The sequence below is a fragment of the Caloenas nicobarica genome, chromosome 16 (genome assembly GCF_036013445.1).
Source record: "Caloenas nicobarica isolate bCalNic1 chromosome 16, bCalNic1.hap1, whole genome shotgun sequence".
Lineage (NCBI taxonomy): Eukaryota > Metazoa > Chordata > Aves > Columbiformes > Columbidae > Caloenas > Caloenas nicobarica.
Window position 1 is genome coordinate 10,486,088 of NC_088260.1, and position 138,067 is coordinate 10,624,154.

General features: G+C 47.5%; 10 protein-coding genes and 1 long non-coding RNA gene across 15 annotated transcripts; 3 read left to right on the forward strand and 8 right to left on the reverse strand.

The window, feature by feature from the left end:
- Nucleotides 1-3,383: 3,383 nt before the first annotated feature.
- Nucleotides 3,384-9,643, reverse strand: MLEC (malectin). The gene is made up of 5 exons (XM_065646595.1): nucleotides 9,399-9,643; nucleotides 5,853-6,031; nucleotides 4,299-4,475; nucleotides 4,096-4,153; nucleotides 3,384-3,708 (listed from the first exon to the last, which is right to left on the reverse strand). The coding sequence occupies exons 1-5, from the start codon at nucleotides 9,589-9,591 to the stop codon at nucleotides 3,479-3,481; spliced, it is 837 nt and encodes a 278-aa protein (XP_065502667.1). The 5' UTR covers nucleotides 9,592-9,643; the 3' UTR covers nucleotides 3,384-3,478.
- A 5,595-nt stretch (nucleotides 9,644-15,238) lies between these two features.
- Nucleotides 15,239-42,780, reverse strand: CABP1 (calcium binding protein 1). Of its 3 annotated transcripts, XM_065646501.1 has the most exons (7): nucleotides 28,287-28,331; nucleotides 23,471-23,647; nucleotides 19,791-19,821; nucleotides 19,003-19,146; nucleotides 17,635-17,744; nucleotides 17,084-17,231; nucleotides 15,239-15,316 (listed from the first exon to the last, which is right to left on the reverse strand). In XM_065646501.1, the coding sequence occupies exons 1-7, from the start codon at nucleotides 28,329-28,331 to the stop codon at nucleotides 15,291-15,293; spliced, it is 681 nt and encodes a 226-aa protein (XP_065502573.1). In that variant the 3' UTR covers nucleotides 15,239-15,290. The 3 variants fall into 3 exon arrangements, with proteins under 3 accessions (XP_065502573.1, XP_065502572.1, XP_065502574.1); XM_065646500.1 differs by lacking the exons at nucleotides 23,471-23,647; nucleotides 28,287-28,331 and adding an exon at nucleotides 42,187-42,780; XM_065646502.1 differs by lacking the exon at nucleotides 23,471-23,647.
- Nucleotides 42,781-70,448: 27,668 nt separating this feature from the next.
- On the forward strand, nucleotides 70,449-71,939 carry POP5 (POP5 homolog, ribonuclease P/MRP subunit). The gene is made up of 5 exons (XM_065646082.1): nucleotides 70,449-70,486; nucleotides 70,557-70,699; nucleotides 70,819-70,968; nucleotides 71,443-71,526; nucleotides 71,700-71,939. Exons 1-5 carry the CDS (start codon nucleotides 70,467-70,469, stop codon nucleotides 71,801-71,803), a joined length of 501 nt encoding a protein of 166 aa, XP_065502154.1. The 5' UTR covers nucleotides 70,449-70,466; the 3' UTR covers nucleotides 71,804-71,939.
- A 367-nt stretch (nucleotides 71,940-72,306) lies between these two features.
- RNF10 (ring finger protein 10) lies at nucleotides 72,307-91,539 on the reverse strand. The gene is made up of 17 exons (XM_065646081.1): nucleotides 90,985-91,539; nucleotides 86,115-86,317; nucleotides 84,943-85,142; nucleotides 83,833-83,923; nucleotides 82,629-82,813; nucleotides 82,413-82,549; nucleotides 80,686-80,846; nucleotides 79,994-80,122; nucleotides 79,582-79,840; nucleotides 79,219-79,352; nucleotides 78,054-78,171; nucleotides 77,622-77,723; nucleotides 76,981-77,115; nucleotides 76,117-76,214; nucleotides 75,828-75,888; nucleotides 75,511-75,669; nucleotides 72,307-74,600 (listed from the first exon to the last, which is right to left on the reverse strand). The coding sequence occupies exons 1-17, from the start codon at nucleotides 91,145-91,147 to the stop codon at nucleotides 74,524-74,526; spliced, it is 2,412 nt and encodes an 803-aa protein (XP_065502153.1). The 5' UTR covers nucleotides 91,148-91,539; the 3' UTR covers nucleotides 72,307-74,523.
- Nucleotides 91,540-91,767: 228 nt separating this feature from the next.
- Nucleotides 91,768-94,898, reverse strand: LOC135995322 (uncharacterized). 2 transcript variants are annotated; one of them, XR_010607091.1, is made up of 3 exons: nucleotides 94,668-94,893; nucleotides 92,398-92,920; nucleotides 91,768-91,896 (listed from the first exon to the last, which is right to left on the reverse strand). It is a non-coding gene; the product is annotated as an uncharacterized LOC135995322 (long non-coding RNA). The 2 variants fall into 2 exon arrangements; XR_010607090.1 differs by having other exon boundaries at nucleotides 91,768-92,920; nucleotides 94,668-94,898.
- Nucleotides 94,899-95,135: 237 nt separating this feature from the next.
- LOC135995141 (dynein light chain 1, cytoplasmic-like) lies at nucleotides 95,136-98,001 on the reverse strand. 2 transcript variants are annotated; one of them, XM_065646224.1, is made up of 3 exons: nucleotides 97,866-98,001; nucleotides 97,077-97,219; nucleotides 95,136-95,748 (listed from the first exon to the last, which is right to left on the reverse strand). In XM_065646224.1, exons 2-3 carry the CDS (start codon nucleotides 97,206-97,208, stop codon nucleotides 95,611-95,613), a joined length of 270 nt encoding a protein of 89 aa, XP_065502296.1. In that variant the 5' UTR covers nucleotides 97,209-97,219; nucleotides 97,866-98,001; the 3' UTR covers nucleotides 95,136-95,610. The 2 variants fall into 2 exon arrangements, with proteins under 2 accessions (XP_065502296.1, XP_065502295.1); XM_065646223.1 differs by having other exon boundaries at nucleotides 97,077-97,214; nucleotides 97,866-97,956.
- A 1,202-nt stretch (nucleotides 98,002-99,203) lies between these two features.
- Nucleotides 99,204-105,089, forward strand: COQ5 (coenzyme Q5, methyltransferase). The gene is made up of 7 exons (XM_065646288.1): nucleotides 99,204-99,363; nucleotides 99,745-99,894; nucleotides 100,350-100,574; nucleotides 101,904-102,010; nucleotides 103,692-103,780; nucleotides 104,266-104,377; nucleotides 104,495-105,089. The coding sequence occupies exons 1-7, from the start codon at nucleotides 99,210-99,212 to the stop codon at nucleotides 104,594-104,596; spliced, it is 939 nt and encodes a 312-aa protein (XP_065502360.1). The 5' UTR covers nucleotides 99,204-99,209; the 3' UTR covers nucleotides 104,597-105,089.
- A 498-nt stretch (nucleotides 105,090-105,587) lies between these two features.
- Nucleotides 105,588-107,834, reverse strand: LOC135995170 (dynein light chain 1, cytoplasmic). Its single transcript, XM_065646289.1, has 3 exons — nucleotides 107,750-107,834; nucleotides 107,328-107,470; nucleotides 105,588-105,947 (listed from the first exon to the last, which is right to left on the reverse strand). Exons 2-3 carry the CDS (start codon nucleotides 107,457-107,459, stop codon nucleotides 105,810-105,812), a joined length of 270 nt encoding a protein of 89 aa, XP_065502361.1. The 5' UTR covers nucleotides 107,460-107,470; nucleotides 107,750-107,834; the 3' UTR covers nucleotides 105,588-105,809.
- Nucleotides 107,835-111,478: 3,644 nt separating this feature from the next.
- Nucleotides 111,479-113,727, reverse strand: GATC (glutamyl-tRNA amidotransferase subunit C). The gene is made up of 4 exons (XM_065646737.1): nucleotides 113,577-113,727; nucleotides 113,117-113,283; nucleotides 112,627-112,730; nucleotides 111,479-112,242 (listed from the first exon to the last, which is right to left on the reverse strand). Exons 1-4 carry the CDS (start codon nucleotides 113,697-113,699, stop codon nucleotides 112,187-112,189), a joined length of 450 nt encoding a protein of 149 aa, XP_065502809.1. The 5' UTR covers nucleotides 113,700-113,727; the 3' UTR covers nucleotides 111,479-112,186.
- A 10-nt stretch (nucleotides 113,728-113,737) lies between these two features.
- TRIAP1 (TP53 regulated inhibitor of apoptosis 1) lies at nucleotides 113,738-115,073 on the forward strand. Its single transcript, XM_065646738.1, has 2 exons — nucleotides 113,738-113,967; nucleotides 114,421-115,073. The coding sequence occupies exons 1-2, from the start codon at nucleotides 113,821-113,823 to the stop codon at nucleotides 114,502-114,504; spliced, it is 231 nt and encodes a 76-aa protein (XP_065502810.1). The 5' UTR covers nucleotides 113,738-113,820; the 3' UTR covers nucleotides 114,505-115,073.
- Nucleotides 115,074-116,129: 1,056 nt separating this feature from the next.
- On the reverse strand, nucleotides 116,130-117,457 carry LOC135995338 (cytochrome c oxidase subunit 6A2, mitochondrial). The gene is made up of 3 exons (XM_065646586.1): nucleotides 117,309-117,457; nucleotides 116,894-117,033; nucleotides 116,130-116,378 (listed from the first exon to the last, which is right to left on the reverse strand). The coding sequence occupies exons 1-3, from the start codon at nucleotides 117,412-117,414 to the stop codon at nucleotides 116,298-116,300; spliced, it is 327 nt and encodes a 108-aa protein (XP_065502658.1). The 5' UTR covers nucleotides 117,415-117,457; the 3' UTR covers nucleotides 116,130-116,297.
- Nucleotides 117,458-138,067: the final 20,610 nt, after the last annotated feature.

Consider the following 138,067-nt stretch of genomic DNA (forward strand, 5'->3'; position numbering starts at 1 on the left):
TAGACTTTTATTCAAAGCCTGAGACAAAGGCACCAAAAAGAGAAGGGAATTCATTTGGCTTTCTGCTCACTGCCACCTGGGATAGTCAAAATAGTCAGAGCTGTTGACTTAATCACACAGAGGAGAGTGGCCTGGCTTAAAGGTATAAAAGGAGGGGCTGACGAAGGGTAATTAAAACAGGCTTTGGAACCACTACCCTGAGGCTGGATCCAGGCCCAAAACTTGATTGATGGTGTCATCTCCCCTTTATTAAGTAGAAGCTTTATTAAAATTGCCTTATCTGCCTTCTCTACACAACTGCTCCACGAATCAAGCCGGGGTCTGTTCTGACCCAGCTCCCCAGGCTGCTGTGCAGGGACACACATTTCATCTGCCTGCTGCTGGCTGGAGGCGACAAAGCACAAACAGGCTTGTCTGTAACCAGTCTCAGTTAAACAACATTTTGGATATTCCCTCAAACACCCGTGCTAGAAAGCTACAGCCAACCAAAACTACTTCTTTCCCTGGTTAGGACCAGGTACCTCATTATACCCATTGGGCTGCCTTGGAGGTGCCAGACAGATGACAAGGAGTGTGGCGTTCACAGCAAGGGGCTGACCGGTCACCCCCTGTCATCCTCCTGTGCTCCTACATGCTTTGTTTGAAGGCTCCTGCTCGGGCAAACCTGTCAGGAGGGGACAGACCAACAAGGAAAACTGCTTGTAGCACCATAACGGGGGTCAGAAACCCCCCAGCCACCAACTTTGTAGTGAAAAAAGTGGATGAAAACTGAGCCAAAACAACTAAATTCAAGCCATGAAGGATGAACTATTTCTCCTCATTATTCTTATTCAAATGAGACAAATTCATTTGAACTGAGCAACTGGAACACAACAGCTCGCACCTTGCACAGCGTGGCCTTGGGGGCAGCTGATGGCACCACACAGGCACCCTGGCTGCCAGGAGAGGCAGGGATAAACTATCCTAGAAGTCTCGTCTCCAACTTTTGCACACCTAAATGCACACCCCTTTTCTCATGCTAGGCAAGGTGCAGAGATTACTGGGTGAGCCACTAGAAGCTGAGTGATTCTTTGCTCCAAGGATGCTCAAATAAAATGAAGCCTAAAAGGCCTGGAGGAGAACAGCTCCTTACAGAGGGAGAACAGCTCCTTACAGAGAAGCTTGCTTGCAAGCCCAGGTTCTTTGCTTAACAAATCAGCACAGTTCATGCTTCTCAAAACTGATAAAGATCTAAATGTCTCTGTGCTCCAGTTAAAGCAATCCCCCAAACACTGGAGAATCTCTGCAGGCACCAAACAAAACAGAGCTCATATTTTATAAGAGCTTTATAAGTACTAGGATTTGAACAGCAGCTAGAAGATGAAGCAGACAACTTCAAGCCTACTGTCTTTTCATCCTAAGTTTTGTTCTACAAAATCTGCTCTCTCTATATCCTGTCTTCTTCGAGTGTGGCAAGGACCCTCTTGCTTCTCCCAAACTGGCTGTTACCACTTGTGCAATTGGAGAAAAAGTAATTAAGGCCCTACTGCTTGCTTTTTAGCTCACAGACACAGAATTAGGGTCAGGCCTATAGCAGTGATGCATGCGATCAGAAAGGCGAGGTTCAGTGCCACTGCTGCGCAGAGCGGTGCTTTTACACCTCCTCCAGCTCCTGTTCTGGAGCTCGTGAGCTGGCAGCTCATATCACTGCTTGAGGGTTAGGAGGAAGCAAAGGCTTCAGCTGCTTGGGCCCTGCAGAGCAGAAAGGCTGCTCCTCTGCTTTCCTTTCCAGAAAGTAGGGAATTCTGCTCACTCTTCTCAGCTCAAAAAAAAATCTGAGCCACTGCAGGGGACCAAACCAAAGAACAATCATAGGAAATCTCAGGGTCAGGGAGGAGCAGCAGCAAGGAGGACACGGCTCGGTGCAGCTGCTCCGGGTAAAGAGAGTACTTCTGAGAACGACAGCGACAGCATGAGGTAAAGTGTTCTCTGAGCCCAGAGCTCACCAGGATCAAAGCTGACCTGCAAGGACCCACCCATTCCTGGGCCAGATCCTGCTCTGGCACACAGAACATCTCCCACCATTCAGAAACACTCAACATGTCAGAGGCCAGCACCAGGGGAAGGTAACTCCTTGGGGCCCATAGCTCTGGGTCAGCAGGCGCAGTGAGGACATTCGCTCTGCTCAGCCTCTGTCAGGCAAGCACAGCCTCTGCATGTGGAAACAAGCCTCTTGCAGAAATATCCCTGGGGGAAGTGACTGACCTTGTCTCCAGTGCTCTGCTCACTTCCAGATCTCTGGAGGCCAGTAAACCACCTTGCTCTACAGTACCGAAACGCTGGACACCTGCCCCTTCACCACGGTGCCCGAATACACAAAAGGCCGAGCTAACTGAAGACACTAACCAGCTGCACTGCACTCCTCACCGCTGGCAGGCAGGCCTGGTCCCTGCGACAGGGAACAAGAGCTCACTGGGAGCATCTGCGAGGTTGCTCCACTCTGTCCTACAGCACAGGTTGGTCACAGTCAAGGGGCAGGGAGGGGAGCAAACTGTTACAAAGGCCAAGGAACAAGTCCAGAACTTCCTCTCTAGATCATCTGATTCTCTGCTTCTTCCAAAGGAGAGGTCACTTGCTAGAGAAGGCAAACCAAGGAACTGGGCTTAAAATTAAACCTTCAAAAAGAAAAGGATATTAAAGGAAACAAAAGCCATAATCAATACAGAAAACAAGTGCATCTGATCAGACGCTAACAACGTCAGCCTCTCACAGGCTACAGCAGAATCCCTCTGCAATGGATCTAACGTTACAATTGTCAAACTAGGAAAGTCTCTCCCAACTGGTGCAGCAAATCAGGCCAGATAAATCCCTCTGCTCCTGGCGCAGCTTGCACTCTGAGGAGGGAAACGTCTCCACAGAGGCTGAGCAGCTAGCTGGAGTCTTGGTATCTTTATGCAGGTAAGTACCATACATTGTGTCGCACGCATTCACAGAGACGCTGAGCCAGGCTCCATCCTCCAGTCGTCAGTCACCCAGTGGCACACAACACTTCCACGCTCCTGGACAAGAAGTGTACCCAGGCCTGGTTTTAGGAGCTGCTTCCCTGCTCAAGGAACCATATTCCACCCAGCAAAGGCAGCGATCTTGCAGCACAGGGCTTTCTCTCAGTGTGCAACATGGCCCAGGACTGCTGGCATCAGCTTCCAACAACCCAACACACAGACAGCCAGGACTCAGCTTACTCTTGGATGCCCCAGGGAGGATTGGAGGCTGCACATGGTGCGAGGGGAAGGCGAGGGCCTTGCTGCTTGCTGGCAGGGGGAAGGTAAGCTCCCTTTTACCTGGACCTGCTATTCATTCCAAATGAATCATGTTTTCTTTTTTTAATCTTTTTTTTTTTTCCTTAAATTACGAACAATATGGAGAAATTGAAAGCAACCGTGTTTGGTCCAACTCCTTCCCTCCCAGCCCCTTGTCTGATGCTCTGTGGGGCTTGCTCTCACAATCGGCAGAGGCAGAAGAGGGTAGGAATGAAGACACCAAAGGCCACCAATATAGGAAACATGAGGCTGCTGTTGTCCGAGGCATAGGGGTTTGGTGTGCGCGGGCCTGACTGAACCCGGTTCTTATTTGCCTGTTTTTTAACACTGGAGCCATCGTCATATTCATCTTCATCATCATCATCTTCTTTTTTCTCCAGACCCGGGTGCGGCTGTAGCTTTGGAACATCTGTTAGACAAGACAAGAGGCAGGATGTCACCTGGGAAATCACCCAAGTCACTCCATTCCCCGCTCCCCGATCCAGCATGCACAACAGCAACAGGGCATCTGACACCACATGAACACCACGGCCAGAACACCCCAGGAAACATGAGCATCCTCCCTCACAGATTGCTTTTTCTTAGTTAAAAAATAACGCAGCTTTGTGCACTTGGAAAAGTGTGAGGACACTACACACCTATTTTTTTCTGCAACTGCACTCTGTGGGAAAGTGCTGAGAGGGAAGGAATTTTGGCAGAGGTGGGTCAGCAAGAGCTATCTATGATCTCATGGTCTGAGAAGCAACAGGCTGCTCTCCAAGGGGGAAGAGCCTTCTGGCTCAAAAACTGTGCTTACCTTCCACTGTTCCTTGCAGGATGTACAGGGCACAGATTTTTGGATTGTCATAGTAGCCCTAGAGGAAGCAAATTAGGAGTCAGTGCTGCAGCTTTGAGGTAAGAAATATCCCCCCCGCCTACCATCACCTCTCCTGCCCCAGCACACAGCTGGGTAAAAAGAGGAAAAGGAAGATCAGGGCTCTGCCCAGCAAAGCTTATTACCTTTACAAACTCAATGTGGAGTTTTCCTGTGAACGTGGAAACCTCTCCCTGGACACTCAGTTTCCCCTTTTTGATACTCATGGGAATGATCTCATCATGAGCTGTGCTGTGGCCAACTCTGTCAAAAATGTCCAAGTCCTTCACCACCACGTGGCCATTCAAGCGAACATCAAATACCTTCAGGGCGGAAGGAATGACAGTGTGTCAGGACGGATTCAGGCACATGAAGGTTGAAAGGAGAACAGAACAGGAAAGTCTCTGCTTGTCATGCACCCAGGACCAGAACACATTGCAGCAAGCACTGTCCCACCACACACACTGTATCCCCTTGGGAAGGACTCAGAGCCCAAAAGGAGCCAGTTAAAGACACTCAGCCATTAACATTGCTTTCAAATATCTCAAAATCTGCCTTCAACTTTTAAATAACCCCTATGTCTGCCATTCAGAACCGAGGACAGCACAATTTTATTCTGGTTTATTCATACTTTTCTTTCACAATTTTCTTTCCAGCTGCTGAGGACCTGCTCCTGCTACCTCGGGGTGGCTGCGGCACACCACACCCGAGGGAGTTAAGCCATGTCTAACTGACAGCCTGCAGCAGAGCAGAGAAGAGGAAACAAGTTGGTGAAGCACACAGGGTTTGAAGGAGATAAAATGTTGAACTGCTAACCACATCTGTGAATTTAGAGTGAAAGTTCTCCTCAGGGCTGTAATGACTCAAACTTCACTCAGCACCTGGGGAATCCCAGCGGAACCACATGAAGGAAGAGGAACCAAAGGTGCCTCAGCCCTTCAGTTTAATCTGAGGCTGCTTTTTGCATCTAGTCTGTAAGGCAGCCCCACCAGTTCTGTTCCCTGAAATACTTCTCTGGCAGGAAGGCAGCACAGTGCTTAAGGAGCAGGGCTCTAAAGCAGCTGATGTAGTCAAGGCAAAGTCAGACTAACACACACACCGCTTCTCCCTCAGTTCATCACAGGGCCTTGAGGTCTTTGTGCTCCTGCTTCCACATCTACACATGAGGGATTTCAAAAGTAAGCAAGGATTATTCTTCTCTAAAGAGCAATAAAGAGGACAGAATTTAACTCTGGCTTTTGGGATCAGTTTGAACCAGTATCAAGTATTATTACATTTGCAAAAATTGTTTTGAGTAGGCTATTTAACCCAAATCACTTCTCTGATTCAATCTGCGCAATACTTCCTTTGGCACAGGCATGCCGTCAGGTCAGGAGCAAGTGTTCAGGAAAAAGGCAAAACCACTTCTTCTCAAAGCCAGCACAGCCTAAACAGATCATAAAACTCTAGTGCTAGTTATGTTTAGTTGCGCATGTTTGTTTGAATACTTTGTAATGCAATTTTCCAGGCCAACTGTGTGTCTGGAATGTGGAAGAGAGCTCGAAGTCTCAGAGCCCATGAGAGCTCCAGGAACAAAGTTAACCAATTAGTGCCTTACTTCACTCCTTTCTCCAGCACACAGAGCAGCAGAGGCAGCCTGGACATGCACAGTCTTAGCCAGGAACTCGCATCACAGACACAGCCAAGGAGCTATTGCTTACCTTCTGTTGAGACTGTGCAAAATAGACCTCTGCAAACTTCAACACCAGCACATAGTCACCCTCTTCTTTGATGGGAACTTCATAGCCAAAGGTTTCCTCGTTGTAACGCTCAGTCTGGTACAGAATCTGATCTTCCGCGTTGGACCGCAAGATTGGCAGCTTCATCCCGTAGTCAGAAGCTGGGATTCAAGCACAAAACAGTGAGAGGAAGGGTTAATTCCTGAGGCACATGGAAGAGACACTTTATTTACTCTTGAAGTGTTTAACTCCCTAAGTGGCGCTTAAGCCCTCTTGTCAGACCTGTCTCACCTCCTTGCTCCAACCAGGAGGAGGCACCACTGGAGCAGAAGCAGAAGTAGCCAAAGCCCCAGAATCTGGGGAGAAACAAGCCTGGACTTGCTGCAGTCTAAGATACAGTAAACTCACTTGCATTGTTTCAGAAAGAAGAGTCTGTTTCACAAACAGGCCACAGAGGTAAAGGACTTGGCCATTGACTCCTGCTTCAAAGAGGAAAAACACCTAGAATATTTTTACAACATTTTCAAATTACAAACTCTGAGTACAAAAACAAAACAGTCAGGCAGGCCTGACTCAACTCATTTATTCAACATACTTGAATTTAGCAGTCAATGGCACCAGGTTATAGACACTCATCCTCCTCAAGTGAAAAATCTGTGGAATCGCAGATGGGTGAAAAGCATTAGACATCTTACAAAACCCTTTCTTCTCACCACAGCCACGCAACACCCGCTGGCTTGAAGACAGGAAGAAGGAAGCAAGAAAGATACAGGAGGGTTTCAAGAGCACCAGCAGCTCCATCAGCTGCCGTTCTCACAGCCATCCAGCTGAAACAGGTGCTGCCTGCGGGCATCTGAACAGGCCTCTGAGAAAGGCCCAAACATTCCCAAACAAGACAATACCTGAGAAAATAACAGAAGTCCTAAAGTTTGCCTCTTCTCTGTCATTATTTCAGCACCTCTAGAGCACAGATCTTAACCAACTTGACATTTTATTGTGTCAGGGTTACTGTACAAATGCAAACTGATGCGTGCCTCGGGAGCTCAGATCAAGTAGGGGCAGGAGGGAAAACTGTGGATACCACTTGCCCACTGGCACTTGGGTCAGGAGAAGCTGCTCCAGACGAAGTTCTCTGCCGACACGTGCCACTTCCACCCCCATTTCCATGGGAGCAGACACTACACTGGCCAAGACAAAGCAAGAACTACTAACCGGGCGCATGCTGCCAAAGGTGGAGCCAACGCAAACGAGCAAGGGGAAATTAATGCCAGTTCTTAGTCTCCTGTTTCACACACAGCTGCTCAGGCCATCTTCTGCTTTTCTTTACCACTCAAAGCTGGGCACAAAGGCTGAAGACTCTAAATCACCAGAAATACAGAGGGTGAAAAGTTTAACCTGTCCTCCCACACGGGTATTTCTGGCCAGCTACAGATTACAGTGACAGCAAACCAAGGACTCCAGAGAAGTCAGCTCCTTTTAGAGGAAAGCCTGCACAGGAAGAAAGTCCTTTAATAGCCAGGAAGGTAACTAGAGAGGAAGACCCGTCACCTGCATATCTGAGGTCTGTTGACAGAGCTCTGGAAGTGAGCTTGATTTCACAGTGGGTTTGATTTCACAGCGCTGGGTGCGCTGAGAGGCAGCTCACCAAGAGGAGCAGTACACATTAAGATGCAGCTCAACTCTGTTCAGCACCTGGCTATTCTGTAATTGCCATCAGCACATTTTGTCCTTTAGGGCACAGCGTCTGAACTGAGCCTTTAAAAGAAGAAAAGGTTTTAATTTGCCCAGAGGCAGTACAGCCCAGTAACACTATCCCCAGGTCATGTCCTCCGGCTCAGCCACATATTTCTGCTGTAGCCATTACATGCCTATCGACACAGAGAGGAGCCCAGAGTAAACCCAACAATGGTGCAATAAAAAGCCATTGAGGGAACAGCAGCTGAGAGCTCAAAGGGGTAAAGTCTCCTCTGCTGTGCCTGGCACGGCTGGCTGAAGCAGGATGGCTGTTACAGCCTGCTCTTCAGAGGAGACACCACAGGCTTTCCCCAAAAGAAGAACATGTCACAGTGTGCTTGAAAAAGACCCTTTTTTTTTCTCCTCAACTCAAAAATAAACTGCTCAAGTCCACAAGTACATTCTCCCTCAAGACACACAAGTGAGAGGTGTGCAAAGGCAAGCTGACCCACAGCAATCGGGGCATGCCGTGTGACCAGGTCACCGGCTTCCACAGGGTGACAAACGCCTGACAAACTGTACGAATATCTAAACGTGACCCCCCTGTAGCCATTGTGCCCAAAGGGCTCACCGCTTGGGCTAGTGTTCACGCTGTGTGAGCAACGGCAGTCCCAGCTGTACGGCACAGGGCAGTTCTCACCATCTGACATGGAAACAGTGAAGGTTAGAGCCGAAAGTCAGCAGATAGCTTATGTTATCAGCACTCCACCACTCACCTGCTGTCACCTGACAGCAGAAGCAGCTCAGCACATCTAACTTTTCAACACATTTGTGAATCAACTAAGCTTCGGTGCACCAGTTATCAGAAAAAGGCAAAATTCATGCAACCCATGTGGTTTCCCCATGTGGGGAAGCAGGAAAATGTAACCCAATATAGCGGTTCTCCATCCCACCTTACTGGTAAACAGAAGCTTGTACTCATTCCGTAGTTAGAGCAGCTGACCATATCCCATCTGCCTCTACTTCTGCTTCTGTCCCTGCCCTGCTCTGGAACACCCTGCCAGGACCGGAGCTCAGCTGCTCAGTGGCACAGACCAGCCAGCTCCATCCCAGCACCGGCTCCAGCGCTGCTCCCCGTGGGGAGCGGGCATCGCCCCGCACCGCGAGCAGCCCAGCTGCGCAGAGCAGGCGAAGCACGTTCTCACTTGGAGCGCTGCAGGCTGGGCTTCAAACTGGCAGATCTCGCCGTGGAAACTGGGGTGTTCCAGTGGAAAACGGAACGAGAGGAGCCAGGTGGCTGCATGCGGCCGGTTTGGCAGCCGGAGCGCTCCCCTCGCCTTTCCAGCCGAAATTCCACTCCGGCCCGCGAGGAGCGGCTTCCCCTCCGGCATTACACAACCCGCAGCCCCAGGCCGGGACCGTCAGGAGCCCGCGGGGCTCATCCCGCGGCCGCCGGGGCCCAGGACCCGCTCCGCCGGGGTGGGGGGTGCAGCTCCCGGCCGGCCCCGGCGGGAGCACCGGGTGGCCGCGGGCCCGGCGGGTGACAAGTGCCGCTGGGGGGCCGGGCCGGCGCTCCCTGCGGGCCCCCGCTGTCCCCCGGCCGCCTCCTCCTCCCGACCGGGCCCGGGCGGCTGAGGGAGAGCAGCCCCCGCCCGGGGGCCTGCCCGGGCCGCCGCGGCTCTGCGGGGAGACCCACCGACGGGGGACCGGGCGCGGCGGGACGGCAGCGGGGAGACGCGGGTCCCGGACTCCCGCTGACACGGCCGGGCCTCGCCGCCCCCGGCGGAGCTGAGCGCGGCCCCACCGCCCCCCGCGCCGGCTGCCCGCGCGGCACCGCGTCCCCCCCGCCCTCACCTCGGCCCACGCGGCCCTCGAGCGGGTCCTTGCGGAAGTGGATGCCGTTCACGTCCACATGGGCATCGCCGCCCGCGTTGACGGCCCAGACGACGCTGTCGGCGAGCCCGCCCGCCGCGCCCCGCAGCAGCGGCAGCAGCAGCAGCACCAAGGGCGGCAGCAGCGGCGCCCCGCGCGCCCCGGCGCCCACCATCTCGGGCTCCCGGCGCCGCTCCCGCCGCCCGCCCCTTCCTGCCGCCGCCAGGGGGCAGCCTACCCCGCTGGCGGGGCGGGGCGCGCGCAGGCCAATCCGTGCCCCGCAACGCGAATATTAATTCTCCGCCCGCCTGCCATTAGGCGGCCGCTGGCCTGCATCTGCATATTCATAACGTGCCGGACCAATGGGCGACGGGAGCGGGCCAGCAGGCTTGGTTGAGAGGCGAGGGGACGGCGGCGCGCTGCGGCGGGAGGCGTGTCCGGCGGGAGCGGAGCGGGCCGGCCCGAAGCGGAACGGGGAGTCGGTCGCTGCGAACCGGGAGTGCCCAGGGCCGGTACCGCCCGCTCGGGAAGGGGAGCGAGGGCGCAACCGGCTCCCCCGGGGAGGAGCGGCGGGGAGGAACCGGGCTTCCCAGCGACATCTCTGGAGCGGGGCCGCAGGCCGGCGAGCTCCCCTCAGCGCCGGACGCCTGAGGGAACAGCCCCGCCCCCTCCGTCCCTCCAATCAGGGAGCTCCAGCGCGGCCGGAACGCAAGGCACTGTGGGACGGCGGCGGGAAGCGCGAGGCCGTTGGGTTACCGAGGCAACGGGCGGCGCTGCGGCGGCACCGGAGCGGAGCGGCCCGGGCCCGGCGGGCGGTGCGGGGTCGGTGCGGGCCAGGCACGGCCGCTGGGAGCGGAGCTGGGGGACTGGGAGCCGTGGCGTACAGGGAAAGGCAGCTGCGGGTCCGGCCGGTGAGGAGCGGGACAGCTGGGTGGCGTGCGACCCCTTCGGATCGCAGCAATCCGCTTGGAAAGTAAAACCGGCGATACAAGAGGAAGGTGGGGGGGCTGACCAGCTAACCGTTACATGGCCAGCGACTTTTCTCCGTGTGTTGCATTTTACAGAATGTAAGATCCTGGATTTTTTTTTCTGGGGGGCCTTGGGGAGGGCTGGAGTGAGACATCACAGATGGAGATCAGATAAAACTCACTCACTACACAGTGTGCGGGTGCAAATAAATTGATGTTTGCCTTTCTGTCTGATCTTGGTGTTCCTCAAAGCTCCAGATGCCAGCCAAGCCTCGTGTCTGCACTTCGGTCACCAGCTGCATTAGCAGCAGCTGCTCCTAAGTCCCAATGACATTTTATTAATTCGGGGCTTCCATAATGCATTTATCTTTAGAAGTAAAGGCTGAGAGCTGCAGATTGCAAATGAAGTGGGCTCGTTGCTTTTGTAACGTACCTCAGAGGCCTCTTAACAGGACACAGCCTTGGAGCAGTGAAGTCACTGCTGCTGGGAAGAGCGGCTCCTGAAACTGCAAGGTGGCTTAGGAAAACACATCCAGAAAAGTACTGTAAAACACACACGCTTAGCACCTCTCCAGGTTAAGCCGCCTCACGCTGGCTCCTGGCAAATCATCTCAGCGTTACAGACCCCAGCCCTGGCAGCCTCTGATCAAATCCTGACTAATCTCCCGTATCCCTGCTGTGTTTGTGACCTGTTGGGTGCTCCCCAAGTTCTGTTAGCAAAGGAGTGCAAGGAGCCGTGGCCAGAACAATGCTGTCCAGTTGGCGAGGCGGAGGGAGGCCTCATTAGAGCTCATTTGTGCTGATTACAGATGATCCGCCCTAATCACTCAAGATTTCTCAGCTTAAACTGTGATGCGCTTGGGTCAGGAGCACAATTTCAAAGCACATAAACACTCTGTGTGTCACCAGGTTACTACCACGAGCTGCAAAAGTGAAGTGAGAAGAGGGATGGTGTGAGTCGCCAGTGGGGCTGAGGTTACAACCTGTAATGTCCATGGGTGTGAATCTTCATATTTCATGGTGGGACCTTCGCTGCCTCAGTGGGTACAGGGGCCGTGCAGCTGCTGACGGGGGATCCATCACAAACCCAGCACCAAACTGCTCAACCCACACCAAATGTGCTCACGAGCAGGAATTCAGACATGAAGGGTTTTAGTAACTAACATTTAGATATGACCCAGGCAGGTCCCTTAGCTGAAGGGGCCTCTTTGGTCCCAGATGTGTACAGGGGCAGCTGGAAACTAACTCAGCTCATCCCTTGCCCTGGGAGTGTCACCAGGGGCTCTCAGGATTGTGCCAACCCTGAGGTCCCTGTTAAGTGCTCCCAGGGTTCCTGCACATCTCACAGTGAAATACCGCCAACTCCAAAAGAGAAGAGTTTCCTTGGAAGAGTTCCCCTCATTGAGCAGAGGGTAAAACCCCTCTCTTTCCCCTCCATCCGAGGACTCAGCCTTTTTAGAGGGCAAGGCACTGAAGCATTGCAATAGCTCCTCTGCCTCCCCAGTCACAGCATCCTCTCATAACCAGCCTGGGTGATTATTTCCCAACAGTCAGCAGCACATAATGAAGCAAGAGGGATTAACTGAGCTGCAGTGAGTGAGGAGGGACAGTGGCTGTGCCTGTCAGGTGCAGGAGGGGCACTCACAGCCGCTGGCAAAGGACGGTGGACGTGCCACTGTGGCCTGTGTCCACCATGTCCTACGCTGCCGCCCCTGAATTGTGACTTGTGCCGGCTTGTGCCCCACATGTCAAAGGCTCTGTATCCTGTTACTAATCCACTGAGCCACCAGTCCCTTGATGCACCTGGATTTACACCAGTAACCTACAAGTGAAAGGCTCAGGGCTGTCTTCTCAATCCCTTGATCTTTCCCTGTCTCCTGGCAGCTGTGCCAAAATGACTCTGAGTCTTGCATCGGTCCAGCCTGGTCTACAGCCCTGATCAACCACAAGCAGCGAGGGGCACGTGTTTTGGTTATTAGCCATTTCCTGCAGGACAAAGGGATCGGGATTTGGGATGTCCAAAAAGAGCAGTGGAGATGTGTGGGTCAGAATCAGAACTCATGGCTAACAAGACATCTCAAGTCAACGTGAGCAGCCCCACTGCCTGGCCCCGCTTCCAGGGCTGTGGGGCTCGGGTGCCCGGAGGGGACTGGCTCTGCCCTGCCGTGTGGAGCTATTTGGAAGCCTCCTTGGTACCCGACTGGGGACGAAAGCAAAAGGATTATCTCTGGAATTAGATTATTTAGATTGGAACTTTAATCTCTGACCCTGTCTGCACAAGAAAATAGTAAAACTCCCTGGGATTATTTGGGGTTTGTTGTGCAAGGAAAACCAGGCTTGCAGCAAGAGCTTCTGCTGGAAGGAAAAAGAAATGAGTGCTTTGGAGACCTGCCCTGTCTGACCTGTTCACTGTTTCATGTAAAGACCTGGCAGAAAAGAGCTACAGATAATTTGGCAGAGACCCAGATTTCCTCAGAAGTAGCTGTGGCTCCAGGACTGCCTCTGCAATGACACAAAGGTGTCCTGTTGTGACCCTTCCTCGAGCACCGGTGTCTCTGTGTTTCTTGGGAAGAGAAACAAAGCTCTGCCATGGCACAAACACCACGACTAAGTGAAAATGGCAGTAGCTCTCACAGAACATCACCAGCCACCGTGACGCTGCGCTGTGGATCAGTGCAGCCTCTAGAAATGGGTTTACAAATTTAAATAAATTAAGACTGTGTCCTGCCATCTGCCACTGCGGGCAAAGGATGCGACTGCTGGGTGCAGGATGCAGGGACAAGCGGGCAGAAGCAGCCACTGTGCTTGTCACCACTGATTGTCCGTCGGGCTTGTGCATGCTGGCTTGTGCCCTGGGTCATCACTGGTCCCCACGGGCTGGCACAGTCACTCGCATACAGGCGAGCAGCGCAGCTGTCCTCCTGCTCTGCGTGCACACACATGCGTCTTCCTCAACGGGTTCTGCTGTAAGTGAAGCACGTTTGTGTGCCAACACTCCTGTGGCAGACACAAGCCTGCACAGGTCTCTCCCTCCCCAGTATTATCCCAAGTATATATTATACATAACTTAGCAGGACTCTGGACCCTGTTCAGTTTATCACCCTCCTCTCCTAAGCACAATACAGCTCAGCTGCTGTACCAGTAAATATGGACATCTGTAAATATCCATTTTCCAATTTCTTAGCTCACACCCACATTTCTAGGACAGGACCAGCTCCATAGATACACACACATAGTTTGCATACACCCACTTGCAAACAAACTCTTCTACTGCTGCACTCCCAGGTACCTATCTGTGGTCCCTGCTTTATGCACACACACGCGAACCTTTCCCAGAGCATGTCTGTGCAAACACAAGTACACACACACAAATATAAACACAGTCCTTCCATTGCTGGGGTATCAGCCATCACTGCAGCTATGCTGGTTGGCACAGCAACAGGAAAGCAGAAGAGAAAATCCTCCGCTGGGACATGGATTTGCAGACCCTGAGAATTTGAAAGGAAACCTGGGAAGTGAAAGATTTGAGATGGAGGAAGCAGGAGGATATTGGTCCTTAAACTTCCAGTTGGAGTATGAGGGCAACTGAAAGGAAAACAGCTCCCACTCACACAAGGAACGCACAGCAATGATGATGCCCTTTGAAGCCAAGCAGAAATTCATCCTGGCAAGTTGTGACTGAGCTTCTGCATAGAGAAGGAGGACAACTGTAGGTCTGGCAGACTCAGGGAAGGGAGCAGGAGGCTGGGAGCATCTTGGGGAAAGGGAAGGAGGATGAGCATCTGAGGTGTCTGTGAGCAGCTGGTAGGGCCCGGAGGCTGCTGTTGTCACTGCTGCAGCACGTGCAGCGTTGCCACACAAGGAGGCTCCTGGCCAACCCCCAGCACCAAGTGTCACAGATCAGCTCCCACAGCACGGCCCCTGCTGTGCACATGCAGTTGTGTTTGAAACGGTCCGAAAAGGGGGGAGTGGGCTGCTGTCCCCCTCCCACCCAGCTCCCCTCTCTGCCCTTTCTCCCATTGCTCCTTGCCCTGCCGCCACAGGGGCTCTCACCTTGCAAGCCAGTGGGGTGCAGAGGTGGGGACCCTCCACATTGCCCTCACCAAGAGGCACCCCCAGCCCCTTTGCCATGAGGACGGCAGGAGGGAGGGCAGAGCCCTGCCGCAGGCTCTGGGGCTGGCGGTGACCCCCCTTCCTGCAGCAAGGACTTGCCTCTGCACCGCGGCGCAGACATCGCTGTGTGCATCTGCCGCAGCCCTTCTCCCCCAGCCCAGCCACCACCTCTCACAGGGACACCCAGGCTCCACATCAGTTCAGCGTGCATATTTATCGCTTTCCCCCCGCAAGACATGTATTTGAATTTTCTCTTGGTAAACACAACCACAGGAGATGCAAATATGTGCCGGGGAAGCATAAATAACTCCACATGGATAGACACACACACACAGACAGCAAACACAGACACGGTTCACCAAGGGAAACCAAGAAGTGCAGAGCACGCCCTGAGGCTGCCACCAGTCCCAATGGCTTTGCCCTCATCCACCAAGCCAAGAGGATTTCTCTTGCTTGTGCTTTGCAGCAGCTGGTGGGAGAATAAAGCTGGGGAGGAGGAGTCTAAAGTTGCAAATATCCCATGAAAGCATCATGGCAAGTCCTGGCTCTGCAGTTTCCTGCAATCGTCTCCAAGGAATGGTTCCAGTTGTAGGAAGTCGCAAGTCTTTCACAGTGTGAAAGGGTGGAGGGGCATGGGGACCACCATGAGGGAGGAGCAGCAGGTCATCTCGGAATGTCCCAATTGCAGCCAGCCGATAAACCTTCAAGTGGGAACATCGGGGCTAAGATGCTCCATCTAGGTCCTCCTCTGCCCTCTCTAAGGTGCTGATTCTTTTTTAGCTGAGAATTGTCTTCAACGGGACATCATGCGGACAAACTCTGCAACGAACGAGAAAAGACAGCCCTGAAGGAGAAGGCACCCGTGGTCCCCAGCCCAGCTTTCACCCCTGGGGACAGCAGGCCAGAGTCAAACCAAGAGTCCCCGTGCTCTGTGCAGGGCCCTGGAGAGCTCACACAAAACGGGCTTTCATCCATGCGTTAGACAGTGAAATGATCCTGCTAGCAGCTCAGCTCATTGCCTCGGACTCCTTCCCAGCCAGTGCACAGTCCAGTTTGCACAAGCAAGTCCTGTGGGACACTATGGCAAGTGTTGTCTCTCTTTACTGTAACTTCAGGGAACCTTGATTTACAGTCTTGGGAACACACTTTGATTTCTTAGTAGGTTTGCCACTTCACAGAGACACCAGTACGGGAAACCACTAGTGTTTTGGTAGGTACCAGCATTTTTGTAGAGAGAAGTTTATTTTGATGGACTTCTTGTTTTTAAAGATACAGTTTATCTGTAAGGATACCCTGGATCTATTTCTTCACCACCCTGCAGCTCGTGAAGTCAATTACAATTGTTCAAATTGAGTGTAAATGCCATCAAATATAAATGTGTTTTCATTCTGCACTTGAATTGCCAAGGAACTAATAACTCTGCAAAGAGCAGGGCAGTGGAAATTACCCCGTTGACTTCTCCTTTTCCATTGATGGAGCTGTCATTTGACAACTAGAGCAGCAGCTCACACAGAAAATGATACCGGAATAGAACCTCATGTATTTTAGCTGTCTAACATAATTTAGCTGTGGGAAACAAGGAGAGCTACTGTCATGTAATTAGCCAGTGCATTACAACAACTGCAGCTACCAGATACTTTCTAGGGAGACACTTCAAGTTTTCTAACATTTTCAAAGCCCTCAGAAGCTTCAGTAATCCTGAGGACTGAGACTCATCATTTAGGGGACCCAGGAATGCCTCCAAGCCAAAAAAAATACGTCAATTTAATTTTAATTCTGTAGTTTCTGTGTGTCACCCTTGCTGAACAGGGACATCTGGATCATCACTAGATATACAAGCAGCCTGCCATGCTCTCACACTGTCTAGCTCTTATATCTGCTTAGCTGTCCGATATCAACTGTCTCCCTTGTCAGAAACCCTGAACTCTATTAATATTGCTCCTGCCATAGCTAATGGCTAGGTTAGCAGCCTAATCACTCTTATTTTTCCAAGTCCTTCTAGCATGAAAAGTGGGAGAAGAAATGAATTATCTCACTTAACGTGACACTTCCAGATCAGATATCTGCAGTCCTGGTGAGCACATCTGGCATGTGACCATCTTCTGGCATAAAGGCACAGAAACAAGTTCTCTACAAACTGAGATAACAAGGTGACTCAGAGGAAATGGAAGGTGCAGTGCATTCTCCAAAGCAATCCAGCTTCCTCACAGTTCTTGCAATAGATTTAATAGAAAGCAAAATGCCCCACAAAAAGAAGGCTGGCACAGTATGTGTGCACCAGAATCTGCTTCCCTGTGACAGGGCACATCTCTTACTATTCTAGAGCTAGGGAGACCCAACTGAAATGGAGATGCAGCAAGAGATGATACACAATTGAACACTTCAGCTGGGGAATTTCCTGAGTGGGCGAACGTTCTCCTTTTTCCTCAGCTGACTAGGAAAAAAACCCATGTCGTCTTTGCTTTTTTCTCCATACTTCCAATACCTGGGCCCTGAGCATGCAAATCTTCCCTTTCACTTGGCCTCTGAGCGGAAACTCTGACTCTCACCAGAGCAGATGGACAGGGAGCGTTCATCCCTTCTCACCTTCAAAATCAACACGCCCATCTCCATTCAGATCCACGTCCCGGATGATCTCTTCGATGTCCCGATGGCCCACCTGCTGCCCCAGAAGCTTCTTCATGGCTTCCCGCAGCTCACTGGTGCTGATCTCCCCATCGCCATTGGTGTCAAACTGCAAGCACATTAAAAATACCAGCAGGGGAAATACAGTGAATGGAAATGGATGTTGCTCTGGGTTGGATTTTGTGTTGTACTGCTCCTGAGTGCTGTGTTTTTCCTGCATTCCTTTTGTGTCCCTCCTTTTCCTCCTTTGGGTGCCTTTTGGATCCAGTCTGGCTTTTGTCCTCAGAAACCCCTTGTAACTGCTGTGTCTGCACCAGCTTCCCTCTTTCTAGCCTTGAGGGTTCCCTTATCTTAAGGACTTTCTCTGCTCCTCCCTTGTTTCATGCCTGGCTCTTTCTCTGCCTTCCACTGTGCTGCTCTCTCCTCCTCCTCCTCTCTCTTCCCCAGTGGGTCTTCTCTCTCCCCTGTCTCCTGCTCACCTCTCTGGGGGGCACGCAGCAGGGAGCACTCACCTCTCGGAAGGCATCGCGGAGCTCTTTTACACCAATCATGTCTGCGGTTTCTGCCAACAGCTTTGGTCCCATCAGCTCAACAAAATCTTCAAAATCCACATGGCCACCGACTTGGGACAAGACGAAAGATAATGTGTAAGAATTCCATACATTAGCCAGGCCCAGCACTCACTTTGCACTTCTGTGTGCCCCACAGAGGGCTTGGTTCTCCAGGAAGCAAAGCACAGAAGGCACAGAGCAGTGGAAGGAAAAACAGAAGCAGTTTTACACTGGTTTTGTGCTTTCTGGACTGCGGGCTAGGCATAAAGAGCACAAGCTATTCCATTCTAGGCTGCTATGGACTGTCACATCCTTATGGCATCACGTACCAGGTATTAGAGGCTTGATGACTCCAGAGCTTACGGCAACCCTCTGCTGCGCCTGTGCCAAAGGGTAAGGCAAGGGCACAGCATGATGTTCCTGCGTGGCCTGGGCAGTGCCCTGCAGCAGTGGCGGAGTCCTGCTCCATTAGCTAACGTATGTCCAACTGTTTGTTCATCATTTTAGCTCTTTTTCCTTTTTTATCCCCTATCTGAAAGCTGGCAATAACACTCTCAAATTCCTAAGCACTTGTGTGCCATGTTTATCAGCTGATTTTGTGTGTGACTGGTTGTGTAGGTCACAACTGTTTTCCTCCCCTTGACCAAGTAATTTGTCCCTTTTACATGATCATGTGTCAGAAATAACATGCACTAATTATCCTCTTTCCCACCTGGCTGAGGGTAACACCCAGCACTGCCAGAGACAAGAGAGACGAATGATGGTGAAAGACAAGTGGCACAAACACAGTTACAGTGAATGGGACACATTTGTCACATTTTCCCGTGACTTCAGCAGATGCCCCGTCTGGCAGCGCAGCTCACTGGCAGCCCATCCCCAGGCACACAGCACATCCACGAACACTCGCTGCAGGGTGAACAGCCCATCCATCACCATTCTGACCAAAGCACCTCCATCTTCCCAGGCTCTTTCTTCAGTCTGACACCATCCGATATCAGCTTCAATATGACAACACCCACAACCCGTGCACCGATGCCTAACTGCCCACATCAAGGGCAGTTTTATACCTGACAGCACAAGCACAAAGGACAGCCCTTCCACATGCTGTCCCCACGCAGCACAGTCCACGCAGCCCCTCTGATAAGCAAGAAACAAAGGCATCAAATGCTTAGGGACCACAAACAAACAGGACAGATGAGCAAAAATGAGAACAAAAAATAGAGGGAGGAAAAATCCAAAGGAAAAGAGACAGAGCAGACAGAGAGAGCCAAGGTAGCGGTGCAGGGCACAGCAGCAGCAGGGAGGCACAGCTTGGTGGTCATTACTCACGGTTCATGTTGATCTGCTGGGAGAGCTCTATTAGCTCCATCTCAGTGGGCATGTAGCCCATGGTTCGCATGCAGTTCCCCAGGTCCCTGCAGTTAATAAACCCATCCTTGTCTTTATCAAACTCCTTAAAGGCTTCTCTTAATTCTGTGGGAGTGGATCCAAAAAAGAACAATATTGTCAGTGACAGCTTGAAATACCTTTTCCAAGAAACCTCCCCAGAATCAGCAGCACTTTATGAGGCCACACTCAGATTCTCCCAGCACATCTCCCTGCAATGACTGAAGCGATGTTAAGCTCTTCTAGCAGCAGCACTGCTGACCCATTCCTTACAGGAAAGCTTGCTTGGACTGCAAGTGCCGCCAAACTGCACTCCCTACAGAAACTGAAGCAGTAAGTTTTCCCAGCTTTTACCCCTGCACTATATTATATAGGATTCACTGTAAGGATTAGCAGGTCTAACAGCTTCCCTGGAGCCATACTGTTGTATCATGCTCTACGACACCTCTGCGGGAGCTGGGGTGGACAGCAGTTCCCTGACAGCTAATGTCTCATTACTTACCCTCCCACTCTGAAGAAGCTGGAATGGGTGCAAATTCCTTCACAGCCAGCACTACTGCAGTTTTACATATTATTTATTTTTGCTGAGGTTGCCAGGAATTATTCCAGTAATCGTCTCCCCTGATTTACCCCAAATTATTTTACCCCATGGGGCCCAACCTGGAAGGGCCAGCCAGTAGGTTTTCACTGGGCAGGGAGAAAGGTGACACAGAAGGAGTGACAAACTTTACCTTCGATTTCTTCTGGACGCAGTTCTCTATCCTGCAAAAAGAGAACATGATATGTTCAAGCTTGCCACAAACATAATTTCAGAATAGCACTTGTTCGTGCAAACAGTTCTGGGACAGGCCAGAAAGTGAGAGAAGAAACAAGAAGGTGATGACATGTTTAATACCATCTACCTAGCAAGGGTTCCCAGCTCTCCTCCCCAGCGGGAGGCACGTCAGCCTGCACGCTCCCCTGTGGAAGCCCCTCTCCACCTCATCTGCTGGACAGGGCGATGACAGGTGCTCTCATTAGAAGAGACCTGGGCCAGCACAGCCATATGGGTGTTCTCCCCACCTGATGGTACCTTCATGAAGCTCCTACATCATCTTCCATCACCAAGTCTTGGGGCAGAGACCGGCCCTGCAGCAGTTCCCATCTCCTCTAGAGCTCTGAATGTATTTCCTACCGCAGGTCCCGCTGAAACAGCCAGATCAAACCAGCTGGAAGCAGCCCCTGTAACCAGCAGGTCTGCACCAGCATCTGCTTGGATTGCTGCTTGATCCCTGTCCTTCTGGCAGGACAGGGACAGCCACGAGCTCTCCTACAGCCAACACCCCAGTGCCCTTTCCTGTAGTGAGCCCCCACAAAAAGGTAGGAAATTCCCCCTTCCCCCCAGCCTCAACTCCCTGTACAAGCATTTTGAAACCAGGCATGAAGGCAGATAGACAACATATACATCATCAAGGTCATCTACAAACAAAACAGGAGAAGGATTCACCATGTTCGGGAAACACTGCAACTTCAAACATCCAATCTGAATTTCTTGGAAGAAGGGGAAGGATATACAAGAGCATAGGAAAATTCCAACACTGCACCAGGAAGAAGAGATGAGCATGGAAATGCACTGCTTTCTGCTCTGAATGCCCTTTCTAATTCCTCTCATGGCTCCCAGGCAAATCCAAAACATCTGAGAATTTGGAAACACAGAAACACGATCTCTTTCGTCGTCTCATTCTCGGCTTTTCCCCTCAACTGTGGGGAGTTTCTCCTTGCCTTCCAGGTGTCCTCCAGCCTCACCACATGTCCCTGGAGACGGTGCCCTTGATCAGTTTGAGAAGGATGATCCTTTGCTATTTAACCACAGGCTCCTCTGGAAGCTCTAATAGCGGCTGCTCAGAGCGCACAGCAAACTAGGACACACACTGGTTTACGTCTGTGCAAAAGTGGGCTGTGCCAGAGCAATGACCAGCTTGCCACTCATAACCTTCCCAGAGGCATCTCTGTGCTGGATGGAACTGTCGGAGCGCGCTGGCTCTGCCGTTTCATCCTTCACAGACCTGGTATTTTCAAACATGTCATCCCATTTGTTCTGCTTTCATCAACACCAAGTAATAAAACAATTCGAACGCCTTCAACCGGATGCAGGAGGCGTTATTGCCCTCCTGCCTTAGATAAAACAGCAGATGGAAACCACCCGTGATCGGTACCAACACCTTGTGCACCCCATTCCAGAGTTCGCAAACATTAATCCCCGGGCATACGCCGTGTGCCAACAGCAGCAGATCAGAGGTTTGATTACCACCGCCACGGTGCAAAGGGCACCATGACTCACCCGCGGTAACCACCGTCTTGCGAGAGCGGCTGGGGTAGGACCCCAGCCTTCCTCCAGCACGGCCATTACAGGACCCTCCTCCTCCTCCTCACTCAGCTGAAGACCTCGCTGTAACCAACATGACTGACGCATGTCAGAAATGAGGGCTTCAGCACCGGCTCTGATTTTGCCCACCAAGGCATTCGCGTTTGCAGGTCTCTGAGCAAATCTTTGCACATGCAGATTCTACCATCAGAGAGCCACAGACTGCGAATGCAAAAGGAGGGGGAGGGTTTATGTCCCTCTGAAAATCTGACTCAAGAGATAACTGACATCATGAAGAGATTTTCTGTTTTAAATTTGAAAGAAGATCCCCTAAAATGATAAAGGAGGAAAATTTCTTGGGAAGAAATAGGCTGAATCACTCTAAAGCTTTTGGAGAACATATGGAAAGAGGAATAGAACTGTTCAGAGTTTAGATCCTAGATATGAGCAGAGGCGACCCTCAGAGAGTCCATTATACATAATGGTCTTACCCTCATTTATTTCTGTTCTATGCACAATAAATCCTGTTGGTCAAAAGCGTAAGTAAAGCTGTTTATCAGATGCACTTTATTCTACATCAGGGTAGTTAGAGACGTCACTAATCCTGTTTTGGATTTGGTATTTGGTATTTGGTACAGTGAGTTTCCAGGGCCTCAGCAGGATGGATACCGGTCCAGCTGTGAGCCCCCCCTGGGGAGCTGGACCCACCTCCTGCGTTGGGCAGCTCTGTGCACGTGTGCTTGTGTGACAGTATTACAGTTTGTGTTTTAGTGAACTGGCCCAAGGAATTTGTGATCACTTAGTGGCTGAAGGTTAGGAAAAACAAAAGCTATTTGATCAATAACAACAAATAATGACTCTCTTATTGGGTTGTTGGTTGAAGAAGAGGTTTCAGAGATGAAGATCTAGGTGTCTCCTACAGCTGTAGATGACCATCTTAACACAGGAGTAAGACAGAGATTTCTTACAGGGGCAACAAAGCTCTGACTCTCAGGTGATTGGGGTGAGCTTTGTTTCACCGGAACATGGAACGCACTGAGTGAATATCTGACAATGCACATATTCACCCATATGTATCCATAAAAAGTTGTGTTAATAATATGTTTGTGTACGTCTTTAAATTCATGTTATTGTAGGAATCAAATGTTTATGTGCAAAAATATGTTTTACTTCTTCTAAAAATACAATACTGGGGTGCTTATTTCTGTATATTTAACATGTCCAGGTGTGTACACTTCAATTTACAGACAAATACATATTTTATTTTTTTGTATGTAAATGCATACATTAGATGCATATGAACACATAGCTACAAACAGGTGTGACTGGGGATGGATGGATGTAGTTTTGCTACTTGTCTGTGTGTGCATGGGTAACAGCATTTGGTAGTCTGGCACTATTTGCAAATATCAGGATAGACTGATGTTCTTCGGTTTATTTGGCTGGGATGGCTGCAGTGTCAGGCCGTGTATGATAGTGTATAAGAGGTTGTATTTGGGTGTCTGTGAGGAGGCAAACACACGCCTCTCTCTGCTGGTACTCATGGGCTCACTGTGAGCTGATAGGAACAGTATCAAATATGAGCATCTCTATGGGACAGCTTATTCCCAATACTGATACCCTGATTTGCATTTAAGCGGCTATTTAGGCCTTAAATGCTAATCTGAGCCTCTGGGACTGAGATGTGGATGTGTTGCTGGAGTAACAACTTTGAACACTTGGACTCCTGAGTCCATATGATCATGTTAAGTCCTGAAGTCATAAGTCCTTCTCCTGAGTCCATATGATTATGCCTACTTGACCGTAGGCTTGGCTCTACCTTCCATAGCTGCATTTTTAGAATCCTCCTTTCTTGGTGTTTAGGCATGGGGATACCTCTGCACATCCTTTGGGTCAGATATTTGCCTGTGATTGTATTTGCGCTCGGAGCTGGAGCCGGGATGCTCGAGACCCAGGGCTGGGGTTGCAGAGCTCCACGCAGACGGAGCGCGCGGGCAGCCCTGCATCCCTGGCTCGCATCCACGCGGCTTTGTGCGTGTCTTGCCCGGCTGGGTGTGACTTACGTACAGGCAGCCTGTTTTCTGCGAAGCCCTTCCTCAGGAAGATGCATGCTGGCCCCAGCAGGTTGTGCATGACGGCGCAGTTCTGGGCCAGCACCATGAGCGGGCCCTGGTACTCGCAAGCCGACGACCCCTCTTCGCTCGTCTGGACAGCCTTATAGCACGTCTTCTCGTCATGACGGATCTTCCCAGCCAACCAGCAGCAAGCAAACAACACAACAGAGGATGTTACCTCCCCGTCTCGCCCAGCCGTTCCTCTGAAGTTTTACTGAACCGCCTCGCAGAGACATTATTGCTAAATCTCCTTCATCTGGTCCACGATGTGTCCCCCCCACCAGTCTATTAGGATTTGTACAGAAGCAGTAAGTCCAGGAGTTCACTTTCAAAAGCTGATAGAAGTACAACCAACCAGGAGAATTTTGCTTTGAAACGACATCAAACTCTCAGCACTGCTCACACCTACCCAGACACAGCCCAAAGGAACACGCTGCCACTACCAGCCCCAGGGTTAACGATCCCTCGAATGAGCTGCAAAGGGCCAGCACAGCCCCGCAGCCAGTGCCAGCCCGGGCCCAGAGCGCTGCTGCTGGCAGAGCCGCCTCGGCCAGGGCATCCCCGGGGACCGGGCAGCGCCTGCACGCAGACCTTGCGTAAGGCTCCGTGTTACATTCCAGCGACACAGCATCACACACCTTATAATGTTATTAGAAGGCCGTTTGCAGCATCAGGTGGCTCTGCCAACTGCCAGCTCACACTCCCTGTGCCAGTTCTAATTAGTGACATCCTCAGGGTCTCAGGCAGTCACTGCACTGGCCTCTGCTAATCACCAACAGCCCCAAAGTGGAGATCGGGCACGGGCACAACATTTTTGTCTGTTTGCATTTGCACATTTTCCCAAGTGCACATGTCCTGCTAAGCTGGGGCTCCAGAAGAGAATCCAGCACTGGATTTTATAAGGAGGCACTGCTTTCCTTTTATAGAAATGCATTTTCCTGGCTCTGCAAAAAACCTCTTATCCTGATATTCCCATGCAGCTATAAAAAGCCAGCACAACCCACAGGACCCTTGGTTTTATAGAATAAACATTAATCATACATCAGATTCCTCTTCAGGAATGATTCTACTTTTACAGCCAGTGTTCCCAGGGGTGATCAGAGCAGCTCTGTCAATTGTCATTGTCTCTATTAACCCTTTCCTTAAAGCCTGAGGTGCTTTTTCAGGCTAAAAGACTAGATACACACACATGCCTCATTCACACTTGTCCGAGTCTATTATATCTACTTGCTGTGTCTGCCACATGCTATTATATTGCACACATGGTTTGTAGTTCGCATTTTTGTACACAGTCTTACACCAATCTGCTCATGTATAATGTCATGCGAATATCAAGAATCAAAACAAAAACAACTCAAAAAGTAAGCCATGGAGAAAGAAAATGATGCAGCAGAAAAGCATTTTCGTTGCAGTCACGGATGAGGAAGAAATCTGCCTCTGATTAAATCTGACACATAGGACACTTGTCCTTAAAAACCTGAAAGATGAGCATCCGTCCACAAATGGCATATTACTAGCTCAGCTAAATGTCAAGACATCTGTGTTGAACTGCACAGCTTCGTGATATCAGTGCAATGTATTTTCAAAATTATCAGCTTTATTTCCTGGCACATTTTTTAGTTTAATACATCAAATAATATGAATCACTTAAAATAGCCCACATCACTTCTGTGTTTAATTCCAGTGAAGCCACATGAAAGATTGAAGGCTCCACAACCCCTAATCCTTGTTTGCCAACCCTTCCAGTCAACTGAGTTTATTACCAACCCACAGAGCAGCACCACAGAATGGTCACCCCATCATTTTCCTGTGTGGCCAGAGATTGCCAGTTTGATGAAACCGTTGCCAAGAGCCACCAAAGGTCCTGACCAGACGACCTGACGCAGTGCCAGGACAAGGCGCACGGCTTAGCAAGACCCCGGCAGGGGATCCCTGCCCAGCTCTGCCGCTGCAGGAAGGATTCATGGCAGTCGATGTTCCCTCCGCCAGCAGCCCCCCAGGTTTCTCCTGCAACTATCTCTACAAGTTCCCTCCACCATGTTCCTCCTACATCCCAACAGAGCTGGGAAGGGAGCTGTGACATGGGTATGGGGCAAAGCACCGCCAGCCACCCATTACAGGGCAAAACAGCAGCGTGCACGACAAGGAAGATGCCACGCCAGGACTGGGGAGCTCAGGCTTTCCCTCTCCCTTCCCTGAGCACAGGACCACTGCTCCTCCTGGCTCAATCCTGCCCGTGGCTGGGTCAGACCAGCAGAGCGTGGAGAGGGAAGAGACCGGGCTGATGTAGAGATGGCCGTAGGGATGGTGAAGGGTGGCAAAGCGAGGGACCTGGATGCTGAAGCTTTCTCCTTTTTACACAGCACAAGCACAACAGGATTCAGCTCATTTTCGTGCCTGTGTGTCAGGAGGACTTTGCAGAGCAGCAAGCCCAGAGGGACAGGCAGCCCGGCTGGCGCTGGGATCACCACGGGGACACTGTGACGGGGAAGTGAAGCTGCCAACAACAGACGTGGAGACAAAGCCTGAGCATTGCCACCAAACCAGGCAAGGCACCCCATGTCAGCTGGTCCCAGACCAAGCCAGCCACTGCCTGGGAGTGACTCCCAAATTTTGGGTTGAAATCATGTATTCAAGAGATCTGTCTGTCACCCAAGAGCAGCTTTGACACAGGCTGTCTACAGTCCCTCCTCTTTACGGTTTCAGCAAAATGAGTTTGCCCAAGGTAAAATCTGAGAAAAAAGACAGGGATCATAAAACAGCCAAGTGAAGCTGTGCAATGTTAAGACTGATCTGCAAAGTCTCCACTATAATCTTGTGTGTCACCACCAAAAGAAAGGCAGAGCCCCAGGATCTGTCAAGATGAGGGTCTGAGGCCTCAACTCATAGCTAGCTGGAGCAACATCTGAGAAACTCTCTAATTCAGCTTTGCAACTTTCTCTCTTTAGTACTGCCATCCCAGGCCTTATAACTAGGCACAAAGTGCATTATTTGAAGCAGCTTTTAGGAATGAAAGCATAAATTACCTAAAAGACTGGTGACACAGAGCTTTTAAGTTCTTGAACCCATTTTGATTCAAGCAGCCTGGCCGCACGTCAGACTTTAATTGCAATCGCCTTGATGACGTTAAGCACAGCTGCAGCCAACTCCTTTTACTGCAAGTTAGAGGCGACCTACAAGCAATCAAGTTGTTTTTTCATATGTGCAACATTTGGGTAAACCTCAACTGCTTCTGCCTTTCCTTAAAGGTCACCCTGACCTAGGGACTGCTCTCAGCACTGCCCAACTGCTTGGTGATGAATTCCCTCCCCGTGTATCCCAGCTCCCCTGCAGCAGCACTGTGCCATTACTGGCTTTGCTCACAGCAGCCAAGATAACAAGAAAACTGTGTTTCTACACAGAAAAGGCAAATCTCGGCCCAGAAGAAACTGCCTGCTAGGGAGGTCCTCTCCCCAACAGCTCCCTTCCAGAAGAGCTTTCCTGGGTGGAGCATCCTGATGGCATTTCACTGTTGGCAAGGTCTCCACAGAGGTAGCTCCTTATTGCAATACTGGATGCTTAGCATAACTTTTTCATTTATGAGGAGTGAATTGCATAGCTTTTTGCTGAGTTACTAGATTTGCAGCAATGCTAAGTGAGAACCGTGCGGCTGACAGGTACACGGTGCTGCAAGGCCTTCCTCAGCCAAACAAGGAGTATTTCTGGGGCACATCATCCCCATTTCAATCTAGTTCCTAACAGCAGCATTGTTCCCGAATCTAATTCCTCCTGGGATCACTGTAAAACCTCAGCACTGAGCATGCTGTGGGTTGAAGCCTAACAGATACACGTGGCAGCTCGCAGATGAAGTCCAGCTGGGCCCAAGCATGTAGACACATGGGCCGTGCTGACGTGCAACATGATGCATGAACACACAGCCAGGGCCCAGCGTGGTCGCTCACAAACAGAGGCATGGACAAACAGCTCACAGAGAAAAACATGCTTCTGTACCCAAACACAGATGGACAAAACCAGATATGTGCATACACAAGGATGGATATACATAAAAACGCACACATGCCTACATACAGACTGATGTGAGGACATCCACTGGCAGGTATACAGGCGCACAGCGCCATACGAGCGGGGATATATGTGTGACACACACAAATCCCCCCCCTGTACACTCACAACAAGCATTGCACGCCTGCTCACACACCTTGGGATGTGCATGTAGGGACATAAACAGCCAAGGACACACACATACTTCAGATGGGTTCATGAGGTGTGCATATTCTTACACACCAACAGGAATATGTACAGACACACGTGTTCACATGTACAGGAATATACGTCCCTACAGAAACAACACACATGACTAGACTCATGCAGACACTTCTCGACTGAAGCACATGCGCGCACACACACAAACTCACACACGTACAGTAAGATGCTCATACAAAAAATGTGTGCCGGCATACTGTGCACATCGAAAAGCACAGCCTTGCATGTACCCAGAGGACAGCTGCACACACACGCGCTGCAGGACACAAGCCTACCCGTGTGCGTGCGTGCACACACGTTTATTTACACACATGCTGTGGCACCCAGCATCCCGGGCTCTAACGGCTGCACTCGCATGAGCAGCTCTTACAAAAAAAGGCTGGTGAAGAGAGCTGAACCCTTCGTATACCTCTCTGCGTCTCTCCCACCTCCCGTTCCCATCTGCCCACGACGTCACCCATCCCAAGAAGCAGGGCTGGAAATGTACTTTGATTCAGGGAACATACCTTTTTTGAGAGGTTTCTCAGTGGAGACTTCACACAGTTGCCCATAATATGTTGAGTCTGCCTTTCCGGTGGACTTGGTTATAAAGGAACCGAAGCAATTGATCCCATTAAAGGTATTCCTTGGGAGCAAAGCAAGAAAGGCAGCGCCAGGCAAATCCAAACAGCTACTGGCTGCTGGGGCTTCCCTCTTCAGGGAGCTTTTTCTCTCTCTGCCTCTCTCTCTCCGTGCTTTTACTTTATGTTCACTTTCTTGAAGAGATGAAGCAGGAAGGAGAGGGAGGGGAGAGAAACAGACAGAAAGAGAGGGAGAGAGAGAGGGAGAGAGAGTGAGAAGGGGGGAGAGAGGGAGGCGGCTGTATAATCTACATCAGATTAATGTTCAAATCCCTCCCACCCCCCTCAATCTGCAGGCAAGATTGTTTCACTCATGGGAGAGGGCTGATTCAGGGAGAATTAAAACGGAGAGGCACCACAAGAAGTGATTTCAGTGATGAGTTCGGTGAATCCAGCTAGTTTGGGTGCACGCAGCCTCTGAACATCGCATCCCTGCCCACCCCCCTTCTAACTGCTTTCAGCTTTTCAATCACCGGTGAGCGAGGCTGGCCAGAAGGCAATCCACTTAGGGGCTTGGAGTGGAGTCCAGAGCTCGTTTCAGAGCAGAAATGGACCATTTATCTGGGTGGGACCTGTTTCAGCCTATAAATACCAGCAGACCTAGAAGTCCCTCATTCTTCTCCTGCCATGGTGGAAGCAAGCCTGGACGGAGCAGTCCAGGGACAAAACAACACTCTCAGCCCCAGGATAGTAAATTTTAACCACAAGGGAGAGACCTTGAGCCAGTCTTGCAGTCAGGTTTTTCCAGCTTTCTGCAAGAAGTCAACTGGTGGTTTACCTGCACGAGCCTGCCAAAGATGGGCTCACACCTGCATGCTAAATCGGAATGGCTCCAGCCTGCGTAACGTGAAGCAAAGAATTTGGACCACCAAAGTGGATCCATCCATTCCATTGTGAAGAAGCCAAGTCCTGGAACAAATAAGGGGCTCCTAAACCTAGAGCCTATTGTGTAATAGAATAATCTCTGAAAGAAAAGGGATGAGTCCCCAGTACATTGTCTTCCGATCTCAGGGTAAGCATAAGAGCATTCAGTCTGAAGAGAGATTTGAATTCATAAAAAACTCACCATCACACCCAGGCAACAGATCTGAACAGGATAGTGAATGCACCATTAGCTACGAAGCCACCATGGCTGCAGCTCCACAGTGATAAGAAGCCATGGCATGAAGAACTACCTCCTTCAAGCTGCGAAGGCTAAGGTGACACCGATCCTACACTCTGTCTATGCACAGTCTGGTTGGACACTCAGGTGTTCAAGTGAAAGATTTCACAACTTTCTTTGTGAGTGTGGCTCCAAACAAAATGCTCTACAAAGACCTAACCCATGGGCTGAGCACTTGCACCACTTGCTTTTTGTGCAGGAGCCAAGGACTCACTTTCCTGGCAGCTCTAGGGCTGCAGGACAGAGAAGGGTGAACTATCAATGTCACAACAAAGCAGGAACTTCTCTGCTTCCACCATGATGGTGCTGTGGCTGATTAGGTATGGTTGTAAGGTGAATCACAGAATCACAGAATCACAGAAAGTTAGGGATTGGAAGGGACCTCAAAAGATCATCTAGTCCAATCCCCCTGCCAGAGCAGGAACACCTAGGTGAGGTTACACAGGAAGGTGTCCAGGCGGGTTTTGAATGTCTCCAGAGAAAGAGACTCCACAACCTCCCTGGGCAGCCTGTTCCAGTGTTCCGTCACCCTCACTGAGAAGAAGTTTCTTCTCAAATTTAAGTGGAACCTCTTGTGTTCCAGCTTGAACCCATTACCCCTTGTCTTACTGTTGGTTGTCACTGAGAAGAGCCTGGCTCCATCCTCGTGACACCCACCCTTTATATATTTATAAACATTTATGAGGTCACCCCTCAGTCTCCTCGTCTCCAAACTGAAGAGCCCCAGCTCCCTCAGCCTTTCCTCATAAGGGAGATGCTCCACTCCTTTAATCATCTTCGTGGCCCTGCGCTGGACTCTCTCCAGCAGTTCCCTGTCCTTCTGGAACTGAGGGGCCCAGAACTGGACACAATATTCCAGATGAGGTCTCACCAGGGCAGAGTGGAGGGGCAGGAGAACCTCTCTCGACCTACTGACCACCCCCCTTCTAATCCACCCCAGGATGCCATTGGCCTTCTTGGCCACAAGGGCACAGTGCTGGCTCATGGTCATCCTGCTGTTCAACCAACAGTTGCTTTAGAGCTCAGAGGTTTCTTCCACCTAAGGAGATGAGTTTAGTAGTCCAACTGTGACAGGAGTCCACCGCTTCTCCAATTCCTGTCACAGCCAGAAGTGCATGGCCAAGCAGGATGGAGTTTCTTGCTCTTCCTTGTACTAAGCCCTTCTCAAGAGTGAAGGTAGTGGAACAGCCTCCTCTCAGATCCCCTTGATGTCCTCTTCACGGCATGGCCTGGGAAGGAGCTGCACAACGGTCCACAGGCCCTCCAAAGCAAGAAGGTGCAGCGGCAGACACCAGAAGACACCCCTTGTACCCAGGGCAGACCTGAGAGAGGGACAGAGGGGATGGGGAAGCTCTGGTCTGGAAGACCTCTAGAGCAGAGCCCACCCAAGGTGGGCCGGGAAGGTAAACTGTTCCTGAGCTGGGCCTGTCACCCGCTGTCACAGTTTGAAGACCTCTGAGCCAGCCACTCCTTGGGGGCTGTGCCTGGGCCTCGCAGCAGGGGACTTCGTGGGAAGATGCTGAAACTCCCAGCTCCTCTCAAGGCTGCCATCTTCAGCTTTGTTTCTCTTTCCCCTCTTAAAGTAGTTAATGGGAGGCTGATCTACCCTCAGTCAAAGTGCCAGTCATTAATAATGTCCCCTGTCAGCTGGAGCCATTCCCCAGGCTCCTTGTTTATTGACAAAGTGCTTGTCTCCCTTGAGCAGAAGCTGCCACACAGCGAGCGAGGCGCCTGGGCTCCCTCCCGAGACAAACGACTCCAATTCCAGAGCAGAGAGGAGAGAGAATCGCTTTCCCTGCTGCTAATGAGTCTCCCCCTGACGGGCAGCGTGGAGGCCAGGAATGCCCTGCGATTGAGACGTGTCCATCTCCCCCACATCGCCCCGGAGAGAGGGAGCAGAGCAAGGGAGTGAAGTGTCTCCTGCCAGGAGGATCCATCACAGCCCCCCGACTGCCACGGGACAGCTTTGGAAGACAGCCGCTGAGCGCCTCTTACAGGGCTTAAAAGCATCTCATCAAAACTTGAGATGGTCTCTCTTTAAATATTAGGTTGTACCAGAGCATCTGGAGCCAGCCGCCATGGCACGCTGCCGCGTTTGCCGGCTCTGCTGCTTTTCTTCCCTGCAGCTGCAGCTCTAGGAAATGTGCAGGGCAGCGTGAGAGGGCTCAGACCTGCTGCCAGGCTTGGCAGGGAGTTCCCCACACAGGAGGGGACGACGTGATGGGAGCCCAGCTGCACCAGGTTTGCAGCACAGCCACAGACCTTCAACTCTGCAAGAACTCTGGCAGAGCTGCAAGGGGCCCAAGAGTCGCGATCGTAAACAGTTTTCTTATCTCCTTATTTGCCCTGAATCTCCTAAGAGCAATTGGACAGCACGTCGCAATCTAGCAGACAGGCCCTGCTGACCTCTGAGGAGGAAAGCTGGGATCTCATTTCCATCACCATCACAGGCAGCTTCGAGACAGGCAGGACAGTGGAGTTGGCAGAAAGGTCATTAGAAGCTTAGGTCAGAAGGAAAGTATTTTCTCCCTTCCTCCAACTGAGGCTGCTGTAAGAGAACAGGATGCTGAGACTAAGTGTGTCAAAAACATTTGTGTGTAGGTGCTGATCTGTGGGTATGCCTATATCTGGGGTAGTCAGTGTGCGTGTGGGAGGGCTGCACATGCATGTATACTGGTTTTCCCACACTGTTCTTTGTGGCAATCACACTGTTCTTTTAAGGTCTGGGGCTCTGTTGTAAACTTTAAAAATCAGTAGGAACTTTGTGAAACACAAGCCTTGCCTATGTGCCTGCATCCCTTCCCCTCCTGAGGTCCAAGGTGGAGAGCAGAGACCTCAGTGGATGTAGTTTGGCACAGAGCGAGGTCTCAGCTCACGGGAAAGAAGCATTTGGCACATGAGCGCAGGGCAGGGAGGAGGCTGGGTGACTTGGCATTGAACAGGGAGTGATTTAGGTGGTTTTAATATGTCTGGATTCTTTAAAAAGCAACAGCGCTGAGCTTTGGGCAGGCACCATTGGCAGAAATGCTCATTCCATAGGAAAATGTTGGATCCCGCCATAGCTAATCACCTGGTATCTGCCAGACACTTCATCCAGTGGCAGCAAATATCCAACAGCCACAACAGAAAGAACGAAAGTCCATCCAAAACTTGGGTTTACTTATCAGACTGTAGCTTTGCTTTGTGAAAATTTCCAGTGGAAGTATGGATTTGTACAGGGGGACTGCTCAGGTGCCAGGCCTGTTTCAGTGCACCGTCTTTAACCTGCTGGCATATACAGCATATATATCTATATATATCAGATGATTGTTCTCAACACAACACAAACACTGCAACAGGGCAATGTCAGTAGGCAGGGAGTTAATCACTGAAGGGAGTACATAGTAAAGCAGGGAAAACTAATTCCTAGCATCTTTTCACTCAAGTCCATAGGTTTACCTAAGAGCCCATTGCATGCTTCAAAGATTTAGTATTTTAAAATACATCGCCTTATTTAATTTATCCTGACAGGATAAGAATTTTGGTCTATTTTTTTCCTACCACAGAGTGGAGAGTGCACATATTGATTGGTAGCTTTCAACTGCTCCCAACTACCCTTTAGCTGGTAGTTATAGATGTGTATTTTACAAGAAACAACCCAGCTCTGTTTACTGGATGACCTCACATGAGCCTTAGCATTTGGAATTGTTAACATCCTCCCACTGCCAGTGCTGTCGAGGGCCTCGTTTCAAAGCTCCTGACCGCTGGAACATGCACTGGCACTCCAAACTTCTGCGACTGGCTTCCCTCTCTTCTTCTGCACCAAGCTCTTTAGTGCTTTTGCTACACATCAAGTTGTGTCTTCTAACCTTGAATGAACCTTGGACGGTTCCATATTCCACTCATATTCCACCTCAAGGGGAGGCACCAGCAGGTATTGGCGGTTGCAGTCCAGATCCTCATCCAGGGGAGGAATATTTCTGCGGAGAGTTTGGGAACGAACTTTGCTGTCAGCTGTTCCAGGAAGAAAGTGTTGCTGACTCATGCTGTGCATAATATTCTCTTCCATTAGAGCAATTGGATCATATTCAATCACAAACAACAGAAAGGTTATTAAAAAGACCAAGGATATTTTCCATTCCTCTCAAGGCAACAAAGCCTGGACTGTCAACTTCTGTTTAGAACAGCTTTGTCTGTAATTAGCTAGCTTTATTCTGCGTTAGATGAAAAGTGATGGGAATGTGCCATCTCCTGACATCTTCCATGCAGATCTGGGCCACGTATTTTGCACCAGCCCCACTTCCGAGCCCCTGCGCAGGAGATGCATTGGCCAGAGCACACTGTCTTGTGGATATTTTCTGCTTTCAAGATCATCAATAGACTACAAAAAGACAAGTACAAACTCGACAGCCCAGAAGCTGCTGTCACAATTTGCCATGTATACACAGTAAAAAGATGGTTTAAAACAAAACTTACCTGCTCCCTTCCCTTTGCTCAGGGATATTATAATTGTGAATCATACTCTGTCTATCTGGGACTACTGCAAAAGAAGCTAGTTCTGCCCTGATTCTCTCGCCTCTTTCAAAGTAAAAGGGGCAAGGGGTCACTACTTGGCTGGCATGCTGAGGTGCTACAGAAAGCAGAGGCCTGGGAACCAAAACTAACGAAATGCTCCAAACCAACCCTGCAGCATTACATGGGATACACTACCACAAAACGGAGGTCTACCTCCCTTCTATTTTGAGTAAGGATCTGGCAGCACCTTTGGAAGGATCGAGCTCTGTATCCCAGTATGAGATCTCCAGATATATCTCAACACAGCTGGTTACAAACCACCTAAACCCTTTTTTGCGTCATTTCTGTAGAATGCAGGGGGGTTGCTGGCTGTTTTCTACTTCCTGCCCTCAGCCATTATGACATGATGCTTCACAACGTGACACGTTGCCTGTTTCCTTCCAAGAGCAGAGAATGCATTTAATCTGTGTGGGATGAAGCAATGCTATGTATTCTTTCCCAAAAATGGTTCCGAGGTGCAAAGTACTCCAGGGCAGGATGGGTGGAAGAAATATTAGGATATTGCTAATGACTTAATTCCTAGATGGTATTGAGTTCATGGGCTTATGCTGGTGGAGAAAGCTACTAAAAAACTGAATATGACCATGCAAGCTACAACAGCTCTTTGTCTTTATTTCTAAGCGGGTCATTCAATTGCAAACAAAGGATTACTCGAGTTCATGGGCACTGCTGTCGCTCTCCGAGGTCACAGGAATGTCGGAGGATTATTGAAAGGGAGCCCAAAGTTAGCTAGATGTCTCTTACCGGATGCACACCATATAGCTGCTTGTTGTTGGAAATCAATACCACTCATGGAGTCATCAGGGAAAAACAGTTACTGAAGCTGCAACGCTACACAGAACCACAGCTAATTCACCGGCAGCCCAGCCACCACCTCTGAAGCTAAACTCTTCCCCTGACACCTTGTTCAAACCCAGTATTGCATGAAACAAAAACCAAGGTGGTACAGGTTGATGGAATGCAGAGTGGACTAATTTAAACGATGATTAATTTATTATTGAAAGATTTTCTTCTCTCAAAAGATAAGCTGAATCTAACCAGAAGGTTTGTGTATTTCAGTGCATTAGATCATGCTGCTTTATATTTCATGAACAGAATATATAATGAATGTTCTTTTAGCTTGGTTTTATTTTGACATCTTTCTATATCCTTTTAAAACAGATATGTTTAAAAAGTAAATTGCTGACAAAGAGTAATGGTTGCTGCTAGACCCTCTGCAGGCAGGAAGCTTATCCATTGCCCCTCAGTGATTCTGTATGTCTGGCTCTCATCCCTCAAGCTTTTTACAAGCAATAAATGTGATAAATTTTTCTCCAAGCTGAGCAAAGGGTGAGCTGAGTGTATGTGCTCAAGTGGAACAATGTTTGTCTGTGTTTGTGTCCGTTCCATATAGAAAACACATGAGACATACCTTGGAAGGTATGGCGGGTGTCAGCAAGCAGGGTTGTACATGTACACTGATCAATTTTAAGCACAGGAATGCATACACATGTACAGAGATGACTGCATAGCCACAGAGAAGTCTTGGCAGAGGCTGCACGCGTACAGGCTGTGTGTATACAGACAAGAGTTTATTCGAAGGCTGTTGGGGTCGGGCTACATGCACGGACATGGGCTGTGCCAACACATGCCGGGATGGAAGCACAGCGGCCGTACCAGCCCCACACAGGTACCCGAACCCCTGTGAGTACGAGCCTGGCCATCAGCCAGATGCTCAGACCAGCTCTTGTCCACATCATGGGGACCGTGGGGCGCCCCCAGGTCTGACACACTCACTGGGCGGCCTGGGGACCGGGCAGAGGCCAAGCCCCAGCGGCACTGGCAGGCCCGGGGCGCTCAGGGCGCGCTGGGTCTAAGCCGAGCCCGGTCTGAGCCAAGCCGGGTCTGAGCCGAGCCCGGTCTGAGCCAAGCCGGGTCTGAGCCGAGCCTAGTCTGAGCCGAGCCGAGTCTGAGCCGAGCCCAGTCTGAGCCGAGCTGGGCCTGCCGGCCAGGTCTGAACTGAGCTGGGTCTGAACTGAGCCGGGTCTGAGCCGAGCCCGGTCTGAGCCAAGCCCGGTCTGAGCCGAGCCCGGTCTGAGCCGAGCCCGGTCTGAGCCGAGCCGGGTCTGAACTGAGCTGGGTCTGAACTGAGGCGGGTCTGAGCCGAGCCCGGTCTGAGCCGAGCCCGGTCTGAGCCGAGCCCGGTCTGAGCCGAGCCCGGTCTGAACTGAGCTGGGTCTGAACTGAGCCGGGTCTGAACTGAGGCGGGTCTGAGCCGAGCCCGGTCTGAGCCGAGCTGGGCCTGCCGGCCAGGTCTGAACTGAGCTGGGTCTGAACTGAGCCGGGTCTGAGCCGAGCCCGGTCTGAGCCAAGCCCGGTCTGAGCCGAGCCGGGCCTGCCGGCCGGGTCTCAACTGAGCCGGGTCTGAGCCGAGCCGGGTCTGAACTGAGCCGGGTCTGAGCCGAGCCGGGTCTGAACTGAGCCGGGTCTGAGCCGAGCCCGGTCTGAGCCGAGCCCGGTCTGAACTGAGCCGGGTCTGAGCCGAGCCGGGTCTGAGCCGAGCCGGGTCTGAGCCGAGCCGGGCAGGCTCCGCGGAAGCAGCCGAGGGGCCGCGCAGCGCGGCTCGCAGCAGGGGGCGCCCCGGGGCCACCGGGACAGGCTCGGGGCCGCGGGAGCTTCGGACGGAGCCGCTGCTGCCCCGGGGAGCCCCGCGGGAGGTTCCCCGCGCCCCGCGTTGGAGAGCAGCGCTGTGAGCGGCCGCCCGAGCGGCGAGCCCCGGGAGCCCCGGCGGGACCGGCGCGGCTGCAGCTCGGGGCGCACCGCCGGCTGCACGAGCGGCCTCTGCGTCCCGGGGACACCGATCCCTCTCTGCGCCCTTCGAGGACACTTTTGGGGCCGGAACACGCCTTCAGAGGTGCCGTAAAAAAAAAATAAATACAATAAAAGGAGAAAAAGCCGGGGGAGGATACGGTGTTTCTTTTTTGTCCCTCCCCACCTGTGCACACACACCCTGTAGCAGCAAGGTCAAGCTATGTAATGGGATCAGCATCACTGTGGCGGCTGGTCATTTTGAGGCAGAAGTCTGTTCACCCCAAGCGACTGTGCCGATTTAACATGGTAAATGAGTAGCTGTTGGAGACTGTCCTCAGCTGCCACCAGCCCCGACACGCCGCTGCTTCACGTGCCTTACAGCACAGTACGGCACTGCAATCCAGCACCTGCGGACCCAGACCTTTCACCTTCGCCAACACACAGCACTACACCAGAAGGTTTCTGTCGCTGGTGTCACTGCGCCAGCACAGCCCAACACCCTGCAGCCTCCCTCGCTAATACATGGGGGCACCTGAAAACTTCCATCACTGAGCCATTAGCCGCTCTCCCTCGGCTGGCAGAGCTCCAAGCATGGTCCTGATGCAGTGACTGCTCCTGGGCAAAAGTCCCGTTAGAATCAGCTGAATCCAAAGCCATTGGAGGGAACAAGGTCATCCTGCAAACGAGGACACCAGAAGGGTGAGAGGCTGGACAAGGTGATTTTTCCCTACCCACTCCCAGCTTGTTTAGAGGACACTGACACCTGCTTCACATACCGGCAACCCGGGGACACATCTTGGCCCAAAATGGGGCTGCTTCTGTCATCCCGGTTTGCTGTAAGGTCCATTGTGACCTGTTAAGATGAACTAAAACCCATGAGTAAAAGAAGATGGAGCAGGAGAAGAAAAGGAAAATGTTACAGGAAACACAGAAAGATTCCTCCCCTGTTTCAATTGTAATGTGAATGCTGGCATTAAAGCAGGAATGGAAGACAGTGCAGATAGGAGAGGTTTTTAACTCCCTGTACAAACAGAAATACAAAAGCCCCTTTGGCCACAGTGCTAACAGCAAAAGCCTGTAAATATTTAATGATTCCCTATGGCATTGTTTGACCCCTCTGATCCCCGTGCTACCAGAGGCAATTGACAGAAAACTGTTGGGGAATCACATTACTGAAAAATTTAACAGTCAGGCAGGGTGTGAAAGCTAAACGGCTCTGAAAACGGTCAGGTCTCACATGGTAGGATCGCTTGCAAATTAATATTGCATAGCAAAGGCCTGGAAAAAGCTCTTCTTAAAGGTGCGACCTAGGCCAGCACTGTGGCATGGGAGGAATGGAGCGACGAGACCCGGCGGGTTTCTGTGCCGCAGCACCCGCGCAGCGCTGTGCCGTGAGCTCTGTGCCAAGCTGCTGCTGCATCACCTGCTGCCACAAAACTGTTGCGTGGTGGTCCCTGCTGCCACCACACTGCTGTCCCAGTCTCTGTGCTGCTGTTGCCACTGTTGTCACATTAATAAACCGTGTTGTGCTGCCAGGCTGCCACCTCCCTGCCATCCCAGCTGCCGTGGGATCACTGGTCCTCTGCTGTTATGGACATGCGACTGCTCGATACCACACTGTTGCTAAACTGTGTCCTGTAGCCATGCTATAGGCACTATAAGACCGCCATGCTATACTGCTCTGCAGGGGCGATAGCATGCTCTTTTTTGCTCCACGACACCACTTCGCCACTTAAGACGCTCCAACACTATCCCACTACCAGGCCAAAATTTTATGAAACACCCTCCCCACACACCTTTTTCTCACCACTTTCCCACTTTGCTGTGCTATCACACAAGCATCCCTTGCCAGCTATGCCCGTGAATCACTGCACTGCTCTCACACCCCGCACCGAGCGCCTGCCGCTGCAGGGCCACTTTAAAACAGCGCTGCCCCACTGCCACATGCGTCTGTAACCAGCCCGTACTCACACTGCACTTGTCACCAGGTAAGTCGGTGGCGATGCCCTCCTGCTAACTCACAGCCGGGCTTCCAACAGCGAGGCACAGTGGGAGCATCTCACTCGCTGCCTTCTGGTACAATGGGACGGTGCTGTCAGATCAGCACAGCCCTTTGCTAATATCACACCAGAAGTAATCACTGCTGTATAAAATAGCTCCAGTCTGGAATATTGTATTACTACATCATTAGACTGCTAAACTCTTCTGTCAGGCTACAACACTACACAATTATCACACCCGTGCACTGCCAAACTCCTGCCGCATGGCACCAGTATCACATCTCTGTTCTGCCACGGGATTGCGTTACCACACCAGTGCTGTCAGTGCGGTGTTCTCCAGGTACTCGGTGCTGTGCGGCACTGCTGCTAACCCAGTGTAAACTCCACAGAGTGCTCTTCTGCAGCTGCCTCGCCGATCCAGTGTGCAAACATGTCATTACACTAAGATGACATCCTGGCTTATTCTAATACATCGCTACACTACCCTACATTTGTTAATTCGTGTGCCACTCAATCACAAAATGGTAAAATGCCCTAAAAGTGTATTATTGCTTTATTATATTAGAACATCACTGCACCAATATAGCGTGATCTTAATTAATAAAATATCACCGCATCCTGTATCCTGGCAGTATCTTAGCATTCTCCTGGAGTACACACCCACGGTGCACTATATTCCTGTGCTGGTTATATAAACACAGCACTTCTGCCTTCACTCTGTCTTTTTTTGTGCACAGCTACAAATCTGTCTCCCTCAGACACAACCCTGTAGTCCTGGGCTGCTCTTTTTTGCTATTACTGCAATAATGACATCCTCTGTGAAGTCATCCCTGCAATCTTTTCTGCATATCTGATTGTACCACTGTGGTGTCTGCATCTGTGGCCAGATCACTGCACCACCGGGGAACAACAGGGTGATCCACATCTGGGGATGGGGTGAGATGTACTGGTGCCAGTGGGGCACGGTGCTCTGCTGCTGCAGATATGCATCACTGTTCTCCTCTCCTCCTATGTACTGCAAAATTACTGTTTTAACTGTTTCACTGTGGGCTGTGTGGGCTGGAGATAAGTTCTTGTATCAAATAAATTGTCTGCTGAGCTGTTGCTCTCTTCTGATTACATTGTGGAGCAAACTGGTGTTACAGCACCTGCAGCCCTTCACTGCAATCCTGAACACTTCTGTACCTGTGACCCTGCCTCAGCCCAGGCTGCAGCTTGGGCTCCTGCAGGTTTAAGTCCTTGCCTGTCTTAAAACATTACTCACATTTTTACACAACGCTTAGCATTTGTTTCTTCACTCACAGAAACAAAATTTCCATCATCCAGTTCCATGACAGAATTTCCACAGTTCTTATCTTTGGGCCTTTATTCATCCTGGGATTTTGATATCACTACCAAAAAAATCTTCACATCTCTCTTCCTGTAACCAGCTCTTTGCATTTCCCACATTATAATTCCCCTTCTTGTATCCACAAATCCCCTGCACAGCCCTACTACATCCTACTCCTAAAAGCCAATCCTAAAATCTCCACTGGCTGGTCATTCTCTCATAGTTGCTTCAAACCAAGCAAATGAGAGATGAATACAGAGAGAAATGGGAATAAATAATATCATGCTCTAAAAGAAAGATGTTGGTGTTTGTTTATAAGCACTGGTGCAATGTACCCAGTGAAAGGACGAAAACTACAATTGTATGTGTCTCTTTTCTGTCAGGGGCATTGTTCAGCACCACAATTCAATTTTGCTAAGTTTACAGCTTTCAGAAGTGTCTTATGAGACTGGAAGGCAAGCAGCAGAGCAGGTAAAATAAAGATGCCATTTAGGTGAGGACTGAGTTTCAAATCGAAGAGGTTTCTGTGAGTGGGAGCCCTTGCATGGATCTGTTTGTATTTCTGACACTTTGGGGACATGCAGGTCCACAGGCTTAAAATCTGTTCTCAGATACATCTTCACTTTCCTCGAAACTACAGGTACAGCACAAGTCAGAGCTGAGCCATGGATTTCAAAGCCTGGTGCTGGAATATTGCTTTTTGTAACCTGGTGAGCACCAAGTTACTCACCAGGCCCTTCCTTATTGCTACTACAAAATTTTAATCTAGACTTCTGGCACACCGCTGGCACAGAGAGGGTAACACTCGCTCTGAGTTAAACTCAATCACAACATTCATAAATAACAGACTGTCAGTGAGGATGTAGAACTGCTGAGGAGAACAGATGTGGTTTGATTTTTCTCTGGAGAAGTCAAGTTGAACAGGAGACAACACTAGATTAAACAGATACAAGTCTATCATCTCCTTCCACCCAGTTACAAAAATTCTTCTTATTCTCTCCATAATCTTGATTTGAACGGGCACCCTAAAAAGCCTCTGAAACTCACTTAAAAAAAAAAAAAAAAAAAAAAAAGACCCAACAACAACAAGCCCCACAAATGATAATTCTGGTTTAATCGATCACTTCCAGAGCTGGAACTTAGCCGCCCAGGCTGCTGGCTTATACCTATAATCGTGCTTCTGGGAGATTGCAGTTACATTAATCTTCCTGGAGATTACATCTCCCAGTAACATCCCTAAATGGCTCTAAAAGAAAATTTCGAGCCAGTCTCCCTCTGCCTTTTCATTTTTAGAGGGTAGCCCTGTTGGGTAATTTCACTATCAGAAGCAGCTAAAAGCGACAGCTTTGTACCGAAAGAGCTTGCAAACACCGAAAGCATCTGTTCCATCCTAACATAGTGACTGGGAAGGCTCCGGAATTGGGTCAGGATTTTTTTTGTCGTCCTCCCCACTACCTTCTCCCGACAGCTTCTGCCATCAGAAATGATTCATACATATGCTGATTGTACAGAAATGTACCATAAGGAGATGTAAACAAATACAGCAAAGCAAGGCGGGGAGCCAGAGAGGTAGAATCTAATAAGTAAATACGTTTTAAAATCTGCTTCTCTCTCACCCTCAGCAGGCAGAGCCACAACTTCCCCCGGCGACAGAAAAAGCACCGGCACTTCCCCCGCCAGCACCACCGAGAGCGCCCGGCGGGGCGGGCGGGGGCTCCGACCCGCGCCCCCTCCCCGGCGCCGAGCCCTCCCCGGTACCGGCCCCGAGCGCCCCGGCGGTGCCGCAGCGCCGGGAGAAGTTGTGCAGGGCGGGCAGGCAGCAGTGCATCCACAGCCCGGGGCGCGGGGGCTCCGCAACCGGGAGCCGAAGGTCCGTGAGCGGGCAGGAGGAAGGGGCGCGGAGGGCGGGCAGGGACGGAAGGAGGGGGCGAAAGGCGCTTTGCCCCTTACCTGGCCGAAGACCGAGCTGAGCATGGGGTGCAGCTGGTGGAAGAGGGGGTCCGCTTCCACCGACCGATCGCTGCCGCTGGACTTGGTGGAGTACTTGCTGCTGGATTTGGACAGAGGTGAAGCGCCTTCCGAGAGCTTCAGGGACTCTCTGCTGGACATCCGCCTGTGACTGTAGAAAAAGTCCTCCTCTGCCTCCTCCCCATCCCTGTCTGAGAGCTGATGCTGGTCCTGGGGGTGACCGTGGCTGGCGTGCGGCGGGAGGTGGTGGTGCCTGGATGTCCGCACCGGTTCCTTGCCGCTGCCTCTCCTCGGACCTCCTTCCGCCGGCTCCGGCTGGCTCTCCCCCCATCCATGTGACAGCTTCCCCGCGCCCCTCGCTCCGTCCTCCCGGGCGCCCGGGTGGCAGAGCGGCCTGCGGGCACTGGGCTCCCCGGGGAGCGGCTCCTGGCTCTGCTCCCTCCCGGCCTGCCCGCCTTGTCCTTTGCCGTCCCGGGCGCGGCTGCCGCGGGGCTGTGCGCCCGCCGCCCTCCGGCTCCCCGCCGCCTTCAGCAGCGAAGTGCGGGACTCGCTCTTCGCCATGGAGGAGCCGCTCATCGCGGGGCCGCTAGAGCCGCATCGCCGGCCGGGCGGAGCGCTGCCGCTGCGGGCAGGGCTGCGGCGCGCCGCTCACGGCATGTCCTGCGGAGACCCGCTTAAATCCCGCACCGCGGCCCATGTGACAGCGCACACAAAGGCCGCGGAAGGGGCGCTCCGGCGGGGGCTGGCGGGCACCGTCCCCCCGCAGGGGCTCCCCCCGCGCCGCCGCCGCCTCTCCAGGTGAGCCGGGGCCTCCCCCCGCCGGGGGCCGGCTCGGGCCGGAGCGCGCCGAGAGCCGAAGCGGCGCCGCCGAGGGGGTGCGGGCGGCGGCGGGCGGCGCTCCCGCAGCGCTCCCGCAGCGCGGCGGGCGGGCAGGGCCCGGCGGCCCCGGGCCAGGCGGGGAGGGGGACCGCAGGGCCGCAGCCCCCCGGCGGGTCGAGCCGCGGGAGCATCGCCCCCGGCGGCGGCGCGGCCGGGAAGGGCGGGGGCGGCGTCCCGGGGCGTGCGGGGGGGAGGCCTGACCGCCGGGGATCCCGCGTCTCCCAGGGAAGGAGCTTCGTGCCTCCGAGGAGCAGCCCTGCCCCGTGGGGTGACCCTCTGCCCCCACGCGTGTCCCTCAGATGGTGCCTCCGCTCCGGCACCGGGAGTTTGTGTGCTGTGGGGACCGGGGCCCACCTGAGTGCTGCGCTGGGTGCTCAACCTACCGAAACGGGACCATGGCGGATACCGGCTCTACAGGTCAGCACCTATGGCTCTTACGGTTATAACGGAGACGATTCAAAGCCTTGATCCAAATTCCAGGTTTTCCAAAGTTCACGAGAGGAGGCTGGGTGTCCACCCTGGCCTGTCTGACATAGCCCACAGGAGAAGTTTTGATCCAGCCTTTGAAGTGGACTTGGAGGCTTTGTTGGGGCACATCATAAAAGGATATAAAACTGAAGGAGTTTATAACTAAGAAGCCGATTACTTAACATCTTTGTAATCAAACCCAGGTAATTAAGCAGCAACAGGTGGTTCAATAATGACGTTCTGTTTAAAAACAGTAAAAGATAATGGTGTCAAATCAGACATATATTCCCAGTAAGGAAAGGACCTGATTCCTTCTTGCTCATCTTCAGACAGTGATTGTGCCTCACTGCCAGACTTGGATACCTCAGCAGTTTATGTACCCAGAAAGATGAAGGTGTGATTATCGCATAATAAGCTTACTCATGCTAGCTGTGCTCTTGCTGGCACATGCACAGCAGTTACTATGCTGTGATGACACAGTCTTCTCTGCAACAACCCAAGTGCAACTACTCTGCAGCGGTGTCCCGTTGCAGCCCATGCTGCTGTGCCCCCATTGCTATGGTCACACATGCCAGCCCAGGCAAAGCTGCCACAAAAATTCTGCTGCGGCCCTGGCTTGGTGTGCTCTGTCCCCTCGGCTGCGCTATCAGCACCAGATGCGCAGCAGCCATGTGCAGTTCCTGCACAAGGTGCCCTCCATCCATCCTCAGGATGGCAGAGAGGAGAGGCTGGTCCCTCTGCCCCCTTCCTGCTTTGGACACTTGGCAGCAGCTGTTGTGGTGGTGGCTAAATGGGCTGTTGAAGGGGTTTGTGGTGGGGACATTTGTCAAGCAACAGTTTCCCATTCATACCTTTAGTGTCACTTTGGCTCCTAATTATAATCAAGGTACCTTTTTGCTGTTTTGTTTTGGTTGCGGTTTGGTTTTTGTTTGTTTGTATTGAGAGAACAGGCTGGCCCTGTTTGATAGCAGCAGTGCAGAACCACTACTCGTGGCTGGATGAACACAAGCCCTGACTTTCCCTACTGCAGCTGCATTGCTGGAGAGGTGGCTGCTGCAGGGGCTCTTCTGCCAGGAAGCTCAGAGTTAGCAGGAGGCTGAAATGTACATTTCTCAATACCTCTCTGTCCCAGGGAAGTTAATTCCGTCAGGATGTAATGTTGCTTCTAGAGAAGTTGCCATTTCTGGAGTTGCAGCTGGTGCTGACAAAGCATCGCTGTGAAGAAGTCTGCACAGATAAAATTCCTGTCTAGCCTGACTAACGCTGCCCTCGCTCTCCTTGGGGTCTTTTGAGCTATTCCTGAGGACTGCAGTGACACTGCTGGCTACAGGTGGGCTGTAGCTCCTTGCCTCGATTGACTGAGCACTGCAGAATTTGGAGCAGATGCCTCATTAGTGAGAAGGGACTTACTAGTGCAGTTGTGATTCATCACTTTGGAGAGCACTTCAGGGATCAGGGCAAGAAACAGCTTGACTAACAGAGGCAATAACAATGCAGGCAGGGGCCATGTTACAGAACCGAGCAACAAAACAGCAGCAGCAGCTGAAAAAAACTATGAAATGGGACAGAGTGAGAGCACAAACCAGAAACCTGGCTGTCCACGACACCTGTATTTGGGTTTCAGCTGGGAACAAACTCGGGCTGTTCAGAGAATCTGGAGCACATCGTCCTCACAAATGCATTTTGAAGGTTCTTCATCTATCTCTTTTTCTAGACAAATCAATCTTGGGATCACAGCAGCTGTGTAGCATCCACTGCATACTAAAGAGCTAGCTACTCTGGAGCCAAATGCCGGGGAACGACAGCGCCCGGCTGTAGAGAGACGCGCATAATTCCAGCACGGCTGAGCAGCGAGATGCACGGGGGCATCTCTCCAGAGAGATCGTGGCTCCTCTTCCATCTGGCAGCACAAAAGAGGACAGGCCGGAATCCTCAAGACACGAAGATTACATTATGTAATGTGCACGCTCGCGGCTTCTGGAGACAGAGCTAAGTAAAAACTATCCGTGTGATTCAGAGGCCAAGCCAGAGGGGAGCTGCGCGTCCCTCCCCAGACCTGCGGGATTCTGGAGCGAGTGAATAGCCTGGGGCTGACAGGGGAAGGTGGATCCAATTCCATCGTGCAATAACAACTACGGCACTGCCTGTAAGTGTGAAATCCTGTGTTTCCTTAAAAGTGCTAGCAAAAAGCATGCACATTGGCAAACGTGTGACTGTTTTTGGGGAAGGAGTTTAGTCAATTCTTTTTGGCTTCACTTGTGTAGAGAAAAATTTTGAAAAAATTGAGAATACTATTCAAACAAACAGGGGGTGCATTGGCTGCCCTGAACACAGAAAAGTGTATTTTAATTTCAGTTAAAGACTGCGGCCTAGCAAAGGAGTTTGAGAGTGAAATGAGTGAGAACTGCCCATGGAAAAAAGTCTCCAGGAAGCTGTTGACAGGAAGGCACAAAGAGTCTGTGATGTTCTGCAGCAGCTCTCTTGGGATTAGTTTCTTGGTATTTATTATTTCTGTCACCTGCATTTGCAAAAACATCATCGTCTAGGATAAGTATGATATCATACAAACAATTTGCCAAAGCACAATAAAATCTAGGCTGGACTGGGCTGAGAATCAGGATACTCATCAGGAATCCGTCCTGTAACGGAAGATGAACTGTCTAACTCTCATTTATGGCCTTTCCTTTCCCTTTACTATCTCTCTACCTCTTTTAAATGGTTTCAGAAACATGCCATGTGTCAATAGTCATAAAGGTGCCAAGTATTGGTCTTCTGGCACATTGTATTTGGACCGGCATGTGTCTGCCGCCAGAGGAAGCAAAAGCATTGACAGCTGGAGATTCTGTTCGCTTGAAGACTTGGTATTGCTCTTCAGGTTTTACTCCATGGGAGAGGAATAATCCTGACAGCATTACAGAGGCATTATTGTTCTGGCTGTAATCCCCATGCTCAAATCCACCCTGGTTACTTGCATCCTGATTGCGAATGGAGAACTTCCCTTTTGGATTTGTCAGGACAAGACGGGCAGATGGATTGGAAGTCACTGTTTTCTACAGTCAAATGGCATCGAAGTGGGGAAAGGCCTCAGTGTGATCCTGGAATAATTTATGGGAATGGGAAAGGATGACAACGGGCAATGGAACAAAAATAACACTCCACAAGAGGAATGGATGAACTACAGGAAGAACACAGCTGGAGGAAAGCAAGACAGCAGAGAGATAAAGGGACAAGAAAATGCGTAGGGATAAAGGTGAAGCTCCCTATACATTATAATAAAAAACCACAGAGCTCACCAGCGGGCCAGGCTGTGCCCACAGAGCTGCAGGTGGGAAAAGCAGGTAAGAGCAATCATCAGCACGTGTTGAGGAAGAAGAGGGGATGGTTCCCAAAGCAAAGCGACAAACCTTTTCACAACAATATTCCCTGAGGGCACAAACCTTGGCTTGACTCCACAGCTCCACGTTGTTGCACGTGAGAGGCCCGTCAGAGCAGGAAACCACACTTCACACGGAGGTGATGCCCTAACCCTTTCGTCACTCGTTAAACAAAATAATGTGAAAGAAGATGCAATGGAAGCTCCGGTGCTCAGCAGCACAGATATGGCTGAGCTTCCCAAGCCAATGTGTGGGGCCTAACTTTAGTCAGCTCATGAGAAGAGACCCAACCGTCCCTACTCCAGGTGTGTACCAAAACGAAATAATTTTCCTGGAATGACTCCTCATCCTACCTCCTTCTCCCACACACTTTTTGAGTCTCTATCTTCCAGTTCACATGGCTGGAATGCAATTAATTAAGCTGATACAGCTGGCTCAGCTTTGCAGTTTTAGTGCCCACAGCTGGCAAATGTCACCTCTTTCGTATCAGACATCTCTGTTGCCAAACTACAACTAACTTCACAGTCACATCTGTGTAGAGAACACTGCTGTGCAAGTGGAGGTGAACCACAAGGCAGGCAGGTAGCACATTAAAGTGGAAATCTGAATATGGGTTCTAGGAAAAAAAAATACTCTGAAAATCACTGAAGCAAAACTGGTGCTTCTCTCTATTTGACTCAGTCTCAGTGCATAAAATGATAATGCACCAAAGAGTGAATAGCAAAGGAACGCTCAATTGCTTGGCTTGTCTTTGGCTTATATTGAAAGCAGCAATTAATATAGGAAGGAAAAATTAAATCACTTTATAATTTTCCACTTTCAGATGACCTGAGCTCTCCTAGATAAAAGCAAAGCTTTTTACGAGCCCATGCAGATGTTTTACAGTCACAATAAACTATGTGTGTGATGGAGTCATCTCTTTCTGAAACATGATCTGGACCACAGGATTATGGCTGCTTTTCACAGAGACAGGTGGACTCTTCAGCTGCATTAAAAAGGATCTCTGATTATCAGGTAAAAAGCCTGCTCTTTTCTTTTTTTCTGGCTAGGAACATTTAATCTTTGCCAGTTTAAAAAAAAAAGTTACTGATCAACTGACTAAATAATTAGTTTCAGGGAATGGATGGGAAAAAGAGCAGCACTGAAGGCCAGATACTCGTGGTCTGGGTTGGAAGTAGTTTGGGGACAAGGCTGAATGAATTGCTCTTGCTTGCTCATTACCTGGCAGCCTGATCTCTGGCCAGTCTCCTGGCAAAGAAAACCTCTTGTGTTTATTTTGGGAGAGGGCTGCTTTCCAGTGGGAAGGGTATTAAGGCGTCTGAAGATTATTGTACATCAGTCCTCATATTTTATTCTGCCACTATTGATGCACCTGGGAAATCAGAATAGAAGTAGCTGCTGCTTTTCATCCTTTGACCCTTTCACTACCACCAACTAAAATATGAGCTACCGTCATGTGACAACTCAGTTACACAACATAAACTCGGTTATACAACAAACAGGCAAAAGTATGAAATAGCTACTGTGAGTTCAAATTCATTTGGGATCAGCTGGAGTGCATCACTTATTATCTCCAGGGCAGCTGTTCTCTCTCCATAGAGCTGCTCCCTCCCAAATATTTTACGCAGTGAACACAGATATTGGTACATAACACACACAGTTCTGGTCGAAAACAGCTCCGGGGAAACATGGAGTTTGGCACAGCTGGCTTGGAACCAGAAAGGACACTGCTTGAGTTGCAAAACATGGTCAGGTTTCTCTTAGCAGCCAGTAGTCTCTTTCAGATGAAAAATTACAGCCCTGTTACTGAGACAAGAGAAGAGGGTCAGGAATATGTGGCCAGCAGATGAAGGACACCTTGTTTCAGTAGGACACCTTGTTTCAGCTGCTCAAAGCTCCCGTGCAAGCTGCTGAGCCAGCAGAGGGAGAAAGGGGCAAGATGCTGCTACCAGTGTCATTGGTACCAGAAACTAAACAAAAGCACAAGATTCATAATCTTGGAGATGTGATTTTTTTTCCCCCCTGCAAGAATTTAATAAAAGCTCTGATGTCCTGAACAAATTGCAGCTTAGGTAGTTACATCGTGCCTAAATTACGCTTGGATTTCAGATAAAGTCATTTGTCAATAGCAGAAATAAGTTGGTTGCAAAATGCTTTTTATGCCTCATTTCAGAGGGGTGCTGCATTTTGGTAGTCGATGTAACAACATCTCATTAGGACAATTATCAAGTTATATTGAATAATGTAGGTTTTTAGTAATTTCCAACAAATGCTGTTAAACAACTAGAGAAGCATTTCTGTTTCATACTTATTAAAGGATCGAATTAACTCATACAGAATGAGCAGTTTATCTCATGCAGTAGCAGAAATCAGCTTTGTGGTTTTCAGGCAGGTAGCACACACTGGTGTATAAGCAGGGAGCTGGGTGTCCAAATGAGAGTTAATGACCACTCTGACTGCCTGGGCTTTTATTTGAATCTGTGAATGCTAAATCCTGACATCTGCCCCCCCAGCTAAACGTACTGACGGGATTTGAGCTTTTTGCACCACGCCTTGGTTTCTTCCCACAGGAAGCGCAGACAGTAACGCCTGTTTTCCAAAGGTGTTCTCGGCTCTTTGGATTTAAGAATTCCTGTCCAGGTACAAAGTAGAAAAGTTGCAGGCTTCTAAAAATCATTTAATGCAACACGTTCAGAAGCTGGAGAAAACAGAAATCTTCTCCTTCTGGATTATTTATAAATGCAAACTGCAGTTTCTTTATCTTTTGAAGTGGGATTTAAGGAGAGGTTCATATTTGCTGTCTGAAGCTCAAGTTCACATCTCTGCTTTATCTGCTTATTAATAACATCGAACTCTATTAAAAGCTTTTGTTTCCTGCATTAGTTTACCAGGAAAGCTCTCTGTTTACTCTTTGGGCTTTATTCAGTCTGAACAATCTATGTGTGAGCTGAATCAATCTCCTGAAGAAAATCTCCTTAAGAAAAGTAAACGTGAAGGTTCGTATTTTAAACGTGCCAGTTTGTTAGTTTTAAGTCTTTACTAAAATATATAAACATTGGGAAAAAACTGGCAATTGCCTGAAATAGCTGAAGCAGTGTAAGAGGAAAAGGGATGATAATCCACAATGAATTAAAATCGTAAGAGCAATACTTCATAAAGGCTGATTACGGATTAGCAAAAATGCTTCTCTGTTCTTCCTTTTCAGTGACTTTCTGGGATGTTCACAGTGAGGAAACAAGTAGTTCCCAGTTTCCAAGTGCTATCTATTTACCTCGCTCAAAAAAAGCTAATGCGTAGTAGGATCTTATCAGCATTGGCACTTTATGAAATACATTAATTCTCTCCATTTCCTGTAGTTTCTTTCACTTTCCAGATGATTTACAGCTGCAAACAAGGCTCCTAGAAGACTTTATAGAGACTTTGCTAACTACGTCATTGAAATCTGTGCATGACAGCAACTCATACTCTTTCTAATAATATCAAATGTTTAAAAATATACATTGACTGAGCTTTGACATTTGAAACGTATTGTTAATTTCTAATGGGTTTGTGCATTAAAGGCATGAGGACTAGTGACAGACTAGGCAGATCAAACAGAGGTTTTTCCTGACACTCCAGCTCTGAAGGACTCAAGTGTGGATAACGCTGTTATGTAAGACAAGCTTTCAGATATCACTGAAGTGCTTTACAATTAAGATGGAATATTAATAAAAGACTTAAACTGAAAACCTCCAGCTATTAGAAGGATTAGGACTTCGCAGTGGGCTAGGGGAATATACACAATGTCAAAGCCGTTTTCTTGGCTGCAATCAAAGGCTCTGGCAGAAATAGCATCTTGGAGGGAGGGGAACAGATCTGCAGCGTCACATAATAATAATTGATAATAATAATCATAGCAGCAACAACTTGTGCAGAGATTGCAGCCCACAGCAGCAGAAGACAAGAAAGTAAGGGTGCAAGCCAGGGCTCCTGTGGCGCAGCCCTGTGCCCTGGGACAGCTGGTGAAAAGCAGCTGGGGAGAAGCTGCTGCCCAGTTACAGGGATGTGGCTGTACTGGCTTTCCTGGGAAGAGCGCGTGAGAACAGAATTCGCACCCGGTGCCTTTGTCCCTCAGCGGGGACGTCCGCTCCTTACACCTGTGCACTGGCTGGGAGGAATTAGCACCAACGCGCACAGGCCTTAATGCTATGTAACAAACTGGGGTTTATTGGATTTATTTTCTGCAGATTTATTCTTTTTTTCAAAAACAATCTCTCCGAGGAAGTGCCCTGAAGGGTATTTCCTTTAAGAGCCCAGGCCCCTTCACTGTGATTCTTGTGGGAACAATTACTCTGATAGTTTCATTCTGTTCTATGGAAGTATATTTTTGTAATATACCGTAATCAGGCAAATAATAGTGACTGCATTCTGAATATACTTCTTATCAAGTGCCCTCTTTTTGGAAAAAAATGAGGACTGACCGCTCTGCAAAGGTACCATTCCCACACCATCCCTTCCACTGCCTGCACTGTGATCCCCCCAAGCCCTGGCAACTCTATCTAAAAGTGGTTTAGTTGCCCAGGCTCAGGAACAGGGACATGGCAAAAGCCTTAATGCTAACTAGAGACAGCTGGAAAAGTGTCGTTAATAAAGAATAACTTCTAAAGCAGTTTGGGTGCAGAAGGATTAAGGAATGCCATATGGTATCAGGAGCAAAAAGATGCCAAAGAGTGTAACTTGAATGGAACAGAAGCAGCTACCAAGATGCCCAGAAGAGCTGAAGTCTGGAATACAGAAGGCAAGTAGGAAAATACTAAATTGCACGTGTATGTGCTAGAAATCCTTCTTTGTCTAAATGCCATATATGTCAGTAAAAGGCAAGACAATCAAAAGCTTTATTTTTCTTAATACTCAGTTCTGATGCATGTGAAACGTGTAAAAGGTTTCAGTTAATTCTGGCAGTGAAAACCCCTTACAAATCCTAATACATTTTGTGATATTGCGCTTCACGTAGAAATGAAGTGTAAAGGATTTTTTTTAGGCAAATATGAAAAAGGAAAGTGAAACTGAAGAAATGCATGTCCTTGACTGATTCTTACATTTTCAAAGGTTACTAAGGGGTGTCTCAACTGAGATTTTGCTAAAAATTCAAATTATGCTCTAGCTTCTTATCAGGGAATTGGTTTTCCCTCAAAATTTTCAAGACTGATAGAAGATCAAATAACAAATCTATGGTGATCATCCAGTCCAGAATTAAGTGCAAGTCAGATTTAAACACAATGAAAACACAAAATACACGAAGCAGGAGATCTGAGAGAGAAAAGTACATTAAGCTCAAAGATAAAATCATGTAGAATCACACAGGTGCTAAGACAACCAGGACGGACCAAGAAAATATTTGGTATATGGAAGAAGATGCAAGAAATGTCATGGATCAGACAGCTTCACAAACTTTGCAAGCAGCAAAACTGTAAACTGTTCATAGGAGGAAAGTTCAGTGTTGCAGTGGCAAACAAATATGCTACCAGCTTGAAAGGAAATGAAACGTTTATTAAATTGGACAACGGCATACAAGTGAGTATGATGCTAGAAGCAGTCTTGTGTCCAATTAAAACAAAACCAAACAAAAAAACCAAAATGCAAAACCAAAAAAACCCCAACAAAACAAAACAAAAAAACCCCACAGAGAGCAAGGGATATCCAGGCAAAACTCAGACATTACACCGATAAGCCTGTCAACATTAAAGGATTATAGAAACTAGAAATATGAGTAAATAGGAGATTAGAAAAACATTTAAGGGTAGTGGCCAAGAGTATTGTTTACCGTGCCAATGATGCAGCAAGGCCGGGGCTTGAGCAAGGGCAGCGCACGTGGGGAGGTCAGTACAACATGGATCGGAAAGAAAAGCTTGATAATGATTTTCCAGCTGAAAGATGCCAGCCATATCTCTGAGCCTTTCCAGTGCAGAAAGGCTTATTGGTCTCAGAGTCGCCAACTAAGTAAAAGAGACAATAAGTGAAACAAAACACCCAACACAATGCTTTCCCAGGGTACTGACACCGTGTTCTATCACTATTGGTAACTGCTAGCCTGTGTTATCCTCACTCCAACAATGTGGTGGAAACCAGTATTAAAATAAGTTACCCAGTTATTGGCAAATACAGTCTGATGCTAATATGTATTTAATATTAGATAATTTGATCTGCAGCAAGGAAATCCAGTGGGTATCCAGCTGGATTCACAACTCGCCTTTGTCAAAAGGAACACTGGTGACTTAAGAAAATGTTCTACCAAAATATTAATAAACATTATTAATAGCACACAAGCAGTCTAGAACATGGGCTGAAATGAGAGTATTTAAAATCCACATTTTCCAGATATTTTTCTACTTCCTTTCTGTGGTGAGAAAGCACAAGGTTAATGAATCAGTTACTTCTGCAGTAAAATCTCCACGTTTTCCAGCAGAAAGACAGAAATTTAAGAACTTCCTTTTTACTCACATTTAATTCAATTTCTTATTGATCCCCCAGAAAATGTCAATTAGATTTATTTTTTTACAATCTAAAGATATGTAAAAAGAGCATTGCCTATACTGTTGCTGTAATAAGTAGCTGAAGCTTCCAGGTCAGAGAGTATTTACATAAATTAGTGTCCTCTTCTACCTAACAGACTTAGCATGATTTTATTAATGAAGTTCCAAAGTTCATTAACATTCGATTTACTGCCCCTGGCTCAAAATCTTGTGGACTATTGACAAAGTTGTAATAAATACACAATTACAAGCGAGAATAAGTAAATCATCCCATTACCGTATTTAGAGCTAAAACTTCAACGTATGCTTTATGTATAATTTTGAGTATTTATAATGCAAGCTAATCATCTCTGACACAACATAATAGAAAGCCACACTGATAAAATAGGGCTTCTCACCTGTAGACAATGGATTTAACACAACAAAGAATGAGAATTAGAATACTGATACTGAAAAAAGTTGGAGAAAGTGGGATTTTGCAATAATATAAAGAGACAGATAAACTGGAACAAACTCACAAGCTACACTTTGTAGTCCCTGGATCCATCTGCTTTATCAGCATGACACAATACACATTATTGTGAAAATCAATAGCTCTAAACAAGTATTCACAGGAGGACATAGGAGGTTGCCCTAGAAGACAGGCGTATGCTGAAGAGGAACGCAACACATTTCCATCTCCAGGAACAAGATTTTTATGTTGTTTGAGCAAGTGACAGCTTGGTAGCAGTTATAATAATTTGAAACAACTTAATCTAGATATGGTATCACCAAGTGGGCTTAGCACACCCTAACAACCGTAATTTTATACACTGAGAGATGTCGTCAACTTCATGCAACACTCCAAATCCTTCAGAGAATGAGGATCTTTAGCATGCTGGTGGTATTTATTAGAGCAATGTATTATAAACAATTTCTTTGTTAATTTTTATTTAAGATTAAGATTTGGCCTGGATAGAAGGGTGGTGAGATATCAAGCATTTAAACGTAAGAGTTTAGCCTCCCAGACACAGGAACTCTGTGGAAGAAGCCCAGCAGAAACACACGGTGGCTGAGCAACTGAAATTCTGACTGATTACTGAATACTGTACAAGCAGAGCCCTTGCACAGTTCCCTGCAGTGATTTCTGCTGGAAGGAGAGGCTGGAAATTGTAATAAAAGGCAACACTTCTTCATTATAGTAGCGGTATGGTGAATTGTACGCATGCTCAAACAAGACATCTATGGTAAAGTCTGCTGATTCCCCAGACAACGCTTCAGCCACTGACCCCATCTCTCAGTCTGTGCTGCTGTCTCCCTCCCAGCTAGACCTGGGGAATACGAACGTTTTCCCATAGTTATTCCCCCAACCCAGTGCTATTCCTGGAAGCACAGCCTGATCATATTATTTGAGTCCCCACTTGCAGCAGAAACACTGATCTGGACCACGGCATCCTGTACCCCTTGGAACAGCACATATTTTACGGGCCCTCCTGCGACCCAAGAGCCAGGAGGACAGCATGGGAGGAATCATCAGCAAGAAAGCCCGAAATGAAGAAATTAAATACATTTCCCTTGGAGAGGAGGCTTACTGGAGTGTAACGAAAGCGAGTCCCATCCCTCCTCCTCTGTGCTCACATACACACACACCCTAGAGGCTTTTGCAAAGCCACAGGAACGGAAATAATTTCGTTTGAATCCATCAAGCATTAAAATCCGTTCGCTGAGGGATTGAAGTGAAAAATGAGCCGGAGACAGGAATTAGAAGCTCACCGCCTGGGCTGTCAAAAGGGATTTTCCCCAGATAGAAAACAAGCAATTGGAAATGCAGGGAGGTAAATCCTTTCAGTCTCAGAGGTATGCACACTCCTGGTTTCCCCTCCTGGCCCTCCCGGTTCTGGGTTCGTGGAGCCAAACCTGGACACATCTCCCCGTGTGCTCTCCGGCCATAGCGCACGTCCTTGGGATCCCCTTCCAGGGGTTTGCTCAAGAGTGTCACAAGAGTGTCCCCTAGGGCAGAGGGGAGGTGATGAGACACGCAGGGGAGCCGGGCACCACAAACACTGCGCTCAGGTGCCAAAGGGAAGACAAGGCAGCTGCTGGAATGATACACCAACAGCTCTAAGAACCATTTTATCTACTGTGCAAAATTTGCTGAAGAAAGAGGCAAGGAGCAAAGTTGCCATTAAAGTTATAATCACTGCGTATCTTATTTTACCACTCAAAAAAACCCCCAACCACGGCACTCCACACCCCTGAAATATGGTCTCTCTCTCTCAGTACAAATACAACTATCTCTGCACCAGCTACATTTTGTTGATGTTTCAGAGGCTTCTTTGGAACCAAAAGAGCCAGAGGTCTACTTCTTCCAAAATCAAACTGAGATTCGGGAAAATAACGTGGGGAGAGTTGGAGCTACTGTGCAGAGGCCGCCTTCAGTCCAGATGATGAGCTGAAGCACATAAGGTACGTCTCACATCCACAAATCTCTGCAGTCTTATAACTGGGCTTTGAGAAATAAATGATCATCACAGCGCTCTTTTGGTTTTATGCAGAGTGGGCTTGCCCTTTAGTTGGTTGCCAAAACGGAAGGCGAGAATTATTAAAGTACAGATTCTGCATGAAGATAATAAACACTGTATAAAAGGCCAGTACACCTCTGTGTCCATAATGCAGCCAAATGAGAGAACACCAAAGATCCCATGGATCTACCAAATGGCCTTAACAACCTACAGAGATTTTATACTCAAACTGTACACCAGTTGTATACCACAAAGCCAGTCGTCTACTTAGCAAAAACAGGTAGGAAGGAAGAAGTAGAGAGAAGAAAATGAAGATAAAGGGCCAAATACGAAGCATTTAAACTATGGGAACAAGCGTACAGAATGGCAGGAGCCAAGGAGCCTTCTAACTGCAGTCCAGTTCCAGAAACGTAAATTGGTTTAAGAACAGGGCAGAGGTAGGACAAAAACAAGGTAAGCATTCATGCCGCAGGAGCCCTGGTGCCATGTGGCTTCGAATTCAAAAGCCAGTTAAGGGAACAGAAGACTTGAAGAAGTTTAGCTTAACATAAAATTAAATAATTTTAATGTATGCTAATATGCTTCAAGATAAAGGCTACAGTTACCTAGATACAAAGACATATGTGTTCGTAGTAAATATTTTCTTTAACACATGCTGTCCTTGACTGTTGTGTAATATGCTTTCCTATTGTTCTGTGACTCTCTCTGGTAATAATACTACCACTTAGGTGGTGTTTCATAGCTATAGATCACACTGTGCTTAACCCAGGGGATATCATTATCGCTGTTTCACATATGGAGCCACGGAAGCACCTAAAGATGAAATGAGTCCACGGCAAGATTGAAAAAACAACTACAGTTCCATAAATTACAGTGTTAGCTTGTATATAAGAGAAACCTCAGGAGGTTTAAATAGGATTTGCTGGCAGCATAAAGACTGTTTGAAAACACCCATGGAAAGAGCTCATCTTAGTGGCAAGCCAGGGATAAACACGGAGAGAGACAAAGAAAAGATAAGGTGACAATGCTATGGCCATGGTTCAGAAAGAATCAGCAAGAGCCAGCTTAGCAGCGACAGCAGAAAGAGTTTGTGTTTTGTTCACACTGACGATACTCACAGTTGCCTCCCTGTTCTTTGAGGAGCTGATGAGTTATCAGCAGAATCTTACACCAGGGCCAGCGCGTCCAGACAGCTGAGCTTGGGAAAAAGGGCTGGCTGAAGCCAGCGGGGGCCCACAATATCGGGGCGGGGGTTGATCCGTATGTGGAAGATCTTACGTGCCATCCCCATTCTGTCCCCCTCCTCCCGATGCTGCTGTGCTGAACCTGAAAGGTCTGGTTATAAATAGCTTCTCCCTGCAGCTCCTCAATGAGCCACTGAGGCGGAATGAGTCATCTCTGCCGGCTTCGTGGCCCCCCCAAGCCGACTGCGTCAGGTTGGGAGCACGGCTGCCAGCAGCAGTGGTACGCGCTGTTCCCTCTCAAAGGGCAGTGGCCTTGGGGGACAGGGACGCTAAACAAACCAGCTCTGCTCATTACTCGTAAGCACCCGAAAGCCGCGTCACTTTGTGAATGAGAATAATGTGAAATCCATCAAAAGCGCTTAGAAACCGACCCCAGCACCTCAGCCCCGTCTGTCCACGCCATTACCCATGCCGACCTGGTTCTCAACTGGAGCTTCCAACCCGCTGATGGGTTTGTTATGGAAATGATTGAGCACGTCTCTGAAAGTGAACGTCTCATTCCACTCACAAAGAACGTCTCCTTACCAAGACTTGGTGACATTGCTCAGTGAATGGGCACAGCAACAAGGTGAGGCGTGACACCAGGCGCTCCTCTGTTCCCTGTGAGGAAAGAAGATGAGAATTCTAACAGGAAAAGTCAGGCTTAGATTTGCTCATTCCGTTATGAGAGAAATTCACCCAGGACCCACATCCTCGCCTAACCAAGGCAATGCACAGAGCTGACATGCTGTATCTCTTCTGATCCTGCCGCAGGAAAGCAGCGTGTTCCCCTGCCTGATTTTCTGAATTCACATAGGACATCAGGCACTCAGAGCAAAGGAATCCTGGCAATTATTTTCTTTGTTCATGCGGGCCTTATTCAGAGGCAAATGGAACTCTCCTGAAATACATCCTTTCTCAAGCCTAAGGCAATATAGATATTTTGTGACCTTTAGGATAAACAACTACGTAAGTAAGTAAAGCACAAGTACTAGCCAAGATAAACATACCCAATTTACTGGGATTGGCAGAGATTGGAGGTGTTGGGAGTGTGTAGTTACGGTAGGGGAAATAATTTAAGCCAATAATGGGTTAAAGGGAAGGTAAATAAGATGAAGAAGGGAGGACAATACAAAGTGGATGTCAAAGAAGAACACAAGCCGGGCCTGGAAGCCAGTATTATTGTTACAAAAAAAGAAAGATTTGGAGATAGGAAGTGAGGAAATCTCCTACTGCTACATTTGTTTCAAATGGAGAGGTCAGGATAATGTGATCAAAGTGATTCTGATATGTTTTCCATAAACTAAATGTGATGGCTGTGACCGATGTCTCACTCAAGTAGTGTGTAAGAAAGCAAGCTCAGGACAACAGGGCAGGCAATCAGGAATATCTGACAGTTCAGTTGAAGCCAAACCTTTGCAAGTAGAGTGTTGAAAAATAAAATTCATACACAGCTGTTATTGGAACTGAGAACTGGTAAGGTTGATGAAGATCCACACAAAGAGAATAAAAAGAGCAATATATTTTGGTTCCCTCGGTTTGTCAGTGTTCCATAGAGCTGACAAGAGCAATATTCCCCAGTTATATGGCCGCTGTAGTTCTGCAAGCGATCCCTGGCACGGTGCTGTGTGACGGCTGAGGGTACGTCTGCTTGTGGGTCATACTGTGATGCAAAACGATGACAAAGCCTGACAGATCTTTTGCTGCCAGCAAAGGTGATACAGTGTTGTCTCAACAGAGTCAGAAGATGATGCAGCTTTACATGAGCTGCCTTTTCATTTTCCCTCCAGTTCATAATTCATCATCAAATCAACAAAGTACATTCTGTTAAAAGTTAATCACTTTGTTCTGATAGAGATTTAAAACCAACCTGTTTCAGAATTTTAAGTTCATCATGTGCAGCCTCATCATTTCTACATTTGTGTTGTCTGGGAATATTTTATCTTTGATGATTTTTTTTTCTATGCAGACGGATCTTGCTCTACAGAAGAACCCAAACCTTGAAAAGACCCCTGTTCTGCTTTCTACCTTCACAGCACTTACAAAGTTATTTACTAGTACCTGGCACTCAGAAAGGACTAACACATCCCCGAACAGCCTTTCGGGACATTAAAAAACAGAAACAAAACAAAACAATGCCACCAACAAGTGTCCTAATCGTCCCAAGACTGTAACGCATCCTCTTGTTACTGCACAGGGCAAAACTGGGAACTAGAGATACTGAAACCAATGCAAATGAAATAGCTACTGCCAGGAAAGGATGAGAACTTTGGCAGAACAGCTGAAGATGCTACTGCCTGGAAACGCCTGCCATTTGCAATCGTCAAACAAGAAATGAAAGACAGAAAGTATCTCTGGAAGTAGTTCCCTCTGTCGAACTGGTGTTTGCAGGATCCTATCTATAACATTTCTCACCTGAGAGCAGGGACCTCTCCAGCCTCCAGGTCTGTTTCATCCTCATCTCTGGCTACTTCAAGCATTCTTTGGCTACTCCAAGCATGGGAAATTCCAGCTCCTAAAGACAAAAAGTGAAGAAGCAATTAGTCCAAATTCATTCACAGTATCAAGTACAACTGCATATGGGTTCTCTGTCTTTTAGACCAGGATTATTCAAAGTATTCTACTCATTCCCTAGAAAAGCAGGGCTTTTTAAGGCCCTACAAGTTTCCTGCCAAGCTCTCCAGAAATTCATACAGACTTTCCTTAAACGTCCCAAGGGAGGAAGTTTTCTGTGGTGCTTACACTGATCTCTCAGGTTATGTAGTTTCCAAGGTCTCCCCACGAAGAGTGTGGCATACAGAAATGAACAGAGATGACCAGATATAAGCAACATCCCCTTGCAAGAGACAAAAACTCACAGTAGTCAAGTTCCAAATTGGACACCACACTTGAAAACCGGCAAAGGATTCAATTTTAACTGAAAACTTCAAGGAATAGGGGAAACAGTTCAAAAAAAGCCAAATCAACCCAAGGCAGGTTCAGGTAAGAATAATGCAGGACTCATAATTGAACTCTATTTTCTTTTCTGCATCCTTCCACCATCATATTTTTTCTCCTTTCTGACCCACTGGACCCACTTCTCATTCCTTTCTGCATGTTCTACTGCATTAAGCAGAGACATAGTGATTATGCAATGAGAATTTTCTTAAATTGCCAAGTGGCATGATTAAATTGTGTGTACGAATAGAAGAAAAATTCTCCCAATGAAAAAAAGTCAAGCAGGGTTAGTCAGCTGCTGATGCCCATGTCCAGTCGCTTGGCCATGCTGTATGGGAAAAGCCATGGTTGAGGTGCACTGTCACCCTACCCAGTTACAAGCATGATTTTAGATAACTACAGGGACACAAGTATTCATATCTGCTGTCATCGTTTCTTAGCAGAAAAAATGTATTCCTTTTAGGCTGTCCAGGCATTTCAGCTTCTCTTAAAATCCAGTTTAAAAAAAAAAAAAAAAAGTGAAATAAACTGATTATTCCACTGTGGATAGGAATATGGAGGAGGTCACCATATGTGTAGGATAAATATCCTCCTGTTGCAAACTTGCATCAGTCAGTCACCATCATCTGGTCTGTGGGATAAAAATGTCTCAGACGCTGCGCACTCAACCATCAGAACTGCACATCTCATTTACAGTGTTTGCTGCTGTTCAGCAGGATCAGCCACGAAGTATAAGGTGATTTCTTGTTCAACCAATTGCCCTTTTTTCTAAAAAATAAAAGGTAAAAAAATCTGAAGAGACTGCGACATAGTAATGAGAATTGCAAAAGAACTGATTGTGCTCGTGTTAGGAAACTGAATTGTTCTGCAGAACTCTCAGCAGATCTTCTCCAATACTGCTTTTATACCTGTTTGTCACTGATTTTGTTCTACAGTATCAAAAAGACACTGTAGACTCACATTTGAATCCAGTGCCAACGCACTGAACAAAAAGTCCGTCCGTCCCAAGGGAGAGGAAAAGGAGTGGGCAAAGAAGGGCAATGAAAGGGAGAGGAGCACAGGGAGGAGGAGAAAGGCCAAGCAATAGCTGAAAATAAAAAATCCTTTCTTTTTGCCCTGCATACCTTCTCGTTTCTTTCTCACACTCAAGCTCCCCCCTGTGCTCTCCCCTGGGCAGCGGGATAAGTGGTCTGCAGGACTGAGTCCAAACCCGACTCCTCCATTTCCAGAGCTCTGGAAGGGAAGGGGCAGGAGGTAAGAGCATCCCTGAGGACTCAAGGCTTCTCCGGCAGAGCTGCTGCAGCAGCAAAGCTATTAATAAATGTTTGCAATCTTTTAATCGTTCCGCTAAATTGCCGTCGTGTTCCTGCAAACCCCATAGTGTGTCAGTGCAGCTGCCTCCCCCCGCCTGCCTCCCCGTGTTCGCACATGTGAGCGAGGGGGAACATCGGGAACACGCTCGGAGCCCAGGGCTGCCGCAGCGCGAGAGGAAAACGGTTTTGACAAGTGACTTTTTAAAATCTTCCCTGTTCCAAAGAAAGCAGCCCTATTAGTTACATCTATATAAACCACACTTTCGCCTGGTTTTCCTTCTCCAGCAAATCCTGCCGGCTCGATCCAGACACTAAACTTTAAGAAAATGTCACATCAGATCTGTCATGCCTTGGGACCCGCTACCCGAAAAGCCATGTCTCTCATGATGTGTAGTCACATCGGCTAGCAGTCACTCTGGCTTAAACAAAGGTATTCTCAGCAACAGAACATTTTTGGCTGCTTTATCTGACCCACCATGAAGTTGACAGTCATCAGGACACAACACATTATATATACAACATATATTGCTTTTCAGGCTTTTCCTACAGGGTCAGTTAGTCAGAATATAAGCGGACAGGAAAGCTGTGATGCTATTTACGGCAAGAGATACCATTTCAGGATAAAAAGGATTAATACTTTTAAATAAATTGTCTATTTGCCTCTTCATGTGCCTAAAGTGTGTCCATTATTGTCCAAAGTAGGATATAACAGACAAAGCCACCTTCTAACGTCATGGTAGAGATCAGCTTAAGCCTTTGTCTGTTCCCTCCCCCAGCTCAAACTCTCTTCTTTGTCCTAATTATAATAACATTTGAAATTATCATGGTTTAAAAAAAGATGCCAGCTTATATAATATTCTTATTGCTTATTAATGATTTCAGAAGGGAGAGCAAGCTGCCTTGCATTCTGGGAATTATGCAAACGAAGGCTGAGCCGTACCTCGCCGGGCTCCACCGGTTTCTTATTTGGAAGCCTGATGTGCGAGGATTACCGTGTAATAACAGATGTTCAGGCTTTTAGTGAACGACAGGCCTGCTGCACATACTTGAGCAAGAAGACATGACAGGCGTCACATCTCCCAGCGATTAGCCTTGGGCACTTTTCAGAGGCAGAAGACTCGAGGCGAAGTGACTTTAACCGCCCCGCGAGTGTGATAATCCCCAAGACGGCACCGCCTGAAGAGTTTGATTGCCGTTTGGCATGGGAGCTTATGAATAATAATAAAGAAAAACATCAGACTGGATGCCGGTGACACGGTTACATGGCGCTGACAGCCAGAAAGACAGTTCGCTTGGGTATGGAGTCCTTAAGTCCATTACTTAATCTGAAGTTACTTATACCCTGTCCTCCAAACATCACCTCTATAAAGCTATAATGTGTGAAAGACAGTAAAGAGCTGAACTTAAGATTCAGGATGTGTCCTTCAATTTTCTGTGTTTGTCACTGTGGTATCTTTCTGTCAGAGAACACAGGGTAGAGTAGGAGGGAACACGAATGGGAGCAGGAGTTCTGTATCCGCGTTATCCACTGCTGCAGTTTTATTGAGAAATGAGCTTCAATATAAGGTGACACCATCAATCTCTGATACTGAGACACTATTAAAAGACTAATGAAGTTGCTTGCCCCCACGCTTACAGAGAAACACCTGCACCCTGCAAGCCCCCAAAATAAAACAGCTCAGTATGTATAATTTAAGTAAATTAATTAAATAAAATTATTTTGTTAATCTGTGATTTGACTCACAGATGTTGCACTTACAATACTGAGTAGTACAATAATAGAGAAATAAGAGAGAGCATATGTGCTTTTTCAAGCAATAGGTTTATCTATGTAGTAATATACATAAAAATGTGGAGAGCTAAAGTTGAAAGTATGTTTTAGGGAACCTAATAAACACTCAAAGTCATCATCTTATGCTTTTAGAAAATCTTATATCTTACCAAAAAGAACTTAATAATGATTGCTTAAATAGCTGATCCTCTGTGTGCCACAAAAAAAAGCTGAGGGAGTTCTGTTTTGGCCAGGTGGCTGGGGTGGGGACGGGGAAGGAGAAGAAGAGGTGGAACAAGTTAAAAGAATCAACCCATCATCTAGAGACAAAACACGGCATGTAGAAAATCTCACATCTCAGCATATTTAGAAATAAACAGAGACGTCATGCAGATGGTGCTGGACATTAAATTACAACACTGGGAGACCACAGAACCCCCACAGTTAACTGGCTCCAGCTTAATTCCTTGACCCGTCAGCAGGTACTAGTTTTAAGCTACGCACAGTAAGCAACACCAACTCTCGACGCGCCTCGTGTCCTGTCTCTACACCACCTCGGACGCTGCTGGCTGAAGAGCGGTGCTCGGCTTGGCACGGGCAGCCCGAGCTGCTGACATACAACAGGCATATGCTGAAATGTGCGGAAAAGTGAGCTCACTCAGGAAAGATGGAAAATGAAACCAGACGCCACCAGCACCGAGAGAGGGAAGAAACCAGATCTGATCCTTTAGATGACTTGATGGAAGCTGCTCGTGTTCAGAGGCGGTAGCACCAAATTCAGCTCTAATTAAGTCACTAATGTTACAGCAGGATGAACGTGATCTTTTAAGCATCACAGGTATGAAACAGGCACAGAGAAGGTCACATAGCAACAACTGCTTCAGTTCCAGCATGTGAACAATGGAATTTTACTGAGGTGGCCTGAGGGACATGCCCTGGGTCAAATGCCCCCAAAATCATCTCACTGTGGCAGATGCCATCAAGCACTGCAAGAAGGCTGCTAGATGCATCACCAGGAGCTCTAGCTTGGGACCAACCAGCAGCAGCAGAAGTCACCTCAAGTGCCAGCACCAGCCCCCATGCCCTCAGGGGAACTGGTGGAATCAGCCTAGCAAACGCTGCAAGAGATTTTTTTAGTCTGCTTCTGTCTTCATGGTGCACACAGTTAGGAAAAGCGGCAAATATTTACAGTCTCTCTGACTCAGGTGCAAGCACATCTTTAGAAAAAAATATTAAACCGAACAAAATAAAAGCAAAAAGCCCCAGCAAGCTTCCCAAAATAGGTCAGATTCTTCCAGAGCTTTTTGTCTTCTTCAATCAATAACAACCGTTGCCTCTGGAAATCTGTTTGCACTTATTGGTCTTTGCGAGCACCCGCAGTCAGCACAGCAGAAATAAAATGAGTCGCTGTTGATTCCCCCACCCAAATCCGTGCTCATACACGGCACCCTGCTCTGCTTTTGAGGGGTTTTCTCTGTGCCGGGCGGGGGGATGCTGCAGATAGAACTGGATCCGGGTGGGGAGGTTTGTGTCGGAGCGGGTCAGGCAGAGAGTGGAGACCCGCGTGCCCCAACCAGGCAGTGACTGACACACTCTTTGCACCGAGCTGACACCAGGACGAGCCCAGACCCTGCAGATGCCACGGGGAGCCCTGACCATACCCAGCGAGCAGCCCCGTCCTCCTGCCGGGGCCAGGCAGGGATCGGTACGGTCGCTCCGGGATGCTCGTCCTCTCGCCGAGTGACGGATGTGCTGGGAAATGTTTTTCATTGCCTCCCTCACCGGGGAGACATCTCTTACCCTGCGCTGCTCCAGGCTGCTGGAGTTACAACATAAAGACACGTAGGAAAAGGATTGTTCGGCGTATGGCAACATAAGCAGATACATCTTACTGTAAAATAGGACCCTGGCGTAATCCACGCATGGGAATTCAGGGGAAAGAAAAAGCAAGACAGCAAAGATCTGCAAGACAAGCAACAGCAGACACATAATTTTTGTTTCAGAGTAGCCTCTACACCAACTCATATGTAAAGAAGGTGGCTCAGGGCAGGCTGTGTTTATGCCATAAGAGCTTCTATTATCTCAATTATTGTATTACTTAAGTGCATAATAACACAATAATTTATTTGTAACACTCCTTGAAGTAGAAAAATGTTATTATCCTCATTTTGCCAATGTGAAACTGAGGCCTAGAGAGATTAAGGGCCAGACTTTTATGCATATGAAGGTGCCTAACTCCCACTGAAATCAAAGGAAGTTATGCACCTAAGTATTTTGAAAATTTTTAATTACCAACAGAAATCAGTAAGGCATTTCAGCATTTCAGGTCTCGGACTAACCAATCCACTAATCGTATATGACTGAAAGTGCTCTGCCCTTGTAAAAAGTCTTTTTTTAAAAAAAAATTTCTTTTTCACCTTAATTCAAATATCTCAACATAGTCTCCACTCCACAGTCTGTGCTGACCCACGCGTGATGTAGGGGTTACTAAAGCATCATGGGTTGTTTTTTCATTTTTTTCAAAAGCTTCCTTCCCAGATAGGCAAGCTCAAGGGTTTGTTTTCTTGTTGTTTTCATTGTTATCGTTGTTTCTTTGTTTCTAACACTTTCCCTTCGGTTTACCTGTGGTTGTTGCACAGGTTTCTGGAAATTTACCGCAGAAAAGTCTTGCAGCAGCATCAATGACAACCAGCCTTACAAATTGCATCTGCTATTTAAGTGCTGTTAGGCACAGAATGAAACACCGAGTCCTGTCTTACTAGTGGGCTCTGAGATCTGTTATCTCTGAAAATACTGGTCTCAGGTGTGGGCTGGAGACTAAGACTCTCTGGGGCCATTCTTAAGTTCATGGCAGTCTTTGCCATAACATTATGGAGAGTTGTACGCCTCCCTATAGGTAGAAAGAAGTTAAAACCCCACTAATGCTATTGGATTTTTTGTGAAAGAGCAATTTTTCAGTTACACATTATTAATAGTAATTACTCTTTATCTTCAGAGACCAGAACAAAGAATAATTAATCCATCTTAATGTCCTTGTTAAGGAGGTATTAAATATGGGGGTTTTTTTACAAAGTAGATTACGTAGTAACTTATGTGGCCTACTGTTCAGCCTGTGTTCCCTAATGCAGAAAGGAAAGAGAAATGAGAATCCAGAACTAACTGAACTAACATTCTAGTTTTTGCCTTAATTAACTAGTCTGGAAACAGCTGTTTGCTTCTTGCAGCAGCTTTCTGCAAATGAAAAGCGCACTGCCGACAGATCTCTCATATATATTTGGTAATTAACAACACCTGAGCAGAAATTTGACTAATTTTTAACATGGATCCATGAATAAAGTATTTGTGACTGTTCCCATAGCAGAGCTGGGTTAAGCAAAGCTCAGAAATTCAGAGACGCTCCTGGTTCTGTGCTTATTCTAGACAGCATGTGCCCAGCTCGTGGACACTTAATGCCCTTTATCAGATCTTAAACTTTGGCTTCAATCTTCCAAAGTGGCTTCCAGTTTTCGATATCTTAATGGAAGCTCACCTTGCAACACTTGGGATGTCTCTCAGAGCACGCGGTCACTATTAATCTGAACTGTCATTTCCTGTTCTTTACTATTAAAAAAAAGAATTGAATTTACTATTTTGATCTAAAGCAGTCAGAGATCACACCACAAGCCACTGAAAGAGGCAGAAGCAGAATTTGCTTCAAACAGGCGGTTTTGCAAGACAGATGTTCCGCGTGGCAGGATGGCTGCAGGGACAAGGGCAGCGCTGCAGGCAGACGGACCCGCAGCCCGCGACCGCCCGGCTGCACAGAAAGCTCGAGATCAGGGGTTACACATTAAAAAGGGGTAGCTTCTATTCCTACTTGGATGGATCTGAGGGATCCTCGGCTCAAAAGGGGGGAACAGAGAGAGACAGACAATGGGGGAGTAAAAGGGAAGGGACCATGGGAGAAGGAGGATGTCCCAAATGTTAAATGACAGCATCCGCATGGAGGGCTCCGGGCCAATGTGCCCAGGGAATGTGCTCTTCTGTCTCAGTGACCTCGTGAAGATAAACTGAACAAAAAGCTTCAGGCAACATCGGACAGAGGATTTAAGAAGCAGTTTTAATTTTAGCCAGATTGTTTTGTGTTTTCAGTCGCAGGGTTATCTGGGGACGCAATGCGCCTACAATAGAACAAAATACAGTTGTCGTCCCAACTCCAACACCGCACCTGATGGCAAATTCAGTTCAGTGCTTCCAGGGGGAAGCAAAATTGTCGTTTTGGGTATGCAGGGAAGATGAAATTGTGGTATCACAAGGATGGAACATCAGTGCATCCTAATTTTACTCCAGAATGTAATTACTTGGTTACCTTATGCATGAGAAACACACAAAACATACTCCAACACAATATGCACTAATACACTGGTTCCCTCTACTCACGTCATGTCCTTGCCTTGTGTCTTCAGACTGACCGCTATGTAATGTGAACAAATCATTTAATCCCCCTATACCTGAGTTTCCTCATCTATAAAAGGGAAACATCCTACCTACGAAGAGTGCAAAGATTCATTAACTGATCTATGTTTTTTCAGTGAACACATTTGCTGTTAATTTTAATTGTAGCAAATACACACAAACTCTAAGAGCTGGCTGCATAGAATAAGATGTATGCATTAATCACAATGCCTATTGCAGCTTATTGGCACAATCAATTCTATACAATACAAATGCAATCTGATCCGCAATCTGGAGATTACAAATCCCATATAAATCCAAAATAAAGGTCTAGATGTTAAAATCTGTAGTAAAACACCGAACAATGAACTAAAGTGGTTATAAAACCAGCCTGGACAGATTGGGAATAACCCCTCCACACACCTGCTACCACATGTAACAAACATGGGCTGGGAAAACGAGACCTTAGTATTCTTCCTGTGCCTCCCCAGCATCAGCACTTTATTGGACACCACTAATGAACACTGATAAAGAATCTTCTATCCAGGGTTCTCAAACTGCTTTACAAATTGTCTCTAATGTGTATAGACAGTGCACGTTATTTCCCCCTGTCCTCGTGTACTCTGTCCTCTATAATTTCAGTTTGATGAGCTATCCCGAGGCCACGTTGTCTCTCCAAGTCTGCAGGAGAGACATCCATCCTCTCTCCTGGCAGGTCTCTTGACCCACTCTTCAATCTAAATAGCGTTTTCCGACATTTTATCTCTCAGATCTTTTCTTAGGAGACGGCTCTTTCCCACCTTGACTGTATAACTCACCATCCCTTGCGACAGTTTCTTGAATCACTGACACTGGAATCAATACAGCAAAGCTGGCAGGAGGATGGGAGTGAGGAGGTGGGAAAACAAATGTGAAGATGTTGTAACCTTTTAGTTTGTGCTGTCAGCTCGGCACACCGTGATGCCTGACCAGACTCACACGGCTTGTACCAACACAGGCAGTGACCGCGCTGGGAGCTGCGGTGGCTCAGGGCTGCTCTGCGAATCCTCCAAACCAACAACACAGCACCGAAGGGAATATTCCACGTGAAATGAAGCGGGACAGGGCTCTCTCATAACACTGCTCTCTCTTTGCATCGTGTCTCTCCTAATCAGCCTCCTGGACCGAAAACACGGGGCTTCGCTATGCACAGGGCTCAGCCTGTAGCGTGCACAGTGCACATGTCTTGTTGCATTACAGGGCAGAGTGCACTTGTGCTCTGCTGTCAGAGACCCGGCCATGCCTCTGACTACGAGAAGGACACGAGGGAGGGCAGGAGCAAAAGCAACCCAGCACAACCCCAGCGCAGGCATCAGGCAGCATGGGCAATGCCACCAGAGAGATGGGGGCAGCAGCAAATAGACCTTGGCAAGCATGCTGAGAGGCTGAGCCGGGACCTCACTGCACCAAGAACACACGCGGGAACGTGTTTGATATCGCTCAAAACTACGAGAATAGCTTGTCACCTAGGAGCTCACTGTATTGATCTGTGGAACAGATGACAGTCATATCCCAGTTTGGATATTAAAACATAAAGTAATACAGCAAAGATCAACGCAATGCAGCCTCTCTCATCAAGAAAATGCTTCTGTCTGCATCAGCTTCAGAAGCTGACAAGCTTCCCCCAGTCCCTTTGATCGCAGTCCCAAAGAAAACGTCTCTTGGCAAGTCCGTGCTGGAGTTTGTGGGTTTTTTTCTCCCCAGGCAACTCATATTCTGCAGTTCTCAGAAAAACATGACTCAAAAATGTGATCGCAGGTGAATGAGAGAGGAGTTAATAGAGAAAGGGAGAGAGGAGCACAACAGGCATCTATTTCAGAGGGCAGAAGTTTATCACCCAGGCCAGGATTTCCACTGCGTTTATCATTGTTTTCTCTGTCTAGAATTAAGGTCATTGAAGAAGATGTTTCCATCTGAATTAGCAATGAGTTCCCGCTTCATTCATAGCGCCTCGGCGCTCCCGTGTGACTTGGCTCCAGGGACCTCGGGGACACAAAGCGCTTCCCAGACCCCCCACCCCGCTCTTCCCCCCGCACCTGCTCCCCACGCCGCTGCCCCTCTGGCCAGCGTCCCCTGCTGCCAGCAGCACTCCTTGCTTCCCCAGGCAACCTGGCAGAGAGACGCGCTTGGAAAACCACTACAGAAATAGTTACAAGAACTAATTCTGTCGCGCAGTTTCCTCAGCCGTCTGCATTTACCGGACGGTTGGTGCACGTCCCGAACCGCAGCCTGAGGAGCTGTAAGTGCTGAGGCGCGGCTCCGTGAGGCCGGGCAGGCCGAGAGCGCTGAGGGAGCGCGGGGCGCTCGGCCGCAGCAGCGCGCCCGTCCTCACCTGCCGCCCCCGCGCCTTCCCGCGGCTCCGGCCGGGCGCGGCGGGGCTGTGAGCGCGGGACGCCCCGTCTCCATCACTTACACCGGTGGGCGCCGCACAGGGCGGGCTGCGGCAGTGCCGCCGAGGCGGCGGGAGCGGCGGCGCGGGGGCGGCCGGTCTGTCGGTGCCCCGGGGCCGCCGCCCCCCAGCCCGCCCGGGCAGCCCCGAGGCGCGAGCGCCCCCGCGCGGCCGCACGAGCCGCCCGCACCGAGCCGCCGCCGGCTCGCGGGGGGGGGGGGGTGAGGGAAGCAGCACGCATGCGCAGGCGACTCCGCGGGCAGCCGGCAGAGGAAAAGGCGAGACCTCGCTGGCTCTGGCGGCCGGGAAGTCCTTCCTCTGCCCCCGCCTCTGCGCGGCGGCCATTGGCTGCGGTGCGCGGAGGCGCCTCGCCCATTGGCTAGGAGCGACGTCCGTCCGGAGGGGGCGCCGCCGCCGCCGCCATGGTTCGCTTCAAGAACAGGTGAGGCGGGAGGCGCCGCCGCGGCGCCGGGCCCGTCCCGCGCGTCCCCCTGACGCCGCGCATCCCGCAGGTACGTGCTGTGCGAGGTGGTGTCGGAGGACCCGCGGTGCCGGCAGTGCATCGAGGACCGCGCCGTGAGCCTCGCCGTCAGGGACGCCATCGGGCGGGTGCACGGGGACTACGGGCTGGCCTGCTGCTCCATCTCCTTCACAGGTGCGGGCGGGACGCGCTGCCCCCGCCTGCCCGGGCCGCTCGGGGCCGGGGGGGCGAAGGCGGCTCCTCCGGGCAGGGCCGGGCCGGGGGGCCCGGGCTGACTGGTGCGTTCCCCGCAGTGAAGTACCTGAACGCCTACACCGGGACCGTGCTGCTGCGCTGCCGCAAGGACTCGTACCGGCTGCTCTGCTCCGCGCTGCCCTTCGTGCGGCAGCTGGAGGGCCGGGGCCAGCGCTACCCCTGCTGCCTGCGCACCCTGCACGTCGGAGGTCAGTCCCAGCACCTCGGCTGCCTGCGGGGGAGGCCTTGCAGCTTAACCGCACCTTCCCGGCCCACTAGAATGGAAAATCCCCCTCTTAGTGCTGGGGGTGTGACACACCCACCTTCTGTATCACTAACTTAGATCTAAGTAAGAAACAGGCAGCAGCAGCTCGTTGTTGAGGCCCTCGTTAATTCTGCTTGAATCAACATTTAACACAAAACCAAAGCAGCAAATACCATATTACATTATTTTCTTTTTAAAAGATCATCGTGTCCTGAAAACTAACTACATGTTCCAAATTATTATTTCATCACTTAACAGTGGGGAAACAAAGTCTACAGTCCCCTCTTAGCACTTGCATTAATAAAGTTGTTGCCTGGGGCATTTGTCACTTCATAAAATCATCTTTAGAAAATATACTAGCAGCTCAGAAACACTCAGTTTTGTATATTGTTACATATTGTTCTTGTGACTCATACAGGTACCATAAGAACGTGTCAGAAATTTCTAATTCAGTATAATAGAAGACAGCTACTGGTATTGTTGCAAAACTGTACAAGTGAAGGTGAGTTCCTCCAGCTGCTTTCCTAAAAAGCAGCCTCAGTTCCTGGGGGTTTTGGAGGTTATGCTGGGCTAGTTCTGAATTCTTGAACTGAGAAATGTTCTTTAGAAGTTGAAGATATTCCAGCATATGTAAAGAGATCAAGTAATGAGCCTCTGTTGCTCTCTTTATTGCAGAGGAAAGGCAGTGTATACAGAAGTCATTGTTGAGTTGTTCCCTCACAGAAGAGCGGTCTCGAAGTGGAGATGAAGAAGATGATGATGGCACAGAGACAGACTGAACGTCACTTGTTACTGCTCACCTCTGTCCTGTACTTGTGTAATCAAGGTGTTACCAGTTATCTTCAGTGTTAAGCAAAGCAGGGGACAAAAAAAGCATCTGTTCATATTTACACTTCATCCTCCCCCATTCTAAATGTTCTTAAATAAATTTTTTAAAAATATATCTATATGTAAGTAGGTTACTTGCCTGTTTCACACCAGGAGTCAAAAACCACCTGCACTCCTAAGGAAGGTAGGAGCTCAATGTGATCTTTGTGCTGAGGTAGAAGTGAGCTTTAGGCAGTCGGCAGGGACAAGGAATGTAGTTATTCTCTTTCGGTACAAAAAAAGCATTAACTGCATACTGTTGTTTTTTACCTTATCTTCAAGTGTACCTGTTACCCATAGGGCTGTCTGTTGAGTTGCAAAAGCACCAATTGTGTACGCAGGAGCTGAGATTACAGGGAACGCAAGGCAGAGCTGTAAGGCTCATCTCCAACTGACCCATTATAAAACTCATAGCTACAAGGACTGCTTAGATATTTATTAAGTTTACACCCATCAGTTACAGGAAAGTAGCATTGCTGGTATTCTCTCTGGAATCCATAGGAAAGCGAGACACGACAGCCCCTGCAGAAGGGACAGTCACTCCCCTTGTCCTAGTGCCTGTGAGACGCAGAAGTGAGTTATACCAGCTCCAGCTATTCTGCCTCTCTTCCCAATGCAAAGAAAAGTTGACTATAAATGTGTAGAGATAATAGAACACAACAGATACTGGTTAGACATTAAGTAGTTACTCCTGTTCCATGGCTTAAAATGTCTATTGCAAATAGGAAACAACAGTACTGTGAACAGTTTACTGCATACTTGAATCTTTCTTACCTAGTTGCTTTCTCTACCTTCACCAAGTTTTCCAATGTACATATAAAGCATTGACACCAAGATGTGTTACTACCTGCAGACATCTTATGTTTCTTTGCACTCTCTTGACAAGCTGTACTGTCTTTCCATCAAGTGTAGTTAATTGTGACCAAGCGTGAAGTCAAGCGGTTTTCAAATAATGTTTTGCAAGTGTTTCCTCTACCTTCCTGCAGCCATCGAAGTATTCTTTATATCCCTGCTCTCCCCCTTTGTTCTGGTTTACAGCCGCACGCAGTTTTGTGAAGTACACTCTTTGGTACTAGATTCCCACGTGCACGCACTTAAGCGCCTCAAGGAAGCACTTGTATAATGTGGAGCCTCCTGCTTTGAAATCAAGCAGTGTATTGACATAAACTTCTTAAATAGGGACACAACCAATGAATTTTCCAGCAGTGGTAGAATATCTGATTCCAGGGGTCTCAACCACATGCTGCCTTGCTCAGAGAGCACATCCCTTCTCTAAAGCCCGTGCAAATGCAGGCAAGACAGAGGTGCACGTGGGGCTGCAGAGAACTGAAGGCACCTGGCAGCTGGGTGGTGTAAAACTACACACCAGCTCCCCAGCACAAAAATCTGTTGGGAAGATTTGAATCTGTGCAGCTAAGTGGTCTGCTCCACACTGCTGTGACTGTTACAGCTCAGGAAAGGTGCAGGACTGTAAGTGTGTGTGCGTACGATTTATTGCAACTGTTGGCCTTGACTGGTACATTACACCTACAGTTCATTTTATTCAACAAAATCCACACCACTTAACTCATTAGTTCAAATCAAACCGCAAGCAGTGCAGAATGTGGCCACCCAAAGAGCAGGGAGGGGTCCAAAAGAGACATGTTTACAGCCCGAGGTGCTTCGTGCGGATCAGCTTACATCCCAGAACCAAGCGGATACAGGCTCTTTTCCCAGTACAAGAGACCCCGGTTACCTACAGACTCTAGCTATCAGTTGTTCTTCCAATTCAAGAGCAGCCAGTGCCAAAACACCATTCAGGTAGTTATGAAGAGCCCTAGGGTGGAGTGTTTATTCTAGATGATCAGGTTACAAAGAATGTGTAGCCCATGGTTGGCAAAAAAAAAAAAAAAAAAAAAAAAAAAAAAAAGAAAAAAAAGCAGCCTCACCCACATTAAAACAGAATTGAAGAACTGAGAGAAGCCAGGAGGTTCCTTCTACCCCTAGTGCCAGTACACATTTTGAAACACACAAATTCATCAAGAGTCACTTCAAAACCAAGTACCCAAGTTCTGCTTTACACTCACCTCAGCTTTAAATCTTTCTAAGCCAGGAGAACAGGAAGAATTCTTGCTCTTTAGTAAAAGAACAGATAGAGCAGCTAACACTCTAAAGCCAAGCAGCTCTTTTGCCCATCTCTAGTGCAGCAGAAATGAGTTTCTCAAGAGAGCAATTAGACAGTGTTACCGAGACAGCACGACTGCCAGTCAGATGGACTACTGCAATTAATACTTGTAGGGAAATAAAGGCTCTCTGCCTCTTCACTTGGTGACACTGAAGTGTTCAGGCAGTGCCACACAGCTGTGAAGACTTTCATACTGCTTATTAGGCCAAAAGAACCGACTTGGCACAGACTAGAAGCCTTGGCGGATTTGTCTCTGGGTTGTTTCTTCCAAAACTTTGTTTCAGTATAAACTGATTAAGCAGCTGGAATGAGAAGATCTTACTTCAACATATACTGTCATGGTTTCCTCCTGAACCCCCCTAGAAACACAACTTTAGTCTGTTCAAATTTAAATACTTAAACTATAGCAGCAAAACAAAGCAAAATTAAAAGAAAACCAGGAGAGGAAACTTCTCTTGAATAGCAGAATCACTTTGTGTGAACAACAGAGGTGCTGAACAGTAGCTTCTGCTTCTGTTTCTTTCTTTTCTTGCCTCCCTTTTCCTCTGTGAAGGATTAAAATGATACTGTCATTCTCCTCGTGGAACAGGAATGTCACACAGAAATGATAAATGGTCTTCCCTACCCTCATGACTTCTACAGGACCATGATACTTCCTGTCAACTCACTGAGCATCAGGTAGTATAATCTTTACCAAAAAAATTACTGCAGACCCACTAAGGGAGACTCCATCACACCCAAAACACACTTCCAAACATGCCTGAGTCTACAGTTGCTGTTGACAGCAGATCCTAGGACTGCAAATGTGCAGCAGTTCACCTTTCAGATGGGTATCGCTTTCATCCACATCCAAAACCCACTACAACTGGAGCTGATACTCGATTTCACAGAAACTCCCAGGCCCCCCTGTCCAAGTTTCCATCATTCAGTGCGGTCTCCAAACAGAAGCCAAAGCTAAACCTCACAACTGAGCATTATAAATGAGTTTTATCAGCCAGCACCAGATTTAGAGGTTTAAGTTCATCTCAATTTGTTTCAGAACCCCTCATTTGAAATCCTAGCTAGCAGTTACCTTGACATTTCTGTCAAATTTAAGTGGTAGTTCAGCAGCTCAGGTATTTTTAGTTTAAAAGTGCATAATCTGAATTTCCTTGAGATAAAGCTTAAATTAAGTTCCAGTACAGACACGGCACACATGATTGTCAAAAGCCATTCTTTGTCCTAACAGGACTCTTTGCTAGTTGGAGATCTCAGCTCCCACTAAGAGAGCTGCTTTAAGGTAACAGGAGCCCTAGTCAAGCTGTTCAGAATCACCACCTAATAATTTTCAGAACTGTTCTGTGGCCAATTTTTCATCCCCAAAACTGCTGCTCTCACTTTTCCCAGAGAAAGAGGAGGAAATATCAATGTTTTTTCACTTCAGAAATTTTTCATGCCTTCCCCCCTGCCTTTTACCTGATAAATGATCAGCTGTGGACGGTTTGTCCAGTTTCAGGAGGGCTGCCTCAATAGCTTGGCTGAAGGAATTCTGGAAGCTGGGCACAGGTATGCGGTCAGAACTATCACTTTCTCCATCACTATCTGCTAGCACGGGGAGTGCCAGAGTGTTCTCATCTGAAAGAAAGAAAGGGCCCTGAGAGGCAGAAGGTTGTCTAAAATTTTCACAGTGCAAATGTCCCTGCGCACTCCAGATGCTTCTTGTGAAGTTACAAGATTTCTTACATTTAGATGTATGGGAAAGAACTTGAAGTAGTAACACCACATTTTCTTACCTCTTGTCTTTGGAGCAGGTTTGGGCCATGTTTCTGGTTTTGCCTTTCCAACTCTCAACATCTATCAAAAAAGTTGTAAGACATGATTAAATCTCACATAGTAGAACAATCCTGCGTATCCCTTAAGTGGCAAGAAAATCTAAGAACCCCTTCAACCGCTCAAACCCTACGTTGTCTCCCTAAGATTTATCCCACGTTGTTTTTGTGGGGGAAGCAATTGTGTTCTCAGACTGATCTCCAACTAAGACACTAGTAATTCTGACAAGATTGACTCTGCTACACGGCTTACCTGGGCAAAGGAAGGGAAGGGAGACTCTTCTTCCAAACTCCCACAGAGCAACGGGCTGACCTGGCTGGCAGCAGGTGACAGTGGAGCTGGAATAGACTCTACGGAGAAAGCAGCAGATAATTAAAGCCAGTTGCATTTGGCAAAGGCACTCATTATGTTGCTTAGCAGGATGAAACAGAAATAAAGTTTTATTATCTTATGTAATTAACCATTTCTATCTCATCAGTTCCATCTGTTACTCACACAGCAGGACCTCTCAAATTTCCTCCACCTTTTTTTAAGGGGCATTTAAGTTTCGGGTGGGTTTTTGTTTGGTTGGTTTGGGTGTTCTGTTTGCTTATTTTAGGGTGTTGTGTCTTTTTGGTGTTTTGTTTTTTGAGAAAAAACATCTCAGGATAATTTCTATTTCATACTTTTTATTAACTGCAAGATAAAATGTTTCTTAAAGCATCATTGGACAACAACCTGAGTGCTCATCAACTACATTTTATTTTAGTATAATGTGGTGGGGAAGATGCAGGGGGTAGAAAAAAAGAATGCCAGTAGCATTTTCCTGGCATACACTCCTTCCTTCTTTTTCGGGAGATTTTTTTTTTCTTCTTTCTTTTGCCACAGCTAAGACTTAGAAAGATGGGGTTACTACAGTGCAGACCTCATATTGTCACTAAAGTAGAGGTAGTAAAAAGCAGACAAAGGACCAGAATGTTTCTTTGCCCACGTGATCACACACAAAACGATGACACAGTTATCTAGGAAAGTAGCAGTCTTTGATTGGTATTCAGAAAGTTTAGTGTGATGACCTGAGCAGTAGATCCCAAAAGAATGATCAAGAGCTTGATGTGATGTGTTTTTCCAGATGCTCACCTGTCTGAAACACAGGGCTTCTGCCAAGAGGAGACAGACAGAAGCTCTGATGATCAATTCTGGTAGTTTCTCCAGGGCAAGAGGTAAAAGCAGGGAACTGCTGCAGATTCTCTAAAGCAATATGGACCTCTGGATCTAGAAAGAGGTTTTAAATTAAAGCACTGCACAATGTGGGAGAAGACTGTCAATATGCAAGTTGTTTCAGGAGTCTAGGAGGTGCCAACTCAGTTTTCTTTCCACTCTCTATTTTAGAGACCAGTACAGCCCTGCTACTGGATGGAAGCAGCTCCTAGGCTTTTATTTTTCCTTCTTCATTTTTCACTCTTTATCGTGATTACTATAAAAATAGAAATTAAGAATCCCAAGGGCTATATAGACCATGGGGATAGCCGTGCCCTCAAAAACCCTCTGTGTCACCCAGTATGTGCAACTACACAGGAATTGCGTAACATCATTTAACACCCTCACTAAAACAGCTTATATCTTTCATTCTACAGACATAGTTTCTGATACCTTGTAATCTTGTTCCGAGTGCACACTACAAACTAAAGGCCTTAGAGTTCATCCTGTAGCTCAAGAAATCAGCCCAGTAACTAAAGATGACTAGAGAAGTCCACCACTTATGCTCAATCACAACTTACATTTGCCCTGTTTCTTGTTTTCTTCCATCTCAATTCTGCGTTCACGTCGTCGTTCATCACGAGCTTTCTTCTGCCGTAGACGTTTCCTCTTTTCAAGGTCATCTAGGAGCAATGCACAGCATTGGATATAAAAAAACTCCACGCCAATACTTTGGCAATGTTTTCTCTAGCTTTGAGAGCAATGTATTCAGTTATAACACGCTAGTAACAAAATATGCTTACAAACAACATATGCTCTTCCAGGCAGTCAGGCTTCTTTATTATTTGTGTAATTCTTGTCTATAAAACAGTGAATTGGGGTTGTTCTGTCTAGTTGCTGCAAGAGGAGTAAAGCCACTACGTATATTCTTTTTTCTGCCATTAAGGGATAAGAACTACTTCCCCTTCACCCTCACAGATACATGACAGACCTACTAGAAAGGTAGTACCAACCTGAAAACAACTCTAAAGTCTCCTTAGAAACGATGGGCGGCTTCAGAGCCAGCTCACAAATGCTGAACTCACAGGTGAGAGGCAAGTGACACAGGTAACGATGACGCTGTCTTATATCCTGATTAAAAAAAAAGAGCAGATATATATATTATTGCAACAAGGTCCAGAGGTCTATAGTTATGAATAGCTTATGAAAAAAAAAAAACAGCAGTGACACAATAATTGCTTTATAAACTACAAACACATGAAGGATGCAGTGGGTCAGAACCAAATGCTCCCAAGATCTCCACCAACCACATCGTAAACAGATTTGGAAGCAGTTACTCCAGCTCAGTTACTGATTTTCTTGTTATTCCCCCCTTCTCATTCACACCACTGGAATAAAATTCTACTATACCAGTCCTTTAGTGCATTTATTTTTACACTGGACCAAGTGTGCCTTTTACACTCCGACCCACAGCCACCACTTTACTCAGCTTTTTTCAGTCTAGCTTTGTATCTTTCCTCACAGAGCCAAAAAACTTGAAGACAATTCCCTATTACCTCTGCATCCGTTCTTACTTGAGCATATCCTTTCTTAAAGATGAATTAAGACTCATGTATAGTTGTTACTGCACATACCAATTCTTACAGTTGTCTTTATCTGACATAAAGGAATTCAAGGCCCATCACCTTTTCCAGAATCTCAGTGCCTTCTCACTTTATCTCAAACACCGAAGCTTCTTTCCATCCCCTTTATTTTCATAGCATCCTACCTCTACCCTTGATGCTCAGAAACAACTGTTTGGTCAGGACAGAGGTGGAATGCTTATTTAGGTTAAGATGATAATCTGTCCAGTTCAAGATACTGTCTTGGGTGAGAAAATAATTTACTATTTTTTAAAGACAGCTTTAAAAACAAACCAACCTTAAGTTTGCAATTCTCTTACTCGTAGAACTTCCTATCTTCTCAGAAAAAAGAAAAAAGCATGCTAGACTGGAGCCTACTTATCAAAACTAACTTAAGGTACTGCATCTTAATCAGATGCTCTTCGCAGATTAACATGCCTACCCATTCATAGTTATTATTTCTTATTACTGAGAAGAAACAAGTCTCGCCTGTCAGCCATAATGATCAATCTGCTAAAACAAGAGCCTCTAATTAATAAGGAGATAAAATAACTACCTCTGTCATTGAGTAGCCAGTTATCTCCACTACAGCTGCAGTTATCTTCTCTGGACTCTTCTCCAAGCTGCCGTATTCACGAACAAGACATCGAACATTCACGGGGTGCAGATACATACACTGTCCATCCTCCGCTGTAAGATAAGATACCATCACTTGTTCTTTGCCCATTAATTTTCAAGACCCTTCTCCCCACCTCAGTACATTCTCCAGTAATAAAATTAGAGCTCCTTTTTGAGTTTCTGTGGGAGTTTTATTTCACAGGGTTTAGCTGCATCTAATGAAGTGACCAACATCTTCCTCAAGAAGGATCCCAAAGGAGGTATCTCTGCCCCCATGATTCCACAATTTCATTGTACTGACCTTGATAGAAATAGTAAAAAGGAGAGCTGTTAAGATGTCCACTGCTACTTGTATCTTTAGATTCTTGGTAGCTTGTTTCAGCTGGATTTGGTTCTTCTGTAGTGTTCAGATCAGGTTCTGCTATGGTGTCCACCTCAGGTACCTCTTCTTCATCCAGCACTGCCGCCTCTGCTTCCACAGGAGGCGAAAAGGAACTTGCCAGATCTGAGCAAGGCTCCACAAGCTCCTCATCAAACGCAGAGAGATATTCCACACCACACTATCACAGCGGAGAGCATACAGTTAGTACCACATCACCTCCAAAAGATTATCATCTCTGCAAAAATCTTTGGCACCAGCACATCATACACTGCAGTGTGAAGTGGCAGAATTAAGGACTAACGAGATCTGCCAACGCAGAGCTGTCACCCACCTTTTTCTCTTGGGAAACTGCAGGCTCCACAGCCTTGGAGCTTTCTAGGGCCAGTTCTTCCACAGCTGCGCTGATTCCAGCAATGCCATGGTTTTTATCCTGGTCAGCAGAGAGTGCTGTTTCTCGCTCCTACAGGTCATTCAAAGAGAACAAGTTCCAATTTCCTATTTAAGCCAGGAGACTATCATGGTTATTTTTAGCCTTGCCCTTATACTTCAGGTTTTCATAGGTCTATAATTCATCTGTGACAAAGGGTGATCCTTGAAGAGAGGTCCTCTCCTTATTAGTGGAAAGTACACCCATTGTAGCATGCCTAAAGGCTTTGAAAAGTAATAATCTACAAGTTTGCTCATGTTTGTCTGATAGAAGTTATCCCAGAAATTGTTGGATCTGAAAGGGGAATACATCTTCCTTTGAAAGCAGAACTCCTTTACATTTACGGAAGGAATACCATTCAGTAAAAAGCATTCTGTTCTATCTTGAATGTCATACCAAATACCTGGGGTCCAAAGGCTACAGTCTCCTCCAAGATTCAAAATGCTATTCTAGCAGCAAACATCAGCACCTTGCTAGTATGGACATCATGGAGAGCAGAATAATCACACACAACCACTTATGAGGCAGAACACGGATGCTTAGCACTCAGCACGCTGTTAAAAGTAGTTAATAAAAGCCTCCAAGAAGGTTCTCACCTTCAGTTCTTCGATAGCTGCCTCAATAAAGCAAGCCTCCGGGGTGTGTTTTTCTTCCTCGTACTGTTTTAGTAACGCTGCTTTCTCCTCCAGAATCACCAGCTGCAAGACCTGCTCCCTGGATGCCAGAAGCAGCTTTGAATAGTGACTATGCTGGTCATCTGAACAGAGGAAGCACCAAATCATTAATATCCACATGTAGAGGCACCAGTTTGAACTGTTGTTTCTTCTGAAGTTTTGTTCCTGCTCAATTTAGTGAGTTCATCTACTCCAGGGTGGACAATACTTTGCAAGGGTTTGATACAGACTCTGCGTATTACCATTATATCACTGATGCCACAAGCTGGTGCCACATACCCCTCTGCTACACACATCTCCCCCACACAGCAGTTTATCTGCCACTTTCAACCTGCCACTTCACCACTCAGCTGCTAAACATTCAAAAAAAAAAAGAAAAAATCAAGTCCAAACTTCTTTGCTGTGGAAGCATCGCCTTGGAGAAGCCTGGGGTGGTCAAAACTTCCTGACCCAAGGTAGGCTGCAGCTGGTTCCTTTTCTCTATATACTCAAAATACTGCAACTGTAAAGTGCTGCAAAAGTGACCTCTGTTTGGTCTCAAATTAGTTCATAAACCCATTTGTATTCAAAATCCGTACAAAACATTATTACGAATTTTTTTTACAAGAAGCACAGCAGAAATAGTACACTAAAGAACAGCAAGTTTAGCAAAAGGTAGTCACCTTCGTTACTGCAGAGCTTATCTTAACTATAAACTTCACAGCAACCACAGCATCACATGCCAGTACGGTCCACACACCCACTGCTCCCCAAGGGTCCAACCTTGTCTACAGAACACCAAGTGAACACTGAATTTCCTGGGTTTAGAATGATCTCAAACCCCACATTTGTTGTTTGTTTTATGAAAGGGATTTAAAGCCCTTTACTTACAAATACTGAGGAACATGTATGCACAGACCCTGCACGCTGGATACCCATCATGCGTTAAGAGACTTGACTTTTTTTACAGAAAGCTGAAATGCAGGCAGCCTTTCGCAAATGTGACTGTAAAATGAAGTGAGCCAAGACAGCCCACAAAACAGCAAAGTAAAATTATTTCTTTAGTCACAAAATTTCGGGATACTAACAGATAAGATGATGATGTGTTAAATCACATTACTCGACTGGAGAAAACTGAAGAAGAAGTCAGGCAACAGATGTTTGGAATAGGTTTGCAATAATTTTGATTATTTTCCCCTACCATTCACAGATTTTAGTTGATAAGGTGATGAAAACCCTGTTCAAGATTATATCCTTGAAATAGCTTAGACACAGATACAGTTACTTTTGCTAAGCTGTGTAATGTGGAGCCAGGAGGAAAAAAAAAAAAAAGTTAAGGACACTGAAGAGTCAACAAAAGCAGCAAGAGTCACACCAACAACTGTACGATACAAAATACACGTCTGACTAACGAGCGAGAAGGCAGGAGTCCGCAGTGCAGTAACCTGAAGGGAAACAGCACACAAGCTAAAGCCTTACAAAAACAAAGTGTGGGTAGAAAGCTTATTATTAACACACGCTCACTAAGTTTTTCAGTGCTAAACGCCATGTTTGGTAGCCTGGTCTATTTTAAGGTGACAGCACAGCATTGCTATGGTAAACCCTCTCTACACAACTCCTACTTGTAGTTAGGAGCAGGATGCCAACCACCAGCACTCAGACACACTAACCTCTGACATAAACAGGCTGCACCACGTTCATCCACTGAGATTTGGGCAGTGCTATCAGAACACCTTTCTCTCTTCTCATAAGTTGCATCGTAATGACATCACCGATTGCATATTGACGTGTTTCCATAGCGACAACACTGCAACGTAAGGAGGAAGTTAGCAGGGTAAAAATACCATTTCAAAAAGATACATCATTTAATAAATATCAAGTCTCACCTCTTGAGGTCCTTCTTGTGAACAGAGCCATAACAAATAGGGCACTTACTCCAGGTCTTTTCACTCAAGGAGAGATAGTGCAGGATGCACGCCCAACAAAAGATGTGCCCACAGCGGGTGATCTTTGCTGCGGTAGGTGGGTACAGACATATTGGGCAAGAGGGCACCTCATGGCTACAAATTCGCTGAAACGGCACATGAGAAGAACGGTGCAAGTTTTAGAGTCAGAAATCAGTTCCTGTGCCACAGAATAAGCCACCTGTAAGATCTACTCTAACTTACTAATCTTCCAGCTCTTTAAGCTCCGCTTATTTACCAAGAGATTGAGTACACTGTGAACTCAGTAACACCTTCAGACTGCACATGGAATAACCTTCAAAGCCACCCATTTAGTATTTCTACTCTAATGGCATTTTAAAAGTGACTCCTCTCACATTTCCCCTCATGTATTCATCATCTTTAGGAGTTAGCAGCATCTTCATCATCCAAATTCAGACACTGAGAAGACCGCAAATGAACTGTGTCTTCTCATAAAAACAGACATATGCAGGCCTGAGACTGAACTTACCTATTTCCCTGAACATGCTAGTTTAGTCAAACGCTTTGTTAGCATCTGTATGTTGCAGAGACATAAATGCCAAGCAAGCCCCTGAGTTTTTCAGCTCTCTCATAGCGTCAGGTAACAGTAAACCTACCTCCTCTCCAGCTACACCATACAGCAAGACTAGTCTTGGCAGATAAGAAGTTTCAGCTTGAGTCAACTGAAAGTTCTGACCACAGTTCTCAACAGATTTTCCATTTTGTTGCTAGGCAAGATGGGCCACCTATGCACAGAATAATTATTCAAAATTCTACACTCTAGTCCTCTTCCATGGACTCATGCCCAAGTTTTCTGTTAATATCTCGATCACAAGGACTCTGTCTACAGAATGTCAGATACTATTTTTGATGAGCTCCCATCTGCGAAAGCAAGAAGCTGCTAATTTTCCTAATAGATTTTAGCACTTCTCTTTTCCTGTCATGAAAGTATTTCATAATATATTCCATGACAGATCTTTCCCAGTATTGTGGGAGTGACAGAAGAGGCCTCAACTCAAAACCAGCTGAGTTTTACGTAACATCAAAGAGATAAAGAGGCAGTTAAAGACAGGTTGAGCTTCTTAATTAGAGAAGAAAAAAAAAAATCTAGCCCATCACAACTGACCACTTGCTCCACAAAGTCCCAGTTGACCAAGGTATCTGGATCAGCAAAGTGGACTGTGTAGTCCTGTTCTTCAGAGACAACAAACTGGCAGCTGGGGAAAGGCAAAGAGACAGATGATCCACTCAGTTGCTTCTAAAAATTCGAGAACTATTCTATAGGATTATTCTTCTTTGTCCAGCAGAAAACGGCTGGATGCAGTCACAGTAACTTCTACCAACAAAACCCAAAAGAGTTCCATTCACAACCAGATTTCCAGAATACAGGGGTGTCTAATTTCAGACAGATGCAACATCACATGCTAGCTACAGAATGAGCCAGGCAGAGTGGTTTTCCAGAAACATGTAAGAAACAGCCAGCTCCATCAGGGATCTATTAAAAAACAGGCAACCCACAAGCGGGAAAAATATGCTCACAAAAACTAGAACTCCTGGAGTTTCTGCAAAAAAACTTCACTACAATAAGCCACAAATCAGAACCATCAATGCTGAAAATAGCTTTTCTCATCTTTGACATGGTCAGATACAGGAAGTCCTGAACACACTTCAAATTCCAGTGAAAGTGGCCATTATTTCCAGTCACAAGCAATTTTGCTGCTGGATGGCTATACTGATCATTTATTTGGGTTACACTACATACCTAGGGGCCTCTGAAATAATCAGCAGTTTAATAACTAAGACCCATATGAGTAATTACTTCTGAGACTTATAAATTCAGATTAGCTTTGATCCAGCAACTGCTACCCCAACCATCTCAACATACTAATCTTTGGGAAAAAAAAAAACAAACTATTATCTTCTGCAAGGGAACTACATAGGTCTTCCCAAATGGAGTGTCATATTCCACAAGCAATATTAGAAAATTAGAGCAGAACACTAACTGGTTTGTATCTAAAGGACTCACACCATCAGATACCTTGTAAATAGGTAAAGACAATTTCATGTTTTTATCCCTTTCAAGTATAGCCATTACCAATAAAAACACTGTGGAGAGGTAACTCCACCCTAAAAAAGTGAATGAGTAGTCAAGGTCTAACACAATTCCCTGGCTGATCAGCCCTTACAGCTCAGAGTCTCTGCACAAGTCTCAGAGCCCTGCTAGGTTTCCACTCACTTGGCCTGGAGGAAGAGCTCCTTGTTGAAAGGCTTATGTCCCCACTTGTTCCTTTTCCCCCAGTTGCCATGTCCATTCCCATCAAAATGGCCTGCTTGGCCACGGGGTTCAAAAGTGAAGTTCAGTAAGTGGTTCAGATTAATCTTCTTGGGACCAGAGAACTGGGCAGGGCTGAACTCTGCCCGCTGAGCCTCTGCTACCTAAGAGACAACAGCATTTGTTAGAATTTGCTAGAATTTACTGCAAAAGCATCAATACAAGTTGATACCCAGGCCCCAGCAGCAATTACGTACAGAATAGGCAGCATCCACTCACTCACCTTCTCCCATTCCAGTTCTGTAAATCAAGCAGTGCAGCATTAGAAGTGCATGAGAACCTGGAAGTTAGAACTGAGTGGTCTTACCCACACTGATGAAAAGGAGGAGAGCAAAAAAGATCCCACATAAGACAAGTAAAAGCTGGCAAAACCTAGTAGTCAAGGTTAACAACAGAAGAAAGTTGTTTGAATCCTAACATTCTTTTAGATGGCAAATAATAGCAGTCTCATCACTATTTGCACAGGTTGTACTTCTTTTGGTCAAACAATGAAGCAAAGAATGAGAACTCAGAGACAGGAGGTGAGTTTTAACAGAGTCAGCAGTTCAGCTGAGCAGTGTTGCTCATCCACCAAAATGAAAAAAAAAAAAAGTTCTCTGTGTCAATGAAAACCCACCAATAATCTACAGTATTTAAACCCACATCAGCCTAAAAGCCTCAGTCAGGTTTTACTCTGTTTTGATGTCACCAAGGTTAATAAAATTCCTTTCCCAATACTGTTATCCCATGTAAATTTGTACACTGAAGCAGTTAGACACAATCACCTCAAACTTAAAAGCTAGAATCACTGGATATTTTCATGAAGGACCTCTGTTTTGTGACATATATACATGCCCCGTCTAGGTACCAACTCCTCAGAGAGTATTTTTTATTTCAAGTCTCTCAGAGCAGAGAGAACAACTGATGTTGCAAAGTTGTTCCGCTCACACTCTGGCACCTCAAAGGTGTCAGCACCTTTTATTGCTCCTTCCCTTCCCAGCCCAGGAGCTGAACACAGCAGACCTATCTAGGCAGGTCAGAGTGATCCTCTCATCCCAAGCAAGAAGGCCTCAGAGCCACAGCATTACAATTCTCACCTCATCTCGTCTTCCACCATTACAAGAGCTAAAAAGTTTGCCACTTCCACCACCACCTCCCCTTTGAGGGGGCATCTTGTTAAAAGCTTTGCTTTTCTGTGAACTGGAGCGACGGGACTGACTAGAAAAGTTCTCATTTTTTGAATATGAAGTTTCTCTTTTACGGTTATAACGCTGTTTGGATCCACTCGCATTCTTTCCATCTGAAAGAAAAAAAAAGGAAAAAAAACAAGAATCAGACCAGCAGGCTCGTAGTTGTCGACACACACTGCACCTCAGTCAGCTTGGCCTCTGAGACAGCACCGTGCTCACCGCTACCCTGGGCCCTGGCGAAAAGGCTGGTGTTTATCAGGATATCAAATCCCCCCAGCAACCCAAACCGCTTCATTCCTATCACTGCCCAAAGAACTGGTCAAAGAGTACAAAAGAAGGATGTATTTGCTGCACTTTATCTTTTATTAGAATGGCTGAATTTTTCTTTATCCACACTTGGAATTGCCATCACCAGACATTAGTGTGTTGCCTGGTACCTAAAGTGATAAACACCAACACTACATCTTCAAGCCCCTTTACAAAAACTGACAACCACCAGTTCATTTTTCATTCTATTTTCTGAAAACACACAATTTATCATATATTGTTGCCTCATATAAATATATTGCTGCCTGCATTTGCCTCAAGGTTTCCCACTTTGCAAGACCCTGTTTTCACGCTGTTCTGCCCCCTACACTTAAAAGACTCCAACAAACTTTATCCAGTTTTAAAAATACCCTTTTCTTTCACAAGGCAAACAAATGCTAATCGATCTTGAAGCAGGGCACATACCTAACATCTATTATCTAAGTACTAAGTCCACCAGCCTACATGACATGGACTATTTGCCTGAACACAGGCTGAGCACGTCACTGACCCTGACACAAGGCACAGCGGTGAAGCACAAAGCAAAATACTGCAGGAATAAAGCTCTACAAGAGCCAAAAAAAAAAAAAAATCAGTCAGGCTCTTGAGGGGTTTCCTGTGTCTAAACAGGTGCTTCACGAGACTGCTAGAGCAGAAATTTAATACTATTAAGATATTTCTAGTAGTCTTAATGTAAGATCAGAGTTGCCTCAAGGACACAGCAGACTGCTGACCTGCCCCTCAACTGAGCACTTCCACCAGCTGCCCTAAGCTTTATGTGTAGAAGGGTTATGTTGAAAAGCTTGGAAGCAAAACTCTGCAGACCCAGCAAGATGTCTGTCCACACCAACCAGCCCCACAGTCACTCGGGACACTCAGTGTTACACAAACCGTAATGCCTCCGACAATATCTAGATCCATTTTACAAAAGCCCATTAGTTCCCACTTTGGAGTCCTCCCCATCCCTTAATGTAAATCTTGCAGGGTAGGCAAACACACCACTGTGATTCCGGATCGTGTTGCTCATAGTTTTCATCACCAGCACCTCCAGTTTCCCCCTTGCCCGGCACCACTGGCGATCTACCCAAGCATTTAAAACAGCTGGAATTGGATTATTCACACGAAGTCTCACTTTTTTGTTATTTTTAGTTTTCTCTCCCACTTGCACCCCCAAAAAGGTGGGGCAGCAGACTACAAAGTGTGCGTGTTATTGTATATTACTGAGGATCTGACTTCTTAAGAATTAGTTAAGTAATAGAAGTGGTTTGACTGGGTTTTGGGGTGATCTGCTGTTTCTTGCACATGGCGGACTTCAGTCTTCACCTTAAACTACAGCTATAGCAGTAAATGGTCACTATCATTACTTTCACATGATGTGACAGAGCCATTTTGCAAACTTTGTCACCAGAACTGGTCACTTACTCTGTTAGTCAAAAGGCTGATCCTATAATTCAGAATTAAACCAACTCCATTGGAACCACAGATGTGTGACTCAAACACACGCTTGCACAGCTTGCAGGGCTATAACGCACATCAGGCTAAAAAGATACGGGCTGAGTATTATCGGGGAAAAAACATACCAGAAGCAGCCAAGTAGAGGGTGTGACCAGGTCTGGCTGAATGATTATCTAGACAGACTTTTTTTTGGTTTTTTTAGAGTGTTTGTAGGGAAGAGGCTATAATCAACAGTACTGAGTCTCTGGCCAAAAATTAAGTAATTTTGAAGAGGTTTGGACAACCACTTGGGTTGTTCAGGAGCAGAGCCTGTTGCTTTAGAGCTCAAACACCCTCTTAAATCTGCAATTTCAGTGAACGCACTGGAGAGGCACATACCTATTGTTTCTATAGCAACTTCACAGTTTCCCTGCAATCAACTGGGGAAAACAAACAACTCAAGAGAAGTGCAGTCTAAACTGGGTCTTTACAAGGCCCAAGAACAAGGAACAGCTTGTACCTGCAGCTGATAGAAGAATTTCCTACCACTTACCATTTCAATCAAGTTAGTCACCATCAAATTTGTCAGTCAGCTGGGTTACACACATTCCTGTCATACCAACTCCTAGAGCCTTTGGGAGTCACTACAATGATTCGTCTACTTTATAGGAAAGTCCCTTAGACTTGTTAGATCCCGGTTTTAAGTAGCATAGGTTTGGATTTTGGAGTTTCTTTTTTCCTTCTTTTTTTGGCAAATTAGGAATGAGCAACAGCAATAGTGCTGGTGAGGTACTTATACTTCACTCAGGTCCTCAGTCCTTTTGCCATTCTCACAAGATCTAACCTGTAATAAATATATCTACCCATCCACACTCCAAGAGAACACAGACTTATAAAAAATACCGTCTATGTAGTTTTATAAAACCAGCAACAAAGCTGTTCTTGCCTTTTGGAGCAAGGCCTGACATCTGTGGTTTCTCCTGCTGGATGCCACATTCTGTTAGAGGACCCCTGTCTCCAAAGATCCAGAGAGAGAAGACCAAATTCACAGGACTAAAAGCAGCTCTAGGTGACCACTTCAGTGCTGCAGCTGCAGTACTGGTTTGCTACTGGGGTGAAGACTCCAGTTTCTTTCCATCTTCGTTTGCTTTCTTTTCAGCTTCAGCTGAGCCGTGTTGAAGCCAATCACATTGCAAAAGGGATTTCGGTGGTGGATCACACTTAAGACACAGGGTGGTTTCATAAACACACACTGAAGCTGCTCCCGCTGCTACAGCAAACATCCCAGTGACCAAGAGGTGACTGGGCAGTCACACACCCCAGCTAAGCATGGTCACACCTTAATAATAAGGCCCAGGAACGTTTGCGAAAACTAATGTTGTCCATCAGGTCTCAAGGACTACAGAGATACCCAAAAAGCCGATTTTCCCTTAGCTACTTTAGTCTATCCTAAGGGGATGTGACTCCTGCTGGTACACTAATATAATCCAAAACTTTTCTGATGGAAGCGTCCTAGTTTTAGTTTCTAAAGCCAAGTTTGCAAGATAGCTGGAATCCAACTTCCACAAGCACAAGAGTTTCCTCTTGAGCCCTTTTCAAGCTGTGCTGCAAGAGAAACATGGAGAAACTTGCCCTTCACACTGCCTCTCACAATACATGCAGACGAGTTTATATACTTTGTTATTCCACCAGAAGCCAAAGATCTGGTTCTAAAACTCTTACAGCACACCTAGCATGTGATACCCCCTGCTTCCATTGGCCCATCCCTTAGAGGGGAAAAAAAATAAGAGACTGAACAATAACAACAGTAGCTACGGCTAGTAAGACTCTCATATCAAACCTGTTGCTGATGCAAAAAACTTTGCAAATCAGGTAGGAGTTCTTCCAGAAATTACTGGCTAAGAAGTTCTTTCTAAAAAGACTTTCATGTGTTTGAAGTTAACGCTTCACTATAATCACACAGTTACACCACAACCTGGGGAGCTGTGACCTCCCATGTCACTCACTTCAGCCTGCCCCCTGGAAGATCAGTTAATACAGGTGAAAAGCTGCTAATATGTGGTTACCCAGGATCCGACTGCATTTAGAAGGTCCAAAAACGAGTCAAAGCTTTCAAGATACTCATTTTGTTAACCCTCGGGAACACTTTGCTGCTCCCTCTGAGACCTGAAGTAATACAGCTGAAACAAACCACGCAGGAGGAAGGAAATGAGTACAGCAATGGTATTGTAGCAACCTGTTGACACTCTCACATGTACTTCCAGGACTAAAAACACTAATTTTAATTACTACCGCCCCATTTATAGGTTTTAGAGAAGAAAAAAAACCCCGCAAGGTTGGCAGGTACACTCTGCTCCCAAACAGCTGCAGAGAACTGGAGGTGGCTCAGGTCTTACCTTGATAAGACAGATGACAGGAGCCATAATGGCTGTGTCAGCAAAACCAGCTGTTTGCGATGACAGACGTCACGCTTTGGGTTAAATGTCAGAGGAGGAAACAATACATAACTAACTCTAAACTCCTCCAAAGTAGTTTACTTAAACACAGCCTGTGTGTATCAATACAAGAACTCCTTAAGCAAGATATAAAAGCACACAAAGCTTAAGTACGGAGTTAAGGTTCCTCTTAATAAGCACTGGCAAACATATATTCTTACTACAAAACCAAAGTTTTGGCTCTCAAGCTGATTACTCCAATGCTAATAGAGCACTAATCCTTAGAGGAAGAGGAAAGCAGGAACCACAGCTCAGCGAACAGTGACCGAAGCCGGAAGAGGAAGGAAAAAGCAAACAAAAACAAGTAGTGACCTGAAACGAAGCCTGCTAAAATCCAGACAAACAACCCCACATGGAGCTCAGCTTCACCACAAAGCCACCCCAGCACAAGCCCAGCGGCCCCGCGGCCTCACGCTGCTCACGGTTACCCCGTTCTTCCCGCCCGGGCTCCCCCGCTCCCGGCCCACCGCCGAGAGCCAGAAGCCGCCGAGGCGCCGTCGCTAACGGCCTGACAGCCCCGGCCAGACACCCCCGGCTCTTACCGCCTTTGGGCTTAGACTCCCCCGCGGCGGGCCCGGCCGAGGCGGATCGCGGCTGCTGCCCTTTGCTGCCGGCCGAGGAGCCGGGCGTACCGGGGCCGCAGGGGCTGCTCTTGTCCATGGCGGGGGCTGAGGCGGGGGTCGCGCCGGGCGGGCTCTGCAGCATCAACGGGCGCCCCGGCGGGCGAGCGGCGGCCCTGAGCGGGGGGGGACGACGGGCGCTGGCGGAGCCGGCGGGGGCCCAGGCTCATGGCCCGCGGGGGCGACCGGCGGGGGCGGCGCAGCGCGGACTCGGCCTCCTTCATGGCGACATCTTCTCGCTGCTCCGCTCGAACCGGGGAAGGCCGCGGGAGGCCGGGCCGGGCCTGCGGGGCTCCGGGCTGAACGAAGGAGGGAGCTGCTCACGGAGCCCCGCGGGGCCCGGCGCTGCCTGTCGCCCGAGTGGTCGGAACCACCCAGGCACCCACCGGCTCCTCGGCGCCGCCCCGGCCCCGGCTCGGCCGCCGCTGCCCCGTAATGGCGACGAGTCGCCCACAGCAGTGGCGGGGACCCGGATGGAGCCGGTCCCGGGCGAGGCCGCGGGGCACGCCGGGACTCGTAGTCCCCGCCCGCCGCGGGGCACGCCGGGAGCTGTAGTCCCGGAGGCGCCCGGTCACCGCCCGGTCACCGCCCCGGCCTCCCGCAGCCGGGCAGCAAGGGCTCTAACGCCTAATTTAAGTGATACTTTAAACTCCTTCAAAGCAAAAGGGAAAACAAACCACCACCAACAAAAACAAACCACGGGCAGAGATTCTAAAGGTATTTTAATCAACCCTTAAAATAACATTCAAAAATCTTAGTGTATCTGCTGATCCCTTTCACATTGTTTTAGGGATGAGAGCTTCAAGTTCACTGGCGAATCAGTTCCCAGGTTTCCTACAAGAAAAGTAGGGGTGGGATGCAAAAGGGCAGAGCAAATAAATAGTATTTTAGGAGAAGCCTCATAAAAGGCCTTCTTTTAACTCCTGTTCACTCCCTATTTAGGTCTATTACTCTTAGAATTACTGACCAAATTATGAGGATGGTTTGAGAAAAGAAGCTTTCTACCAAAGTTAGTCACCCACATTTACAGGGAACTAAGAAATAGCATGAGCAATACTAGAAAAAGAGGGTAGATAGCCATAGAACTTTTAAAGGCAGAACACAACACTTTTACTAACAAAGAAGCTGGCTGTGGAAAGAACTTAAGGATTTTTTTTCTGCTGTTTTTCCCCTAACTAAAATAAAAACATCGACCATGCCAGCAAAATCCCTGCCACTGCCCTTGAAGGCCAAGGTCTGCTCCCTCAAGAAGGCTGAAGGCACCAGGCTTCGGCTGTTAGCACACAACTGACTAATGAGATCAGTATCTGCAAAACAGTCCATGGCTCTACGCACCCTTGAGGACACGAAAGTAACAGGACCCAGGCAGATGATGACAAAGTGGTCTAGTGAATCACTAAATTCCTTCCCACAGCGCACTGCCAGGTAGAATTATATTTTCTGTCAAACTGCTGCAGAAGAGATCGTCAGAACTCAGCATTACTATTCAAGTGCTATCTTTGGAGAGTGGAGAAAAGGACTTAAATCAAAGGACTTGTGAAAGGGGAAGAACCAGAAAAATGCATGTAAGGGATACATAAAAAGATACATAAGGACGCCAGTCTGCAGAGAAAGTCTGACTGGATCATCTAGTGTGCACAGAAGCTTCTACAGAACTAACATTTTTGCTTGATTTTTGAAATCTATATACCATTCAATAGCAAGACATTACAAACACTTAACCACTTTATATGAGCTGTAATGCCATGCTCAATGCTGCATTGCTCCAGAGACTGAATGGCACACTCCGCAGAGTCTTGCTACATGTCTTCTGACACGCCTGTGTCCTTTATCACAGCCTCTGATCACCCATGGTTACCTGTAATAAACAAAGAAAAGCATTCAAAGCTGCTGGAGTATGCACTCGCCAGGATAACCTGCCAAGCAGCCACACAGGTACCACCATCCACAGCCAGTTCCAGGGCCCGCACCAGCCCCTCCAGCCGAGGGGAGCGAACGGAGCACAGCGGCGGTTCAACACCCCCAGCCCCGCCCCCAGCGCACCGCCCGCCCGCCATTGGTCACCGCCACCACCCCCCCGAGCGCTCATTGGCCAGGACCCGGCCCGCTTGGGGGTGCGTTCCCTCTCGGACCAGCATGCTTCGCGCCTGCGCCCGTTCCCATAGCGACGGAGACGCGCGGTGCCGGAGCGGCCGCTCCGCTGCGGGGCCGCGCTCGCAGCGCCCTCTCCTGGCGCCCCCCCCCCTGCAACGGCTGCCCACGGTAAGCGGGGACACCGCGGGAGACCGGCTACAGCCTGAACACTTCACAAAACTATAGTAATACTGAGGACGCCGCAAGGAAATAGGAAGGAGACATGGCTAAAAGGCACCCCGGTGCTCTCTGGTAGCTGGATTTACCGGCAAACACGAGCCCAGCTGAGCGCTTCCCATACCTCCAACCGGACAAAAGCTTTGGGTGCACCCAGGGAAACAACACCTGAGATTCTCCTCAACAAGGAAGCTGCGATCAGCAGGAACCTTCTAAAAACACATGCAGGGCATTAAACTTATCTTCAAGGCTCCACACATCTACCTGCACAGTCCTAAACCGCACCAGGTCACTGGGACTCAGCCACCGGGCAACCGGGCTGCTCCCCAGCCAGGCCAAGGGCCAGCTGTGACTCCTGCTTGTCCCTGACACTGCAGGGCTCCTCTGTGCAGCTCTGGGTTACTGACATAATCATGCATTTAGCTCAGCATTCAGGTATTCTGGATTTGAGAGTTCTTTGGAAGGTGGGTGTTCACAGGGAAATGAGGAGCATGAGCAATGTTAAGGAAAAAGAAAAATCTTGTGTCCACAGAACTTGTTTTTCCAAAAAGTGTAGCAACACCGACCCTGTTCAACTTCTGCTGTGGACAGCGTTCAACAGAAGGATATTACAATCCAACATCTACCCTATTCATAAGGACTGCAATATTTCTTTCAACATTATATTTCTCTACGGCCAAAACAGCATACTCCACAGGACCTTGCTGCATGTCTTCTGACATTTTTATATCCTTTATCGCAGCTGTCTGATCACCTATCAATGTTGGTATCCAACAGCAGGAACCGCCTGCCCAGCAGTCACACAGGTACCATCACTCACAGCCGGTTCCATGGCCCGCGCTGTCCCCACAGCCGGGGCTGTGCAGCACTTCTACCGGCTGTGGCAGAGGCTCAGGGACAGCCCGTGCTCACAGCCAGAGGAACGGGGGTTTCAAACCCGCTCCCGTTCAGCACCTGCTCTCCAGGCGCTCTCGCCTCCAGCCGTACAAGCTCCGCCGCAGCGGTTTCACACCCCGCCCTCCTGGCCCCTCTCCAGCTTGGAGACGCAGGCCGGGAGCCCCGGGACAGAGCGCAGCGCTTCCAGAGCTTCCCGGCTGCCCTTCCATATTAGGGGCGGCGGCCGCTGCCCGGCCTCGGCCTGCCCGCTCCCCAGCCCCTCACCGCCTGGCGGGCGCTGCGGGACCGGCCGTGCGCTCCCCCTCGGCGCCTTTTAACCGCCCCGCGGCGGCCTCGGAACGCCGCCAGCGCCCCCGCCCCGCCGCAGCACGACCACCGGCCGCTCCTCCCGCTCTTACCGCCTTCGGGCTCACGCTCCCCCACGGTGGGCCCGGCCGAGGCGGGTCTCGGCTGCTCCCTTCGGCTGCCGGGCGCACCGGAGCCGCAGGGGCAGCTCTTGTCCACGGCGGAGGTCACACGGGCCGAGCGCTGCGACACCAACGACGCCGCTGGCAGCCGAACGCTGCCCCGTCATGGCGACGAGTCGCCCACAGCAGTGGCGGGGACCCGGATGGAGCGGTTCTCGGGCGGACCCCGGGACTCGTAGTCCCCGCCCGCCGCGGAGCACGCCGGGAGCTGTAGTCCCGGGGGGCGCGGGCACCCGCACCGTCCTCGGGCGCCGCCCCGAGCGCCTGCTCCACGCTCCCGCCTCCGGCCCCAACCCCCCGGCCTCCTCCAGCAGCACTCCTCAGCACAGCCTGGCCGGGCCGAGTCACCCACTGCCACCGCCCAGACCGCACCAAGCAGCCAGAAATAACGACCTGGTGGCTGGTGAAGGTATTGTCCTTTATTTTCCAAAGCAGTTCTCCAACAGGCATCAGCAGAAAAAGAAAGCTCAGACTTTGGGGTAGTACATCCAGCAAAACAAGAGGGGAAAAATATTTAAAAAAAAAAAAAAAGAGAAGAGAGGTTTCAAACAGAAAGAACTAAACAGTCAGTACTTACATAGCACAAGCAGTAATTGGGCAATACTGTAGATGGCTATAAAACTCTCAAAGGCAAAACTGCTCCAACAGCTCTACTAGCAAAGAAGCAGCCTCTGAAAAAAAATAAATACAAGGAAGACTTTTTTTGTACTTTTCCTTTTTATATCCACTATGTAATATCATCTGCTATAGCATAATCCCTGCCATTGCCCTTGAAGATCAAGGCCTGCGTCCTCAGGAAGGCTGCAGTGACGAGTCAGAGGAGTCAGCACACAGTCCTGTAACTGGATGCAAGTTTCAGTCACAGTCCGTGGTTCTACCCAGACTTGAAAAGAAGAATAGCGACTTGGCCGAGGTAGAAGTAGATGAAGTGCTTGGTCTCATGAGTCACGTAGCTGCCAAAGTTCCTTCCCACGATGCAGTGCCAAGTGGGATTGTATTTCTTGTCAAACTCCTACAAAACAGATAACTAGAAATTAAGAACTCTTCTAAACAGATATTCACTTTCTGACCAAAGCAATTAGAGGAAGAGCAGATGCTTTTAAGTACTAAGATTATCTTATTTGCATGTTATTGTTCACCTGCTGCTTAGGCAAAAAAAAAATCCACAAAGAAAAGCCACAGTGCTTCCAATCTGAGCAGTAGTAAATTTAAAACATTACCCTTGTTCAGGGAAAGTAGTCTTTCTCCCCCTCCAATTCATACCATGATCTGAAACTACAGCCCTTGAGTAAAAGCTTCATCACTAGTTTTATACCTATAGAGACTCAGCCATAATTTAGAATTCATTGGTTATCTACAATATGGGTGCCAAAGGGACTCAGTAGAAAATTCTCTGCCACATGCTCTGTAACTCTAGTACCATCAAGAACTCTAAGAACTTGTGTTTTACACATTTCAAACAAATCATCTAGAAATTCCTAGTAGTTGCTACAAAGAACACCTGAAAAATATTCGACTAAATTCCTTCACTGTCATAGATAGCCCCTACATCTGGGGAAAAAAATGCCCTTCTCTATTGTGGGCATAGCAAACCGAGATTTCTCTAGTGGAAGCAATCATTCTGCTCAGTTGAATTATTTTTAAACAGTTCTTGCACTTCAGTTTAACTTCCATTGACACTCCGGTTTCTCCATTCTCCTGAGTTGACAAAGCAGGAAATACATTCAGAACTAGATTTTTCCCATGTTCAGTATTGTTGATCCTACATAAAGGATGACACAGATTTTGCAAACAACAGTGCCACCAGAACTGTTTTGTTTTGTTGTTGTTTCTGGGGTTTTTTTCTTTCTTTTTTGCTTATGTCACTACATAAGTAGCGCTGTGATTACAGTAGACTTAGAGAGAACTACCTTTCCTTGCAAATTTTGACCCAGCTGGACAGAACTTTGAACGGATCCTTAAGATTAAGTTCAATAAAACTGAAATCAAGGATTACGTAAAACAGGCTTTCTCTCAGAGGAAAACTGTAGGAGCTCAATAGAGCCGCTGTTTTTGCACCAACTCATCAGGCACCTGCCACTCTAGTCACCTGACAACGGGACAGTGGCAGAAAAGGCTCAAGTACAAAGTACTGCAAGAGAGAAACAGAAGGACCTGGAAAAGTCCACGTAAAGGGTGGGGAAAGGAACATAAGGACACCAGCCTGCAGAGAAAGTCCAACTTGATTATCTAGTGTCTCTAGAACTTGTTTCTCTAGAGCTACTTGCCCAGCAGCATTCCCCCTGCTTGATTTTTCATGTGCACAGAGATTTCAAAAGGACAGCACAAGTAAGCAATTACCTTCTTTATGTGAGCAGCAATGTCCTTCTCGATGTTGTACTTCTCCAGGGCCTGAGTAGCACACTCCACAGCATCTTGCTGCATCTCTTCTGACATGTCCGCATTCTTGATCACTGCCTTTCGATCACTCATGGTTGTCTGTACTGAGCAAAGAATAAGAGAATTCAAAGTTGCAGGAGCAGCCAGCTGCCCAGCAGTCACACAGGTACCATCACTCACAGCCGGTTCCATGGCCCGCGCTGTCCCCACAGCCGGGGCTGTGCAGCACTTTTACCGGCTGTGGCAGAGGCTCAGGGACAGCCCGTGCTCACAGCCAGAGGAACGGGGGTTTCAAACCCGCTCCCGTTCAGCACCTGCTCTCCAGGCGCTCCCGCCTCCAGCCGAACAAGCTCCGCCGCAGCGGTTTCAAACCCCGCCGGCCGCCGCCCTCCCGGCCCCTGTCCAGCTTGGCACAGCCCGACGCGGGCCGGGAGCCCCGGCACAGAGCGCGGCCGCTCCCGCGCCCGGCCCCGCCGGCCTCTCCCCGCAGAGCGGAGCGAACGAAGTCCAGCGCCCCCCGCCAAGGGCTCGGAGCCCGGCGTGGCTCCAGGGAAGACTCCTGCCTGCAGCTCTCGGGGATGTGGGAAAGGGGCGGCAACCACTGGGGAAGGGGCTTTGGCACGGGGGAGCCGCCGGGGCGCCCGGGCACTGGCTGCCCGGCCTCAGCCTTCGCGGCGCCCGAGCGGGACCCGGCCCCTCTCGGGAGCTGCCCCACCCCAGCGTCCGAAGCCCTCACACCGCTCTCCTCACCGTTTGGCAGGTGCCGCGGGACCAGCCGTGTGTGGAACGCAGCGGGCGGGGCACAGAGGAAAGCGATCACACCGCACGCTCCGCCGCCGCGTCGGTTTAACCGACCCGCGCGCACCGCCGTCGCCTCCAAGCGCCCCCAGCCCCACCCCTTCTATACTGACCGCCAGCCATTGGTCACCGCCACCACCCCCTCGAGCTCTCATTGGCCAGGGGCCGGCGCTCTCGTAGCGTTTTACTGCAGCAGTTTATTTCAGACCGGCATGCTTTGCGCCCGCACCCGTTCCCATAGCGACGGGCGGCAGCGAAGATGCAGATGGAACTGCGGCCTCGGTGGGAGCGAGGCCTCTGGGGTGGATCCCACAAAGCCTCCGCTGGGGCGAGCCCGGTGTATGGCCCATCCGCAGCACCCTGTGTGTGGGTATGCCTGGGCTGGTTGCTCTCAAGCGACGTGCAGCCTCTTCTCGGCCTTCCCGTTTCTTTCCTCAGGGCTGAGCTGCCTCAATGGGGCTGGTACAGCGGCCTGTGACTGCAGCGTGAGAGGCTCTCCCGGTCACTCCTCTGGTAGGCAAAGATCGTCTCTCCCTATAGTTGAGGTAGACATGAAAACAAACAAACAAAACAACTAAAAAGCGTATGTGATGCTTTGTAAGGCATCCTCCCTCAAAGAGTATAGAGCAAATATCTGAATTGCAGGTTTTGCCTAGTTCTGTAGATGAGAAAATCATGCTAGAGTCTGAGGATGGCACTAGTAAGTCTCAATGTGGAAAGATCTTGGCGAGGGAGACCCACTCGTACTCGGGGAATGGTGTGATGTAAATCTCACCAGAAAGGGCTAAGTAACCTCTTTGTATCTACAAAGCTGACAGGAGTTTCTGGACTATTCAAAAATGCCATAAACAGGACAGCTTTTGCAAAAAAAAAAAAATAGAAATGGTCTCCAATTTGTGGCAGTGTTCCTAATGGGAATCAGAAACTTTTCCTCTCTCCCTCAGGTCATCAGCGCCCACAAACCAGCCCTCCCTCTGCAAAACTAAACATCTAAACAGGTCAGAGAAAACTATTTGCAAAATTACTCAAATACGCTGTGTCGGCTTTGGGGGTTTTGGGGTTGGTTTGGGGTTTTTTTCCCCTGTCAGGTATGTCCTGCCGGGCGAGATTCAGCTGGTATCACCGGGATTCTTCGTGGTTGTGGGGGCCGAGTACAGAGCGCGGCCCCGGCCCGGCCCGGCCCCGCCCGTGGCCGCGCCCTCCGCCGGTGGGGTGGCTGCCGGAGCCCCGGTCCCGGCGCGGCGGGCGGCGCTGCCGCGGGGCCGGCGGGGCGGGGGGAGGTCGTGCCCTTGCAAGATGGCGGCGGCGGGGCTGTGCCCGGCGCGGGCGCTGCTGGCCCGGCCCGGCGCGGCTCTGCGGGCGCTCTGCGGCTCCGTGCGGGGCCTCGCCGCGGGGCCGGAGATGCACTTCGGCTTCCAGACCGTGACGGAGGCGGAGAGGAGGGAGAAAAGTGAGAGCGGCGGCGGGGTGCGGGGGGGCTGCCGTGGAGCGGGAACCTGACGGGGCTCCCGGTGCCCGTGGGGGCTGGAGATGGGTTTCGGGCTGGGCCGTTGGTTTGAGACGTTACCGGGAGTCTCGGTGAATAGTGTCAGTGTTACACCAACCCGATTATAATCTCAGTTCCGGAAGGGCTACGGGAAGAGGCTGTTTTTCCGAAGAGGCGTTTGTCAGGCAAGAGGCTCAGGATTCGGTCAATTATAAAGAGTTTTCGAGTGGTATTTTTCAGTTCCACATGGTGGCAGACCTCCATGAGGAAATAGATGATACTTTTCACTTCCACAGGAGCATTTTTAGGTAAATTCCATTTAATTCTCATGTCTTTTCTTTGCAGTTTACCAGGTCTTTGAAAGTGTGGCCAAGAAATATGATGTAATGAACGATTCAATGACTCTAGGGATTCATCGAGTGTGGAAGGACATCCTTGTGCGTAAAATGAACCCTTCCCCTGGAACACTTCTTCTTGATGTTGCTGGAGGAACAGGTAAATAGTTTTGGTGAGTTCCACATGATAATGCCATGCTGGATTTGTACTGTTTCAGTCTGCTCAGAATTTAGCTGCCAAGGCTTTTTTTTCACCCTCAGTTCCCCGTCTTTAAAACTAGTGAAGCACCTACTTGATTTTTGCAGAGAAGGGTCAAGAGGTAACTTCTTTGTGTTTTGTAGTATCTTGTTTCAAGGCTCTGAAAGGTTTATAGTACTGCCATTATATGTTATGGAAAACTGTTTCCATTTATAGGAAGTCATGGACTCTTTGGTCTTAATACATTCCCTTTCTTTGTTTTGTTTCCCCCTTCTTCCCCTCCCACCCTGTGTGTGTGGTTTTTATTTACATATAGCTAAATAAAAATTCTGTTTGATGTTCAAAGCCTTATGTTCAAATTTCTTGTAGTCAGAAAACATTCCAAAACATGTATCTTTCTTCTAAAACAAATGCAGGTGACATCGCCTTTCGATTTATTAATTATGTTCGCTCTGTACGAGAACGTCAGCTCCAACGGAAGCTTAGGCACCATCAAAATTTATCATGGCAGGAAATTGCTGAGAGTTACCAGGAAGACAAATCAAAGTCTCTAGGGGATTCCCAAGTGGTGGTCTGTGACATTAACAAAGAAATGTTAAAAGTTGGGAAGCAGAAGGCACAGCATCTTGGCTACACTGAAGGTAAGTCATGCATTGTGCCCTTTGCCTCATAGCAAGAATTCAACACATGATAGCTGTCAGGTAATCACCACTTCAGGATTTTCAGAATTGCAATGCACATTATATAGGCAGGGTGTATACTAGAGGTGTGCTTGCGTATTTGCCAATGTAGAGTAACTTTTTCAGTGAGCATGTGCGTAGTATGTTGTTCAGATGTACAGTGATCTTCTTGAATAACACTTGAACTTTCAGAAATGCAGATATGGAGGTGTCCACAAGGTCTGATACGAAGCTATCCTTCAAAATTGGTTAAATAACCTAAACCTGCTGTTTGTATCCATGCAAATGAATCTGATGTTATTAAGGCATATAATGCAAAAAAGCTCAGCCCTAGAATGATTACACTGAAGATCTTATAGTGGGTACTTAAGGAATCAAGGCAGGAAATAATAAATGCAAGAACTAAAGTGGATTGTGAACCTATAAAACTTCCCACAGTTAGAACATATGCTAATAGTACTCAGAGAAACTGAATTATATTGATGTTCTGAATTATATTAAATGTTAGTTTGCAGGTCAATGCATTAATTCACTGATATCTAGAATTTGTTGGGGACCATGCCAATTCTGATTGAAAAGCTTGATTTTAAGAAGTAAGACATAGAAGTTTTGCATTTGAGTCACCAAAAGCAGTGACTTTAAGAACTATTCATTCCAAATTAAGCAGTCTTATTTTTGGTACAAATAACTTGGACATTGATGCTGCACAGATAGACATGGCCATGATCCACTGGGATTTGGGAAGCAACACAGCTGCAACAGGATCACATAGTGATAGTGCTGATGGAGGGAATGCAGCTTTTCATGCTTCTCACACTATTGAAGCTTTCTAGCAAAATGTTTTAAGTGTTTTGGCCATTGTTGAATGGCAAGACATTAATAATAGTTTATAGTTACTCTTTGAGCAGAGACTCTTATTTTTGCAGCTTCACTACAAACAAACAGCAGCCAGTTTCCGGAAAGCCAGTTGCTTTCTACTATGATGCAAGATTTGGGTGAAATCTTCTTGGCAGCCTAAGGCATTCTGAGCACAGTGTGCATGTATATGCAGAAGAATGTTTTGGCTGATCTGCAAAATTAATTACTTTGCTTGACAGACAGCTGTACAATACAGGGCCTTGAAAGGTTTGAGAGTATAGACTGAGGTGTCTTTCCACGAACAAAAATGCAAAATTGAATTATTAGTTTTAAATACCACTTTATTAATAATAATTTTCTTCTGAAATAGATAAGTTCTAGACTTTCAGGAGCAGTCTGAGTTCAATTCTGTGTCCTTGGCTTTTATTACAGGCTTGTCCTGGGTACTTGGGAATGCTGAAGAGTTGCCCTTTGATGATGATAAGTTTGATGTTTACACAATTGCCTTTGGAATCCGAAATGTAACTCGTATTGATTTGGTAAGTTGCTGTAGTGTATCCTGACATGGGGTCCTTACAATTCACCTGAGTTTTTCCATTGTAGCAGAGGAAGTAAAGGAGGAATTTCTTTGGATAAAGGAACATCTTTATCTACTCATGAAACATTTAAAATAAGTGGCATGTATTGTGCAACTTGTTTGGATGAAGAATGTAATTAAATGCCCCACATTTGTGATAAAAGGTTAGATTTATACTAGTTGTGCCCAATCCTTCCAGCTCAGCAAGACAATCTCTTCCGAAGGCAAAAAGGGCTGAATGCTGCAGTCATTCCCCACTTCTCCTGACCTGTGGTGTGGCTGGATCTACACATGCACAGTGCAGTCACTGTGCATGTCTCAGATCCTCTTGGAGCACGTGATCTGCATCCCACCTGCAGTGGGTCCAGCGCCTTCTGCCTGGTTCTATTTCCATGCCTGAGCATGCAGAGCTCCCAGAGCAGCGTGGCAAGCAGCTGCTGCCATCACTGCGGCTGCACAAACCCATTCAGCCCACTGCTGCTCAGTGTTTTTACACGGGCCAGCAGTAGGGTTTCCTATGAAGAACAAGTATGATTTTAATTAGGGTAAGCAGCACCCTTTGTTCTAAACAGTATCTGTCCTTCAAAAACAGCTAGCTGTCTTGTGGGTGAGGATAGGTTAGATCACCTGTCTAGCTAGACTAGTTGTCTGTTTTGGAGGAGTGTTACAACCTTGGCAATGCTGTTGTATGGAAGGTGTAGCGTTTGGATCCAAACCACCTGGAGCCATAGGCCTTGGAACTTCTCCTAATGCAGATGGCCTTTCACAGTGCTTCGTCTTGCACTCTTCTGAAGCACAGGCTGTCTGTCTGAATACCCCTTCATGGATGCAGCAGACTGGTAGCATAGCTCCCTGGAGACCTGATACAAAACACATCCCAACCTCCAATTGTTTGGCAGAGTTCCCTTCACGTATGTGCACTGTTTATATTTTATTCCTTAGGAACACGACAGTTGAAGCCAAGCAGATGTACAACCTCCAGTGTTTCTTGATTACAACTCAGCTGTGCTCTTTTGTGAAAAAACATACAGTTGTAAACAGAATTTTGTCTTGGTGGTTCTTAGGTGTTTTATTTTGCATATAGAATGGAATTTTCAAAGTAGGCAAAGGTTTTCTTCTTCCCTCTCCTTCCTCCCTGTTCTCACACATTGCTCATCTAAGACCCAGTATCATTTCTGCTTTGATCTTTTGGGTGTGCCTCACAGTTGAGTAAAATCTTTTGATTAAAAAAAAAAAAAAGAAAAGCTATCTCGCCTCCTATTTATTTTCAGTTTCTTGTAGCTGAGTCACCTCCTTTTTGGGTTTGGTGTGTAATTACAAGAGCTCTGCTGGCAAACATTCATCAGCTGAGAGTAGGGGGAAAAAAAGAAGAAAAATGGCAAACCTGACATCATAGTTTCAGTACAAAACCTGCTATAAATCTATTTATGTAACAGCAAGAGTTCTTCTGGTTTGGCTTTGTTGTTTGTTTGGAGGTTTTTTTGTACTTGTCTCAAGCTGCTTCTCCACGAGCAAATGTTGGAGATTGCCAATCAGGATTCTCTTTACCCCTCTCAGTTCATCACTGAGCTGCCATCACTTGGCATTATAACAGGCAGGTGCTGTTCTACGGAAACAAACCTATTCTGTCTACTTTGTCTCAGGCCCTTCAGGAGGCTTATCGTGTGCTGAAACCAGGAGGAAGATTTCTCTGCCTTGAATTTAGTCACGTCAGCAACCCTCTTCTTTCCAGGTAGGAACATGGTGACACTTAATGCTGTGTCACAGGGCTCTCTTATTTGTACTTAGCCAGAATAGGAGATGGAGACACTTTGAGGCCACCTCATTGTGCACTTCTAAAATCAGACACAGACTGCATAGCATAGTGGTACCCAATAAAAGGATGAGGGGCAACAGGCACAGACTGAAGCACAGGAGGTTCCATCTGAAGATGAGGAGAAACTTCTTTACTTTGAGGTGCCAGAGCCCTGGAACAGGCTGCCCAGAGCGGGTGTGGAGTCTCCTTCTCTGGAGACGTTCAAACCTGCCTGGACACATTCCTGTGTGATCTGCTCTAGGTGTACCTGCTTTAGCACAGGGGTTGGACTAAATGATCTCCAGAGGTCCCTTCCAACCCCAACCAGTCTGTGATTCTGTGGTGCAGATATCGACTTGTCTTGGAGAGGGTTTGTTTTAAACTTATTTGTATTAATCTGTATTTGCTCTCTGTCTGTGCAGTCTCTATGATCTGTACAGTTTCCAGGTTATCCCTGTGCTGGGTGAGGTTATCGCTGGTGACTGGAAGTCTTACCAGTATCTTGTGGAGAGCATCCGACGTTTCCCCCCTCAGGTAAGACAGTATTTTTCTGAATTCACTAACATACATGACACAGTCTCAGTATGATCTTGCAGTCAACTGGCTTATAGGCCTTCAGGCTGTTATAATTATGGAACTATTATTTTTCAGGAGGAATTGAAGGCAATGATAGAAGATGCTGGGTTTCTTAAGGTGGATTATCAGAATTTAAACTCAGGCATTGTTGCCATTCACTCAGGTTTCAAACTGTAAGTCTACCATGTAGCAAAACACAGGAAGTGTAGTTTTCTTGAGGAGTATGAAGGCTGTGGAATTTCAATGCTCTCAAGATTGAAGAGGAGTTTTAAGAACTTGTGCAAATGCTCAGCAGTCACCCAGAAGAACATCGGCTACCTTTTTTTGCCCATGAAACCTGTAGATTGAGTGACTCCTGTCGTGTTCCTTACACTTGCAATTCCCTTCAAGTGCAATGTGAAGGACATGACCAAAACTGAGCAATGCTAACAAATGAAGCAACTTCAGTGACCAGAAATAGACTGACTGGTCTTCAAATAAGAAGCCTCCTTTTTTTTACTAAGCTTCAAGGAGGATATCATGCCAGTGAGAAGTAACTTGGATTTATTAGATTTTTATTAAGCTATTATTATCTTTGCTATGTGGACTCTTAGGGGATTTTTCCCCACGATTCCTTTACTACTTTCGAAGGCAAATGGAAGGCTTGTGAAATAAAACAGCTCTGCATCAACTTTTTTCATTTAGGTCAATATTTTAACCTTTCTAAGAAGGTATATTTTTAAGAAAGGATTTTTTTTTCTAAGGAAAATGACTGCATAATTGTATTCTGGGGTGACATGACATGGGATGACATTGTCTCTTCTGAAAATGGGGAGATGAAAGGACTATTGCTTTTAGGTCGCCAGCTCACTTGAAATCAGAAAAGCAACACTGGATCTAAACTCCAGAATTTGTACTGGAGGTTGTGCATGCTGAAAATATTCTTATCAAGAACTGGAAACCAGTCTCTTTTCTCTCAAGGAAAATATCTCCTGTTGTTCTCAGTTACTGAATGATGACGCATTTATAGATTAGCTCAGGCTTCAGCTGCTGTGGATGAGGGGGGTGAAACGGAGGTGGGGATGTTCCTCCTTCATTCACGGTGGAACAGAAGGTAATGCAAACACTAAGAGGGCAGAAGGGTAGAGAAAACTCTTAAAGGATAAACTTGTTCCAACAGTTTTATTAGCAAAGAAGCCATCTTTTGAAAGAAAATAAATACAAGGAAGACACTTTTGCCTTTTTTATAGCCACAATAAAGATACCAGCTGCTACAGCAAAATCCCTGACCATTAACAATGCCACAAAAGACCCAAAGATCAAGGTCTGTTTCCTCAGGAAGGCTGAAGGGAGGAGCCTGTTTGGAGTTGGCCTGCAGTCCAGGTGCAAGTTTCAGTAACAGTCTGTGGTCCTACCCAGACTTGAAAAGAAGAATAGCGACTTGGCCGAGGTAGAAGTAGATGAAGTGCTTGGTCTCATGAGTCACGTAGCTGCCAAAGTTCCTTCCCACGATGCAGTGCCAAGTGGGATTGTATTTCTTGTCAAACTCCTGCAGAAGACAGAACTAGGAATTCAGCATTTCCGTGAGAATTGTACTAATACTGTTCAACAGGGTGGGGTTTTTTTTTGCAATATGTCACTTGTTAGCGAGTATCACTTTTGGAAGAAGGCAATTAAGGAACAGCATATGCTCTTAAGTGCAAGGATCATCTGTCACTTTTTAACTCATCTGCTGCTTACTCAGACCAAAAAAAAAAGTGCTTCCAAGCTGAGCAGGAATAACCTTAAAACATATGTTTGGGGAAGTAACTTTTCTTCAAATTCTCATGATCTCAAATGATAACTTTTAAAACTTCACTGCTTGTTCTGAATCTATACAGACTAAGTTATTATTTTGACTTGCTTAGATGTTTTCAAGAAGGGTGCTGAAAGGACAATAGATGGAAAATTCTCTGCCACTTTTTTGATACAAGGTCATGAAGCCATGTTCTTCCCACACACTGTAGTCAGGAACCTGCTGTGACTTTCAAATAAACTCATAGAATCATAAAATGTCCTGAGTTGGAAGGGACCCACAAGGATCATTAAGTCCAACTCTTGTCCCTGGATAGGACAACCCCAAAATTCACACCATGTGTCTGAGGGTGTTGTGCAGTCTCGTCTTGAACACTGTCAGGCTTGGGGCTGTGACAGCTCCCTGGGGAGCCTGTTCCAGTGCTCCAGCACCCTCTGGGTGAAGAACCTTTTCCTAATGTCCAAACTAAACCTCCCCTGGCACATCTCCTGCCATTCTCTTGGATCCTAACTCATGTGTACAAGTCTACTCTCAGTAAAACCATGCAGTCAGTGGTTATACACTGCACTAGCTATAATAACAGCTGTCCGCTGAAGAGACTTTTTGTGAGAGCATGCAAGAGCTTGTGTTCTGCTCAGCCAGACCCTTGAACTAACTGCAGCTCAATCTGGCTCTCAGTAGGAGAGAAAATCTGACACATTGGAAGCTGAGAACCATCTGTTCTGCATTAGCATGAACAGTTTGTCTTACATGTAGTGGGGAAAAAAAAAAAAGCCACAAACCCACTTCTTATTACAAGGTCAGAAAACCACCACTTCTCAAAGAGGCTCCATGGACCCCCTGCGTTTTGCACCAGCTCATCAGGCACCTGCCACTCTGGTCACCTGACAATGGGACAGTGGCAGAAAAGGCTCAAGTACAAAGTACTGCAAGAGAGAAACAGAAGGACCTGGAAAAGTCCACGTAAAGGGTGGGGAAAGGAACATAAGGACACCAGCCTGCAGAGAAAGTCCAACTTGATTATCTAGTGTCTCTAGAACTTGTTTCTCTAGAGCTACTTGCCCAGCAGCATCCCCCTGCTTGATTTTTCATGTGCACAGAGATTTCAAAAGGACAGCACAAGTAAGCAATTACCTTCTTTATGTGAGCAGCAATGTCCTTCTCGATGTTGTACTTCTCCAGGGCTTGAGTAGCACACTCCACAGAGTCTTGCTGCATCTCTTCTGACATGTCTGCATTCTTGATCACTGCCTTTCGATCGCTCATGGTTGTCTGTACTGAGCAAAGAAGAGAATTCAAAGTTGCAGGAGCAGCCAGCTGCCCAGCAGTCACACAGGTACCATCACTCACAGCCGGTTCCATGGCCCGCGCTGTCCCCACAGCCGGGGCTGTGCAGCACTTTTACCGGCTGTGGCAGAGGCTCAGGCACAGCCCGTGCTCACAGCCAGAGGAACGGGGGTTTCACACCCGCTCCCGTTCAGCACCTGCTCTCCAGGCGCTCCCGCCTGCAGTTCGGGGGGACGCGGGAAAGGGGATGCAGCCGCCGGGACACTCACCGCTCCCGGCAGTGCCGGCTGCCAGTGTGCCCGGGCACCGGGAAGAGTCAGACTCCCCGGAGAGCCGCTCCCCTCACGGTTTGTCGGGCGCTGCGGACTGACCCTGTGCGGAGCGGAGCGGAGCGGCGCCGCGGGATGCTCAGTGCGCGCCGGACCGCCTCCGAGCGCCGCAACCCCGCCCCCTCCGCACCGGCCGCCCGCCATTGGTCACCGCCACCGCCCCCTCCGAGCGTTCATTGGTCAAGGCTGGGGCGCTGACGTAGGGTTTTACTCTTGCGTTTTCTTTCAGCCCGGCATGCCTCGCGCCCGCGTCCGTTCCCATAGCGACGGGCGGCGGTGGCGGCGCAGCTCCGGGTGAGGGTCCGGCAGGGCGCACGCTGTCGGGGGTGCGACTGCGGATGGCAACTGTGTGTGGACAGCCTGTAGGCCTGGCTCGCTGCTACTCGCCGCTGGCGTTGCCTAGTGATTCTGAGCCAAACTCCCTGTTCCTTAAAGTAAACTGTCTCCAGTGCATCTTAATGTGCCCACCAGTTTCTGTAAAACACCTTTCCGTAATTGATATGTGAGCCCCAAACGCTGTTTTGTTACTCACTTCAGCCTAGATCACAGGCACCGAATTCAACCTGGTATTTTCTGCAACTGGCCCTTGTTTCTCTTTGAACTGGGATAACTCTGTCAGTAAGATGATCCTTACAGGCAGGAAAGCCCACCCATGTCAGACAAAATAATTCCATAGTTTAAAAACGGCACTCAATCATCTTTCCTATTAACGTGTCCATTTTCCATTTGTCTTTCACTCAGTGATCTCTGATAGAAATCTTTTATCCATGTTTACCACGTATGATCAAGTCAGCTCTAAACTTTGTTCCTCCTGTCAACTAAATCCAACAGACTTCTTGTGTCTCATCTAGGGCATCTTTTGTGGATCTCACAATTTCTGCAACTCTTGCCTTTTTTGCATTTTCTTTTTTGTTTGTTTCTCTGTTTTGTTTTAAATGAAGCAAGATGTTTGGGAGATCCCCAGTGCTCCCTTTGGTTAGTTTCACTCTGCCTGGGGCTGTTTCTGCTTTTACTGTCATCAGCAGCTAGAAAATTGCTGTTTTCTGTAGCTGGTGATCTGTTAATAACAGGACTCTGAACCATGTCTATAGGTAACAGCACAAGATGACTTAAAGGTTTTCAAATACTGATTGGTTGGACTGCCCTTTCCTTGTACTAATAAAAAAAACTCGAAAGCAGTCATCCACCTCACTTGAAATGCAAATATTTTTCATGTTAGCGCCATATAGTTACCTGCTCAGTGTCACTCGTAGCAAAAGTAGCATAACTGAAAGAAATCCTTTGGTTTTGGAAGCTCTGAGGCAACCTCAGAAGGATGTACTGTGCCCAAAATGTTAAAACTGGATAAGGTAGCACTTTTGTCAGTCTAGGGTATTTCAGAAAATCTTTTGAATTTAGCTCCCAGGTTTTGGCATTCCAGTTAGAAGAGATGCAATTCACAGCTTTGCTTTCTGGATTGCTATCAGGAGTGTGTGTTAGGGACAACTCTGAAAGTTATGAAATTAAGGGAATTTTTCTGGTTTAACGCAGCAGATGAAAGGGCATAAGAGACTTTGTGTGCTAGGAATTTGAAGAAGCTTTGAATAGTCTCGGGGCCACAGTAAGCAATTAATTTACAGAACTGTGTGTAATACCTGCAGCACCAGCAATGGTTCTTTGAGTACTGGACAGTTTCGTGCTGACAGAACCAAACCATTTAACAATCTTCTGAGTGCTTACAATGAACTCCAGAAACACCCATGAATCTCTGAGGAGGTAGTTGTGTTTGGTAGCTGCAGGCAAATTTCTGTGGATTTCTGTGCATTTATTAAGATGTGCTGACTACTGCAGGAAATGTCAGTGTGGGTGAGATACATGTCATTAATGAGAAACATTAAAGCCTGACATACATGGCTTTAAAGAGAAACATGAGAGTCTTACTTGTTAATCTAGAATATAAAAGGATAGTTTCCCTGAGGATAGAGCTGCAGGGGAAGGCAGAACAAATACACATAGGAGATGATAGCTGAAGTAGAGCAGGTGCCAAAGAAAATTCGGTAATGGATAAGACATATCATGAGATTCCCTTGCAGATGCAGATTAGATTGTAAGCACTTTTCAGATTAGGCTTTTTTTGCTCTGTGTTGAATACTGTATCACTATATCTAATAGAGATGGTTTTTTTTCTGGGGCTCCTACTTACTATAAAAACATAAAATAATAATTATTAGCAATAAAACATCAATTTTCTTTTTCCCATAAAGCTGAAGAAATCTCCACCTTGAAATTTTCTTTGTAAACCTGGGATCTATATGCTAGGGCTTTTAATCCAACTTTATATGTTACAGATCTACAAAGTAGTGGAAAAACCTCAGCAGGTGTAAGTCAAGTTATCTCCATGGTCTCCAGGGAAACTAGATATATTTACGTCATCTCAGAATCTGGTCTCCTTTTGTTGTTTTCTTTTTAACCAAATATTTTTAAGATTATTTTTGCTGTATCTATTAACCACTGAGAAAAGACGAGTTATTTCACAAATACACATTATGTTTGCCAAACCACAGTTACAAGGAATTTACAGGTAGTGATTTTATTACGATTCCTTAACTGTATCTATTCACATACCTCGGTTTATAAGTTGCATTGTGGTAGAACCACACAAAGATCTGACCCAGATCCAGAGGCTCTGCGGTGAAAGTAGGTGAACCAGCACCACGAAGGGTGTCTTGTCCCCACTTCAGGGTGCAGCCGGGGCCCCATGGGGCTTCGGGCCATCCCATGGGGCTTCGGGCCATCCCATGGGGCACAGCACCCACCACCTCAGACATGCCAAGGAGAAGCTGAAGCGCTAACGCGTTCTGCCCCACAGGCAGCTCATCTGGTCTTTGCTGGGCTTTCTGTTTGGTGTCTGCAGGTGTCTGCGTCACAGCTGTAATTCCCTCATTAGTGGTGAAGTTGCAACAAACCCCTTCATTAAGGAAAGGTGTGTTTTCCACTTTAAATGCAGTTTGGGATGCAGGGAACAGGCATCTGTCTGTTCTCTGACTGGAGTGTGTGGGTAAGGGTGGTCATGTCCAGACCCCTCCAGCATGATACCAGGAATTGGTGTTTTTAAGCCTAGCCTGTGCTGCACTGGGAAGGTAGGATCATCCTTGCCCAAATTGTTGGTTTGGTTGTTGCTTTTAAATAGTTACTTGATGTATTGGGTTGGAAGTTCCTGAGGCCATGCAGTTCACTCTCAAATTCCTCTTCCTTTTTCTATGTAAATAATAGTCCTTATTTTCTCTGATGGTAAAAGGAAGAGGCCAAAATGGATCGAACAAATGGGGATTTCTCAAACTGGAAATTCTCTGCTAACACACTTGTCGTATGGCATGACTTGAGATCTTTCCTTGTCATGATGTATATTCATTGTAAATTACTTTTAGGCTGAGCTTGTATATTTGTAAAACTTGGAGCATTTGCAGGGTCTGAATCTTGAAAAGCCTGAGACCAAAGCACTAATACAGTGTTAGTGAGACTAAAGCACTAATACGGTGTTACAGCTTTGCAGAGAATTGGATTAGTGGGGTTAAATAGAGACTGTAATTCAACACCCTTGAAAAAATTCAAGTATCATAATAATGGCATGTTTTATGTGTCTGTGTATATGTATGTGTGTATATTATGGAAGCTTAAATAACAAAGTAACTGCACAAATAAGAGTAGGACAAGTGTTTACTCTCATTTTCTGGCAGAAGAAAAAAATATATTAAAAAAATCAGTTCCAGAAAAAATACAGTTCAAAGCTTACCAAACATGCAACCTTGAAGGTAGTGAAAGTGGATCCTACCCAGTGGCTGGGATTTCTTCTACGACCAAAGGCAGCCACATTCCTTTTCACTCAGCCTGTTTTCCATTAAATATGTGGCACATAATGAATGGCCTGAGAGGGAGCTTGTCCAAGCAGTTTGTACACAGGGTATTAAAGAGCAAGTCACTAATGGCTGAGGTTTGTGCCAGTATTATTCACAAATATTCTCACAAATTCTCAAATGATGATATTTCTAATATGCTTGGTGGCTTTTTGAGATGTTAAGAAACAACACGTGTGTATTATTAATCTCTAATTTGCATTACCTGTTGTTTGCCTTTACACCAGTCAGTATCTTAAAAGAATATCAAATTTGCTTTGCTAAATAAAAGCCCTGAAGTGATCTGTCATGCTGCCTTCCAGCTTCATAAACATTGACATTTCAGTAGTGCTACTAAACGTTTTGTACCTTCTTTCTTCTGTAAGTTGTCTTGCAAGTGCTCTTTTGACCAAAACACACAGCAGGGTATTTCATCTGTGACTGCACAAACCTGTTTTTCTCCTCAAATAAAACACTGATTTTGTGTTTGGGTTCTGGGCTTTTGCTAAGAGCCCTGAAGAAAAGTCTCTTGGTCTTCTAGCTTGGGTAAAGGGATGTTACCTGATAGAAAATAAAAAGAGAGTTGTGTGAGACCAGCCGTAAAGTACCTTCTGGGTAGTTCAACTCAGCAGAAAAGTGCTTCTCCAGTTCATTCTAAGTATGTACAGGCAGCTTAAATTTTCTGAGCAGGTAAGGAAAGCAAGTTCTGTCGGACTTCCTGTAAATAATCACGCAACGTGTGCTGTAACTTCAGAGCAAGGGCAGCTTCAGTCCTGTGTTTGGGCCAACAGATTGCAGACCGTCGTGTTCAGATGGCTACAGGTAGTTATTTTGGTCCTTTCCTATTACCAGTTAGTATTTCTGAACGTCAACGTAGTTCTGGCAAGTTACATTCCTCAGGTTAATTCAAGCAAAGTTAGGAGGTTTTTATAAGCAAGACAATACCTGGTGGGGCTACAAAATATTCTTCCACTTTCTCTCTGGCGTTTTTCAGCAGCTCTTTTGTGCAGTTACCTTCTGTAACATCATCTTCTCTGAGATACAGACACCTGAAGAACAAAGATTACTTGTCTGTTTTAAGCTATTCTATGAAGTATGGCTTATCTCTAAACCTGGTTTTGGTCTCCAGTAAGCGGTAAGACAAGTATTGGAACACTCTGAAGCAACTAAGAATGGCATTGATGGGTATTTGGGGAGCAGTGCGTGCAGATCGTTCATGACAAGTCACAAAGCAACGGGAGCACACCTTTGCTACGCTATGTGTAAAGGCCACGGTTGCCAATGACATCGTCATTCTACAAAAAACATGATAAAAACTTTTCTGTAAGCAAAGGGGTCAAACGCATCACTGCAGAGATTCCCAGAAAAAAAAAAACTTACAAAAGCAAATAGTTTGATACATCAGCAGTTAAAGGAGGCTGCTGTGGTTCATCACCTGTCCTCCAGGACCGAATCCATCGGCTCCACTCCGTCGGTGTTGACCTCCTGCAGCTGGTCAGCAAACCAGATCGCCTTCTGCAGCCGCTCCACGCCCTCCGCATCGCGGAAATCAACCAGGGCCAGGTGCTCCAGCTGACCCAGCACCTCCGCCGTCACCTTCCGCTGTACAGAGTCAAACACCGACACAAAAGGCAAAGGTGAGCAAGTTTAATATAGCGCTATTACTATTTTTTTAACAAAAAAACGGTTACATAGCACAACCCCGAGTTTACACCTGCCGGGACACGGTGATTTCTTGTACTTTCTTAAAAAATTAACTTGATTTTCCTCCTCCTTCTAACCTCCCGCCGCGCCAAGGGCCAACGGGAGCCGGCGCTCCTTCCGGGAGCAGGACCCGCCCGGAGCCGTTTGGGGGCTGCCCGTTCTCCGGCCGCTCTCCGGCCCAGCCGCCCTACCTGCGCGCCCGGCCGCGGCTCGCCGTGCTGCCAGGCCGGCCGCGGGGGCACCGCGCTCCGCAGGGCCCGAACGGGAGGAACGGGCAGCGCCCGCAGCCACCGGCACAACCGCAACACCCGCATCGCGCGGTAACGGCGGCGTCTGCCACGTCACCTCCCCGCGCCGGAAGCGCGTCAGAGCGGCGGCGCGGGCGGCCCGGTGACGGGAGCGGGCGGCCCGGTGACGGGAGCGGGCGCCGCCGCCATGAACAGCGTGGGCGAGGCGTGCACCGAGCTGAAGCGCGAGTACGACCAGTGCTTCAACCGCTGGTTCGCCGAGAAGTTCCTCAAGGGCGAGAGCGACGGGGACCCCTGCGGGCAGCTCTTCAAGCGCTACCAGCTCTGCGTGCAGGTGCGTGCGGCCGCGCCCGCCTCCTCCTCCGGTGACAGCAGCGCTGAGTTCGGCCTGTTCGCTTTCTGCTCCAGCTGTTCTTCCACCGCACTTCCTCTCCTTATGGCTCCCCCGGCATCCCCTGCCCGCAGCTCCGTGCCCCACCGCGCTGCTCCACATTTCCTCTTGTCTCCCGTTTCTGCCAGTCACGATATATAGTATTTCACAGGTGTTTCTTACTGTATTTTTCTCGGTAATGCAACTTGTTAAGCCGGCTGGTCTAGAGGCTGTGGTACGTTCGTAGTTCTGCGTGACTTCTCAGTACGTGTTGGAGCATCTCTGATACTGAAGCTTTATCCAAACCAGCCTTCAGACTGCTTTTCTAGATAATGTTTTGTACCAAAACCCACACCACATAGCACTATAAAGACATGTCAAGTTTATTTGTTTCGGTTTGTTTTTCTTATTTTTCAGAAAGCAATTAAGGAAAAGGATATACCCATTGAAGGCCTGGAGTTCATGGGCCCAAGTAAAGGAAAAACTGAAAACTCCTCTTGACATCAGCTGTATGGATGGAGTCACTGATACGAGCCCTTGGACTAAGCAACATCTCCAGGCATAAGACTGGATGCCGCCTGGATAAGACCTTTATTATGCTGCTTTCTTAGCAGGAGGAAGTAAAGAATCTTCTCTGCTTGTAAAAACAGCCACCAAAAAAAAAGGACTGGATTATGTGGTAACTGCTGCTTCCTTTTCAATGAATTTTGGTGGTGGTTCAGCATCTAACAGCACAAAAAGCCGTTTGAACTAACTTTCTATTGAATGATTGAATGTACTGTAATGGGAGAATGCTTATTAGAGTGGGCTGAGATCGTAGCTGCTTTGTGACCGGTTTCTCTTGCTTATTTATATAACACTTGAAGGTGTTTAAAAAGAGCATGAAGGAGGTTGGTTTACTTTGTCTCACCTCTATGCTGCTGAATTTTGGTGAAAGAAGTTTGTTTTATACGATCCTGAACACTGAGGGGCTAAAGCATTATTTTGTATCAGCAACAGAGATGATATAAAAGCACTCTATTGGACCTGCAGTAACTCAGCCAAAATAAATATAACCTGGTTCTATTTTGTTCAAGTAGATAACTCTGCAGTAGAATCTTTTTGTGACTAGGAGGGACAGAGGTGGCCTGCAACAGAAGCTGAGAACACTTTTAATGCAAAGGCTGCTTCTTCGGCCTTTTCTGAGGTACTGAAAAAATCCCAAAGTTGATTTTTCTCTCCTTTCACATAATATGTTCCTGCAGTAGAACCACAGCGCAGCCCTGGCCGTCCTTTTCCACACTACCACAGAGCACCAGGCCAGCCACAATCGCTATTAGACTTCTGCCTGTGGTAGTTAAAGCATGTGTTGAATGAGGGGAACATTGGGTTGAAGTGTGACAGCTGATAATGTTAAAAGCCCCAGCTACCACTTTGGCATCTCACCACAACTGTTCGGTGATTCTGTGACTTGCAGGGAGGAAAAACTTCAAAATTAGCATTGTACTTCAACAGGCTCAGGGCTTTAGAATTGTTTGTTAACTATGGAAGGTAATTAAGCTCTTCTAGTTTAAGAAGCTTCTGAGTGACACATATTACACAGACATATGCAGTGGAGCAAAAATTTTCATTTCTAACACCTGTATGAGAGACTTGGTACAACCAGACTGCAGCTTTATGAGAAAAAGTTGTGAGCGACATACGTACTGATACACTAGAAAACTTGGGAGCTGAAAACTAACATTGTGAAGGCACACAGAGCTTAATTACAGATCTTTGCTGCCACTAAGGGCCTAAGAGAAAATTGCCTTCATGGCTACTGATAAATATTGCTGATTATAGAGAACATGCTTTAGCATATACCAAATTTGAATCTGCAGTATTAGCCTGATACCTGTTCATCTGGCTGTTTGCTCTGGGCTTACAGTGATCAGTTAAACCAGACATGAAGAACATAAAATTGAGCAGCATCCTATGCTGGATGTGTTTCTGTGGTGTTATCAGAAATAGGAGCAAGTATTAACATCCAGGCAGTCAAACCCCCAAACTCCTGCACTGTGTCCTCTGTGAAGCCTCAATGTTTTAATCAAACACTAAACTAAATAATTTCTAAGGATTCAGATTAACAAAAAAGTCAGATGCTCAAGTCAAGTTCAGAGTTGTTTATTTAAAGGACCTCTACACAAGCACAGACAGAGGCCACAACACCACTCGGCTTCATCACAGAAGGAATGTGGAGATTTTTAAGTGATGGTTCCCACACAACATTCTGGTCCAAGACTGGAAGAGCCAAAGTTCTGGCTGTGGTCAGGATCTCAGTCTTCATAACCGGTTGGGAGGGCGTTAACGTGGGGGTTGTGGAATAGAGTTTTGTTCCCGTCACCCCAGGGGAAAGGCTGTTGGAAAAAGAAGATAAGGCAGCTGCAGATAACGAACCGATCAGCACAGGACATGAGCAGCAACAGGGACTCAGGCATCACACAGCTTGACAGGCTGAGGAATTAAGCGAGTTGGCATCTGTTCCCGGGCTACAGGCAGCAGGGGATGGAAAACAGTCCCTTAGCTTAAACATTGACTGTGCTACACTGTGATGGCCCCAGCTTCGAGAATTTGGGATCACCTCTGTTAGCTTTTAGCTCTATATTAGTTTAAGTACAGCAGCTCTAGGACTGAAATGTTTTCAGTGAGACATTGGCAGGATTCCTTGGGGGTAGGACAGCCTGTGAATATCACAGGTACTTCACCTGAGCTGAGAGAACCTCCTGATGCCTCAGAAACAAAGCCATGAGTTAAGATCACAGCTTCGTATGCAGGACTTCATGTAGAGGACGAGAATGCAAGAGATGCTGCAGTAACCTCAGGTGAAGCTCTGCAGTCACAGGAAGCAAGAGGCTGTTAGAGCAAAACGTACCTTGGTCCTGATCCGCAGGTGAGCGTACGGGACAAACTCGGGTCTCTCGTGCTTGTGCTCAGCCTTCAGGTAGCAGTTGAGCATGCAAACGGCCACCCCGGGCAGCGCCACCACAAACGTCAACGTCTTCCACAAGCGGGCTAGTAAAGAGCGTTACAGAGTTAGAACAGTCACCGCTTCCACGAGCGTTAGTGACCTGAGAGCACGTTAAATGCAATTAGTGCGTTAACAAGGAATCACACGCCGTGTCCCTCACCACAGCGAGCGTCTCCCTCCCCGTTCTTAACCGTCACAAGTGGGGGTTCCCCTCTGGGCTCACGGTTCAAACCCAGCGCTCCCGGCAGCTGCTGCCGCCCTGGGCCCGCAAGGGCAGCGCCTGTCAAGGGCAGCGCTTCGCCCTGAAGAGCCCCGTTACCTCCGCCGCCCTCATGTGCCGCAGCCGCCATGCTCCGCGCCGGCAGGGAGCGCGGGCCGGCGGCGCCGCCGAGCAGGAGCCGAGAGACCCTCCCGAGCGCCGCCATCCCGTCCGCGCCGCCGGAACCGGAACCTGGGGCGACGGCAGCCGGAAGGGGACAGCCTGACCTTGAGCTGCGAGCGGGCGGGGCCGCCGCGCTGCGCGTGCGCCATCTGGGGGGCGGGAAGAACCGTTAGTGACGTCACGCCGCTGGGCGGGGAAACCGCCGCCGTGTTGGTACCGGGGGCTCGCACAGGCGGGGCCGGGGGTCGTTTATGCAACAGCAGGGAAGGGCTGCTGGATTTGTTAGTGTGATTTTTTTTTTTTTTTCCACATTAGAGACCGATTCCATCACTGGGATATAAAGGTTGTTTCAATCATGACAGTAAAAAGATCACAGAATCACACGGAATCACAGAATGTCAGGGGTTGGAAGGGACCTCGGAAGCTCATCCAGTCCAACCCCCCCGCCGGAGCAGGAACACCCAGATGAGGTTACACAGGAAGGTGTCCAGGCGGGTTGGAATGTCTGCAAAGAAGGAGACTCCACAACCTCCCTGGGCAGCCTGGGCCAGGCTCCGTCACCCTCACCAGGAACAGGTTTCTTCTCATATTTAAGTGGAACCTCCTGTGTTCCAGTTTGCACCCATTGCCCCTTGTCCTGTCACTGGCTGTCACCCAGAAGAGCCTGGCTGCATCCTCCTGACACCCACCCTTTACATATTTATAAACATTAATGAGCTCACTCCTCAGTCTCCTCCAAACTAAAGAGCCCCAGCTCCTCAGCCTTTCCTCACACGGGAGATGCTCCACTCCCTTCAGCATCTTCATGGCTGCGCTGGACTCTCTCCAGCAGTTCCCTGTCCTGCTTGAACTGTTTCAATCATGACAGTAAAAAGATCACAGAATCACACAGAATCACAGAATGTCAGGGGTTGGAAGGGACCTCAAAAGCTCATCCAGCCCAACCCCCCCGCCGGAGCAGGAACACCCAGATGAGGTTACACAGGAAGGTGTCCAGGCGGGTTGGAATGTCTGCAGAGAAGAAGACTCCACAGCCTCCCTGGGCAGCCTGGGCCAGGCTCTGGCACCCTCACTGGGAAGACGTTTCTTCTCCTCTTTCAGTGGAACCTCCTGTGTTCCAGTTTGCACCCATTGCCCCTTGTCCTGTCACTGGTTGTCACCGAGAGGAGCCTGGCTCCATCCTCCTGACACTCACCCTTTACGAGGCTTCCTCATAAGATGTTTGTTATTAATGAAAGGCAATTTTGTAACCACTGATGTGTTTTTAATTATGTGGATTCCTGGGATGATTCTGCTGACTTAATAACGTCACTTGAACAAACACAAGATCTCCAGAAAAAAAAAATCATAATGATTAATTTGCAAATATCTAGACCCTATTTCACTATAATTTTTAATTGGAGTCTGATGGTTGTCTGTTCGGTAGAAGCCGTTTAGATGAAGAGCAGGTTTTGAAACACTTGAACGCTGCAGTGAAACCAGAGGATTCCCGTAGTGGATGTAGAGACTGAAAGAGCGAGGAGCGGAGAACAGCCTCACGTCCACACTGAACTCAGCGCCTCCTGGTGCACTGTGTGCACCCACACACGCATCTCGTCTTCATGGACATGATGCATTTCTTACACACCCAAAGCTGCTGCAGCTCAGGGTGCACATGCGCACCTGCTTTGCTGAATAGGGGGGGATGTTATGTCGTGAAGTTCTTGGCCACACTGGCGGTAGATTTTGCCTTTCTCCACTTGCATCCTTTGGATTCAGGCTTACGAGATCTGTAACATCAGACTTCTTAAAAGGAACTTGCATGGGAATTTTCATGGGAACAGAAGATGCAAGAATTATTTTTTATAATATTTAAGTGATGAAAGCACCCTAAAGCAAATTACAGTGTTTATAGCAGAAGCTATGTAAACAAAACCAGTTGTGTTTGTAGCAATAAGAACTGTAAGTAAGCAACAGACACTAATGTTTACAAAGGAGAGAAAACAAAAAAGGATCAACAAAAGCAGCAGCAAACTTCTGTCTAGGATGAGGGAAGCATGAAGTGGTGTTCTCTGCAATAAGAAGATTTTGCGAGCTGTGCTGCTGCGGTAGCCTCAAAAGACGATGTGCAAGTGTTCAGCGGGAGGTAAGAGCAGCCAAGGTCTGCTTTTCCCTCGTCCTCCCTGACACCTTCACTCTGAGTCTCAAAAATGCTCTTCAGAGAAGAAAATGGCCACAGAGAGCAGCGTGTAGTGGTGGCAGCTCTTGGCACAGCTGCCCCAGCTTAAAAGAAGTTCCTGTGAGCGATTATTCCACCCGTGGAGCTCCAAGGGGGTCCTGGAGAGCAGCTGAAAATGGGGTTCAGGTCTGACCTGAACCTGAATATGGTGGCAGTTTCATTAGTCTGAGTTACACTGATTTAAAATGGGACTTCCTTAGGTTTCATCATCCCAACAGCTGCAATTAATCTCCATATTAGGTGTGTCAGGAGTCTAATTGGCCTGATTCATCTGTTCTTAAAAGGTGGTATAAACTGGGAGTGACTGTTGGAAGACACAAAAGTTTCCATGTGAAAAACTTCTTGTTGTTGAGATAAGACAGGTATTGGAAGAAACCCATTTATTTTAAAAAAGTATTGTGAAGAATGTTTTGATATAGTTGTATGAAATATGTTTAACTGTGCGATATGTCCTGGTTACTGTCACTGTGGTGTTTGCGCTCATCCTGACAGCGTGTGTTTTTACAAAGGTGTGGGGAAAATATTGGTGAATTAACTCTGCCGCTGGCCCAGTAGCTCTGTCTGGGTTATTGATTCGTGGGGTGGGAACCCCCTCTTGCACCCCCCAATATGCGCTATTGTCTTGCAGAGGTGATTTAATGTGAGGTTTTCCAAACCTGACCTATTTAAGGGCCTATCACTTGATTTAGAAACCAGCTTATCACCTTTAAAAATCTGGTCCGAAATTCAACACTTTGAGGAAGTTTCAGTGCATGTTTTTCCAAAAGACCTGGCATCCTGGGAGGGTTCTGAGTGCAGAAATGCTACAAAATTAGCTCTGAGAAAGGATAATAAAAAGAAAATACAAAGTGCTGGTGGCCAGTCCCTTTGAGAAGGCTGTTTTCGGTGTGGAGGTCAGGCCAGAACTCCTGTAATCTGCCTCGGTCACTCAGTAAATGTCTCCTGTTGGATTTGCAGCAGTGACGTGCAGCGCCCGATTCGAGCACTTCGCGTCGTATCGCTGTTCAGTGCAGCAAAATCTGAAACAATTTCAGCGAGCTCGTGTTCAGCAGAGGTGGGGTTGACTCACTAAGCTGAAAAAGAATGTTTGTAGCACAGAATAAAGCTTGGGTTTACGTGCACTGAGCACAAAAATGCTTGTGGAGGCAGGAAGCTTTAGCCTTCAGGCAATGGCCTGAAAAGTTGGGGAGTTCTGAGATCAGAAGGTTTCAATGCGATCCAGAATCGGAGGCCATTTTCTGAAGACTCATCTTTCACCTTTTTCTTATTTTTCCAGCTGCAGTGGTGGCTGATGGAGAGAGGAGGACACGGGTAACAGCACAAATCACTGACGCAGTTGATAAAAGCCTTGGATGCCGCCAGCCGAGGCCGAAGGCTCTCACGGCAATGCCGGGCCAGCCCGCCTGGTGGCAAACTGCTTTCGCTGGACGCGCCTCTTCGTTTAGCAGGTTTGGGAACAACAAACGCGCTCAGTGGGATTTCAGACTGTAATCTCATCTCTGCGCATTTTCAAGTTGTCAGGGCCCTGCTCGTCCCCCTCGAATAGCAATGTTCCCTCCATCAGATACAGTCTTAGCAAACGCAGAGTTCGTGCTGCAGAGATAGTGCCCGTGTCTCGAACTTCACAGAGTTTCTGGGGGGTTCTTCATCTTCTCCCTGTAGTCCTGGAACTGCAGAAATCAATATTCTGCCATCTGTAAATCCTTTGTTCCCCTTTTCACCAGGGCTTTATCAGCTTTGTAAGTGAAGAAGGGAGGGGGGAAGAGGGCACTGAGAGCGCCATTGTCCCTTCTCTGGGGAACGGTCTGGAAGTGCGATGCAAATCTTCATTTGAAGACCCTGGGAACTGGGGGAGGGCTTTAGCTGCGGGCTCGGTGGGAGGGAGCTCTGCAGCCCGGCTCACACACCCCTGCCTGCTGCAGGGAGCTGGGAAGGGTGTTTTGAACTGGCACAAGAGACGTTCTGCGCTTTGTGCAGTTGTGTGAGGCTTTGCACTCTCTCTGTCTCCTGCTTTGTGCCTTTCTCTGCTTGTTTATTCTCCGTGTTTGCATAAGAATTGAGCAGGGGAGAGATCTAAGAGCTGCGGCCAGCAGTGACGGGGTCAGGAGGGTGCAGCACCCCTTGCACCCCGGGGTCTCCCACCAAGCAGCAGTGCAGCTCCAGCGCTGCCAGCGCACGTACAACCCGGCCGCTGCCACTGCCACACGGCACGGACACGGTTCAGTAAGGAAATTATTCAGCTGGGCAGGAGCAGTGCAGTAAAACAGTTTGCAGTTCTCGAATTATCACGTTGCAGCCAGGTCTTAAAAAGCCTCCTCTTACAGGGGCAAAGACTCCCAGACCCGTACCTGCTTTGTGAAACCCTGCGCTCTGTCCTGGCTGGGCCCGGAGCTCCCTGTCAACTGCTTTCTGTTAGGCAGGGTCACAGTGACTGCCAGCTCCCTGGAAGCTGCGTTGGTCCTTCTTAGGCCTCCTGGAAGGGGAAATATCCTGACTGCATAGACACATGGGTGAACAGGACAACGGGAGAGTACAGGTTCATATCTATGCATTTTTATGTTTATAAGCTACTGTAAAGGCAGTTGTCGTCTTTTTTTATTTCCTGAACTTCATTTTCATGGCATCAGTCTCATTGTTTATTTTTCAAACTTTGAGGAGTTTTGTGTTCCCACAAACTGTAAAAATTACTTTTGAACAGTGATGGCCCTGGAAAATGCGACACTGGCCCTCTGTCCTAGGCTACTGAGAAGATGCAACCTTTTAAAAACCTCACTTTCTGACAAAGCTGTCAGAACACATGCCACAAGACCTGATTCTGTTACCTCCCATGTTCTATTCAAAGCAACATCAAACACAAGTGTTTTGTTCTGCAAGCACTTTACTGCTTTGTAGAGTGAAAGTGCACCACAAGCTTGCTCTCATGTGCACAACTGGGTCTAAATCTGCTCTCATTTTTTTCATGTGTAACTCTAGGGTGACTCGGTTGACCTGGGCGAACGTCTCCTGCAACCGTGTGAGCTGGAAACCAGCCTGGACAAGCTCTCTCGCTCCTGTAAGCGCTCCCAGCTACCTGTGCACGCTCCCGCATCCCTGTAGAGCAGCTTGTTTGCGTCCTGGTGTACGAATGCACATTCTTCTCGCCCGCTCTTCGTGTATGCATGCAAACACACAGGCATTCTCGAGTGCACACATCCATTCCCTTTCTCTCCTATACATTTGCACACATACACAGACGTTTTTGAAAGCTCCCGTTTTCAGAAAGGTTTTATTTATAGGTTCTGCCTGGTTGTGAATGTGAAAGGGAGAAGGCCCCTCAGAGGGTTCCTTTCATGTGTAAATCAGCCTAGGCTGAGAGCATTGGGGTCACTGAGAGGAGGATTTCACTCTTAATTACTCAGAGAGAAAGCAGGCAGGGGACTTTCTCAAACTATTATAATAGGGTTGTTCTCTGCCGGGGAAAGCAGCTTGAGATGCCCAAGTTTCTCTTGCATCAGACTTCGGGCTCTGATTCACAGGCCTCTTCTGCCAGTAGCAAGAGCTGGTGTGTATGTGGCACTTGGAACAAACAGTTCAGCTTCCAAATGGGCTCTCTTATTAAAGATGGTTATGTTCATGCTGATAATAGGGTGTTCTTTGGAGACCAGTAGAAGAATTGACCTAGTTTGCTTTATTTTTATGCCACTTCTATTGAAAAAATGTTAGTCTGTGCTACGTATATTTGTGAGTCTATCTGAGGGCCTCAGTATTCTTCCAGACGTACCTGAAAGCTTCCAGCTCTCTGCCAAGCAGAAAAATGTTATTGTCTGGAGATCAGTCCAGTGAGCAGGGCTCTGAACTTCGACTTAAAGCCAGCATTAGATTCCCAGTTCAGCCACCAAATGCTTTTGTGACCTTTGACAAGAGACTCGCCACCCTGTGCCTGGCTGTGAAACGGCATAATTGTCTCTCTAGAATGGGGCTGTTAAGACCAAAAGTCAATCTGGATTGTGATGCTCTTGGTAATAAGGCAGCGAACGCCAAGGTAAATGTGAGTGATGAGCGTGGCTGAAGAGATGTGTCTTTTTCCTGGAAGGCAATGCATGCGCGTGGATTCCCCTGCTGAAGTAGCATTGTCACCTTCCATCCATCCACACAGAACTGAATCTGGAAATCTACTGCAGAGACAGGAACACCCCAGTCACAAGGCACTCCGTTCCCTACAGGAGCCTCAGGACTTGCTTGGACAAACACACACTAAGACAAAGTGCAGCGGCAAAGTGCAGCTGTCAGTAGTTGCAGGGCAGAGATCTGTGTTGTCAAGTGCACACGCACACACAAGCAAGTATATTTTTTAACTTCAATTGACTCAGTTAAAATTACGTCCTCTCATCTGCACCTCCTTTTCATTTGGCCTCTGCTTTTCTGGATAGGAAATAAATGCTTTGAGGGCCGAACATTCCCAGCCTGTGCACAAACAGTCCCTGGGACCCCTGAAACAGGATTCTGGACGCTGCGTTGGTTCAGCTCGCCTGGCAAGGCTGAGGTTTTCATCTGGGAGCACCTGTTTGAGGAGCCCGCAGTAGCACTGGGGCCATCGGCAGATGAGGTCAGCAGCCTGAAGTGGCTGCAGAGGTCAGAGCAAAATGAATGGGTCATTTCTTTTGCAAATTAAGAGCTGCAGCCTGGAGCAGCCTTAGCAGAGCCCAGCATGTGGGTCCAGGCTGTTCCTTTTATGAGCTGATGGAAATGGGGCCCAAAAGGACTTCCCTGATGGAGTTCTGTCACAGCCTTTGTTATCTGTGCCTCCTGCAGCACGCACTGGGCATAGATTATGGATTGGGGGTTATCCTGGCTACCAGCACAGTCCAGAGGATGAAGGCTTTATGGCTGCTTAGAAAACCCAAGGCTGCAGGGTACCCTCATTGCCATTCTGCAAGGAAAATCTTGGTTTAAGATGGAGAACACGTGTTTCTTTCTGCTTTAGTGCTCCTTTTTACCCACCCTACACTAACATGAGTAAATCCAAGGGCTACTTTAAAATAATGTCTATAACTGAGTAACAAGGGATTAAAAAGCCTGGATTCTCGTCTCCGTTCTGGTGGTAAATTGTTGATTACTTTGACAAAGCCCTGTGAATGCCTTGTGCCTCACTTTTTCTGTAAAACACTGAAGAACAGTAGTGTATTCCTTTTCCCAAAACATTTTGAGGATTTGGGGTACAGGGTGCTTTATATATGCAAAATATTGCTGTTTAGTAGCACCATCTGTCAGTGAAATAACTATTTTTGTCTACTTTTTATGCAAGAATGTTACTTTCTCTGAATTGTTGATTTAGAATTAATTTTATGTTATATAAACAATGTCAGTTCTGGCTTGCCATGTGCTTCTTTGCAGACCACCAGGGAACTTCTTTCGCTGTGACATTGTAATGGGAGGTGGAGACACCTCGAGGAGAAGGTCGAAACAGACAACAGCAATTACAGTCAATGACATCTATCACTTGAGAAAATCTTGCCTCAATTACAGGTTTGTGTGTGATCTGTCCATGCCATCTTCCCTATCTACAGGTATTTAAAATAGGGCAGGACGTGGAAATAACTGTTTCCCTTGTAGGAGCTCTAGGAACAGCTTCCTGTTATTATTTTTTCACAGCCTCAGGTAGAGCAGGGCAGGGTGGGGGGTTCAAGGGGAAGGCAGCTATGGCTGGAGTAACTGTGCTCAGGGTCTTTCCTCACTGCTGTGATGTTACAGCCGTGACAAGCAGCTGGAAGTTAGAACAGTCCTGGGAGGGAGAGAAAAATGAACTGAGGTTTAGATTTTATTTTTCAATATGCTATGTGTGCAGGATTGGTTTTTATGGCTTTTATCTCAATTTTCCTTTGGAAACCTCAGGAGAACTGTCCACCCTTCAAATCTGTTTTGATGTAGTTTAAATGCACAACCACTCTCAGTAGGTTGCAGAAAAAGGACATAACCTCATCATATTTCTTCGGAGGGGTAGGCATGTTCTTTATTTCCTAGAAGCACCCAGGTTTACGGCATGTTGTAAGAAGAGCTGCGAGAGAAGACGGATGTTTCTGAGGGCTCGGGGACAGTTTGGTGTTTGGAGTAAGGCTGAGGTTAGCCATGGAGCCTGCGTCCAGGCGGTGATTTGACAGCAGACATGGGCACACGGTAATGCAGCCTCTGAAAATCACAGAAGCCTGCTGAGTTATTGTGAGCTGGAGGAGCTTTTCTGTTTGTGGGCACATGGGTCTGCCTGCCTCACATTGTGAAGACATAACTGAGACATAAAGGAGGCTGGCAAATTGCAGGACACTGATGGAAGGGGGGATAGGGGGCAGAAGAAGAAAAGTTAAGAGTTTGTAGACAAAGGGCTCGAGCCTAGTTGTGAATTCCTAGCAGGTAGTTGGTCTTTAAATTAAAGCATTTGTCAAGTAATGTGCTGATTTAATGCAGGAATTTGATAGACACCTGCAAAGGTTTTTGCACCCTATTTGCAGTGTGATTACAGGTTTGAACACAGAAAGTGGTTTTACTTTCTACCAAGGTGTGTATTTGTTCATGTACCTGAATTATATAGGGCAGACAATATATGTGACATCATAGAAAGTGAGACATGGATGACACTATGGGCTATGGGCACATAATGTCCCCACAGATTATGACTGGTTGCAAATAAGGCGTGGTTTGATTGCGGGGTGACAATAAACCATGGCAGAAGTATTGTAAACCCTCCCTCTCCCCCCTTCCCACTAAGGACAGGCGATTGGGAGGGAAAGAAGGACAGAGAGAAGAGAGCTGGAAAAATTAAAAATGTTTTACTAATGCTACCAATAAAAACAGAGAAAATAATACAAAATATACAAAACCAATCTTGAAAGTCCCGGCAGCTGCTCCGGCAGATGTGGGGCCGGCACCCGAAGTCCTGGACTGGACTCTGCAGCCAACCGGAGCTGGATTCAGTCTGTCACTGGGCCTCGGTTCGCAGGGACAACTCGCAAGGTCCTCTCCCAATGTCGGCCATAAGAAAAAGGGGACGAGATCCTTGTGATCCCCCACTTTTATATGGAGTATCACGTGAATGGGATGGAATATTTAGTTGGTCAGTTTTCAGTTCACCTCCTGCTTGCACATCTCGTGGGATGCATCATTATCAATGGCCTTGCATTCCATTGCTATGTCTCCCAAAACATGTATCTAGCTTTCAGGAAAACTGCAGTTATTTAGAAGGCTTTAGCTGACAGGGAAATTCACTAAAAGAGAAACTCTGTTTTTAACAAAACCAGGGCAGCGTACAACTTGCTTTCCTTCTGTTAGCACCCCCCATACTGTGAGCATCGCTGCTGGATTATCCAGGGCCTTGCACCAGCAGCGCTTTGCTGTACCAGCTCATGGTCTGTACCCCATCCCACCGACCCGCTCCTGTTCCCCTGGGCAATGCACCCTGCTCTGCATCTCCGTTACCCGTTGTGCCTCTCTTGGGCCTTGCACTGTCTCCTTTCACTGCACGGAGACCTTGGTGTCGTGATGTAGCTGCTTGGCTGTGCCCAGCAGTGGCTGTGATCAGGCTGCACGTCCACGCTGTGCCTGTCACTGGACTGATGGAGCAGACGCATTCCACAGAGCACAGCCAGCAGCTCCTCCGTGGTCGGTGTGCATCTCCTTTTTGTTCCTGTTGGGACTCTGGAATGCAACAGGCTCTTCATGGCAGGTTGTTAGGCTGTCCCCTACACTTCCTCCAGTATCCTACCACGGCTCTAGCTGGTGCACAGGGTTGTAATATTTTGAGATTGGTCCCTCATTTCTTTTTTTTTTTTTTTAACTTGCAAAATCCTCTTTTTGAGCCTTGAACCATTCCCACGCCGGAGCCTTGTGAATTAATTGCTAAGGCCTCACAAGTTGCTGACAGCTGCACACAGAAACTAGCTACATGGTTGGCCATTCCTGTAAATCATTGGACTCTTCATAAATTTCATTCTGGGCTTTTCCTTAAAAGCCCTCTTCCAAACTGGACACAGGACAATGGACACCAGCAGGCACAGCTCCCAGTGACAAGGATGTTGTCACATATCCAAAAGCCTGGTGGGAGGAGCAGACATTAGGTCTGAATTCATCCTGGCAGGGAGATTCGGCTGAGAGAGGAGGAGAAGAAGGTCAGAGGCAGCTCCAAGGAAACAGCTTTGGTTTAAAATGTTCCATTAGAGTTTTCACACTGGAAATATAAAGTATGGGAATACAATTGCTTGGCAGAGGAACTACATTTAGTAACAGTCCTGTATACATTCAGTACCCGATACAGAAGGAGACAACATATATCCCTGGCCATCTCAGCAAAATTAGGAGTCCCTGTTGTAAATATGACTTTCTTCCAAAATAGCTCATATAATCTGGAGATGTGTTTTTATCAGTATTGATCAAGGATGTTCTTTTTCTAGTAGGCCATTGCTCTCTGTTGTAGCCAAGCAGCCTTTGCAGGGCAGACCAGCTTTATCTAAGCAGTGTATCAGTGTCAGTCCAGCTGGGAGCACTATTGGGATGCTCACTTGTGTCTGTCTTTGGTTTTTTCCTGTTGTAACACAGTAAGATAATTGTGGTCACCCTTTTCCAAAGGCTTAGTCTTCCCTCTGTTGATTTGACAAGCTTTTTTTTTGAAGATCATTCTCACCTGCCACTTGAGCTTTGTTGCCTCAGGTAGTTTTACCTCCTCCTTGTGCAGGCAGGGTTGGGAGTTCGGACTGCACATCCCTGCGAGATGTAGCCAGTGCAGGGTTATGGTAAATGTCATCAGTGCAGAGGTAGGAACTGGGATGCGAGTATGTCTCATTCGCTTTTCTCTTTTGGGACATAGCTTGACCAAAGAACTGAGCAGTTGAAATATCACAGAGGAGTATGTGGTGTGGATGGATTTTTTTTATTTTTTTTTAATGGGAAGCCTGGATTAGTTTGCATTTGTTTTTTTCTGTTTTAAGTTATGGGTGAAAAACTTGGAGGGGCTTTGTCATTGTGTCTCAGTGGCAGTTTAAAATTTATTCTGGCTTAGAAAGAAGTGCTTCCCAACAGACTGGCAAAACAAAAGCACACATCCAGTGCCCTGCAAAAGTCATTCCTGACCAGAGCCTGGAACAGCTGAAGTACAGATTGTTGATCTTTCACACTGCCAACCTTTGTGCCATGTTTGTACCCAGGTTCTTTTGTCAGCACTTCAAGTAATTTTTATGTTCTTCACTGGCTGTGCTGGGCAGTGTGTTGTGAGGGCCCTGGGTGCACCAGCTGACTCTGCAACCTCCTGCAGGTTTGGCTGCCTGTGTTCATGGTCTGCCCTGATACAGTGGGGTGTAACCTGCGACCAGAGTGCTGTGGAAAGAGTTGTGTGCCAAAGAGCGGAGAGAATCCTGCTTGGGCCTCCTCGCTTCCCTCGAGAGCCACGGCACAGAGCTGCCCTGATCCTCGGTCGTCGTTTGGGGTCGGCTGTAGAGGTGTCTCTGCCTGGTTATGGACCTTCCTGATCCTGACCCTGGCTTGCTGACCTGCTCGCCTTTGCTGCTCACGCTCCCCAGGCTCCTCTCAGCATCTGTGCTGCTCTGCTCCCGGCACTGGCCGCAGCCTGTTGGACACAGCATCTCCACCTCTCTGAGAAGTTGGGGAGTAGACGGGCAGTGATACAAGAGACACTATGGGATCATGCTAGTTTATTACTATGACAAAGAAGAAAAACGTGGCATTAACTTTCCCTCTCTTCGTTTCCAGCTTCCTGAAAAGATAAACCGAAAATGGGGTCTATTGGCAAGAGCTCGGACTGCTGAGAAAACAGCCGGCAGGAGGAGCCATCTAGACATTGCGAGGGTCACAGCTGCATGTTTCAAGGGCATCACTAGATCTGCTTTCTTGGGACTTGCTTGCAGACAAACCAGCACCAGCAGAACACAGAGGTAACTTCATGTGACTAAGCAGTTATTGCAACTGAGCAGCTCTAGTGATTTTTACTTTTTGGAGACTTCTCAGGTTCCTTTTCCCACCAGAATGTCTTTCTCTGTCATTGTTTCAGAAACTTATAGTGTTCCTGGAGATGTTAGGGATTCTTTTTGGTCCCTGGAAGGGGACAAGTGTTTTACCTTCCAAGAAAGTTAGTGTAAGGTTTTATGTACAGCATCCTAGCCAAAGAGTAAAGAATTCCAAAGCAATGCTTGTCTTTGCATAGAACGATATCCTTCTGGATGCCTCTTGACCTCTGAGGGGACCTCTAAGCAAAGAATCTCCGAAATGTATCAGTACTGCTCTGAATATTGGCCTGAAAAAGTTTTTCAAACAGTTCTGCCTCCTTGTATACAGTTCATCTTTGCCTTCTGTGAGAAGCAGGTCAGAGGACAGCAGTCACTCTTTTGCACAGCGCTGTCTTCTCATTAGTCAGGTGCAAAGTATCACCCTGCTTCTCCGAGCCACTCCTGCAGCCCTACATTGCCTGAGCCCCATGGCTGTGCCTCTGCACTGCCTTTAAAAAAAAATTAAGGTTGTTTTTTTTTTCTTTGTGGTGAATTCTCTACTTTTGTAAGTCTGGCCCTCATTTAGTTATTTAAATGGGAACTAGGTACCTTCTGGTCTTGAATGTTGCTGTAATAATTATTTTGATTCTGAATGTGCCAGAAACTATTCTAATGCATATCAGTGTAAATTAAGTCAATAGAGATTCTTCAAATTTATCCTGGTGTTCAAGAGAATGGAATTCATGCACTTCAATTTACAGCTTATTAAGTGATCAGAATTAATGAACTCACGACAACCTTTTCTGTTCTTGTTTACACATTTTCTTCCTGTTCACTCATAATGTACATGATTTAGAAAAAGCAGAGAGTTGAAAAGGCAGCGTGTGGGTCAGATATGTCCCATGGAGCACAGCATTGTGCTTCAGGCTTTAACCGCATTTGCAAAGCTGCTATGTAGAAATGGCACCGTCTGACTCAGTTGATGCACAGAAACACAGCTCCAGTTTTTCAGAACTCTCTTTGCATTCTGAAAACTAGAAAAATATTCATACTGGGGAACAGACAAGGTGAGCTTCAGAGTCACTGGAGGGTAATAGATATAAAACAATTCCTCCTTTTTTTGAGAGTCATTTTTCAGTGTAGTACTGTATTTCAGTCTGGTCGTTGGGAATAACACAAATCATTGGATCCACCTTTCCTTTTATTCTGAGATTTGGGGGACACTTGGGATGTCACCAAGAAAACCTCACATAAACCCTTTTTTTTCCTGAGTGTTGTTCATTCAGTTCAGGGTTGGAGTGATGAAAGGATCCCTTTGATATTCAAAATGTTTAAGGCTAAACTTGTGAGGCTACATGCTCATCTTGACATCATTTCTCTGTGACATCATAGAATAGGACAACTTCTAAATGCTCCATCTAATCAATTGCAAAAAATCCAGAGACTTCCTATTATTACTGGGAGCGAGAGAACACCACTAATTTGTGAAAATAGTAGGAAATCAAAAAGGGAAAAATAGGGGAGCAGCAGTAATTTAGATACCACTGCATTTGTAGCCGAAGCAACTGGGTGATAGCACTTGCATACCAATATCTTTATCTCATCTCTGTCTGTCACTCTAGAAAAGTTATCATGTGAGCACACTGAAAGATCTGTCACCAGATAAATAATATTACAGGGCTTGTGTGCAACCTCGGCAGAACTGGAGGAGAATGAACATCCAAAGGTAGAAGGGAAAAGGACAGGGGACACACAGCAACACCGATATGAAGGAGCTGAGGGTACCCTGGTACAGCGATAGTGTAGGTGAGTGCAGAAACCCTGATAGTGGCATTTAGAGGACCTGTTTACTCAGGGAAAGGAGGTAGATGGGACATTAAGTTGCTACTGTAGGAGAGAATGGGGGGCTCCTGAAGAGGAAAATGTTGGGATCACAGCAACCCATACACAGCCTGCTTGGGGGCACCAGCACGTGCCAGGCATTGGAAGGGGAGCTGGGAGGTTTGGAAAAGCAGCATATGAGGCATTTTTGCAGGGGTGAGCGCAGCTCATGGAGTAAATCCCTGTATGACAGAGCAAAATCTTCAAAGGGGCAGCTGTAGATAGTGAACTGCCCTCGAGAAATGAGAACTAGAGGGCAGGCCAGCCTGCTGGCACTGAGCAGCTCTGCTGAGAGCAAGGGGCGCCAAGGCAGCGATGGGGAAAGGTGCTTTCAAACCGTGTGGGCTGGTTCTGGCTGATGTATGACTTGCCGAAAACCAGAGAAACTGGTTAGTAACTCAGGCAGGCTAGAGTGGAGCCCAGGGCTGAGCAGAGCTCCGAGCAGAGCCACACCAGCAGCTGACTGTGAACTTGGTCCCTGCAGAGCTGGCACTGCCCGTCCTGCTGCTCCTCTCCGAGCTGGTGCGGAGATGGGGCATCTTGGGGGCTACTGCGCAGTCCTGGTGCGTGAAAGTACCGTGCAGAACCAGGTAGTCTCTGGAAGTTGATGTATGGCAAGTTCCTAGCTCTTTTTACTTCTTTTGGCTTATGTACTTGCATAGCAATGTTAAATCTTGAGAAGGACCCTCGAGAAAGAGAAGTGAAGTGATATGGGACTTGGATTCGGAAGAAAGGAGGGGAGAATAGCCCGCATTTGCATTTGAGGAAGGTAGAGCATGCTGGATTCACAGGACTCAGCTTTAAGTAAACTGACTTAAAACTCCGATTGAAAAACAAACGTGCCTTAATACAAGTTTCAAGTACTGCTCCATTTTCTGAATTTGTTAGATTTTTTCCTTCTTTGCTTCTTAATGCTGAGTGTTCAAGCCCGCAAGGCAATAGCTTCACAGCACTGCCAGTGTTTCCAAGTTCTGTTTCTTTAAGAAGTTCATAAAACTTGCCACAATACCCCAGTAAAGCTCCTGCTGCTGTGCTATCTAATCCAAAGTAGTTTGTATCAGATTTATGTTCTGGCAGCTCCGTGATAAACTTGGACTCTACCACATTACAAACACAAAAGATTACTTAAAGTTGTTGTTATTGAATCTGAAGGACTCTTTTGTTTCACAGAGTCCTGCACCCCGTACCAGGGTTATGGTCTCCATGGCACTGCACCTCATACATTTACAAATTTAGGCAGCCTGGGATGAAGACATTTCCACTACTGACAATTTAATATTTTGGTAGATTTAAGCTCTTATTTGAGTTAAAATTGTGCCTGTCTAAAACACAGCAGAAGACATAAAGCACTGGAGAATTCAGTGAGGTCTGGTATTTTGACCACAGGATCCTTCGGAGGTAAACGTTGGGTTTCTCCTCTCTCATGTAAGTCCCCTTAAACCTGATGTCTCAATTCATAAGGCTTCCCTGAAAACCTGGATCAACCTTGTGAAGTTCCTAGGAAAAAGACAATTATGCAGAAAATTACCAGACTCTCAATTCCTCCAGTGTGAGGCCTTGCAAACCTGAGCCTGAAAACATGAAAGTCTGAAACTACGATGTCAGTCACACCCTTACCACAAAGATTATAGGTGTAACCAGAGAAGGAATTCATCACAAAATCTCTCTGGTCTGAAATCAAGCAGAACCCTGGAAACAGCTGCCAAATACTCAAGGCCAGAGACCTTCATCCTGGGGCCAGTTCTTGTGTTACCCAGTGCCCTAAAGCTTGTTTTATCCCCAGTGTATGGAAAGAGGAAAGATTACTGACACTCATAGTAGAAGCTGGAATATTTAATTTGTCTTTTTGTTAAAATGCATCTACATTTGGCTCAAGGAATAATAGTTTTTCTTACTATGGCTCCAGATATTTACTATCTCCACACTTCCAAGTGAGAAGTTACCTTATAACATCGGGTGTACCCTTGTGACTACCATCACTAGTAGTATGATGGTCTGTACTGTCTAACTGCCCCTGGAGCAGAAGATCAGTTTAATCATTAACGAATTCATCTTTGAATTACTTGTCTTGAAAAGGTTATACATTATATTGCTTGTGTGGGACCGTGCAACATGATCTGTAAATTGTTTCTGTACTCATGACTATCACTATTTTGTGTGTTCATTGTCTGATTCTGCTGACATGTGTAAAGCATTCCTGGAATTTTGGGGGTTTCTTCTAATGTTATATCCCAAACATGACGCTGTAGCTTGGTGGGACGCTGGTGGAGGGCCACTCCGCATTGCTCTGGGACCTGTGGGAAGCCCAGGCGTGCAAAGGCAGCAGCTGAACAGGAACAGGCAGAGGACATCATGAACTTCTCGTCTGGCTTCTTGTTTCCAGCCCCATGCTCTTGTACTGTTGTCTTTCTGCTGTGAGAATCCTTCAATTCTTTCCTTTGGGTCTTTATGCTACCAGATGGAAAACCAGCTCAACTTTCAAAAACTCTGAATAATTTATTAAGAACAAAATTGTTGGGTCTGAGAGCTGGTTCCTTCTCTCTCTCTTTCTCCTTTTTTCTCTGCGAACTCCCTTTCAGAGGCAAAGTTTCTAATTACAGGTCAGGGAGGCAGGTTTAATCACACAGCAGAGCTCTTGATGCAGCATTAGAGAGTGTTATTTATACACCTGAATTAATAGGGATGCAGCATTTTGGTTGAGAAGAATAAGGTGGTTTTCAATTTCACTCTTTTTACGTGAAACAAACCACATCAGATTCACTGGGGTTTTTGACCTAAATTATTGGGATCCTGAGTAACTAACAAATAACTGCTGGGCAGAGCTAGAGCAAAAAGAAAACAGACAGAGAACTGCACATCTAGCAGGGGAACAACAGAAGCAGGATACATCAGAAAGCCAGGAAGGGATAGAAAGAGGAAGCCATTGGGAAGACTGAACAGGTAAAAATACAAATACGCAGCTGTCTGTCCCAAGGAAGACTTTTGGAGCGTGGTAGCATCCACAGAAACTGAATGCTGCAGTGTGTTGGCGTGTGCCCAGCTAACTCAAAATATTGTTGTTCTTTTAAGGCCAAGAACAGGAGAGGTGGAGATGAAACCTGAAGCATGTGAGGAGTCCCTTGTACTCCGTGCTGCAGGGAATGGGATCCCTGCACCGTCAGCACTCAGAGTCGCCGTCAGCTTTTAATGGAGGTGTCGGTTCCTCAGCACCGAAAAGAAGCGAGCAGTCCTAGATGGGGTTGTTCCTGCAGTGTTGTAGGCGCCAGTGTGACTTATTTACAGCAGTACAGAGATTAATTTTCTCTGCGATTTTAGATACAAAACTCACAATCCCTGTAGACTTTCGTCCAGTTTCATCTCTGTCTCTAACTTGTGTAGTTTGGCTTAATGTTTAGTTTTTGCTTGGCTGTTTGGAAAGTCTGTGAAAATTTCTAGGAGCTTTCTGGACTTTTTCCAGAGTTAAAAAAATGGGAGACCTGTGCCTTTGCATGTGATTCTCTAAGTTATGGAATACACTGTGTTGACTGAGATCCTGATGCCCAGAGTCATCATTTGGGCTCTGTGATAGGTTTGTGCATCTCCCACCAGGTTGGTGTGATGGGAAAGGGCCCCCAACACTCGGCTGTTCCTTCTAGCAGCACTTCTGGTTGTGGTTTGTGGGTGAGGCACCTCTCCCACAGGGCTACGAAGCTCACCGTGACCTGCCAAACCAACATATCTGCCATGATAAAATCCCAAAGCAACAGAGAAAGTGAGATGCTATGCTTCAAAACAGGTAAAATGCAGGTTCTGTGGGTACGGAGCAAAGCATAACAGCCAGAATATTGGGTCTTATGCTCAGTATGTGAGACTTGGCATGGTGTTGAGCTCCTAGAAGTCGTATTTTTCCGCAAGTGGTATATTTCTAGAAGCTGTATTCAGCTGTCTCTAAGCTAAGCTAGAAGACAGATGAATGCAGTGCAGTCAGTACCTATGTGATATATTACTTAAGGAAAAAAAAGGTTATCTACTTTTGTAAATTTACTTTCAATCCCAAGATTTTTTTTTTGTTTAGATTACCTATACCGTGAACCTTGTCCTCACGTATGTCTGCAAATCATTACCGCAGTGCTGGAGCAGCATGTGCAGGGAATAAAAACTGACCCACCAGGTACAGAGCGTCACAGCACTCCGGCCGTTGGATCCCTCGGGCTGGGTCTGCAGCGGTGCGGCAGGACCCAAAACTGGTTGCAAGCTGGATGGAAGCTCAGTTGCAGACAAGGAGGTCACAAGCTTGAGAGGACGAGCAGAAGAGAAGTCTTCAGCAGAGAAAAATGGAAAATTCTGCTCCCCAGGACACAGCCCGGCCGCGCTTTCCGGGATTTGCATTGCCAACATGAGGTTTTCTGCCAGGCTGCAAGGGAGGAGGATGCGCGGTCTGTGTGTGCTCTCCCTGTGACATCCCTGTTATTACTGTCACACGCAGATGGCTGACACCCGCCGTGACAGAGGCAACCGAGGGTTTGGTGCTGCGCTGTACTCGACAACTTGTCGAGTGTGTGATAGTCAGGCTGCCCTTCCTGTGGGAGGAGATTTAATGGGAACTGTTGCTTTTTGGTGTGTTTGTGGGTTTTCTCCTCCAAAAATAGCTATCTGTCGAAGTGGGGGGATTTCTGAGGTGGGAGAGGATTAGCAGTGATGACATGGATGGTCATATTTCAGGACAAACACCTGTACATCAGTCTAAGCCTGTAAGTAGCAGCCTGTTAAGCTGAGTTCACCTCAGCAGCACTCGCCCTGTGTCTGGAGCCGGGTGCCCAGCCCTCGGAGTACGGCTGGTGCTACGGGCTTGGCCTTTTCCCATCTTCTGCACCGGTGCAAATGGAGGAGCTATGAATGCTTACAGCTGACAAGACAAAACACACGACGGAAGTGCTGACATCTTTTTAATACATCTTCTGCATTTCTGTCTTTTCCTATTCCTGACCCTTCTTGGAGCTTTTCCTTCTTGTTTTGTTTTTAGGGGCTTTTTAGTAGAGAAATTGTTTTTAACATTCAAGAGGGTAGATCAAGTCTTCCAGTGCTGCCCCTCTGTTCAGCAGAAGAGCTGCTGGCAGGGATGTGTTGCCTGGTTTTCCAGAGGTACATACAGCTGTTCGAACATCCCACACCCCTTCCAACCCACAGTTGTGCAGTGAGAAATCAGGATATTAACTGGAATCCTCTGTTATTGTCACTGGCTTCTCCTCTTTCAAAAAGGACTCGGCCTTGTGGAATTTCTGAATGAGCTGCTGCAAACTCCTGTTTCGTGAACTTTGCATTACCAAGTGTTTGGAAAACATTTCCTATAGATTACGTGGCTTAACCACAAAGTATTAATGATTGTTAAGTTACTTTGTGAACAAACACCCTGCACCTGTGACCTGGTGCTGAAAACGCTATAGGGTCACGGAGCCCAATTCAGTTCTCCCATCAACTTCCAGAGTGATTTCTGATGTTATGGTATTTTTGTCCCTGGGTTCCACTATTCCATTATCCTATTCCATTATCCAGGCTTTGAAGATATGAGATCTTTGGCTAGTTTGTGCATCCAAAGAAATCAAAGTGAAAGTAATCATCCCTGTTTTACAGATGCAGAAACTAAGATTTCAGCAAGGATTTATGCAAGTGAGAGAAAAATAGGACTCAAATCTTGTATGAGGATGCTCTTGTAAATACATGTCCTGTATTTCCATTAATAAGTCTTCGGAGTTCCTTCTGGCTTTGGCATTTGGGAATTACTGGAACAAGCATCGTGCCTTTGAGATGCTGCATTCACCACTTCAGGGTTGTGCTGATCGTCACTGTCCTTGCTGAAACACGTCACCTCAGTTCCATTCCAGGAACTATGGGTGTTAATTTCATAAGAAATTTTTGTTAATTGTCATGTAAACAGTTTTGTAGGAGGGCAAGAATCAGCTGTATCAAAAAGATGACCCAGTTCTGCGTTTACAGAACAATAAAGATCTGGCTGTGGCAAGACCCCGTTGCCAAATTTTCTCGAGTGCTTTTGGGAAAGACCGCACCTCTGTGGAAGCGCGGCTGGGCTGGGTGAGCTGCTGGCATACAGCTGCCCATAAAAACTACAGTGTCTGCCATTGCCCCAGTAAAGAACATTTCATTTTCTAGTAGGCATAAGGAGTTGCCAGTGTCATTGAAATTTTGTAGCTCTGAATAGTTGCTGTAAATTTCATCTGGGCAATATCCCCAATTGTGTTGGATATAATTACATTCAAAGTTCTTTTTAATCATTTCTTTGGAACATGTCCCAAGATTCAGCAGTTTTGGATTGGGACAGAAATTGAATTATTTATTATCAATTAGAGGTTGTCAGAGCCTTTGACACCACGTCGAGCTGGCATTGTTTGGTATCTGTATTAATGATCGTATGGATAAAAGCATGAAATTATTGGTTAGGAAGCTTTTATTCCAGGCTGAGAAGGCTAGTTTGCATACTTGGCTGGATGCTTCCCTACACTCACTGTCATTATGGCTCTGTTTAATCAAGTCAACGTTGCCTGTGGAATCACTTGCCCATAAATTGATGAATTGAGTGTAAGAATAATTCCCCCGAGATGGAACCCAGTTGTGACTTCCCTTGCCATCCCAGCCCAGCG

What these genes read in the sequence shown, in the direction of transcription:
- MLEC (XM_065646595.1), bottom strand. Translation starts at nt 9,591, where the DNA reads ATGGTGGGCGCCGGGGCGCGCGGGGCGCCGCTGCTGCCGCCCTTGGTG. An exon ending in CGAGGGCCGCGTGGGCCGAG is followed by an intron (nt 6,032 to 9,398) that starts GTGAGGGCGGGG and finishes CTTGAATCCCAG; the next exon opens with CTTCTGACTACGGGATGAAG. An exon ending in TCCACATTGAGTTTGTAAAG is followed by an intron (nt 4,154 to 4,298) that starts GTAATAAGCTTT and finishes TGCTTCCTCTAG; the next exon opens with GGCTACTATGACAATCCAAA.
- CABP1 (XM_065646500.1), bottom strand. Translation starts at nt 42,780, where the DNA reads ATGAGCGGCTCCTCCATGGCGAAGAGCGAGTCCCGCACTTCGCTGCTG. An exon ending in TCAGCTCGGTCTTCGGCCAG is followed by an intron (nt 19,822 to 42,186) that starts GTAAGGGGCAAA and finishes CTCTTTTTGCAG; the next exon opens with GATAGAGAACTGCGTCCAGA. An exon ending in TCCGCGATGCCTTCCGAGAG is followed by an intron (nt 17,232 to 17,634) that starts GTGAGTGCTCCC and finishes ATGTGCTTGCAG; the next exon opens with TTTGACACCAATGGCGATGG.
- POP5 (XM_065646082.1), top strand. Translation starts at nt 70,467, where the DNA reads ATGGTTCGCTTCAAGAACAG. An exon ending in CTGCTCCATCTCCTTCACAG is followed by an intron (nt 70,700 to 70,818) that starts GTGCGGGCGGGA and finishes CGTTCCCCGCAG; the next exon opens with TGAAGTACCTGAACGCCTAC. An exon ending in GCAAAACTGTACAAGTGAAG is followed by an intron (nt 71,527 to 71,699) that starts GTGAGTTCCTCC and finishes TCTTTATTGCAG; the next exon opens with AGGAAAGGCAGTGTATACAG.
- RNF10 (XM_065646081.1), bottom strand. Translation starts at nt 91,147, where the DNA reads ATGCTGCAGAGCCCGCCCGGCGCGACCCCCGCCTCAGCCCCCGCCATG. An exon ending in TTTTTACTATTTCTATCAAG is followed by an intron (nt 79,353 to 79,581) that starts GTCAGTACAATG and finishes CTTATCTTACAG; the next exon opens with CGGAGGATGGACAGTGTATG. An exon ending in CACAGCTGATCATTTATCAG is followed by an intron (nt 74,601 to 75,510) that starts GTAAAAGGCAGG and finishes AATCCTTCACAG; the next exon opens with AGGAAAAGGGAGGCAAGAAA.
- LOC135995141 (XM_065646224.1), bottom strand. Translation starts at nt 97,208, where the DNA reads ATGAGTGATCGAAAGGCAGTGATCAAGAATGCGGACATGTCAGAAGAG. An exon ending in TTGCTGCTCACATAAAGAAG is followed by an intron (nt 95,749 to 97,076) that starts GTAATTGCTTAC and finishes TCTGTTTTGTAG; the next exon opens with GAGTTTGACAAGAAATACAA.
- COQ5 (XM_065646288.1), top strand. Translation starts at nt 99,210, where the DNA reads ATGGCGGCGGCGGGGCTGTGCCCGGCGCGGGCGCTGCTGGCCCGGCCC. An exon ending in GCATCTTGGCTACACTGAAG is followed by an intron (nt 100,575 to 101,903) that starts GTAAGTCATGCA and finishes CTTTTATTACAG; the next exon opens with GCTTGTCCTGGGTACTTGGG. An exon ending in AGCAACCCTCTTCTTTCCAG is followed by an intron (nt 103,781 to 104,265) that starts GTAGGAACATGG and finishes CTGTCTGTGCAG; the next exon opens with TCTCTATGATCTGTACAGTT.
- LOC135995170 (XM_065646289.1), bottom strand. Translation starts at nt 107,459, where the DNA reads ATGAGCGATCGAAAGGCAGTGATCAAGAATGCAGACATGTCAGAAGAG. An exon ending in TTGCTGCTCACATAAAGAAG is followed by an intron (nt 105,948 to 107,327) that starts GTAATTGCTTAC and finishes TGTCTTCTGCAG; the next exon opens with GAGTTTGACAAGAAATACAA.
- GATC (XM_065646737.1), bottom strand. Translation starts at nt 113,699, where the DNA reads ATGCGGGTGTTGCGGTTGTGCCGGTGGCTGCGGGCGCTGCCCGTTCCT. An exon ending in AGCCGCGGCCGGGCGCGCAG is followed by an intron (nt 113,284 to 113,576) that starts GTAGGGCGGCTG and finishes GACTCTGTACAG; the next exon opens with CGGAAGGTGACGGCGGAGGT. An exon ending in GATTCGGTCCTGGAGGACAG is followed by an intron (nt 112,731 to 113,116) that starts GTGATGAACCAC and finishes TTTGTTCTTCAG; the next exon opens with GTGTCTGTATCTCAGAGAAG.
- TRIAP1 (XM_065646738.1), top strand. Translation starts at nt 113,821, where the DNA reads ATGAACAGCGTGGGCGAGGCGTGCACCGAGCTGAAGCGCGAGTACGAC. An exon ending in GCTACCAGCTCTGCGTGCAG is followed by an intron (nt 113,968 to 114,420) that starts GTGCGTGCGGCC and finishes CTTATTTTTCAG; the next exon opens with AAAGCAATTAAGGAAAAGGA.
- LOC135995338 (XM_065646586.1), bottom strand. Translation starts at nt 117,414, where the DNA reads ATGGCGGCGCTCGGGAGGGTCTCTCGGCTCCTGCTCGGCGGCGCCGCC. An exon ending in GGCACATGAGGGCGGCGGAG is followed by an intron (nt 117,034 to 117,308) that starts GTAACGGGGCTC and finishes GCTCTTTACTAG; the next exon opens with CCCGCTTGTGGAAGACGTTG. An exon ending in ACCTGCGGATCAGGACCAAG is followed by an intron (nt 116,379 to 116,893) that starts GTACGTTTTGCT and finishes TTTTTCCAACAG; the next exon opens with CCTTTCCCCTGGGGTGACGG.